We start from the raw sequence: 109,423 nt of genomic DNA, 5'->3' as shown, positions 1-109,423 counted from the left end.
TGGCTCAGTGGTTAAGAGCACTGACTGCGGGGTTGGGGATTTGGCTCAGTGGTAGAGCGCTTGCCTAGCAAGCACAAGGCCCTGGGTTCGATCCCCAGCTCCGAAAAAAAAGAATAGAAAAAAAAAAAAAAAGCACTGACTGCTGAGTTCAAATCCCAGCAACCACATGGTGGCTCACAACCATCTGTAATGGGATCTGATGCCCTCTTCTGGTGTGTCTGAGGACAGCTACAGTGTACTTATATATAATAAATAAATAATCTTAAAAAACAAACAAACCAAAACCTCTGAGAAATAGTGTGGACAGCTTTTGGGGCCTCTTCTATAGAAACTTGGAGGGAATTTGATATTGGGCCAGGACAGGGACGTAAGTGCAGACAGGAATCTGATTTTGGGCTAGGACAAAGAAGTGGGTTTCAGGGCCAGGACAGGGAAGGAGGCTCAGATATCTTGGCCATCCTGATGAGCCCCTAGAAGCAGTGATGACAGGACTTTGTTTATTGCCTTGCTCCTTCCTTAACCTAGAACTGACCTTATTACTTGCATGTACTTAAAATGGTGTAAAAGCAGACTGGGAAAAATAAACCTGCCTCAGCCTCAGCACTGGCTGGTGTTGTGCGACGGTGTCATCTAATTGCCTTTTTTCTTGTTTTACCTCACTCCTGTTTTAGAGAACCTGTTGACTGACTAAGCTGGCTTGGTCATCCTGACAGAGCAGCCATCTAACAATTGTCCTTTGAAAGGAGAAAGCTTTAGCCGTAGCTCCAGTGTCTAATTCTCAAAAGTGCTTCCCTGACCAACCACACAGAGAGACTTCCCCCTATAGACTTTTTAGGTTTAGTTTAAGCCACCAATAAAGATGACTGACTTGGCAATAATGCTATAACTATAAATGTTGTAGAACCCATGTGCAGTTGCTCAGACCTGTGGTGGTTTTCTCCCCTGGGTGCATGCATAATAAATTCTTCTGATCCTCTTCTCAGTTGTCAAAGTCTGAGGGCAGCAACCTGTCCTTGGAACCTCCCTGTAACACAGTTTATGAGGCTGTATTTCTTATAACCGGCTATGTCTCTTTTAGCTGTCTGTGGGTGAGAGCTACTGTGACAGGAATCATCTTTACAAGTGGTATGTGTGTGTGTGTGTGTGTGTGTGTGTGTGTGTGTGTGTGTGTGTGTGAAGTGCTGGGAATCAACCATCAACCTAGGGTTCTACTCGAGTTCAGTAAACACTGCATCACTGAACTAAACCATATTCCTCCAGTTGTTTTTATTTATTTATTTTTTTTAAAGATTTATTTATTATATGTAAGTACACTGTAACTATCTTCAGACACACCAGAAGAGGGCATCAGATCTCATTACAGATGGTTGTGAACCACCATGCGGTTGCTGGGAATTGAACTCAGGACCTCTGGAAGAGCAGTCAGTGCTCCTAACCACTGAGCCATCTCTCCAGCCCTGTTTTTATTTTTTAATTACATTCATCTATATTGTGCGTGCATGAGAGAGAGAGAGAGAGAGAGAGAGAGAGAGAGAGAGAGAGAGAGAGCGCACAATGTATGTGGAGAAGGATAAAAGACAACTTTCAAGAGCCATTTCTCCTTCTACCATGTGTGTTCTAAGGATCAAACTCGTCTTTCGGCTTGGTGACGAGTGCCTTTACCTGCTGGACAATCTCTTAGACAGAATCCCTTTTCATTTTGACACAGGCCTCAGTTACAAGTCTGGGGTTGCTTAGAATTTCACCATAACCATAAATACATTTTAGTAAGAAGAGGCTTAGTTAGGTAATGGCTTCCAATGTGGGACCGGGACTGCCTGCATCTGTGAGCACTCCCAAGATATACCCCCAGCCAGACCTATGCAAGGCTTATAAAGTCACACTCCACAATACTGGATGCATCCTGAAGGGTGTGGTTTTGACATATATGTCTTACAGTTCCCCTAGTCATCTTTTGAGCAGAGTAAGGGAGTTTGATTACAAAAACAGGAGTAGATGCAAGGCCCTGGGTTCGGTCCCCAGCTCCAAAAAAAAGAACCAAAAAAAAAGGAGTAGAAACTATACTTATGACTTTCTATATTGCTAGAACAGCCACAATCAGTCGATCTAAGTTTGCTTTCCAAGACAAAGTCTCTCTGTGTATCCCTGACTGTAGGCATAATTTTTTTACAGACTATTTTAAATAAGTATTCAACCTCTCCCCTTGCCCACCACCTTATCAGAGGTAGTGGAAAAGTAAAGTTGTCAGGATATGGAGGAAGAGGACCTGTTCAGCAATAGTTCTTTGGGGGTGAGCTTGATCTTCTTTGGCAGCAGTGCAGTCCCGTAGCAAACACCAAACAGGAATCAGCAGCTGCAGTTGAGTCCTCTCGGCAGGCAGACACCGCGCATAAACCAGCAGCTGTAGTCCAATCCTGAGAAGCTGAAAGGCTCACCAACTGGCCTAGACTGCTAAAGCAGCAAGCTGTCACAGGAACCTCTTGAGCAGGTCTTGGGTGAGTTCCCCTCAATGGCCTTGCCACCACAAGCAGAGCTCAACCACATTACATATGGTGAACCAATCCATGCATGCCATTAGTGAAGGAGAGTGGGGTGGAGCAAAACAAACCCATGCCCAAGCTCTCGCTCCCACTGTCTATGGGGTCATATTTATACTCCTTCAGATGTGTCTTTTGCCATAGCAAAACATCCTTTCGCCTCTGTCCACCCCAGGAAAACACTTCTTCACGTGTCTGCTTTAACAAGACATCCTTTCACCTGTGTGCCCCAGCAAAACATCATTTGACACAACTGACCCTCCAGAGAAACTAGAAGTTTCCACTTCACCTGGCTGTCCGGGAATTCACTCTGTAGACTAGGCTGGCCTTGAACTTAAAGATCCACCTGGCTCTGCCTCCTGCTTACAAGTGCTGGGTGTATGCCAGCCCTCCTGGGCTCTAGCAATTGCTCTTCACCACTAGGGCTAATTCTCCAGCCTCTCCATGGTTGTATTTGTTTACTGTGTATGTGCATACACACACTTTTGCATATCAAGTCACTCCTGTGGACGTCAGCTCACTTCTACCACTATATAAGTCCCAAGGATGAACTGATATTGTCAGGCCTGGTGGGAAATACCTTTACCTTCTGTGGCCCTCCTTCTACGACTACTGTGGATTAAACCCTGGGCTTCACAAACACTAAGCAAGCTCTTCAGCATTGATTTACAGTCTCAACTTGTAACAGGCCTCCAGAGCTTAGCACAACTGACTCCATGATGGAAGTGAGGGAACTCTGTAAGACTCAGCAGGCAGACAGAAACACCTGCCAAAGGCCTAACCCAGCAAGGTCCGTACCGTTCTGGAAAAGCCTCTAAATGTATTAACCATGCTTTGGGGGCTTCCATAGTTCTGCTTCTGGCTAACTGTTCTTGTTAACTGAAGTCTGTCAACCCAGAACGTGGTTTTTTATGCTTAAAAGCTCACCCTGAGGGGCTGGGGATTTAGCTCACCCTAGAAAATGAGCTCAAGGCCCTGGGTTCGGTCCCCAGCTAAAAAAGAAAAAAAAAAAAAAAAAAAAAAAAAAGCTCACCCTGAAAATGGCTCAGGGCTACACCAGGACCCTGAACACTCAGGGTAGCTGTCAGCTGGCTAATAAAGACCTTCTATTGGCGTGAACGTCTGTCTTCTCTGGTGAACACCTCACAACAAGCCACAGTGTCCGACTGCGGGTGGCTGAGTGAAGATGGAAACTCTGACTGTTCCTATGACTGAAAGTGTTGATGACTCCTTGCCTCCCTCCTCCCTCCCTTCCATCCTGGGGAATCAAACTTTGCACCTTGCTCAGGTAAGCAGGCAACTCTACTAATGAACTGCAATCCCAGCTCAGTCTCACGGAGTTTAAAATATTTGTTTTATGGGGGGTGGAGTGGGAGGGAATGTTAGTTTAGGGAGGGAAGGGCACAGCTCAGGACATCTAGGATTGTAATGATCCAGGGAACTAGTCCTCCAAATTCTAGGGTGACTGATGGTTTGGGGACTTGGTAAGTCAACACGACTTGGAAGAAGAAGGAGCTGAAGTTGGTTGGCCCTGCTGCACCCCCTTAACAAGGTTGTAAAACCCTCTCCCCCCCCCAACTTTGTTTCTTAAGGCATTTTGGTTTTTTAAAATCTGTACAGCAAAAAGTAACTTTTCTGTCAAATAAAAATGAGAAATGCAAAAAAAAATATTTGTTTTAAAAAATTTATTGGGGGTTGGGGATTTAGCTCAGTGGTAGGGCGCTTGCCTAGGAAGCGCAAGGCACTGGGTTCGGTCCCCAGCTCCGAAAAAAAAGAACCAAAAAAAAAATTTTTTTTTATTGGGGTTGGGGATTTAGCTCAGTGGTAGAGCACTTGCCTAGCAAGCATAAGGCCCTGGGTTTGGTCCCCAGCTCCAAAAAAAAAAAAAAAAAAAAAAATTTATTGATAGCTGGTTATGGTGGCAGAGGCAGGCAGATTTCTGGGAGTTTAAGGCCAGCCTGGTCTACTAAATGAGTTCCAGGACAGCCAGGACTGTTAAACAAAGAAGCCCTGTCACATACATACATACATACATACATACATACATACATACGTATGAATATATATATATACACATATATGTATGTTTTGCCTGCATGTATGTATTTGCACCATGTGTGTGCCTGATGCCTACTGAAATCAGAAGACTGGATCCCTGGAACTAGGGTTACAGATCCTTTGAGACACCATGTGGATCCTCTGCAAAGGCTCAGTCTTCTAGTCTCCAGCCTGCCTCCTCCAGGATCTCTCTGTGTAGCCCTGGCTGTCTTGGAACTCACTTTGTAGACCAGGCTGGCCACTTGCATAACTGCCTGCCTCTGCTTCGGGAGAGCTGGGATTAAAGGCCTGTGCCACCACACCTGGCTCTCTTGATGGTTTCTTGTCTACATAGTTAATTGTAAGTTTGTATTCTCTGCTAGTTACTGTGTATCTAGGCAGCACTGAGTGCTAGTTGGTGGTTTTCTATTTGGATGTGGTGATTATCTTTGGAAATTTTTGTTTTAATTTTTCTGTTATTGTAGTTGTTTGGTTTTATTATATTTTTATTTTATTTTATTTTATGAGAGGTTAGCTAAAGCCTTTCTTATTAATGCTAGAAAAACTGAACAGGGAATCACAGTGGTCAAGGCAGCCAAGCATCTAAGCCCAATTTACAGGACAAGGCCCATTTTTATTTTTAGAGCTCCTCTGGTAAGAGAAGGCTGTCCACAGCCAGCAGGTTCAAGGTTATATAAGGCACAACAATGTTATCTGTCTTCAGAAAAACATCTGAGGTATGGGAACATCAATTACCCTGACGGCGCTCTAGAGATCTGAGGAAAGAAAGTCTTAGGCACTTCTGTGTTCCTTCCCAAGCCTATTGGCATTCCAAATTGCAACTCATTTAAAAGTACAAGGTGTAATCCCAGTCCACGGAGAGTTGAAACGTACACATACAACATGTTCTCTTCATGTTCTGTTGTAACACAAAGCCTTCTTGAAAAATATCAACAGCAGATGTTCCCTTGCCCCTTTCTTGACGTCATTATCTCTTCACATAATTCACCCTAATTCAAACCCCAGCATCAAACCTGAGACCTGGTGCTGGCTAAGCACATCTCTGCCTGATGTGCTGAACGACACCCTTTCTGATTATCTGACTGGATCCTTCCTAACCGGTGCTGCTGCTTGTCTAGGGGATCCTGAGGTCTTTTCCTGGCCAACCAAACATGGAAAGTCTAGGAAAGAAAGAAAACTGAGCTACAGAGAGAACAAAAGCAACTTTATCACTTGGGTAGGAGAAGCACTAGGCCTGGGTGGCTAAACAGACTGGCTTGGGTAATTATTGTTCCTTTGGGTTCTCCCCTTTCTCTTACTGGTCTTGTTTAGAGCACACAGGCTCTCGCCCTTAATAGTAAAACAAAAACTTCTGATCCTCCCCCTTATACAATAGAGATTCCATCATTACCCCAGGCTTCCGGACACTATGTAGGTCTTCACTCGGTCACCTCCCTTACCCCGCAGCTCTTGGCCTCGTCTAACTGCTAATTCCTGTGAATATGACTATGCCTGATGCAGGTATGGCTAGGTAAGAAAAAATTTTCCTATCAAAGGTTCTGTGGAGGGCTGAAGAGATGGCTCAGTGGTTAGGAGCACTGACTGCTTTTCCAGAGGTTCTGAGTTCAAGTCCCAGCAACCACATGGTGGCTCACAACCATCTGTAATGGGATCTGAGGCCCTCTTCTGGTGTGTCTGAAGACAGCGACAGTGTACTTATATAATAAACAATCTTTAAAAAAAAAAAAGTTCTGTGGAGTTTGATTATGAATGGTCGCAATAGGGGGCTAGAAAGATGGCTTAGGGGTTAAGACCATTGGCTGCTCTTCCAGAGGTCCTGAGTTCAATTCCCAACAACCACATGGTGGCTCACAACCATCTGTAATGGGATCTGATGCCCTCTTCTGGTGTGTCTGAAGACAGTGACAGTGTACTCATATAGAAAATAAATAAATAGTTCCCATAGCTGGATGGTGGTGGCACACACCTTTAATCCTAGCATTCTAGAGGCAGAGGGAGTTTGAGGCCAGTCCAATCTTCTGAGCAAGTTCCAGGCTTCACAGAGACTTTGTCTTGACAAAACAAAAAACAAACAAAACAAACAAAAAAACCCAGAATGGGCCCCCAAAGGCTCACATATTGAATGCCTAGTTACGAGGGAGGGAGTGGCACTCTTTGAAAGGATTGTAAAGACTGGGAAGTGTGTCGCTGGAGGTTGGCTTTGTGGTTTCTAAGTCTTTCTTACTTTCTCTGCCTGGGGATCAGGATGCAGCTCTCAGCTACTGAATCAGGTCCTGATGGCGTGCACCACGATCCCCACCGTGATAATGGACTAAAGCTATGAAAATGTACACAAGCTCCAATAAAATCTCTTCTGTTTGTAGCTCACAACCATCTGTGAATGGGATATGATGTCCTGATGTGTCTGAGGATAGCAACAGAGCACTCATATACAATCAGTCAGTCAATCAATCAATCAATCAATCAATCAGTGTGGATTTAGTGGGGTAAGTAGCTTCACAGTGTCCTGTGACAAACACTTCTACTGGCTTTCAGAATATTTCTATCCTCCCAAATGAGACTGTCTCCTAGCAGGCACTCCTGCCCCAGCTTCTGGGAAGCACTAACTCACTGCTGGTCCTGCCCAGCTATTGTATCAACAAAATAATGCAATATGTAACCTTCCATGGTTGCCATACGCCTCCATTAGCCCGTGTTTTCCTCGGGTTACTCATCTTAGAACAATGATTGTTGGGTATGTGTCACGTGTGCCTGAGCCTGCATTCAGCCCAGGGGCCAAGGTTGATGATGGTCTCTTCCTTGTTTTTTGTTTTTTTGTTTTAACCTTATCTCCTAGGCTGGGTCTGACCCTGGAGCTGATTGGCTAGGCTGGCTATCCAGTGAGCACCAGGTATCCTCCTGTTTCCATCTGGAAACACTGGTCTTAGACATGCACACTGACTTCCGCTTTTGTGCGGGTGCTGGGGATCTGAACCTAGGACCTTATGCTTTGCTCTTTAAACCAGTACTCAGCACACCCTCAACTATAAAGCTAAGTCCACAGAACCATTTACTCTTTTTTTTTAAAGATTTATTTATTTATATATAAGTATATTGTAGCTGTCTTCAGACACACCAGAAGAGGGCGTGAGATCTCATTAAAGATGGTTGTGAACCACCATGTGGTTGCTGGGAATTGAACTCAGGTCACAGTCAGTGCTCTTAACCACTGAGCCATCTCTCCAGCCCCAGAACCGTTTACTCTTGTTGTCTTTTGAGACAGAGACCATGTAGCTCTGGCTGTCCTGGAACTTATATAGACTAAACAGGTCTCTCAAATTCACAGAGATCTACCAGTCTCTGCCTGCCAAGTGCTGGGATTGAAGGCATTTACTACCACGCCTGACTAGGTACCATTTCCTTTAATGGATCTGACATCCCCTATGGACACTGAGGAATGATGGTGTATGTGTGATCACATTACGGTACACATGACCCTCTGTTTCCCTACCCTGACTCACGTGGCACCAGAATAGAAGTATGGAAATAGCAGACTACCTTCCATGGGGGCCACAAGCAACAAGTAGTTAGGTACAGTCAGGGTTGAGCTCTCCTGAGGGGCATACCTGCTATGGCTCCATCTATGGGTCCTATCCCACCACACTGTAGGATTTGTAGCCCTCCCCTTCAGTTCCCCTGTAGTAGCCACCGAGGGTCCTCAGTGTTCAAGGGTGGGCTGATTTGGGAGGTCTCCTTTTGCTAAACAGCTCAGACCCCCAACACAACGCAGGCACTTCAAAGCCAAGATAATTTGTGGCACCAACCCCCAGCTCTTCCGCTGAAGGAGGAACAGGGCTATGTTGTTCTGGGCCCCCTACCTGATAGCAGCCTGAAACATCTGGTGTGTCTGATAATGCCCAAAAGAGAGCTGGTGCCAAGGCCCGCCATTAGCACTGTTGCTGCTGTTTGTCTGAGAGGGAAAGGGCTGCAGTGGCCCTGATGGGGGTCAAAGGGTCCCAAAGAACTTTCCCAAGAAATCTATCCTTCCTGGTCCACTCCTTCTCCAAGGAGAGAGACTTGAGACCAGATCAGAGTCCTCTCAGTCCTCTGGGGGTGGGAGTGGGGGACCAGGACTTTTCTTTTTTTTTTTTTTTTTTTTTTTTTTCTTTTTTGGAGCTGGGGACCGAACCCAGGGCCTTGCGCTCGCTAGGCAAGCGCTCTACCGCTGAGCTAAATCCCCAACCCCCCAGGACTTTTCTTTACCCTTCATCTGAACCCCAAGACTTTGAAGCCCCTATTCTTTGACAACTGACTTGTTTTATACACAGGATTGGTTTTCAGGGACCAGTTCCCAAACAGGCCAAGGTGAGGTCTGCTCCTTGAAAGTGACAAGCCACAACTTTAATCCCAACACTCAGGAAACAAAGGCAGGTAGATCTCGGTGAGTTCGAGGCCAGTCTGGCCTACATAAGTCAGTCCAGGACAGCCTGGGCTCCATTACACAGAGGAACCCTGTTTCGAAAAACCTTTTTTTTAAAAGAAAAAAAAGACACAGAGCACACTCATATCATACACACCCTCCTTCGCCTTTTGCCTTGCCTGGGTCTTATCAGAGAAGACAGCCAATCAGATGTGGGCAGACAGGAGCCCTCCAAGGAACCTTCCTAGCCTCATAGCCCATGAGGCAGAAGAGAGAGAGGAGGCCTGAGGCCCAGGGTGGACAGCAGCCAGCCATGGCCTCAGCTGAGACTGTCTTACCCTCCATCAGTACACTCACCACCCTGGGACAGTTCCTGGACACCCAGGAGGACTTCCTCAAGGTGGGGCCAGTGGGGGAGGGGGGATAGGTGGTCTTGCTGAGGCAGTGCTTGGGGGTGGGGCTTATATCTTACTTTAGTATCCTCTGCTGGGTTTTTTGGGGGAGGTGGGGGAGTCACTGAGTCTGGCTTGGGAGAGGTGTTGCAGGGATCTGAGATCAAGGTGAGGCCTATTTCTCGAATAGGAAGGGGAATTCTGAGTTCTGTATCTTAGGAGTCTAGGCTCAAAGAGACAAAGGCCCAGATAAAAGTGTCCTGGGATTTCCAGGCTTTGAGATTTATTTTTGTTAGGACACGTGAAGATAGGGAAAGACTAGGGAAAACGGAGGAGTCAAAACTGATTCCTTTGACTCAGAACTCTAGAACCTCTTCTCCCATCCTGAATGCTGTTCTTGGTAAGTGTCTTATCTGTCTCTAGCAAGACCTCATGGAGTTGCCGGGAGCTGAGAAGGGGGTTAGGGGAACAGTGTGGGTAAATGATAGGCACTCAAACCCTCAACCAACCTGCCCCAACGATGTTTCCAGCCGGGGTTGCTTCAGGGCCAGGTACCCAGTGCCTACCATTCAAGCAGTGCGCTCCCTCCCGCAGTGGTGGCGGTCTGAGGAGACACAGGATTTGGGCCCGGGACCCCCAAATCCCACGGAACCGTCCTTTCACGTGAGTCTGAAATCAGAGGACCCTCCCGGAGAGGACGATGAGAGGGACGTGACCTGTGCGTGGGATCCGGATCTTTTCCTTACAAACTTTTCAGGTCCCGAGCCGCCCAGCACTCCCCGGACCTGTGCCCTGGCACCCAGCGGGGGCCCAGTGGCACAGTTCGCGCCGCCCGAGTCTCTGAGCGCTTATGCGGGTGGCCCAGGGTTGGTGACCGGGCCTTTGGGCTCCGAGGAGCACGCAGGCTGGGCGCACCCGACTCCGAGACCCCCAACCCCTGAGCCCTTCGTGGCCCCTGTCCTGGCCCCGGGACTCGCTCCCAAGGCGCAGCCCGCATTCTCCGAATCGCGAGCGGTCTCGGCCGGAGGTTTCTTCCCGCGAGCCGGGCTTGCGGTGCCCGCAGCTCCAAGCGCCCCCTATGGGCTGCTGTCGGGATACCCCGCGCTCTACCCCGCGCCTCAGTACCAAGGCCATTTCCAGCTCTTTCGTGGGCTCGCGGCGCCTTCTGCTGGTCCCACTGCGCCCCCTTCCTTTTTGAATTGTCTGGGACCTGGTGCGGTGGGCACAGAACTCGGGGCCACTGCGATTGCCGGAGACGCAGGCTTGTCCCCAGGAGCTGCGCCGCCCAAACGCAGCCGGCGAACTCTGGCACAAAAGAGGCAGGCGGCACACACCTGCGGGCACGAAGGCTGCGGGAAGAGCTACACCAAGAGCTCGCACCTGAAGGCGCACCTGCGCACGCACACCGGTAAGGACCCGGCCGGGCCCGAGGGGGCGGGCTCTGGAGCCGGAAACGGAGCGAAGGGAGGGGCCGGAGGGTGGCCAGAGGGGTGGCTAAAGGAGGCCTCAGCGCTAGGGGTCGTGAAGACCGCACACCTCCCCTCCCCCAGACACTGGGTCAAGTCTACAAGGAGCCATTCCAGACCCAAATTGGGGAATCCCAGCACGCAGGAGGCGGAAGCAGGTGGAGATCAGTGACTTCCAGGCCATTTGGGCTATTATAGCGAGTTTCAGCAGCCTGAGCTACTTAGTGAGATCCTGTCTCATAAATAAATAAGTAGATGTAAACAGAAGGCCTGGGGAACATTTTGGAGGCTTCAGTGTTACAAGTGGATGTGTAAGGCCTAGGTTAGAGATGGGAGAAGAGCAGAATGGAAAATGAATGGCACATAAGGAGAAACTAGAGGGGTAAACCCTGGAGGGTACAAGCTTAGAATGTCAGAGCTCAGGATATAGCTAGTCATGCTCGAGCTGGAACTGCCTGGGATCAGGAGGTTGAGACATTTAAGTAGAATCAGTTTCAGGGGCAACTGATGGAGGTACCAGAGATAAGGCAGGCCACAAGAAAAGAAGGAAATGCTGGGAGACAGAGCCTAGAAAGAGAAACGGGGTCATCCCAGGATTGGACGACAGTTACAGGTCTCCCAAGCATGGCAAGACTTGCATCAGGTATAAAACCAGAAGAGAGAGATTCACTAGAAATAGGGCCTTAGATCCTGGGGTGGATTTCAGGGCTTGGATCAAGTTCGGGAACATGATTGGATATCATCGGGAGACCCTGTCAGTGCAAGAAATAGCTGGAAAAAGAAAACCGAATGATGATGCATCTACATACAGTCTCAGGCAGGGAACTAGTACATAGGAAATGGGATAGAAGACCAGAAATGAGAAAACTAAAGGACAGCAGCTGTAGATACAGAAACGGATCATGTCACAGAAGGCAGGACTGTGTGCCCTTTAAACTGTGAGATGTCACCTAAGACTTGGCTCCACTTCATCAAGTGCGCAAACTTGGAGGGTGTTACTTACAGCTCCCTGTCCTTCAGGAGAGAAGCCTTATGCCTGCTCCTGGGATGGCTGCAACTGGAGGTTCGCTCGCTCTGACGAACTGACGCGCCACTACCGGAAGCACACTGGACATCGCCCCTTCTGCTGTGGCCTCTGCCCACGTGCTTTCTCACGCTCCGACCACCTAGCTCTTCACATGAAGCGTCACCTCTGAGAGAGCCTGCACAAGGGCTGGGGATGAAATGAGAGTGGATCCAAGGACTGTTTCCCAAAGGATGGTCCCACTCAGATCAAGAGCTGACCGGAAGGCCATACAAAGAAGCCTTCAACAGAAAACTTACATCCTCAGGGAGCCACACACATGGCCCCACAGACCCAGCGATATAGGCCGCCAAGAAAATCAACTCAGATGGATCCCTAGACCAGCACAGGAGGGACCCTGAGTCCTGGAGGTGGATGGAATGGGATGAGATTTCCCAGAATCTAGAACCGAGCTTCACACTGTGCCCATAGCTGGGATTGTCCTGGTTACTATAAAAATTTCCCACATAAAACCAGTGTCTGCCTTACTGTACTATGGAGCTAGGAATTACGGGGAGCATTGAGTCCCCCAGCAGGTGACACGTTTGCCTGTACATACACATTGTAAACTTTCTAAAATTCATTCACTTCTGCTGACACTCCCCCACCCTCACTCCTCCTCCACCCCACCCCTCCCCATCCCCCAACATCTCCCCTACCCCTACCTCACCCCTCCCCATCCCCCAACATCTCCCCTACCCCTACCTCACCCCTCTCCCTCCCCCCACATCTCCCCTACCACCCCCACCCCACCCCTCCCCCATCCCCCAACATCTCCCCTACTCCCACCCCACCTCACCCCTTCCCCATCCCCACCGCACCCAATCCCCCAACACCTCCTTCACCTACACCCCACCACCACCCCAGCAGGGCAACCCTTTATCCCTTCTCCTCCATCAAGATCAGCCTTCCAATTCTGTTACCTGGTGTCAAGCCAGTGATGTGATGATATTCACGTCTATTATCTGTGCCCGCTCCCTTTTTTTTTTCCTAAGACAGGATCTTACTCTGTAGCCCCTGGTTAGCCTGAAACTATGTAGACCAGGCTGGCATCAAACACATAGAGATTACCCTATCAAACTGCCTCTGCCTCCTAAGTGCTGATTTTACTTATTTATATAAGTACACTGTAGCTATCCTCAGAGACACCAGAAGAGGGCATCGGATCCCATTACAGATGGTTGTGAGCCACCATGTGGCTGCTAGGACCTGAACTCAGGACCTTTGGAAGAGCAGTCAGTGCTCTTAACCACTGAGCCATCTCTCCAGCCCCCAAAGTGTTGATTTTAAAGGCATGGATGACCATGCCTAGCATGTCTACTTCCTCAGACAAAGTGGGTCATAGTCACAGAGGTAGCTTAGGCTGTAATCCCAGCTGTTTAGGAGGTTGAGGCAGGAGGATTGCAAGTTTAAGACACGCCTGCAATACAGAACAAGTTCAAGGTCATCCTGGGAAATTTAGTCAGTTTCTTCATATCTCTCTCTCTCTCTCTCTGTATGTGTCTGTCTGTCTGTCTCTGTCTGTCTGTCTCTGTCTGTGTCTGTCTCTCTTTCTCTGTCTGTCTGTCTCTGTGTCTGTCTCTCTTTCTCTGTCTGTCTGTGTCTGTCTATCTCTCTCTCAGTGTCTGTCTCTCGCCCTCTCTCTGTGTCTGTCTGTCTGTCTGTCTGTCTGTCTCTCTCTCTCTCTCTCTCTCTGTGTGTGTGTGTGTGTGTGTGTGTGTGTGTGTCTTTCTCCAAGAAAGGGTTTCTCTGTGTAACTTTGAATGTCTGGGAACTCACTGTGTAGACCAGGCTGGTACTGAACTCAGAGATCTACTCAGTCTCCTTTATGTTTATTGTTTGTTTCTTCACGTTGTTTTCTTCAAAAGTTAACAAGAACAACAAAAAAAAGCCGCTGTGTGAGGTGGTGCATCCCTTCATCCCGGCACTTGGAAGGCAGAGCTGGGCGAATCTCTGAATTTGAGGCCGGCTAGAGCTGTGTAATCTAGAGACTTTGTCTTTTAAAAATGTAGATGGGTGGTGGCATGGACCTTTAATGCTTTAATTCCAGCACTCCTGAGGCAGAGGCAGGCTGATCTTTGAGTTCGAGGCTAGCCTGGTCTACAGAATAGTTCCAGGACTGCCAGGTGCCAGGGCTACACAGAGAGACCCTGTCTTTAAAGACAACAACAATAACAACAACATCATGGTGGTGCAAGCCTTTACTCCCAGTATTTGGGAGGCAAGTGGATTTCTTCAGCTGGAGCCCAGCCTGGTCTACGTAGCATTAAAACCAGCCAGAGCTATGGTGGTTCAGGCCTGTAATTCTAAAATTTGGGAGGTAGAAGCAGGACGATCAGGTGTCAAAACCCCAGTCACATAGTCAAATCTGTGGTACAGTGCTCAGCAGATGTTGCATTCCTGCCTTTTCATAACCTGAGCGACTCCCTGGCCAGCATCATGAGCAGGGCTAGAAAACTTACAGATTGAACAGAGAGAGGGTGCAGAAAACATTGTGATTAGGTCTGCAAGGTTGACCCAGTTGGAATCCCAGCACTTGTGAGGCTGAGCCCAGAGGATAGTAAGTTTTAGGTTAGCCGGGGCCACAGAGTAAGAGCTTTCCAAAAGACAAAAGCTGGAGGGCAGGGGTAGTGGTGGCTGGAGAGATGGTTCAGTGGTTATAAGCATCCACTGCTCTTGCAGAGGCCCTGAGTTTAGGTCCCAGCACCCATACCGTGCTTATAACTACTTGTAACTCCCATTCCAGGGATCTAACATGTATGGGTGTCTGCACAGCCTGCACCTGATACACCCTAACTCTCAAAGGCGCACACACAGGTGCACGTAAACATTTTTTAAAGGACGGAGGAAAGCTCATATGTATAATCCCAGCACTCATTTAAAAGTCGAGAGTTCCGGGCTAGCCCGAGCTACAGTGAGACCCTAAAAAGGAGGAGAAGGCGGAGAAGATGACTGAGCCTGTGGAGGTGCCAGCTGTCAAACTTGGGGCCCTGGGTTTGATCTCCAAATCCATATGGTGGAAGAAGCTCCCACACCGTGTCCCATTCTCCACTTGCACACTGTGCCATGCGCTCATGGATTCGCACGTATGTACGATGTGCTTGAGCACCTCTGTGATTTGGGTGCTTGGGTGGCAGGAAGCTCAGGAGTCCAAGGATCAGCCACAGTGTTGAGAGGTCAGAGAATGCAGGAAACTTGTCAGAAAAACAAACAAACAAAAAGCTGCCAGGGATAACAGCTGCATGCTTTCAAAAAGCCTTCCAGAGGCAGAGGCAGGGGCAGGCAGATCTCTGGTGAGTTCTAAGCCAGTCAGGACTACAAGGTAATATCCTGTCTAAGAAAACAAAACAGAAAACGAAAAAAAAAAAAAAAAAACGGAAGGAAAGAATTGGACCTGCCCAGGCACACAAGTGATGCGCAAACACACATGTGGGCAAGGCCACCCAAAAATTAAAATAATAAAAAAAAAAGGTGCCCAAGTTGTACAGCAGTGATGGAAAAGAAATACGAAGACAGATTTGTTCCTGACTCAGAACGTGAATAAGAAAAACAAAAAACCTCCACAAGTTGGAGCGCCTTAGAAGTCACGTGACAACCAATGCCCAAGGGAGGGGCGCGTCCGTGGGTGAAGCCTATCGGGAGCTGAGTCCGCCAAAAGCCGGAGCTCAGGGCGGGGCGGACACTGGAGGGGGCGGGGTTCGCTGCTGGGACAACTTCAGAGGAAGCCCCGCCTCCGCCCGGGGCCTGGCGGGCTCGGTCTCCACCCTCGTGAAGCCCAGACCCAGGTCCCTGAAGTCTTTAGGGGAAGTTGGTCTGAAGCTCGTGACCCGGCTGTCCCGGGTCTTTCAGAGTTCATTACTGTCGCTTCATGGCAGCACCGAGCTCGCTGCTGTTGGCTGCGCTGCTGTGGGTTCCTGCCAAAGCCCTGAGCTGCTATGGGGACTCGGGGCGGCCTGTGGATTGGTGAGCAAGTGGTTGCGAGAATGTCCCTCGCAGACTGCGTGGGCATCCGTGGGCATCGGCGCGGGCACTGGGATTGAAGTGCTTTTCCGAAAAACCTCAGGTCTCTTCTGTCCCCCGACCCCCTCTCTTCCCGGACCTCCAGGTTCGTGGTATACAAGCTGCCGGCTAACAGCGGATCTGGGGATAAGCCATGGAAGGGTCTGATGTATAAATACATGGACCAGAACTCCGAGGGTTGGCAAGACGGTGTAGGGCACATCGACAGCAAGGACGGAGCCGTGGGCCTCACCCTGCAGCCATTGTACCAAAAGAACTCCAGTCAGGTAACTTGAGTGCTGTGGGAACCTGGGCCCCAGCCCACACACTGTAGGGGGGTCCCACGGGGAAGGGAGGGTAGTTACATAGCCTCTATGCATTCTCCTAGCTGGCCTTTCTACTCTACAACGACCAACCTCCCAAATCCAGCTCAGCTCAGGACTCTTCCAGCCGTGGGCATACGAAGGGTGAGAGAGGCTTGGACTGGTGGTTGTGGAGCCACCCTGAATTTCTTGTAAATTCTACCCAAACTAAACTTTGGCTTGCATGAAGGGTGGGCATTTGCCCTGTCGAACCTTGGCCTCCATTCCTGCTCTAAGACCCCAGCCCTCTGAGACTGTGTACCTGGTTGCAGGGGCCTACTTTTATCAACTTGTCTGACGTCTTCTGGTTCAGGTGTCCTGCTCCTGGACCAAGAAGGGGGCTTCTGGCTGGTCCACAGTGTGCCTCGCTTCCCATCCCCTGCATCCTCTGGTGCATACAGCTGGCCTCCAAATGCTCGGACCTACGGCCAGACCCTACTCTGTGTGTCCCTTCCCTTCAGTCAGTTTCCAGGGATTGGTGAGTAGACTCAATGAGGTGAGCTAAGTCTCAAACTCCTCTGAGTAGCTGGTCTCACACTTCTCCCTCACCTTGTCTTCCAGGCAAGCAACTAACCTATACCTACCCCCTAGTCTATGACCACAAGCTGGAAGGTATCTTTGCTCAAAAATTACCTGACCTAGAGGAGGTGACCAAGGGCTACCATGTCCTCCGTGAGCCCTGGAATAGTAGTGTAATTCTCACTTCTCGAGCTGGGACCACCTTCCAGAGCTTTGCCAAATTTGGAAAATTTGGAGATGGTAAGCCTTGATGTTGGGGGGGGGGGCGAGGGAGAGCACTGTCTTTGTGGAAGGAGGTCCCTGGTATCCCCAGGCCTGAGGGCAAGCACATTTAGAGCCCAGATGTCATGGGGAGTCATATTACAGTAATAACCATGAGCAGTGAGCAGCCAACAGACAGGTTGGGCAGGTGGTACATTATCTGCAACCCCAGCACCGTGGAGGCTGAAACAGAAGTTCAAAGTCATCCGACAGACCTCGGTTCAAATATTGGTTTCTGGATGTGCAGTATAGGTTCAGATGAGCCTGTTTGCTCATCTGAAAAGTTAAGATATTTGATGTTCCCCTTAGTGGGTTGTGAAATACCACATAAATTGTTTGGTAAGGACTCCCTTTTGGGGGTGTGGGGAAGGCTCTCAAACAAGTATCCCTCAAGTATCACACAAGTATCTCTCAAGTATCCCTGGCTGGTCTGGAACGCACAGAGCCTGAGTACTGATTTTAAAGGCTCGAGGCTCCATGCCCAGCCTATGTTTTTTTTTTTTTTTTTTTTTTTTTTTTTTTTTTTTTTTTTTTTTTCTTTTTTCTTTTTTTCGGAGCTGGGGGCCGAACCCAGGGCCTTGCACTTCCCAGGCAAGCGCTCTACCACTGAGCTAAATCCCCAACCCCCAGCCTATGTTTTTTGTATATGCTCTCACTGTACATTCCAGGCTCGACTCCACCTGAGATCCTCTTGTTCCAGCTTCCGAGTGGTAGGACTGCAGGTGTGACCTGCAGATTGACCTGACCTGTTGGTAGGAGCTGTTTAAGTTCATGTCATTCCAAAAGCAGACATTTGAGCACCTAGAAGGAGGCCGGCCTGAGGAATCTACCAGTGCCCCTCAACTCAATCTTCCTTCCTCTGCAGACCTGTACTCCGGCTGGCTGGCAGCAGCCCTTGGCACCAACCTACAGGTCCAGTTCTGGCCAAATTCTCCAGGCATCCTGCCTTCCAACTGCTCTGGGACCCATAAAATTCTGGATGTGACTAAGACAGGATTCCCTGGCCCATCTGGACCGACTTTCAACGCCACAGAGGACCACTCCAAATGGTGTGTGGCCCCGGAAGAGCCCTGGGTCTGTGTGGGTGACATGAATCGGAACAAAAGAGAGACACACCGCGGTGGGGGCACACTGTGCACCCAAGTGCCTGCCCTCTGGAAGGCCTTCCGGTCCTTGGTGAAAGCCTGTAAGCCCTGTTAAAAGGGGAGCTGACTGGAAGCCCAGCAGAACAAAGAACTCAGGGACGGGCTTGGTGCGGACAGGACTACCCTTTATCCCAGTACTTGGGAGGCAGAGGCAGGCAGATCTCTGAGTTCCGGGCCAGCCTGGTCTACAGAGAGTTCCAGAAGAGCCAGGGCAACACAGAAACACTGTCTCAGGGGGAAAAGGATAATAGAAATAAAAATAAAATAAAAAGAAAGAAAAACTCAGAGACGAGTCTTGACTTTGTGTGTCTGCCTCGTGGGACACAAGCACCCTGCTGCTGAACCACACCCCTGCCCTGACTATGAATCTGAATACCAGCTCAGCCCCTTCCTAACTGGAGACCTTAACAGTGCCTTCACCTCTATGGCTGTCTACCGCAAAATGGGCATCAGGACGTGTCTCTAGAGGTTGTTAGTACAACAGACTCTGTATGTGAGACTGTTAACCTTTTTCTTCTAAGACACAGACCAGTGGGGGGACACCTCTTCCTCACAAGGTCTGCGTAAAGCTGTTACCATGTGTGGAATCGGCAGTGGATGGAACATGGGAAGGCCCAACTGAAAGCCACCTTCTTACTTTCTGAGAAGTCAAGGGCCACCGTCCCTGTCGAGAGGAAATGCTCGCCCCAGGAATCTCAGGCAGCACGGGCACTTTATTTATATGTGTACATATGTACAGAGGCATCTGTACAGCACAGGACCGGAAGCCTGCTCCGCTATGGACCTAAAGATGCAGGACTGGGTGCCCCCGTTTTGGTTAGGCCTGTTGAAGCCACACCTTCAGCAGGACACCGGGAGTTCGACCCTGCTTCGGGCTTAGTACCTGGGACCATTAGGGATGCGGGTGGGACTGGAGGAGCTGCACTGCGGGGTACACTCTTTGTTGGGGCTACGGTTGGAGTCTGGGGGTCAGGAGAGAGTTTGGGGGAGGCGGGCTTAGAGCGAGGTCCGCTTAACGTGGTCCGCTCTTCCACCTCCTCTAGCACCCAGCGCTCCCGGACCCTTGGGGCATCAGGCACCAGAGGCATCTGGGCTACAGGTTCCTTCAATCCCTTGGAGTCTGTGCCCAGAGGCTGGGGTGTCTGGGTCTTGACCCCTGGCCGGGCAGGCTCTACAACAATGGGCACCGGGGGTGTTCCTGCCTCACCGGAGCTACTGCGCCGGCCTGTCTCATGTTCCTGTACCGGGCTTAGCGCTGCCTTGGCCAGGGCTCTGGCCACCCCACCTGGGCCATCCTCAGTCTGCACGCTCTGGTGCCTTGTGCAGCCCAAGTCACGCTCCAGGGTCCGGCTCCCAGGGGTAGTCGCGCGAGGCGGAGTGCAAGCCTCTGTACCTCCCGCGGAATCCTCCTTGCCTGACGCCATAGGTCTCTGGACACCATCGGGTAGCAACGGGTCCGCGCCCAAGCTTAGGGGAGATTCCTGGCGGCCCAGGCGTCTCATGGCGACCTGCCGGGTCGCCCCAGGACCCTCAATAGGAGGCGTCTCACCATCGGACTCGGCGAGGCTATGCAGCGCCAGCTCACCGTGGAAGTCCTTTCGGAAATCAGGGTGACCCACTTCCAGGCTGTGTTTGCGCAATGCTCCCTTCTTGTCTGCTCCCAGCGAAGCCCCTAGCTTTTCCGCTGACTGCACGCGCTTGAGCAACGGCGAGCGTGGTGGCTCTGCACTTTTGGGGCGCGGACGCACGACAGGCGGCGATGAGTGCAGTTTGGCAGGGAAGCTCTGCGTGGTATGGGAGCTACCCACCGTGTGGCCTGGCAGCGGCGGCGGCGACGCCTGCGTCGGGGACGGAGTGTGCGCCAGAGGTGACAGCGGGATGTTGCCAGCCGATTTACAGCGCGCTGAGCGATACTGGCGGTGTAGTTTCGGTGACAGCCCGTGTAGAGTGCTGGGCCTGATGTGGTGCGAGGCGGATGAGGCGGGGGAATTAGGTGTGCTGGAAGCTGGAGAGCTACTCTGTGACGAGGCACCTGCAGGCCAGAGAAGGTGCAAATATTCTGAGCACCTCGGTGCCCCAGTCCCCTACCCCGCGCAGGCGCAGAACCTACCTAGGTAGGCGGAGTCAGGTGTGGAGCGATAACTATGCGTGGGCGAGCGTGCGGGTAGTCCGTGCGTGGGCGAGCCAGGAAGACTGTCGCTGGACGACAAAGACCGGTTCAGAGAGGACAGAGATCGGCTAGTGTGCAGCAGGTTTGACTGTTTTGTGATCTTCCGGAAGAGGGAGCTCCGCTTCTTGCTGGGGGACAAATACCAAGAGGTCACATCTCTCCTTAACTCCGGAGCTCTGGGTTTTCCCGGCTTCTAGACAGCCCAGTAACCACCTACCCCTTCTACCACTTCCCCTCTCCCTACAACCCGTCTATCAAAGCAGAAGTCTAAGCTCAATTCTGCTTGGCGCCAGGGTACAAGGCAAGAAAGCCCATCCAAACAGACTTGGCCTCTTCTGGCCCCTCCCATACATCTAGTCACACTCCTTTCCCGTGCAGGCTTAGTTTACAGGTTAGTCAGTTCTCTTCTTTAATCAAATCTGCGCTCAAGTCCTGGCTGAACTCATTCATCAAAACTTCTCTCTCTCTCTCTCTCTCTCTCTCTCTCTCTCTCTCTCTCTCTCTGTGTGTGTGTCTGCGTGTCTGTGTCTGTGTGTCTCTTCTCTATCTCTGTCACAGTCACTGTTCTCTGTCTCTCTCACAGACAGGGTCACTATGTACTTCTGGCTATCCTAGAACTCTATGTAGACCGGACTGGCTCTGAACTCAGAGATCTACCTACTTCTGCAGGGGATTAAAGGCATGCGCCCCTATGGCCAATTGTCAAAACTGTTCTCTTCGACTCAGCAGTTATCAACAGTGGCTGCTCTTCCAGAGGACCAGAATTGGATTTTTAGCACCTTGGGGGCATCTGACAACCACCTGTAACTCTGTCTAGAATCTGACAAAGAATCTGACGCCCTCTTCTGGCCTCTGCAATACACATGGGATAAACAGAAACAGAAACGATCAAAACACGAATATAAATTTAAAACAACAACAAAACTAAAACAAAGCTGGTCTCCAGGGGCTAGAGCCATGGGTGGTTGGTTAAGGGGGTACATTGGTCTTGAGCACCTCTGTTACACAGCTAACTCACAATGCCTGTAACTCTAGTAGCATCTGGGCAATCCAACCAATACTCTCTTCTGGCCTTCAGAGGCAACTGCACTCAGCCACAAACAGACACAAACCTATGCATAATTAAAATAAAATATTTTAAAAAGTAAAATAAATAAACCTTTTCTCTTGCATCTGGAGAGGTGGTTCGGTGGTATGAAGGCCTGGGTACACACACACACACACACACACACACACACACACACATACACCACTCATCACCTCACACTCTCCCTAACTCTTCCAATCTATGAGAGAAGAAATTACAGTCATACCCCATGGATAACCGTTTCCAAGTACCCACACTATGCAACTCTCATACAGTTATAAGGCCTAGAGACCTCACAGGTGAGTTTGTAAACTTACGAATAGAAAAATCCAGGAAGTAAGGATGCATTTATAGTAACACACCTGCATCATTAAATAAGCCTGGGTGTGTTTCTTTTCTTTTTTTCCCTTACTACGTAGGTCCACACTGGCTTTTTTTTTTTTTTTTTTTTAAGATTTATTTATTATATATATACACTGTCACTGTCCTCAGACACACCAGAAGAGGGCATCAGATCTCATTACAGATGGTTGTGAGCCACTATGTGGTTGCTGGGATTTGAACTCATGACCTCTGGAAGAGCTGTCAGTGCTCTTAACCACTGAGCCATCTCTCCAGCCCAGCTTTTTTTTTTTTTAAGATTTTATTTATTCTGGGGTTGGGGATTTAGCTCATTGGTAGAGCGCTTGTCTAGGAAGCGCAAGGCCCTGGGTTCGGTCCCCAGCTCCAAAAAAAAAAAAAAAAAGATTTTATTTATTCATTTTATATATGATGAGTACACTGTCACTGTCTTCAGACACACCAGAAGAGTGCATTGGATCTTGTTACAGATGGTTGTGAGCCACCATGTGGTTGCTGGGATTTGAACTCATGACCTCTGGAAGAGTAGTCAGTGCTCTTAACCGCGGAGCCATCTCTCCAGCCCCCCCACACTGGCTCTTTCTTTCTTTCTTTCTTTCTTTCTTTCTTTCTTTCTTTCTTTCTTTCTTTCTTTCCTTCTTTCTTTCTTTTTTTCTTTTTCGTAGCTGGGGACCAAACCCAGGGCCTTGGGCTTGCTAGGCAAGTGCCCTCCCACTGAGCTAAATCCCCAACCCCCCACACTGGCTTTTAACAAAATCCAGAGGTCAACCTCCCTGGAATTACAGGGGTACCCCAGTTCGTCTGCTTAACTGTATCTCGTGTAGCTCAGTCTTACTTGGTCCTTTGAGATAGCTTCTCCCTACATTAGCCTGGCTTCAAACTCACTTTATAGACCAGGCTAGCCTTGAAACTCTGAGATCTGCCTGACTCTGCCACCTCACCATTATTTGTTTGTTTGTTTGTTTGTTTGTTTTTAAAGTGTCTAGCTGTGTAGACCAGGATATGGTCAAACCTTGAGGAATGGGGTCTGCTGGAACTAAAGGCATGCACCATCTTGCCCAGTCTGGTAGTAATCTTCTCAGTCTTGTTGTAACAAGTCTAACCTGCTCAAGGGCTCAGCCAAAATGCTTTTAAATAGTTTCCTTTCCTGGCTCCTCCCACTTTCCCAGCCTTCCGCTCCCCACTCCCCCCCCTACTGCTCTTTCCCCTAAGGTACTTGTCTGGCACCGCCCACCTTAACACCGCCCACTGGTAGAAGGATAAACTACTTATGGCCCCACCCACCTCTCTTGGCCATCTTTAGCCGAAGGCCTCTTGTTCCTGCGGGCCATTTTGGCTTTGTAGCTGCTGCGCCTGGCCGGCCCAATCCGGATGGAAGTGTTTTCAAAGGGTGTGGTGGTCACAGCTACTTTGTTGCCGCTCTGGGAGAAGGGAGGGTAACTCATTTGTTAGAGGATGCTGGGTCCTGGTCCTCGCTCCACTCACGGCCCCCTATGCTCACCTTCAGAATCAGCTCCACCACCTCAGGGTGCACCATACCGTGCACAGGCTCACCGTTCACGTGAGTGATGAGGTCTCCAGCACAGAGCCCTGCCTCTTGGGCTGGACCTCCTTCCTCCACGTGCTGTAAACCAACAGGCATGATTGAGGGATTGAAAAGAAAGACAGCTCCACATTTTTTGCGTTGACTTTTTACGAAATAGTCATTCTCCCTAATACATAGATGAATGAGCTGGGATTGGAGAACGCAGTGAAAAGAGAAATCTGCGCTGTTCACTGCAAGACTCCTTTCCCCGCTCATTCCCCAGCCCATGAGACTCACCCAAACAATGTGGTGGACACTGTAGACATCTGAGTCGCCCATGTAGACACGGATGGCTCGTAGTGTGAAGCCATATTTCTTGCCCGAGCGTTGGATGGTGATGGGGGAGCGGAGTCCACTGACAGCTGGTGAGTAGTCTCGGCTAGGCGAAGAGTCCCGAGAGGATGGATTGGAGGAGAGAGATCGAGGGGACATGGGACTAGCCAGGGGTGAGCCTCCGTGTGGGTCCACTGCAGACACAATACCTTGATGGTCAGAGACCAGGGCAAACCTCCCTCACATTGCTATCCCAGGATCTGTTCCTCACAACTCAAGTCCCAGAGTAGCTTCCTCATTACTCCACCTGAGGCCCAGCAACCTTCTTGCTACAGTTACAGGGAGCCCCTTCCCTGGTGTGTGGGCCCCGCTTCACCTGCAGGAATCATGACCGACAAGGCTGTAGCTGACGCCGACTTGATAACTTTGCCCCCGGTTCGAGACGGTCGCTTCTCCACCGCGAGATCCCCAGACAGCTGCTGGTGCCTCGCCCTTCGCAAAACCAGGTCATTGGTGGCCCTAGGGCCTGACGGGTCTCCATCCTTGGAGGGTGGGCAGAGGTCACCTGGATGTGAGCGCTCAGCTGCAAGGGACAAAAGCTATCAGGTCAGGGACTTTCCACATGCTGTCCTTATTCCTCGGACTTCACAGAGCAGGTCACAAACACCCGTGGCACAACCTCTGGCACAGGGAAAGCGTCACTGCCCATCAGTTTGGCTGAATGCCAACCTAGAATAGTGAATGTTCTTTTGTTTGTTTGTTTGTTTGCTTGTTTGTTTTGAGACAGGATCTCAGGATATAGCCCTGCCTATTCTGGAACTCACTGTGTAGGCCAGGCTGGCCTCGAACTCATAGAGATCACCTGCCTCTGCCTCCCAAGTGCTGGGGCTACAGGGGGTGCCACCATTCCTGGTTTAGTGCTCTTTTATATTTATTTTTACTTTATGAGTGAGTGTTTTGCCTGCGTGTATGTATGCGCACCGTGTGTTCAGTGCCTGCCAAGTCAGAAGAGGGTCTCAGATTCCCTGGAACTGGAGCTACGAATGGTGGAAGCTACCCTGTAGGTGCTGGGAACTGAGCTGGGTTCTCTGAAAGAGCAGCAAGTGTTTTTAACCACTGAGCTATCTCTCCAAACCCTGGGTGCTCAAAAGAAAGAGAGAGAGAGAGAGAGAGAGAGAGAGAGAGAGAGACAGAGAGAGAGAGAGAGAGAGAGAGAGAGAGAGAGAGAGAGAGACAGAGAGAGAGACAGAGAGAGAGACAGAGAGAGACAGAGAGAGACAGAGAGAGAGAGAGACAGAGACAGAGACAGAGAGACAGAGAGAGACAGGGTGGGAGTGGGGGGTGGGGAGGGGGTTAAGCCACAGCTCCCAGGTCTTCCGCTGGAAGATTCTAGGCCGGGGCTCTGCCGCTGAACTTCACCTGGCAGGCGTTCTCGGTGGTAATACCCACAGACAGGTACATGAATAGTGCGTGAGGTCTCGCATAAACTGTCATGTACATTAAATGGATGCTCAGTACATCGCCCATGGGAAACTGGGGAAAGGCTAGAGAAGGCACTCACTGGCCTCGGGTTCTCCCGGGGTGGATGTGCCCTCTCCTTGTGCTGCTTCTTTGGGGACGCGTGTGTCCAGTGAGCTAGGGGGATCAGAGCTGGGCCGAGGAGGTCTGCGGAGTCGGGCCTCATCTTCATCCTCCTGAGGGGCAGTGAAGCGGCTGGGCTCCAGCAGCGCTGAGAACCGTCTGCGCGCTCCCAGCGGGGGACTGGCCTCTCCCTCCAGAAAACTGGCTTCAGATGCTGAGAAGCGTTTACTACGCCGAGAATACCAGATCAGAAGGAACACTCCCATTTGGCCCCGCCCTCGAGCCCCTCTATAATTCCGCTTACATCTCTGGAGAGCCCCCTCTCCAGGTCTTCTCACGCAGAGTCAGGCCACCCAGTCCCTCCCTCTTTCCGGCCACCTTCTCCTCCGGGCCCTTAGCATTTGGGTCCCGCTTGCTAGCCCCTGATGCTGAGACGGGAGTCTTGGGTTCGTGCTGAGACAGCTGCTCCATACTGCTGTACACCTAAGGGCAGAGTGGGCGGTGCTGAGTACGCCTTCGCGCGCGAGCCAATCAGTTTTCTGCAACCGGAGCGCGCGCAAACCAAGCTCTGCTCTCCTCGGCACCGCCTGCTCAAGCCTACAATTCCCAGTACCTTCAAGAGACCTCATGCAAAACTAAACCTGCCTTGCTCTAGGCTCATCTGGTCCAGCTCTTTACTTAGCCCGGTCTTGTAGGCATTCCCTAATTTCTACCTCTATGTCTCCAGGCTGGGCAAGCATCCTTCCAGTTGCTCGGTACTGCTAAGACTGCACAGCTTTGACCAACCCAATGCTAACCCCAGCCCACCCCCCAAACTAGACCTCTCAACTCCTTAGTTCTTAACCCCACTTTAACTTTCCAAACTGAGACCTTGTGTGCCTGGAACATTGCTGCCCAAAGACCTTCTAGGTCCAATCCCCGCTCGGCGCACCTTGCTGAAGCGCGGAGAGCAGGAGGAGAATTGGCGGATCTCCACGGGCTCCTCCTCAGTGGTGTCGTCCTCATCATAAGAGTTCACATGGTGATACCTGTCGGAGCGGGCTGGAGAACCGCAGCCTCCTCAGAGCCCAGCCAAACTATGTCCTCACCACGCCCCCTCCAATTTGCTCTGAGTTTCTTCCCTAACCCCCCTCCTCACCTCCACCCGTTTCCCATTTTCCATATCTCCTCACGGAGCTTGAGATTGGCTACATTACCAGATGAGTTTACAGGGCCCTGTACCTTGGCTCCACCTCACCCCCACCCCTACCCGCATCTTGGTCCTGGCCATATCATCTAACACAAGTCCAACAGGACAACTCTACCACAGCTCTCCCTCCCACGCTGAGCCTCCACCCTGTCCCCTACGGAAGCCCTTGCCTAGTGTTTTTGTTTGCTGTTGTTGTTTGGTTGATTTTTTGAGACAGGGTTTCTCTATGTAGCCCTGGCTGTCCTGGAACTTACTATGTAGACCATGCTGGCCTCGAATTTACAAAGACCTGGCTGCTTCTGCCTCCAGAATGCTGGGATTAGAGGGCTGTACCAACAGGTCAACCTCATCCTTATCTAGTTCTTAACACAAACATCATTGTTCCCAAAGTGGATAGCGCTAAATCCCATGAGGCCACACCCTAAAGGCAGTTTGGGTCTTCTCTCTTTTTTTAAACCTTTCTGGAACTTGAACCCAGGTTCTCTCCCATACCAAGCAGACAGCAAGCCTGGACTATATCCCTAGCCATCTTCCCACTTTTTCTTTTCTTTTCTTTTCTTTGTATAAATGTGTATATCTGTGTGTGTGTCTGTGTGTGTCTGTGTGTGTGTATGTGTGTATGTGTGTGTGTGTTTGCCTAGGGAGCCTAGAGGCATTGTATCCTCTGGATCTGCAGTCAATGTCTTTAATGCCCCCTGCCCACCTCTAACCTCCACCCGCTGGCATGGTGCTGGGTATGAATAGAATCTTTGTTCTCCACAGGAGCAGCAAGGGCTCTGGAACAGAACCTTCTTTACAGCCCTTGCTATTTTTGCTTTGTTTCAAGGCGTGTGTATGCTCTGCCTGCCTGTTTGTCTCGGTACCACTCTTATCCTGAAGTCTGTGATGGTCAGAAGTGGGTGCTGGTTCCCCTAGAACTGGACTTACAGGTGTTTGTGACCGAGAATGTGGATGCTAGGAACCCAGGTCTTCCAGAAAGAGCAGCCATATCTCCAGTACCAACACCCATTTTGACAGAGTCTTAGTATGTAGCCATGGCTGGCTACCCTGGAGCTCACATAGATCTGCCTGCATCTGCTTCCGAAGTGCTGGGATTAAAGACATGAACCACCATGCCCAACTTTAAAACACTTGCCTATAATCAAGGTAGCCGTGAACTTGTCGGGTACTTGAGGCTGACCTTTGACTCTCCCAAGTGCCGGGATAAGAGACATCTGCCACAATATCCGGACTCAGTTTTTATTTTAAAAAACTGAGTCTCACTAAGTTGTTCAGGCTGGCCTTGAATTCTCTGTGTAGCACAGAAAGCCTTGCCTTCCTAGTAGCAGAGGCATGGGGCCTGCGCCACCCAGCCTGACCGGCATCAGCCTTTTTATCCCTCAGCCAGGCTCCATCCCAGACCTCACTCTTTGGATCCCGTTCTCCACTCAGACCTGGCACTGTGTCTCTCCCTACCCCCAACTCACTGTCAAAGTAGCTGGTGTCATCTTCCGACTCTAGGTGGGGGATGAACTCTGCCTTCTGCCTCAGTAGCCCCGTCCAGTCTAGGTCTCGGAAGAAGCTATGCTGCTTTACTTCAAAAGCACCGCCTGTGGGCAGAAGATGAGAGAGATTCCTGACAGCCTACCCCGCAGACCAGCCCTTCAGCCCATTTTCCACCCCAGGCCTCCGCTCAGGCTGGGGCAGCGCCCTGCTCCCCTCCCTCGGCTGTCTGTGCAGAAGGCCTCTTACCTGCCCCAAGCCGGACCAGGGGGTTGGTCTGCAAGAGGCTAGATATTAGAAGCTGTGCGTCTGTGGGCAGGGCCTCATCCCCTTCAGGCCACAGTATGTCGTCTGCAAAGCAAAGTGAAGCTGAGAGGTCGCCCCAGGCTGCCCGTCTTTGCACAGTCCTACCTCCCACACAGGGGTCACGTACCACTGATGACCTGTCCAAAGAGCTCTTCTGGGGTATCCCCGAAGAAAGGCACACAGCCCACCAGGAACTCGTAGAGAATGATGCCCATAGCCCACCAGTCCACTGGCTTGCCGTAGCCCTGGCGCAGGATGACCTCGGGTGCGATGTACTCCGGGGTCCCACACACCTGGGGGCAGGCGGTCAGCCTGTGCCCTGGCCACAGAAGGGGCCTCAAGGGAGAGCTGTGTCCCCCACCAGGCCCTGGGCCCCTGAGGTCCTTCCAGGTCACTCCACCCTTGGTGACCCCCATGCCCACCACACACCTGTTTGTCCAGGAACTCCCGGGCGTCTTTCTCAATGTGACCTTCATATAAGTTGGTGGTGAGGCTCATGAGTCCCATCTTGGAGAGGCCAAAATCCGTGAGTTTGATGTGGCCCATGGAAGTGATGAGGAGGCTTCAGGGACAAGGACATATGCAGGTTTCAAAGGTGAGGTCCTTCCCCTTTACCCCTGGGTTTTCCAAGGGAACCATGGGGATGGGGAAGAATAAAGAAGGTCAAAGCTCACTTGTCTGGCTTGAGGTCACGGTGCACGATGCCATAATTGTGTAAGTACTCAAGAGCTAGAACCGTTTCTGCAAAATACATTCGAGCCATCTCCACAGGCAGTGCCCCAATGTTCTTCAGGAGAGTGGCACAGTCACCACCTGAGAGGCAGGGAAGAGATTCAGATGAGGAGGGAGTTACCTTGCACCCAAAGCCAAGCACATGACTTTCACTGTTCCTCTACTTCTATTGTACCCATTTTGCAGAAGGGGAAAACTAAGACAGAATGGGAGCTCTTCCCAAGTTTCAGAAAAGAGCTGCACTCTCCTAGACTTATCTCATGTTTTTAATTACCCTTTGAAATTGGCACACCCAGCCAACTTTCTTCACAAGGACTCAGCCTCAGAGAGAGGTCTGGTCACACAGGAAGTTGGTGATTGTGAATTTTGTTTAGAGTGGAAGGAAGCATGACTCTTGGCCTCTTGACAACTGAACCTTGAGGGTCAAGGGCTTCTAAATGTGGGCTCCTTCCAGCCAGGAGGAGCGTGGTCCACATGTTACTTAGCAATGCTGCAGATGGGAATCCAGGGGTTTGCGCATGCTCAGTAATAACCCCACTGTGGAGTCACGCTCAGCCCCCCCACCCGATGGAGTCTAGACCGGTGCTTTGCTGATGAACCACGGCACTGCTCCCCCATTAGTATTTTAGTTTGCCTGATACCCACGCTTCCTTTTCCTTACAGATGTCACTCAAAGCAAGGCCCCTAAGTCAATATGCAACAGGTTTATGTTCTTTCATATAAGCATCCAGCATAGCATGCGCTTTGCTGGATAGCAGCCTTGCTACACTATGGTACCTCAGGAGGGAACCTGCATGTGAGGAAGCAGTGCTATGTGACTGCCAGTGGCTTGGTAAGAGCACCTAGATACAGCCATTCCTAAAGGCGGCATAGACTGTTCCAGCATAGAAGCTCATGTTTCCTTGCTACAAGACATAAAAAAAAGATTAATGAAATGGCTGGAGCCGAAGCCAAGCATACACAAGGCCCTGGGTTTGAACTCCAACACAGCTCAGAAATATATTAAGATGGAAATAAGGGGGCTGGAGAGATGGCTCAGTGGTTAAGAGCACTGACTGCTCCTCCAGAGGTCCTGAGTTCAATTCCCAGCAACCACATGGTGGCTCACAACCATCTGTAATGAGATCTGATGCCCTCTTCTGAAGACAGCTACAGTGTACTTACATATAATAATAAAACTTTAAAAAAGTGTAAAGTGTGAGCAATAATGTAAGCTATGAGCTTCAGTCGATATTGCAATCATTTAATTAATTTTATCTATAGTATTTTATTTATGGTAATATTTACTGTTCACTAAATTATAACGGAAGCTGGCCTGGGACTAGCTCTGCCTGTGATTCAGAAGGAGAGCCACTGCCTAGAATCCCCCAGTGAGGCACTAGGGGTATGCATTCTATCCCCAGCAGCCCACAAAAAGTAAATATGGAGGAACAAATAGATAGAAAGTGGAAGAAAGAATTGGGTGAAGTCGCACAGCTGGGGTCCCAGCTACCTGGAGATTGAGGACGGAGATGGACTATTTCAGAGAGAGGGGCGGGGGAAGGAGGAGAATTTGATGGACAGTGAGTAGATGAGCAGAGAAGGAAAAGCAAGACAATAAAGAGATAAATAGGGCTGGAGATATGGCTCAGCGGTTAAGAGTGCTGACTGGGGTTGGGGATTTAGCTCAGTGGTAGAGCGCTTGCCTAGCGCAAGGCCCTGGGTTCGGTCCCCAGCTTCAAAAAAAAAAAAAAAAAAAAAAAAAAAAAAGAGTGCCGACTGCTCTTCCAGAGGTCCCAGCAACCACATGGTGCTCACAACCATCTGTAAAGAGATCCGATGCCCTCTTCTGGTGTATCTGAAGACAGCTACAGTGTACATATAATAAAATGAATAAATCTTTAAAAAAAAAAAAGAGAGAGATAAATAAACGGATTGGTGGAGAGGTGCATATAGAATACACAATGGGGTGCTTACATATTAGTAGGAATTATAACTTAACTAAATATTAATTAATACAAAGTAAGCCCGTCCCACCAGAAAAACCCACAGCCAAACAAATAATTCTCACAAACCCCAGCACGCAGGAGGATGAAGAAGGAAGACCAGGGTTTGAGGCCAACCTGAGCTACGTACTAAGACCCTGTCTCAAAACAAAAATTATTCCAAATAAACGATGGTCAGAGTGGACAGACATATCAAGGACAGGAGAGCAAACAGTTGGGGAACCATGTGATCGCATAGGGTGACCCCAGGTCAAGTGCGTGGCCCAGCAGCATTGACCCGCACAGAGGTGCCCCACAGGTGGCCCCACCTTCCACATACTCCATGACCATGCAAAGATGGCGCCGGGTCTCAAAGGAGCAGAACATGCCGACCACAAATGGGTTCTCGGCAAATGTGAGGATGTCACGCTCCACGAACGCCTGCTGGATCTGGTTGCGAAGGATCAAGTTCTGTTTGTTGATCTTCTTCATGGCGAAGCGCTGCCGTGTGTCCCGGTGCCGCACCAGGTAGACGGCCCTGCGGGGGAAGAGAGCGAGGACCGGCCATCACCTCCGAGACACCCGGCCTCCGCCGCCCTCCCCCGCCAGAGCCCCGGGTGGCTCACCCGTAGGCCCCATTGCTTATGAGCTTGATAGTGTCAAAGTCACTTTCACCCGGAGGTTTCTTGGCCTTGGAGGTGCTGCTTCGACCCTGCAGGGGAAAGTGCAAGACCACCACCATCACCACCACCTTTGCCTATGGGGAAACTGAGGAACGAAGGGACGAAAAATTCCTTTATCGAATTTGCATGGTGAGAAGGCACCAAAGAGGCCACTTAAACCCAAATATTCTCTGCTGTCATATTTCCAACTTCTGCTATTAGGGAAGATAGAAAACCCACAAAATGGCTCGTCACACAACATGTATGAAATGTTCCTAGAGGTTGGGAACTGGCAGGATGGCTGAGTGGGTAAAGGTGCTTGCCACCGAGTCTGACAACCTGGTTCAATCTCCAGGGTAGACGCAGTAGACGGAGAAAGCTGACTTCTGCAAGCTGTCTTCTGATCTCCACACACATGCACGCAACACACACACATAAGTGTAAGACACACACAACTCATACATGTACACAAGCAAAATTAACAAAGGTGACAATAAATGTTAAATCAGAAAGTCCCAGAAATCAATAACAAAGCCTATAGATTGAAAAGGAAAGACATGGCTGGGTGGTGGTGGCACAAGCCATTAATTAGAGCACTCAGGAGGCAGAAGCAGGCCGATCTCTGTGAGCTTGAGGCCAGCCTGGTCTACAGAGCTAATTCCAGGAAAGCCAGGGCTACACAGAGAAACCCTGTTTTGAAGCAAAACAAACAAAAACAAAAAAGAGAGAAAAGGAAAAATGGACAAAGTGAAGTAGAATTGTCAGAGAAGAGGCTGGGTGCTTGCTATCAAGTCTGACAACCTGAGCTCAGGCCTCAGGGGGGGTCCATGAGAGAAAAAGAAAACTAACTCCCAGAAGTTGTCCCCTGACCGCCACATGCATGCTGTGTTATATCCCTCCCCGTAAATAAAGAAATACGATGAAATGTTTAAAAGGGACAGAGGGGCTGCTAGACATGGTGGCACACGCCTGTGATCTCTGCTGAAACAGGAGGAGGAGAAGATGAGGGCACACAATGAATTTCAAGTCACCCTTAGCTTCGTGGGGGACCTTGTCTCAAACAATAGAGCAGGGGAGGGGATAAGCTAACCCAGAGATGGAACTAAGTCCGTGCCTCTGGGATCAGAGGAGTGAACTGCTTATCACTTAGCCGGGGCAAGGTACTCCTTGGCCATGCAAGGGACATAAACTAGTTAGAGTCACCAGCAGGCAGCAGTGTAAGTGCTAAGTGTGCCAGATTATTGACTCTACGATGTTTTACAGCAGGGCTGGGGGTAGACTGATCTCTAGCACAACTAAAATCAACAACAAAAATAAATCATGTGCTTTGATGGTGGCTTCTGCTACTTTGCAGACACCAGTAGTCCCAGATACTGGGAAACCAAGGCAGATGCCTCACTTGAGCCCAGAAGTTTGAGGTCAGCCTACGTAACATAGCAAGTGTTCATCTCAATGTCTGTTTTGGGGGTTTTTTTTGAGACAGGTTTTCTCTGTGTAGTCAGTCAGTCCCTGGCTATTCTGAAACTCACTCTGTAGACCAGGCTGACCTCGAACTCACAGAGATCAACTTGCCTTTGCCTTAAGAGTGCTGGAATTAAGGGTGGAGCCACCACAGCTCTATTTCAATATTGTAAAGATTTCCTTTTAGATGTGAGTTCCAGGTGGTTTTGAGGCATCCTACGTGTGTGTTGGGAATTGAACTCAGTTCTCTGCGAGAGCAGTAGATAGCCTGTCTCACCCTTGATTTCTCTCTACTCTCTACATAAAAATCATTTTACTTATTTGTTTACTATTAATATGGGGAGTTTTTTAATTTGTCTGCTTGTTTGAAATAAGGTATCCATCTCTACATAGCCCTAGCTGTCCACTATATGGACCAGGGCAGCCTCTAATTTCCAGAATCCCCCTCCCTCTACTTCCCAAGCACTTGAATAAGTGTCTTTGCCTAGATTCAATTTGGTGAAAGGGTTACCTGAGCCGGGCATTGGTGGCACGTGCCTTTGATCCTAGCACTTGGGAGGCAGAGGCAGGCAGATCTCTATGAGGCCAGCCTGGTCTACAGAATGAGTTCCAGGAGGATAAGGGCTACACAGTAAAAAATTGTCTTGAACCCCCCCCAAGGAAAACAAAAAAAGTAAAAACACACAAAACAACAACAACACCACACAGGGGAAAAAAAGGTGGCACATTCCAGAACCTGGGAGGGTGAGGAACAGGATGGTCACGAGTTCTAGGCCAGCCTGGGCTACATCCTAAGGTCTTCTTTTTAAAATTTGAGGTCTTGGGTCTGGGGAGATAGCTCAAGTCTGTCAAGTGCCTGCCATGCAGGTATGCGGCCTTGAGTTCATATGCCTGGCAATCGCATAAAAGTTGGAAATGATGGCCCTGTCTAACCCCAGCGCTGGGTAGGCTGGAGACAAACAGATGCGTGGGATTCCCTGGAGAGCCAGCCTAGATGATTGGTGAGCTTCAGGCCCAGCGAGACGCCTTATTTCATAAAACAGGACAGAGAGCAACTGAGGAAGACAGCAGATACCATCTCTGATTTCCACCTGCACACACGCACGCACGCATGCACACACCTCAGGGAGAAAGAACTAGTGTACACATGTGAAACTGAGACTCAGCGCGTGAGACCGAGGCAGACAGCCCCTGGCTGGCCTGAGCACCAGCCCTTGGCCACACCTTACCTCAGACGAGTCATCTTGCTCAGGCGTGTTGGAGCCCCCGCTGTCCTGCTCCTCCAGGCGCACCACATCTACAATGAGGTGGGTGTGAGTGACTGTCCTACTGCTCAGCCCACCCCCTCAGGCCCCTCGCACACCTGGAAAGGGGTCCCGAGTGAGGCCCAGCTGCCGGATGATGTATCGGGGGATGTCAGTTTTGACCAGGTGGCCCTCCTTGGCGTGGCCTTCCGCTGCCTCCAGCAGGTGGTAGAATTCTTCTGGGTTGAATTCCTAGGGGAGGGATGGGCTCAGCTTGGTTGGTGTGCCCAGTGAGGGCCACCCCATCCCCCACACTGCTCAAGCCACCCCTCACCAGGCACTCCAGAAGCCTTGCAGGGCGAGAGATGATGATGAGCAGTTTCTTCACCAGCTGAGTGACGAAGGCCACCTCCAGGCTCTCCGAGCGTTCGTAGGCCTAGAGGGGGGTAAGTGAGAAAATGGGGCTCACAGGTCAACTGCTCACCCAGGTCTCTTTCCCAGACCAGATTCTCGATCCCTGGGGACACACAGAGCTCCTGCCGCTTCATTTACAGAAGAGGACTGTGGGTGACAGAGAGTGAGCAAGTAAGTCCCTGTCCAAAACCGTGGTTATTATTGTTATTATTGTGTGTGTATGATGTGCATGAGTGCAGGAATGTGTGTGTCATGGTGCACATGCAGAAGCCAGAGGACGACGACTTTTGAGAGTACGTTGTTTCCTACTGTAAGGGGGTCGCTGTCATTATCGATCTTCCAAGGTAAAGGAGGCACACGACTTGGAGCCATAGATGTGGCTCAGTGGGCGATGAGGGCCTACTAACCTGGGCTTTATCCTACACACACACACACACACACACACACACACACACACACACACACTCCCAGAGTGGGTGGGTGGGGGTGGGCAGAGAGATGGCTCAGCAGGTAAGAACACTTGCCGTGGAATTTGATAACCTGAGTTTGATCCCAGAACCCCCGGTGGAAAGAGAGACGTGACTTTCAAAAGCTGCCCTTATGGTGGAGAGATGGCTCAGCGGTTAAGAGCACTGACTGCTCTTCCAGAGGTCCTGAGTTCAATTCCCAGCAACCACATGGTAGCTCACAACCATCTGTAAGATCTGATGTTCTCTTCTGGTGTGTCTGAAGACAGCTACAGTGTACTCATACATTTAAAAAGAAAGGGGAAAGAAACAGCTGTCCTCCTGTGTCCCCACACACAATAATTAATAAAAGTTTAAGTTGAAATGAAGGGCTGGAGACAGTTCAGTGATTAAGAGCAGTGGCTACTCCTGCAGAGGATTGGAATTCAACTTTCTATAATTCCAGTTCCAGGGGTTTCTGGCTTCCAAGGGCAATCAACGCACAGACAGACATACAGCAAAACACCCACATACGAAATAAAAGATGACTCTTTAAAAACAAAATAAATAATGTTAAAGAAAATGAAAAAAAGGAAAGAGTGAGTAAATCACCCTTTTATACTTTTTCTAGGCATTGATAAGGCTGCAGAGCAAACACTGAATGGAGGTCTAATGGGACCAGAAAGATGGCCCAGTGGTTAGAGCACTGACATGAAGCCCTGAGTTCAATTCCTATCAACCACATGGTGGCTCACAACCATCTGTAATGGGATCGGATGCCCTCTTCTGGGGTGTCTGGAGACAGCTTCAGTGTACTCACATACATGAAATAAGCAAATAAACCTTTAAAAAGAAAGAAGAGAAACAGAGCTACCACCAAACCCACCGTTTCCTCTGCTCAGGGAATCCTCCTGCCTCCTCCCACAGATGCCATCTACTCACTCTTGCCCCAGTTTCTGTCACATCCCCAGAGAGCCCTTCTGGGGACTCTTCATAAGATACCCACTTACTGTATTGTTTGCTTCCTAGCCCTAAAGTCAGCTGGCATCATAATCCCTGATCTGTTTCCCGGTGACTCCTGAACTAGCATTTGCTCCCCAGGGGCAGAGACACTCGTCTTCTGTGCTGCCAGGGCCCCAGTGCTCAGTAAGCGCTCTCCACCATCCTTGACATGGATGGGGTATTATCTTGTTTGCAGTTAGTTGTATATCCTCTTAATTAATCAATTAATTAATTAATAAGCAAGGTCTGCTGTGTAGCCCAGGCTGCCCTAGAACTTGGCTTGCTCTTGCTTAAGTTTCCCTAGTGCTGGATGACAGGTGTATGCTGCCACAGCAGGCTCACCCTTGTTTATGCTGTTTATGTGTGTGAGTGTGTGTGTGTGTGTGTGTGTGTGTGTGTGTGTGTGTGTGTGTGTGTGTGTGTGTGTGTGTGTGTGTGTGTGTGTGTTGCTAGGGATGGAACCTGGGGCTACACATGTTAGGCAAACCCTCTGCCAATGAGCCATGCCCCCAGAGACATGTTAGCAATATTTGTTGAGCTGGGCACCAAGCCAGACACCAGGAGCTCTGTACTGAGCAGAACACTCCCGTGCCCAGTCATAGAGTTGACTCTGGAGTACAGAAACTAAGAAAGAAGATAAGTAAAAATATGTAGAATGGTGTATGGCCTGTTCGGGGTTTGAAATCACACACAGCCTTTGTGTGGCGCTGTAGGCCCGTGGCCCCAGCTACTCAGGACGCTGAGACACAGGGAGATGTCAAACCCAAGGCCTGCATGGGTTATGCAGTGATCGGAAGGCCAGTGAGTGGACAACTTAGTGTGAAGTAGGAATGTAGTTTAGTTAGTAGAGTGCTGCTCTCCTGGCATGCAGAAGTCCTAGGTTCCAATCCCAGCTTCTCATAAATGAAAGGTTGTGGCACAAGACTCTAATCCCAGCATTCAATAGGTGGAAACTGAAGGTTCTCAACTACAGAACAAATTGGGGACCAGGCTGTACTACTGGATACCATGTTTTGAACACAATGAAGGGAACAAGGAAAGAAGGAAGAATGGGAAGAAGGGGAGCTGGAAATGTTGTTCAGTGGTAGAGCACTTGCCTCAAATGTCCTAGGCCACTGGTTCACAGGGTTCAATTCCCAGTGAGGGGTAAGGGGGAGGGTCTAGGAGCTACCAGAAAGGGCGACCGTTGCTTAAATAACTGAAGGGCCTGTGTGGAGATAAATTCTAGCTCCTTCATTGGACCTAGAGTGGGAGCCACAGTATCCTCGTTTTCCACCTTGCCAGCCCGGAATACCGCTCTTGGCGGGTGTAGGAACCTGACGGGGTCTGCCCGACTCATGGGCGGGGCCTGAGGTAATTGGCACTCACGTCCTGCAGCAGCTTCTCTAGGTTTTCCTGCAGTTCATAGAAATAGACCGTGGTGATGAGCCCATCGCGGGACTTGGTAAGGCAGTCTCGGGCCAGTTCAATGATCTGGTGGTGGATGAAACTGAGCACGCCGTCGGCCAGCGGCAGCACGCTGTCAGGTTCGTAGGCGCGGGCGAAGTCCCGCAGTTTCTCTTCCATCTGCGCGGTGGCCTGGACAGCGGTACAGGGATGCAAGGCTCTGGGAAGCTGTGGTCACCGGAGTCTGCGCCGCGCAAGCTGACCGCTAGAGGGCACGCAGAGCCCAGGTGCCCGAAGAGAAGTTGTGGTGTGATGAGGGGTGGGAGTGGGGGGTTTGTCTCACCTTCGGGAACCGCTCCTTGTACACATGGTTCATCATCACGATTTCGTTGTCGTAGGAGGAGGGGGAGCGTCCGGGGCTGCAGGAGAAGAAGTCCATCCTGTCCAGCCCCCTGACTTAATGCTGCCCCCCCTGCCTCTTCCCCCCCACCACATCCCCATCCCGCTTTCCTCCGACCCCCGCCCCAGCTCGCACTCCACTGCATTTTTCCCAGGGCCGAATGTTCGTTGATCATGCACCAAACCCCATCGGTCCAGAAGGGACATTCGGTGCCAGCGCACCTGAGGCTCCGAGAGCGAGGACGCACGGCGGGGGAGCGGCGGCCACCATCTTCGTCGGTGATGCTCTCGGTGCTGCCGAAGTGTTTGGACAGAAAGTGCAACTCGTCCACAGTGGGCTGGTAGGGTAGTTGATGCAGGCGCTCCTGGGAGGAGCAGGAGGACTACGGGGAGGGCGGTGTGTCAGAGCCACCGCAGGGGCAGCACAGCACTAGACCCTGGCCTGGGGTTCCCTCGTGTGATCCCAGCACTTAAGAGGACGGAGGGTTTGAGGCCAGCCCCGGTTACACTGAGATCCTACCTCAAACCACTAAAGGGTTAGGGAATATTGCTATGCTATTGGCTCCTACCTTACAGTGTGCTCTCAAGGCCGTCCACTAGACCGCCTGGCCTTACCTCCTTGCCGTATTCCTCCTACGAGCACCTTTCTTTGCCCGCTCTATTCCACCCCTACTGCTCCAGCAGATCTTTGAACATGCCAGATCCGGTTCTGCCCTAGAGTCTTGGCATTAGCTATTTTTTATGCTTGGATCAGTCCCCCTGTGGGTCACTTGCTCTGCTCCAACTCTTGGCTGGATAGCTAGTGTTCTTTCTTTTTCTTTCCTTCCCTCCTTCCCTCCTTCTTTCTTTTGTGGTACTGGAGATCAAACCCAGGGCATCAGGAATGAAAGGCAAACACTCTGCCAATATAGCGATTTCCCCGGCTGTTCCTATCTTTCCTTTTTTGTTCTGTTTTTGGCTATTTAGTTGGTTGGTTGATTTGTTTTTTTGGACACAGGCTTTCTCAGTGTAGCCCTGGCTGTCCTGCAACTCACTCTGTAGACGAGGCTGGCCTCGAACTCAGAGATCTCTCTGCCTCTGCTTCTCAAGAGCTGGGGTTAAAGGTGTGTGCTAACACTGCCCAGCCTTTCCTTTTACCTTTCCCCTTCTTCTTCCTTCCTTACCCTTCTGCCTCGCCAGTGGTGGTGAGGGATGGACGTAAGGTCTCATGTTGCTTAGGCTGGACTTAGACCCCAAATGTTCCAATTTTAGAGTCTGGGGTAGGGTGGGGAGATTACAGGCTCTGCCACAGTAACCAGCTGTATAACAGAGTTACCTGTGTATCCCGTTTTCTGACGCCTTAGGCATTGACCACGCTGCTGACCTCCTGAACATGTCACCCCCAACTCCCAACTGATCCTCTCTCTTGCTTCAAGCGTTTCCTCTAGGAAACCTTGCTTTCTTCCCCCACCCCCCAGCCAGGTCACATGATCAATACTTGTAATCACCGTGGTGATAAATGGCTAAGAAAGCTAGAAGTATGCCTGTAAGGGGCATTGAAGGACAGGGATGTTTGAGGTGTGCAGTGTGTAGACAGTTGGGCTCTAGGTACAAGCTATGCAGGATCTGGCTTGCTAACGATCCTTGGGCTCGTGCCTTAGTCTCCAAGACTGAGTCATCACAGACAATGAGAAATGAGTTCTCAGGGAATGCGGCGAGGGCAGAGATGGGTCTCTGCAGAAGACCTGTCACCTCTAATGGATGGACAAGTCACTTGGGTCCCTGCCCGCCCATCAATCTGCCTCCACATACTCACTGAGACGGTTGAGCTTGGGGTGTTGGTGCCATAGCCAGAGGAAGGAAGGGAAGCAAGGGACCACCGGCGTCCATCCGCCCTGCAACCCAGTGAAGCTGCTCAGAGTCTGCCAAAGGACCCTCACTCTTCGAGTGAGAGAAACCACTTGCCATGACCAGCATGGGTGTGGGGGATGGGGATGCTCAGATATCTGAGACTTTCAGAGTGAAAAAAGAAAGATGGCATCTTCTAGTCAGATGCCAGGATCTTGAAGGGAGAATCCCATTTCTTTGGGACTTCCTATGATTCTTCCTTGTTTGGTATTATCGCCATACCAAAAAGCCACACACACACACACACACACACACACACACACACACATAAACACACACACATACAGACACACACACACACACACACACACACACACACACACACACACACACAAACACACACACACACACACACACACATAAACACACACACACACACACGCACACACACACACACACACACGCAAACACACACACATACACACATACACACACACATACACACACACACACACACACACACATACACACATACACACACACATACACACACACACACACACACACACACACACACACACACACACACACACACACACACACACATACACACACACACACACACACACACACACAAACACACACAAACACACACACACACACACACACACACACACACACACACATAAGACACACACATGACACACACACACACACACACACACACACACACACACACACACACACACACACACATAAACACACACATACACACATAAACACACACACACACATACACACATAAAAACACACACACACACACACACACACACACACACACACAGGGTAGACACAGGAGGATTGCAGAAGCCCAGCCAAAGGAAGCCAGGAGTGTGGCTCAGCAGTCGTGAGCTTTCAGAGCACGTGCAAAGCCTTGGGTCCAATCTCCAGTATCACAAGTCATAGTAATACAATAAAAAAAGAAGCTAGCACAAATAAATCATCCCTGGGGACCACAGAACCCAACTCCAGAGAGTCTCCACGAGAAATTTCCCAGAGAAGACCCCTAGGCATCTACTACACAAAAATAGCCTATCCTTGGGCTAGAGACGTGGTTCACCAGTTAAGAGCACTGGCTGATCTTCCAGAGGACCCAAGTTCAATTCCCAGCAACCACATGGCAGCTCGCAACTGCCTATAACTCCTGTTCCAGGGGATCTGACACCCTCACACACACACACATACATGCAGGGAAAACACTAATGTGTGTAACATAAAGATAAATACTAAATTTAAAAGAGAACACATCCTCTGACGGACCCAGTCCACCCTGAGTTGGGTCTTCACACTCTTGGGCACAGTAGCTGTCACAGGATAGCTGCAACCACTGATGTTCATGTACCTGGCTTGGCCGAGTTCAGACCGAGTCTGGTGGACTGGCAGAGGACTCCAATCCTGATACTCAGAGGTGGAGGCAGGAGGATCGAACGCTCAAGGTCAGTCTGGGCTACAGAGTGCTGTCCTGACTGAGAAACAGTCAGAGGGAACAGGAGAGATGCTCAACAGTTTTTTTTTAAATATTTATTTTATTTATGTGACACACCAGAAGAGAGCATCAGATCCTGTTACAAATGGTTGTGAGCCACCATGTGGTTGCTGGGAATTGAACTCAGGACCTCTGCAAGAGCAGCCAGTGCTCTTAACCACTGAGCCATCTCTCCAACCCCTGAACTCTTCCAGAGGTCCTGAGTTCAATTCCCAGCAACCACATGGTGGCTCACAGCCATCTGTAATGGGATCCAGTTCTCTGGTCATGGCTGGTCGTGTCTGGTGCTCACTTTTAATCTCAGTACTTGGGTGGCAGAGGTAAGGAGTTCTCTGCGAGCTCCAGGCTAGCCTGCTCTGCACAGCCATTTGTGATGGTGGTGAACACCTGCAAGAACAGCTCCTTGAGAAGCAGAGGGAACATCTTAGTAGTAGAATAAGAGTTCAAACTCCTTCTTGGGTACACAGCAAGCTGTAGGCTACCCTGAGCTACATGTGACCCTGTCCCAAACGACACAAAACAACTCAGAAATTCGTCTGTTGGAGATGGGTAGGTAGGCCAGTGGTTAGGAGTACTTGTTGCTCTTGCAGAAGACCCAGGTTCAGTTCCCAGCACCCACATGATGGCTCACGACCACCTATAACACCAGTTCTGGGAGATCCGATGCCCTCTTCTGACCTCAGAGGGCACCAGGCACACATATAAGCAAACCACTCAGGACATATACATATAAAATAAATTTAAATCTAAAAGTCTTTTAAAATTTTCAACTCTCTTAAGGCCAGTCTGGACTACTGAGTGAATTCCAGGACAGCCAGGGCTACACAGAGAAACCCTGTCTTAGAAAAGAAAGAAAAAGAAAGACAGAAAGAAAGAATGAAGAAAAGAAAAGAATGAAAGAAAGAAAATTCCACTTCTCGGTCCCCCACTCACGACTCTTCACTAAAAGCAGTTGTGGATATCTGTAGTCCCGTACATGAACTGGAACAATATTCTCTCACACGCCAATGCATAATCACATGGCGAAGCAGACACACGCTGACATAAAGACACGCAAGAGCTAAGACTCACACAGACACACACACACACAGAGGCGCACTGACTCATGACTCTGGTTTTGTCTTCATGCAGCTACACATCCGAGACTCTCATTCACTGTCTGACAGTCAAACTCCCACACAGCTACACACTCATCCTGATGCCCACACCCATTGATGCACACAGGCCAAAACTCCTTCACATATATTATGTCACAGACACACACTTACATACATTCCCACTCACACAGGGCCACAAACTCATCCAGTAACACTGACACCCATTCATTAATGTGCACAGGCACAAACTCCCCCCCCCCTCTCTCTCTCTTACACACACACACACACACACACACACACACACACGTTCCTACTCCCACACAGGCTGCACGTGCCTCAGAGATACAGAGGTGGGGGTGTCCTTTAACTTACAAACCCACAATACACACAGATTCACATCCCAATGAACGTGCATGTCCCTACACTTGAGCACACCCACACTGGCATTAGGATGACCAGCCTCATACACACACCGTCTGACAGGGTGGGCTCTGGCCTCTTTCTACACAGGACAGACACAGAGTGGCTCTTGGCTTCACACTTCCTTCAGCAAAGTTCTACTACTGCTGAAAGGGGTTCCCCTTCCTCTCCAGGAAGCTATTTCCTTCCCATCTCCTCCTACAGCCTTCATCAATCTTTGCGATGACCCCTGGCCTCGTTTTTTACTGCCTCATCCTCCCCTCACTATTCTAAGGACAGAAATGAGGTGTCCTTTATCCCATATGTCTAGTTCCTAGAGGGTCCTTAGCCATGAATACAGTTGGAGAAAAAGCGTCGCCAACTCCCACTCCTGGTCCAAAGATCTCAATGACTCTTTAAAAGTTTCTCCACAAAAAACAGGAACTCTCCACCCCTCCCCACTTTTCATTATGTTCCCCAAGAAGATTCATTTAAATCCACCAAGAACTTTGGAGGCAAATGCAACACCACCTTGCCTTTGGAAAATGTCCTAGCCACCCTTCCCCGATGGAGGGCCTGAAACCCTTGATGGGCTCGGTGCAGTGTGCGCTTGCGCACCTCATCTTGACGGCCCTGTTCTGTTGCTATGGAAACGCTCGGCCAAGCACACGAGGCTAGGAGGAGGCCGACCCTGGGGCCCCAGAGCCAGCAGTTTCCCTCCACTTAAAGCTCTTCTCCATTCTACACCAGTGATTGGCTCCACCTTTTTATAGGCTCCACCTTGAATTCTAGTAGCTTTTCGAGCTAGGACATTGAGGCCTTTCCACTGGTCCCCAGAGGCTACTCGGGTGCAATTAGGACAAGAACAGATGGTGGCCCAGACGGTGGATGGGGAGGATCGCACCGAGTTCTGGGGCCCTCAGGGGAGGGACTCACCTTCGGGAAGAAGCAAACGAGAAATGGGCAGGGGTGTTGGGAGAGAAGTTGCGGGGGCTGTCCAGGGGACTGCTACCTGTAGGAGAAATGAGGGTTTTAGGGTCTTCTGATCACCAAAATAGGTTACTAGGGACAGCTCACCATTCTAATGTAGGCCCGTGCACGTATAGTAGGCTACGCCCCTTTTGCAGTGGCCCTGCCTCTCTAAACATTTTTTGAGGAGGGTCTCGAGTCACTGAACTCACCTTGGTGCCTATTTAGCCTCCTTTAAGACGGCTCCGCCTTTCAGCTATGGTTTCTCCTTTCTGCCTCTACCCTTGTCCAATCCAGCATCCTCTAAACTGGTTGCACACCCACAATCAATCCAGGGTGGCCATGCCCATACAGAAATGGCCACGCCCCAGCTGTGGCCCCGCCTCCCATGGTCTACATCCACACCGACCCAGGCTGCATCCTTATCTCACCTAAGTGACCCGGCAGCGGGGAGTGGGGTCGCGGTAGCGTCGGAGAAGTGCTTGTCAGGATGAGGCTTTTCCGGTTACTGGTACGGCAGCTGCCAGGGAAGGAGAGCGGGTGTCAACGGAGACCCCAGACCTTTGAGTGTGAGCCTATGGGGCCACTTTCCATTTTAGGCTCTCACTTCTCTTCCAAACACACAGCCAGGATAGAGTGTGTCTCGTGTGCAGCTCTGGGAGGTCTGTGTCAGCTACGGCCTGATAGTCACGGTGATACCATTGGTAATCCTGAATGTCCTTGAGTCTGCCCATAACATTCACATGCAGCATCCACCGAATGAGAGCCACACTGAATAACACTGGTGTGTCTAGTATGCTATCTGTGTGATGGCACGTCCTTCTGTGTGGGTGATGCTGTAGGAAACACAGCGTGTTCATGACTGAGCATGCAATTCCTGCATGGTGCATGAAGGCAGAACATTGCAGGTGTGCTCTTGTCAGTTGGGGTTACTAGCATGAGAGACGCTGGCTCTGTGTGTGTGTGTGTGTGTGTGTGTGTGTGTGTGTGTGTGTTCAACACTGTCTTCCCGTCTACTGTATGTGGATTTAACACCCTGTGACACTGGGTGCATCCAAGCAGGCGACTATGTACCACAAGGGTATCTGCTATGTGACCATTTATCCCTGCCTTTGCAGGAGTCCCTATGTCTGTTTATCCTGGTGTCAATGTGACACAAATGTTGTGATGTTATTAGGTGTATGGTTGTGTCATTCTGAAAATGGATCTGTGTATCTTGGATGGGAACGTTCTTTTGGTGGGTAGTCATGCATGTGGCATTTTACTAGGAGAACACTGTGTGAGTGTGTGTGTGTGTGTGTGTGTGAGTGTGTGTGTGTGTGTGACACAGGAGGTGACCCTATTTGTGCATGACTTTGACCTGTGGCTGAATATATGTGGAGCCACTAGGGTTGTATGTGTGTGGTCATGTTCTGTGTGACACCGTGTGAGGACGTGCTTGAGTTGGGAGGCTTCCTGCAGGGATAAAGACCCCCCCCTTTTCCTCTGCCTAGCAGCTGGATAAGAGAAGCCCCCAGTCGCTCTAGCCCCCTTGCTTTCCGCCGCAGTGACTGAGCATATTAGCTTGTCCAAGAGCACGCAGATGGGGGTGGGGGGAGACCAGGCTGCGGCTATTGTTCTGAGGGTGCCAAGGCCCCCCTCCCCTCGTTCCCCTACCCTCACCCGGCCTCCTGAGCCCACAGCGTCCGCAAACAAAGGCGCCGCAACCCCCCGCAGGCACGACCCCTTTCCCCAGCTCAGGCCTTTTCAGTGCCCCCCCATCCCCCCCCCCGTAGGACGACCTGCACTGTCCGCGGTCAAACCCATCCCCTGCGGGAGGGCACAGCGCGGACACCTCTGGCGCAGCTGGACAGCTAGCAGCATCCCGGCCCCGCCCTGCCGCAGCAGCCGGCAGGGTGTCTTCACCCGGAGGTCCCCGACAGGGTCCAGGGGTTGGGGGTCTACCTCTTGGTGCGGCGAAACATGCTGCCGCCGGGGAAGGAGGGCATCGAGAAATTGGAAAGCGCGGTCCAGAGAGAGTCAGACATGACCCGGCGGCGGCGACATGGTGGCAGGTGCGGCAGCGGCAGCGGCAGCGGCAGCGGCAGCGGCAGGGGGGAGCGAGTGTGCTGGGCGGAGGCTGGAGCCGCAGCAGCGGCCAGGGGAGGGCGGGGGAGGGGAGGGCCCTGCTACTGCGGCCAGTCGCGAGGGGGCGCTGCGGGGTGTCGCCGCGCGAGGCCCCGCCCGTGTGCATGCCTGGTGCCCCTACCTGGGGGCCTTATCCCACTGCATCTCTCCCCCAAAGCTCACCTGCTGCTTTTCCGGGGCAGGGGTAAATCCTTCTGGAAGAAAAAGGGGTGAAAAGGATGAGGTCAGCGTAAACAGTGGCCACTGCCAACAATGCAGCTCTGTTCACCTATGGAGCAAGAGTCATCCGCATCACCACGTCACCTTGCCTTCCTGATTCCCAGTAATCAAAAACAGGGTCAAGTACACAAGAAATAGACCCAACTGGGCGTCTAAAAGCATGTCCATGCAAATAAAGTTTTATTTGCTTTTTTGACAAGACAGAATCTCATCTCTCTCAGGATGGCTTGGAGCTCATTACATCACACAGGCTGCTCTCCAACTGAGATGCTGCCGCCTCACCTTCCAAGTGTTCGGATTGTGAGCCACCAGGACAATGTTTGTAAAACATTGTTCTTTGTTCTGGACAGGGTCTCTCGTAGTCCAAGCTGGCTTTGAACTTCCTGTGTGGCTGAGGGATACCCTTGATCTTCTGCTTCTGCCACTACAGGTCCTCTGCACTGACATGCTCCGCCACACCCTGTTTCTATGGTGCTGAGTGTCAAACCCAAGCTTTTGTGCACTCTTCCAACTGAGCTATATCCTCAGCCATAAACAATGTTTCTTGAGGATCCAGTGACCAAGAAGCTTGATGACTTGAGGTCATTCCTAGGACCCACATTGTGTAAGGCAATAACCCACTCCATAAGAAAGCTACTTACTTCCACACTCACACTGGCACACGTGTACATGCTATACACACACATGCGCACGCGCGCACACACACACACATGCGCACGCGCACACACACACACACACACACACACACACACACACACACGGGGCTGGGGGAGAGATTTTAAAAGAAAGGAAGAAGCAGGGTTGGAGACATAGCTCAGCAGTTAAGATCACTAACTGCTCTTACATGGGTCCTGTGTTCAATTCCCAGTTCATCACAGCGCACAACCATCTGACCCCTTGTGTGCATGAAGACAGTGCTCATATACATAAAAGACATGAATAAACAATCTTAAAAAAAAAAAAAAAACAGAGGGTGGGAAGATGGCTCAGTGGTTAAGAGCACTGACCGCTCTTCCAGAGGCCCAGAGTTCAATTCCCAGCAACCACATGGTGGCTCACGACCATCTGTGATGGGATCTGATGCCCTCTTCTGGTGTGTCTGAAGACAGCTACAGTGTACTTATACAGAATAAATAAATCTTTAAACAACAGGAAGGGGCAGCCACCGGAGGATCTGTGGAGAGATCGTGTGGGCTACAAGGATAGATGAGTGTAGGTGGAACTTATCATCTCATCATCTGGATGAAGAAATGACCTCTTACGTCCCATCAGCCTTGTGCTGCTCAAGGTCTGCTCATAGAGTTGGGGTAGCATAGGAAATGGGTCTTGGAGAGCACCCAAAAGTTAAAAAATTTTTTTAAAATTTATTTTGTGTGCATTGGTGTTTTTTTCTGTATTCATGTCTACGTGGAGGGTGTCAGATCCCCTGGAACCATAGTCACAGACAGCCGTGAACCACCATGTGGCTGCTGGAAATTGAACCCAGGTCCTTTCAAAGAGCAGGCAATACCCTTAACCACTAAGCTATCTATCCAGCCTCACCAAAAGTTTTTTTAAATTAAAAAAAAATTGTGGCTGAACATGATGGCATATGCCTTTGATCTCAGCACTCTGGAAGCAGAAGCAGGTGGATCTCTAGGTTCTAGTATAGGCCAACCTGGACTACGAAGAGAGTGCCAGGATAGCCAGAGCTATATAGAGAAACCCTGTCTTACTTTAAAAACAAACAAACAAAAAACAAAGCAAAACAAAACAAAAAACAAAGGGGTTGGGGATTTAGCTCAGTGGTAGAGTGCTTGCCCTAGCAAGCGCAAGGCCCTGGGTTCAGTCCCCAGCTCCAAAAAAAAAAAAAAAAAAAAAAAAAAAAAAAAAAAAAAAAAAAAACAAACAAACAAACAAAAACCACCAAAAAACCAAAAAATACTGCATTTATTTATTTATTAATGTATATGCACCGTAATGTGCGTGTGGAGATCAAAGTACAGCTTGTGAGAATGTGGGAATGGTTCTCTCCTGTTCTGTCTATCTCCGGCATTAGATTCAAGTGGCCAGGACTGGTTGCAAATACCCTTACCCACTTAACCCGGAAGTAGTCCTTCTTAATAGCAACACTGGTAATAATCCCTACTGACTTTATGCATCCACACCTGAGGAAGATCTTGTTTGTTGGAAAGGGTGTTAAAAGTCTGTAATCCTAGTGCTCAGGGAGCTGAGGCAGGAGGATCTCCTGGGCTAGCAATATGATGTAATTCTATCTCAAAGGGGGAAAAAGTCAGACATAGTATATACTTGTAACCTCAGCACGAGGCAGCCTGAACCAAGAAGATCCCTTTGACTTTGAAGCTGGACTGAAAAGTTGGTTTCAGGGCCAGCCTGGACTATATATATATATATATATAGTAACATTAGAAAATACTCAAGTATATACTAGTCAAGTGCGTGAGTATTTTCTAATGTTAATGTTTGATATATATATATATATATCAAAAAAACAAAGTAAAACAAAACAAAACAAGATAGTTGTAGATACTTTCTTTTTCTTTTTTATATTTATTCTCCTCTCATATATTACATCCCAACCATGTTTCCCTCCTTTCTCCCACCTCCCCTCTCTCCCAGATAAACTGCTCCTCCTTTTCCTTTCAGAAAAAACAGCAGACCTCCCAGGGATGGAAACCAAACAAGACATAACAAGTTACAGTAAGACTGGGCACAACCGGACTGGAGAGATAGCTCAGTGGTTAAGAGCACTGACTAATATTCCAGAGGTCCTGAGTTCATTTCCCAGCAACCACATGGTGGCTCACAACCATCTGTAAAGAGATCCGATGCCCTCTTCTGGTGTATCTGAAGACAGCTACAGTGTACTTATATATAATAAATAAATAAATCTTTAAAAAAAGAGAGAGAGACAGCCCCAGTCCCACTGTTAGGAGTCCTACAAGAACACCAAGCTACACAACCATAACATGTATGCAGAGGACCTATAGCAGACCATGCAGGCTCCCCTGATGGTTGGTTCAGTCTCTATGAGCCCCCCACGAGGTCTAGCTAGTTGACACTGTGGGCCATGTTCTTGTGGTGTCCTTGATTCCTTTCACTTCTACAATCCCTCCCACCCTTCCAAGGGCTTCTGAAATTCTGCCTAATGTTTGGCTGTAGGTCTCTGCATCGGATCCCATCAGTTACTGAATGAAAGTCTCTCTGGTGACAAGTTGTGATTATTTTTTTTTCTTTTTTCTTTTTTTTGGAGCTGGGGACTGAACCCAGGGCCTTGCGCTTGCTAGTCAAGTGCGTGAGTATTTTCTAATGTTAATTTGTTTTAAAAAGAAAAGAAGTCTAGGCATGGTCTTTAGTCCTGGAGCTCAGGAGCTCCACGAATTTGAAGCTAGCCTGGTCTACATAGCTATCTCTAGTCAGTTAAGGCTACATAGTGAGACACTGTCTGAAAGCTAAACAAATTAAAAAAAAATGGGTCTGCCAAAGTTCTTACTGCTTTTGTAGAGGTCATTGGTTTGGTTCCTGGCACCCACACGCACATGGTGACTCATAACCACGTGTAATTCCAGTTCCAAAGAATCTGTCTTCTAACCTCCATGGGTACCAGCACAAATGTGGTGCAAATACATATATACATATACATATATGTCATTATATTATATATATAACATAACAAAATATATATATATATATAATATACTTGTTATGTTTTGTTGAGACACGGTTTCTGTGTAGCCTTGGCTGTTCTGGAACTCAGAGAGATCTGCCTGACTCTGCCTCCTGAGTGCTGGGTTTAAAATTTTTTTTAATACTTTATTTATTTAGTATATATGAGTACATTGTAGCTGTCTTCAGATACACCAGAATCTGTTATAGATGGTTGTGAGCCACCATGTGGTTGCTGGGAATTGAACTCAGGACCTCTGGAAGAGCAGTCAGTGCTCTTAACCGCTGAGCCATCTCTCCAGCCCTGGGTTTAAAATTTGAGTGGTCCAGTACTGCCTGAAAAAAAAAATAAGGGGGGAGGGGTAGGGAGGATGAAGAAGTTGTTACTTTGTCTCAAACCCTCTTCAGAAGAGAGCAAGGGGTAGTAACAGTAGTCTTGCCAACAATGTTTCTCAGGCTGAAGCAAAGTAAGTTAGTTCAATAACAATGAAGGTTTCAAAAAGTTGGTTTTGTTTGGAAATGAGGTCCTTGAACTCTTGTTTCCTCTTCCCAGGTGCTGAGATTATGGATCAGCACTAACCTGCCTCACTTCAACAGGACTTCTGAAGGAGGGGGGGATCGTGTTTGATGCTGGTAAGACATGCCAGTGGATAAAGAACTTAATGGGCGGGGTTGGGGATTTGGCTCAGTGGTAGAGCGCTTGCCTAGCAAGCACAAGGCCCTGGTTCGGGTCCCCAGCTCCAAAAAAAAAAAAAAAAAAAAAAAAAAAAAAAAAAAAAAAAGAACTTAATGGGCACCTTTAAGAACCCACAGCACCTTGGGCTGGAGAGATGGCTCAGCAGTTAAGAGCACTGACTGCTCTTCCAGAGGTCCTGAGTTCAATTCCCAGCAACCACATGGTGGATCACAACCATCTGTAATGGGATCTGATGTCTTCTTCTGGTATATCTGAGAGCAACAGTGTACTCACATTAAATAAAAATAATAAATAAATCTTAAAAAAAAAAAAAAAAGAACCCACAGCACCTACCCAAATGCTAGATGAACACAGGAAATCCTAGTGCTGGGTTTGGGTGGAGAAGGAATTTCCAGGGCAGGCTGACTAACTAGACTAGCCCAAGTTAGCAAGATCTGGGCTCACTGACGATCCTGAATCAGTACAGAAGAGCGAGATGGAGGAAGAGAGCTGGTATCATTCTCTGGCCTCCACACACACATGAAGATACAAATACACATTCATGCTCACCACACACATACATACATGTACAAAAACAACAAAAAGATGTATATCCTAATCCTTTCTGTGGACTCTCAGAGAAGAAAGTCCAGCTTTAAAATTCCAATTTTGCCTTTTTTTGATCTTGACAAATGACCTTCCCAAGTGCTCCTGCCTTCTGGAAGACTCTGAGGTGAAGCAAATTTTTAACATTTTAGGGTGGTGCGTGGTTTGTGCTCAACAAATAGTGAAGTCCATTGCAGAAGAAGTAGCTTGGCGCTAATGATATTTTCCAACAAGCCTGGAGTTCCAGGTCCAGGACCCAAAGAGTAAAAGCAAAGAATCTACTCTTAAAAGTTGTCCTCTAACCTCCACTCGTGGGCAAAGGCACATGCTGACAGACAGACAGACAGTCTCTCTGTGTCTGTCTGTCTGCCCCTCCCCGCTGGGGGATTGGGAAGATGGCTCAATGGTTATTGCAGAGGACCCAGATTCAATTCTCAATCCCCACATGTCCGCTCACAGCATTTCCAGTTGTAGGGGTCTGATGCCCTCTTCTGGTCTCCATGGACTCTGGCCACATGTAGTGCACAGACAGGCCAGGTTTGAAGCCTTGCCCTAGGGAGTCACAGTGACCAGAAATCCAGACCAGATTTTCTCTCTTGTAATGGCAGGTTTAGAGTTAATTGGTCTCTGCTTACCAAGTTAAGCAACCTTTAGAGACATAGCAAAGCCAAGACCTGGAGTTTTCAGCCATGAAGCCAAGGGCTCCAGACCTTTGTCTCTGAATATGGGAGACAGCCATACAGAATCTTTAAATACCATGGGAAGAAGTCCTGGGAATGGGCCTCATCTGCAATCTCCCCACAAGCACTCCAGAGTGGAGAAAAGGGACAAATTTAGATCCTTCCTGTATTCCGGAGTGAGAGTCACGGAAATCTTTGTGAGTTCGAGGCCAGCCTGGTCTACGTAAATAGTTCCAGGCCAGCCAGGGCTACCCAGTGAGACGCTATCTCAAAAACATTAAAAGCTAAAAAGAAAGGAGAAATTCAGATCCTTGGAGTCAAGTCAGACAAACGCCACCTCTCCCCCAGCTGCAGAACAACTCTGCTTCTCCCCATAGGGTGCTGTGGCAGGACATTCGAACAAGTAGCTCTTCTTATTTGAGATCCTAACTGCACTTGAGAGATTCTCTGGCGCTGAGGGACAGTGGGACTTTTGCTTAGCGGTGGAACCGATACCCGTGAGTGGACCCAGGCATTGTCAAAGCGGTTAGTTAGCTCAGAAGGCACAGGAGAGCAGGGATTCCCTATTTCTGTAGCACCTCTTGAGCTAAGTGGGTGAGCGGTAATCTGAGGGGTTGGGGGCGGAGTCTTGCGTCAGAGACAAAGTCCCGCGTGGCGTTGAGCCAATGGGATTCGGCGCCGGTTCCAAGGACCAGGACACACCCCGTGCAGGCCCCGCCCAGTTCCAGCGTTTTCATGGACAGCGGATGGACCCGCTTAGCCGCTGTAGTACTTTAGCTTTGCCGCAGCTCCCTCCCGCACTCAAGACTCATACTCCTTTCCTGCCCCGGGAGCAGGAGGGACCGCGAGGAAGACGTCGAGAAGCCTAGGCTCCGAAACTGTGTTTGAAAGCAAGTTAGCTTTCTAACCAGGCTGCTTCAGCAGCCGCCAGCCTCCTGGGATGTCCTTCCTACCGTCTTAGTCTCATCCTTTCCCCCCAGCTCTACTGATCGGTCATCTCTCCGTGCTCTTGATCTTAGAAATGGTGCATTAAGGGAGCCTAGAGTTGGACAAAAGACTGGGCTCATATTTAATTTAATCTAAATTCTGGAGTAGACGCAGGAGCTAACCTCCGAGGAGGCTCAGAAGGATCAGCCTCTGGGTACCCCTAGGAGAGACGCGTTGATCATCTCACCTATGAGACTAGTTTATGAACTCAGAAAGGCAAGCCTCAAATCTCAGAGGACCATCTCAGCCTCAAAATCCCTACCTACTTTGGGGTGGGAACTCCTAAGGACTGACTGGATTTGTTCCAGCCTTCCCCTTTACTCCAACAACCCTCAGTAGCCCACTCTGCAGTGGACTCACGGCTCCTGCGCCTGCGCAGCCTGGCGACCAACATCTTCGAAGACTGCAAGAAGCTAAAAATCGCTCCCGCCCACCCACAAGCTGGGCTGGACTTAAGGATCGCGGGCGGGCGGGCGTGTGTGTGTGTGTGTGTGTGTGTGTGTGTGTGTGTGTGTGTGTGTGTGGTGTGGTGGGAGTATTGTAGTGAAGGGGGTGGATGGAAAGTGGGGAGGCTGTCTAGGTGCCTGTCCAATTAGGGCAGTAGGAAGAGTCCTAGTGGCCAGACAGGTGAATGGAGGACTCAGGGTAGCAAGCCTAGGAAGGGCTCTGGTGGTGAGGGGCGAGGCTTACGAACAAACATGTTTACAGCTGTTGAAGCGTTGGTGGCCCCGAGGGGCTCGAACCCTGGGGCAATAACTTTAACTTGCTGCACCTTCACCCCCAGACTGTCCAAGTGCCTGGGCAAGAACCTAGGCCCCCTCTCCCTCCGACTCCGGTGGGGCCAGGCGCCACCCAGGCCATCCTCGAGGGGGCGCGCTAGGATGCAGCCCCTCCAGCAGCCTCTGGGATACCCGGGCGACGCCTGAGGGGCGGGGTCCGCGCTGCCAGGACTCGCGGACACAGCACTCTTCGGCCGAGAACATCCTCTGGCAGTACGAAGGGGTGCCTCTGGCGACCCTGGTGCAAGTTCTCCTGCGTTCTGCTCGGCCCCGCCCCAGGGCACCGACCCCATCCCCTCCTTGGAGCCCGGGCTGCGGCGTACCTGCAGCCTCCGGCGGCGGATCAGGCCAGAATCGTCCATGGCGGCGGCGATTTCGGTCCGGGGGAGGGAGGAGGGAGGTGGCGGCGGCAGGAGGAGGGAGGAGGGAGGGAGAGAGAAGCCTCGGGGACCGCGGCGGCGGCCGGCGAGGGGGGAGCCGGGGGGGCGGAGCGAAGCGGGGCGGGCCCGGCGCCGTCACTGCGTCTGGGAGCCAGAGCGGGGTTTCGGCCACCGCTGCCCGCGCTGGGGGTCGGGGGTGGGGGGTGGGCGGGTAAAAGGGGTTGGGTGGGTGGAGTCTCCAGATGTCCCTAAGGGCGGCATGCTGGAGACAGACCCTATCGCGACAGTCTCTTTCACAGACCCTCCAACCCAAGAGAGATCCCTAAGGGAGCTATTCTCACAGATGAATTCCCGGTGCGACTAGATCCCCCCCGCACACACACATACAGGAGACAGTCTCACAAGGGTGTGATCTGCTGTGAAGAGCTGTCCCCTCGCCCTGAAAATCACTCCTAATGGAGATAATGTCTGAAAGGTGACGTTTCATCTCAATTTCTCCCTTCCTGAGGGGGCATTTCTTCAAATATCCAGTAGGTGACATCTTTGGGAACCCTGGAAAGACTATCCCCCAACGGGACCACTTGAAGGTATATTCTCGTCTCTGTGAGAAATTGTCTCCACCCCAGGGCACCCTCAGATCCCCACAGATGCATTCTTCCAGAGTCACGTGTTCAAGTAAGAGGCTGGACCTCATGGGAGTTTCCCCCTCAGAAAAACGTGTGTGTACACACAGATCTCCTTCCTTTGCCTCCCACAGGGCAGAGTCCCTTAAGTCTTGCAGCCCCTCCAGAGTCTCGGCTTCATAGCCAGGATTAAGGAGCCAGGCCAGGTCAGGGTATATTTATAAGAGCGATTAGCTGGTAGCTGGGGAGGGGGCAGATGAAACGATTCTTACTCCACCCCCCAATAATCACTCAGCTGAGCCCAACCCAGACCATGCCTCTCAGAGTTGGAGAGAACATCATCTGAACCCTAGACAGAACGGGAAGGCCTTTCTTTCCCTGGGTAACTGTATAACTGACCCAAGGTCTTGGAGGGCAGGGTCTCAGAACTAGAGCGACCTCTGCCGGACAACGGAGACGACAACGAGGTCTGGGTCAGCGTGTTCTTGATTGAGCCTCACTCCTGCACCTTCGCTTGTATTATTGTTGTCTGTGTCTTTCTTTCTGTTGGTCAGCGTAACCATCTCAATGAGTCTATTGCTTGTATTGTCTCTGTTCACGGCTTGTGTTTTTACCACGTTCCCGGTCGAGAAAGCTGTCCCTGGTGCTGGCCTCGTGCTACTGTCCACGGTGCTGAAATATGAACGCCCTGAAGGAGATGAGCGCTTGTGTGTGCACAGGGTCTTGCAGGAGGGAAAACCCACAAACAGGATAAATGTGACCTACAACCACGTTGGCCCAGCCCAGACAAAAGCTTGATTCTGTAGGTTTGGTTCCTGGAGCCTCTGTAATACCTGTTGACCACAGAAAGGTAGAGGAAGGAGTACCCTACAGCCTGGGTTCCACAGGGACATCTTACCCAAGGGGGAGACATTATTAATTCATTAATTTCCTTGCTCAACATTTACTGAGCATGAGCTGTGTGCAAGCGTAGAGTAGTATTTGGCAATATGGGCGTTCATCAATAAAAGTCATAAAAAACAAGAGCAAAACAAAACAAAAAATCCCTCCCTTGAGGCTGGAGAGATTTCTAATTCATTAAGAGCACTGGTTGCTCTTCCAGAGGTCCTGAGTTCAATTCTCAGCAACCACATGGTGGCTCACAACCATCTGTAATGGGATCTGATGCCCTCTTCTGGTGTGTCCGAAGAGAGCAAACCATATACTTGCATACATTAAACACATAAATCTTAAAAAGAAATGTGACTACAACCAGAAACAATGTTCCACACATACAACACACATACACGTGCAAACACACATTCAGTAAATACATGCACACACACTGCACATACTTCCATATATGCTCCTCAAGCACAGGTACAAATATTAACACATTCTTTGTGCATACTTCTCAAAGACTCACCTGTACTCCAAAACCTCACAAAAGGGCTTGGGAAGACGACTCAGTGGCTAAGAGAATATACCACACTTGCAGAGGACCCAAGATCAGTTCCCAGCACCCATGTCAGGCAGCTCACAACTGCCTGTAACTCCAGTTCTGGTTGATCTGATCAGAGGACTCTGACCTCACCAGCTGATTCACTCATATCCACACACTGGTACAGACACACACATGCACACACACACACACACACACACACACACACACACGCACCATAGATACATAGATAAAAATAGTAAAATATAAAAAAGAAAACTACAAACACAATCATCAAAGAGAATCACGTACAACATATGTATATATTTGTGACTATCCAGCAAACAGACACACATAATATACATTAACACATACACATATAAAACTCATACCCTATAATCATACAAGCATATACTTAGGAAACACAGACACTCATCAAATGCAAGTACACTCAAACACTCCAACACACACAATTCCAAAACCCAAGGATGCTCAATGATGCACGGTTCTCTCCTAATACGTAGACACATATTTCTTCCAACACAGCTAGTCAGCTCATACACAGATTCATGTAAGTTCACGCATAGCCCCACCCCACCCCCGCTCCAGGGCTGTTTTTCCTCCCCCCACCTGGTTCTCCATCTTGAGTTAATTCTGTGAAAACTGAGAATTTTATGTCCTGTATACAACTGTATCACCCGGAACCCAATACAGAGTATGTGTTTAATAAATGTCTTTTGAATTAATGGACAGAATGTGAAGGGACACAGATTTACAAAAACTGGAGAAAGGCACAGAAGCATCACCAGCATATGCATAAAACTACCTACCCAAGAGACAGACATCCTCTCCACAACACACACACACACACGAGAGAGAGAGAGAGAGAGAGAGAGAGAGAGAGAGAGAGAGAGAGAGAGAGAGAGAGAGAGAGAGAATAGAGACCTTAAATCCCAAGTTTAGCATAGGGCAAGCTTGTGGATATAAATGCACCAGTTCCAGTGCACCTGTTTAGGGTTGTGGAGGTGGGGCTTTGTAAGTCCCCGCCCCTTAACCAAACCACACCCCCTTTAGTTGCCGCCCCTTGCTGGCCTTGGTTCCGTGATTCTGAGGTGTCTCAGCATCCCCTAGACTCCAGCCTGCTAACAGGTGAGTGGCAGTGGGTAGGACGTCGAGAATCTTGTCTCCCATACTTTTACCTTCTTCTGCCCAGAAGCTTTAGGACTCTAGGGGCAGAACCGCAGCCCTGCACAGTCCTGCTTGATTCTAAAGGTCCAACCCTGGGTGGAAGCTCCTAAGCCGATTGTGAAGATTGTGAACCGAGAGAAGGTGACCGTGAAAGGAGTGAGCAGGTCGGGGTGGGGGTGGGGGTGGGGGCTGAAAAGAGTAAGAGGAAGTTCTGGGTAGAAGAGGGGCTTGGAAGAGCTGAGGGGGTCCTGTTACTCTGAAGGCAGTTGGCAGCAGAGGACAAACAGGGTGAGAGGTTGGTTGCCTGGGAGTGGTGTTTTAACCTGAGGAATGAAAGAATGGGAGGGGCTCTCGGGTGGGAATCCCCTAGCATTGGCAGGCATCCTCATCTATGGCCTGTCCTCTGTGCTGCCTGGCAACGATTTCTGGCACGAAGCTACCAGTGACAACCTAAATCTCCAGAAGGAAGTCATCCCTCATCCCTCCACATCAGCTGGCTCTTGTCTCGGGTGGACATGGCCCACGAAGGCCACTTTCAACACAGCGGGATGGTCTGGGCCCTGCGACTAATCCTGGCATGGGTCTTCTTGGTGACCTGTGGTGGGAGCCACCCACTGCAAGCCAGGTCCTGGGGACACCCTGGGCTGGCAGCCAACGTGAGCACAGGCCAGCTGCAGCTAGCAGGTGAGCATTCTCTCACCCCTAACACCTAGAAACCCCACTTAGATCTTCCTTGTAAGAGGGCTTGGGGTCATGGAGGGTGGGCAGACAGGGCTAGCAGTGACTGCTGGCTTTAACAGCGCAGAGTCTGGGTGTCGGACAGCTGGGTTCAAATCCCAAATCCATATCTTGGTGCTCTGTGACCTTAAGCAAATCAGATAACCTAGGCAGAGTGCTAGGCATGGTGGTTTCCACCTGTAATCCTGGCACATAGAAGGTGGGTCTAGGAGGATTAGGACTTCAAGGTCAACCTCGGCTATACGGGGAACCAGAGGTCAGGCTGGGCTACATGAAACTGTCTCAAAAAAAAAAAAAATAGGAGCTAGGCACTGGTGGTGGCTTTGATCCTAGCTCTCAGGAGGCAGAGGCAGGGCAGGGCAGGGCAGGGGCAGGGGCAGGGGCAGGGGCAGGGGCAGGCAGATCTGGGGGTATGAGACCAGACTGAGTTCCAGGACAGCCAAAGCTACACAGAGAAACCCTGTGTCAAAACACTACATAAATAAATAGAGCCAATGAGGTGGCTCCATGGGGAAAAGTGACTGCTACCAACACCAATGCCCTGAGTCAGCCCTGGACTGAAAACTGCGAAAAGGAGAAAATCAGCTCCTGCAATTTTTCTTCTGACCTACACACACACACACACACACACACACACACACACACACACACACACTAAATACATTGATTAAATATAAATTTAAAAATTAGGATAAATCATGCTGAAGAAATGTTCCTAACATGGGTAGTGCCCTAGGTCCAATCCCCAGTACATAAGAATGCTGGAGAAAAAACAGACCTAACATAGAGGTGTTGTGGAAATTAAGCATGTAAACACACTGCTGTTTGGAAACACAGACAAATATAACCTGATCGTTGTGAGTGATACACAGGGGCTGGAGAGATGGCTCAGTGGTTAAGAGCACTGTCTGCTCTTCCAGAAGTCCTGAGTTCAATTCCCAGCAACCACATGGTGGCTCACAACCACCTATAATCAGGTCTGGTACCCTCTTCTGGCCTGCAGGCGCATACATGCAGGCAGAAAGCTGTATGGTTTATATATACATAATAAATAAATGTTTTTTTTAAAAGACCAGGGTTGGGGATTTAGCTCAAGCTTGCAAGGCCCTGGGTTCGGTCCCCAACTCCGAAAAAAAAAAAAGAAAAAAAACCCTTTAAAAAAAAAAAATGAGTGAGGGTTGGGGATTTGGCTTAGTGGTAGAACACTTGCCTAGCAAGCGCAAGGCCCTGGGTTCGGTCCCCAGCTCCGAAAAAAAGAATAGAAAAAAAAAAAAAGAAAAAGAAAACAAAAAAAATGAGAGATACAGTTGTTGCTGCTTGAAGCTGCATTTCACAGAAAAGAGAATTCTCCAGTGATGGGAATTGAACCTGGGGCCCTTCACATGCTAGGCAAGTGTTATACCACTAAGCCACCCCTAGCGCTAGTTATGCTACTTCGTGGGTTCTTCTTTTTCTTGCTCTTTATTCCCCTCGTTTCACCCCTGTCACTGGATTAAAGAGAACAGATAGAGGGGAGAGAGAGCTTTGAGTTTAACTTCTTCCTCGTTTCTTCTTGTAGCTGGTTTTTGTTAATTTGTGAGTGCTTCTTTTCCTCACCCTTTATCCCCCTGGCTTTACCACTATCTCTAGATAGGAGAGAAAGGATAGAAAGAGAGGGAGAGAGATCTCTGAAACTAATTTCTCTCCATTTGTTCCCTCTTTGACCATGGCTACTAACAAACCACCCCCCCACCCCCACCCCCACTACCACCACTATCACCACCACCACCACCACCACCACCACCACCACCCCACCACCACCACCACCACCCCACCACCATCACCACCACCATCACCACCACCACCACCACCACCACCACCACCACCACCACCACCACCACCACCACCACCACCCCCCCCACCACCCCCACCCCCACCATACCATCACCACCACCACACCATCACCACTACCACCACCACCAACAGCAACACCATCACCATGGGTGGAGAATTTATATAGCCTCTGAAAAGTTCCCAGAATTTCAAACATCACACAATTGGAGAAACTATCTGCAGCTGGCAAAACCACACCTCTGCTAGAGCAGGAGGCAAATCACAGTCAGCTGCTGTGGACAGTCTGAGCAGTCCCACACCTCATAGCTGGGATCAAAACAATAAATATTCTTATATTTGTTTTTAAAAGAAACCAAAATTCCAGAAACAAACTACAGGTTTGTTTTTATTTTTAGCCAGGATTTCTCTAAGTTGCCTAACCTGGTTTTGAATTTAAGATCCCCCTGCCTCAGCCTCCTAAGTGTCTGGGATTACAGATCCCTGCCATGTCATTCAACTGAAGAGAAGTCTATCTTTAAGGTTTTTTTCTCTTTGGGGAAGAAAGCACTGATAGAATTTCCGTTGTCAGGGCACCCCCAGTCCTCGGTTCCACCATCTTACCCAAGGATCCAGGTTCCTAGTTCACAGACACCAGCAGGGCCAGAACCTTGCTGTACTGCAGACATAGACAGACCAGAGGCATCAAACCCAGAGAGCCTTCTAGCCAGCTGCGGGGCACCAAGCCCAGAGTGAGTACTGTGTCCTCTAGCCTGTCCCCCTGTTCTTTGCCCTACTTGCCCTAGCCTGGTAAGACCCTTAACTCCCCCTGAGGACCATGCCATGTTAGCCCTGTCTCTCCCGTGTTCAGATGTGAATTCTTCCTGGGACACCTTCAACGAGCCCTCCGAGATCGCTTTCACCCACTGCTGTTCGGAGTGCGCCGAATGCAGCCTCTCTGCCTGGAGCTCTGCCAGATTTGGTAAGAGAGGCGGGAACAGGGGCATGTCCTAAGGTGTGGTGCAGGATCCAGGGCCTTAGTTTGCCCCCACGGAGCCAGAATGGGTCTATGGAAAAAAATCTAGTATGTACTCTGCAAGGTAGAAAGGGAAGAAGCCCGAGAATGACACGGCGTTTAAGTAGCATGAAGGGGTGGCCCTGACGGACCAGGAAGTTTCAAAAAGTTCAGGCTTTTGACTCAAAGAGAGGCTAAAAAGGAATGCAAGGAGCTGGGACAAATAGGTTGTCTGACTAGAGAATGGCTCGGCAGTTAAGGATGCTTACTGCTTTTCGGAGGATCAGAGTTCAGGTCTCAGCACCGGCATCAGGCTCACAGTAGCCTGTAACTCCAGCTCCAGGGGATCTGATTCCCTCCTGGGATTCCCCTGGCTCCTGTACTGGCCCGTGCCAGATGGCTACAAATGTCACTTGCCTTTAATCCCAGCACTCCGGAATCAGAGGCAGGGATAGCTGAAAGGACCTCGAAGTCAGTTGGTACAAGACACAGCAGGACAAGTTCTTAGCACAAAGGAGATGTATTTGCCCTGAGGGGAAAAGGTCAGGGAATGAGGCAAAAGTCAGGAAACAGGGCTGGAGAGATGGCTTATCAGTTAAGAGCACTGACTGCTCTTCCAGAGGTCCTGAGTTCAATTCCCAGCAACCACATGGTGGCTCACAACCATCTGTAATGGGATCCAATGCCCTCTTCTGGTGTGTCTGAAGACAGGGACAGTGTACTTATATATAATAAATAAATAAATCTTTTTTTAAAAAAAAGTCAGGAAACAGGTCAAGGGAGAAATTAAGAGGAACTAGGGAGGGGGGTCTAGATGTTTGTCTTGGAGGGACAGAGGACAGCCTCTGGAGAGGAGACAGGCGTGGCCTGTAGACAAATGTCAGTTTATAAAGGTGAAAAAGGAAACCCCTTGTTAGGAGGAGGTGTGGAATTTTAATTAAGGATGCTAATTGGTTGAGCCAAAGAGGACTTTTTTTTTTAAAGATTTATTTATTTTAAAGATTTATTTATATATAAGTACACTGTAGTTGTCTTCAGATACACAGCAGAAGAGGGCATCGGATCTCTTTACAGATGGTTGTGAGCCACCATGTGGTTGCTGGGAATTGAACTCAGGACCTCTGGAAGAGCAGTCGGGTGCTCTTAACTGCAGAGCCATCTCTCCAGCCCCAAAGAGGACTTTTAATTGTTGGACTTCACTATTTTGACAGTTGGACCTTGGGAGTCAGCCTCAGAAGGAGGAAGTAACTAAGAGGACAGACCTGGTGGCTAGCTTTAGGAATGTAATTTGGTTTTTAGCAAGGAAGAGGGAATGGGGAAGAGCAAGGCCCGCTAGAGACATGTTTGCCTGCTGGAGTCCCTTCAGGACCTCTGAGGTGAGGCCAGCCTGGTCTACAGAGTGAGTTCTGGGATAGCCTACACAGAGAATCCAAACCAACCAACACACTCTCTGTGTGTCTGTCTGTCTGTCTGTCTGTCTGTCTGTCTGTCTGTCTGTCTATCTATCTATCTATCTATCTATCTATCTATCTATCTCTATCTATCCTTCAAGACAGGGTTTCTTTCTTTAGCCCTGACTGTCCTGGAACTCATTCTGTAGACCAGGCTGGTCTCAAACTCAGAGATCCTCCTGTCTCTGCCTCCCAAGTCCTGGGATTAAGGGTGTGCTCCACCATCGCACAGCTACCTGAGTTCAATTCTGGCCACCTACATCAGACTGTTTTTTTTTTTTTTTTTTTTTTTTTTTTTTTTTTTTCAGAGCTGGGGACCCAACCTAGGGCCTTGCGCTTGCTGAGCAGGCGCTCTACCACTGAGCTAAATCCCCAACCCCAAAAATATGTATCCTAGGCTGGCCTCGAACTCCAGATCCTCCTGCCTCTGCTTCCTTCAGCAAATCCTACCGGCCTGCGCCACCAGTACCGGCCAGACTGTTTATAACCACCTGTAACCTTAGCTCCAGGGGATTGGAGGAGCACATAACCATACACGCATGTGCACACACGTGCACACACACATACATGTACATATGTATACAAACAAGTAAATAAAAAACATTTTTAAGGGGGGTGGACACATTGTGGTGGTGTTGATAGCCCATAACACTTGGGAAAGAGAATCAGTTCAAGGTAATCCCAGACTAGCTTCAGAGCCTGTCTCACAAAAACAAACAGCACAATAAATCCAGGGAGGGAACTCTGCAAATGCTGGGTGTCTGAGGGACTGGGGCCTGAAAAGAGGCCTTGGTCTGAGGGAGGGTCATGTGTCTTTAGAAGCCCACTGGCTCCAAAGCCTTAAACCTGCCTTCCCTTCTCACATATCCAGGTTCACCACCTGCCAAGCAGATTTTATTTGTGGCCCGACTTGGCTGCAGTCCTCTGGAAAGAGAGGCTGTGAGCCTAGCTGCCGTACCTATGGTCAGGTGAGTAAGGAACTGAGGGTGAGAGGAAGGAATGAGCTTTGTCGTGTAGCCTGGATCACTGACATGCAACACCATCTGGGTTCTTCCAATCCTTTAATTTTAATTAATCAGTTACTTTTTAGATAGGGACTCTTTACATAGCTCTTGCTAGCCTGAAACTCAGTACGTACACTGGCTGATTTTGAACTTTTTTTTTCTTTTCTTTTTTTTCGGAGCTGAGGACCAAACCCAGGGCCTTGCACTTGCTAGGCAAGCGCTCTACCACTGAGCTAAATCCCCAACCCCTGATCTTGAACTCTTAAAGACCCTCCAGCCTGTCTCCCCGGTGCTGAGTTTAATCCTTTTAAAGGTGTGGGCTAATCTTTATTTTCTTTTTTTCTTTTCTTTTTTCTTTTTTTCGGAGCTGGGGACCGAACCCAGGGCCTTGCGCTTGCTAGGCAAGTGCTCTACCACTGAGCTAAATCCCCAACCCCGTGCCCATACTCTCTTATCACCCATACCATGCCCCGGTCCAGAAGACCCACCCCAGCCATTCAGTTTCTACCCTCTTGAACTCTCAACCCTTTCTCCTAGGCTTTTGCCAACGCCACAGATCTGTGTCACTCTGCTTTGGGTCATGCCCTGAGGGTGGCAGCTCCTGGCTCCAGTCATTGCTTCAACATCTCCATCTCCTCTCCAGGAGCCCGCCGCCGCCCTCGAGCCTGGATCTCAAATGCTGCAGGCAGTGGCAGTGGTAGCGGCAGTGGCGACAGCCCAGAGTAGACATTTGGCTTTCAATATACATGTCCCTTCCCTAGGCCAGGAGCCACCGAGAGCCATCTCCCTCTCTTCCTCTCTCCTTCCTTCCTAAACCGGGTCCTGGGGTTGCCTAGACAAGCCCTCCCACCATTATCCTAGACACATCCAACCCTGACTTATCTTGCTTTCCCCAAATAAAGTTGCCAGACTAAACCAGGCTATACATGGCTGCTGCTTGGGGGAAATACTTGGGGGAGAACCTGCCAAAAATGATAGTTTTAGAGAGGGAAAGGGAAGAACAGAGACCAGAGCACAGTACACAGGTCGATTCTGATGACCAACATTCTGTCCCCAGAACTTACATGGTAGCAAAAGGGACAACTACAAGTTGTCCCCTGACCTCCAGGCTTGCCCTGGCACTTGTGTCCCCTCTCCCCCAAATAAATAAATAAATAGATAAACTAGGTTTTGGCTTTGATTATTGAAATTAGGGCCTCATTGTATAGCCATGACTGACCTGGAACTATTTAGACCAGGATAGCCTCTAACTCATAGAGATCCACCTACCTGTCTCCCAAATGCTGGAATTAAAGGTGTGCAACACCACAACAGAATGTACACACACACGCACACGCGCACACACACACACACACACACACACACACACACACACACACACACACACACACACACACACACACAGAGCAAGAATAGGAAGAGGACTGGAAAGATGGCTTCATGGTTGATAGCAATAAAGAATGTTCTCGCAGAGGACGGGATTCCCAAGCTCACAAGGTGGCTTACCACCACCTCCAACGCCAATCGCAGGGGATCTGGTGCCCTCTTCTGGCGTCTTTAAGTACTGCAGGGATGTGGTGCACAGACATAACAATTCCTTAATTCCAACTCTGCAGAGGCAGAGGGATAGCTGTGTGTTCAAGGCCCATCTGGTCTATGTGGCAAATTCCAAGACAGCCAAGACTTCTTAGAAACTTGTCTCAAAACAAAACAAAACAAAACAAAGAGGAAGCACAGAAGAAAAATATGTGGGCCGGAGAAATCCAATGGTTAAGAGCATATAGTGGGGCTGGAGAGATGGCTCAGTGGTTAAGAGCATAAAGTGAGTTCAGATCCTAGCACCGAGTAGGCCGTAATTGTCTCTAAGTTCAGCTCCAGGAGAATCTGAAGCCTACGGGCTTCAAAGACATACACACAAACACAGAAATGATTCTAAAATCAAGTGCTCGAATCTCAGCACTTGGGAGGCAGAGGTAGGAGAGTCAGTATGAGCTCAAGACCAACCTGGTCTACAGAGTGAGCTCCAGCATAGTGCTACAGTGATACCACGAGGTGGCTCACAACCACCTGTAATGGGATCCGATGCCCTCTTCTGATGTGTCTGAGGACAGCTACAGTGTGCTCACTCACATAAAATAATTCTTTTCCTTTTCTTTTTTTTTTTTTTCCCCGGAGCTGGGGACTGAACCCAGGGCCTTGCGCTTGTTAGCTCTACCACTGAGCTAAATCCCCAACCCACATAAAATAATTCTTTAAAAAATAAGCAAACTTCACCAATCTAGAAATTCCTGTTTTGTTTGATGAATCAGCTGCTAGCCACAGGCACCGCTGTCAGAGCTTAGCCACAAAGCACTCCGTCCACTTCTTGAACAGCTTTTATTGTGAGTTAGAAGGGGAGGTACATTGGCTCCTAGAGGCTGGTGGCTGTCTCCAGGCCTCGCTCCTGGAAGTATCTGTGGGAGACCTGAGGGCGGCAGGCCTGCGGGCCCTGGCTGAAGTAGGAGGTGATTCTTCCGGGTCCCTCGGGATCCTCCTCAGCTGCTGAGTCTTCCCTGTGGGGGAGAGGAATGACACTGGCCACTTCCCATTGGGCTGAGTGAATGCATGGCCTCCCTTCCCCTGGTCTGTTCCCTCAGCACTCTAAGGACACGAACCAGGTGACACCTTCTGCCTCCTTTTCCAGGATGGCCTGGGCTGTGCTCCAACTGAACCGTACAAACTGGGGGAAGCCAAACACAGGGTCCACATGTTTCCTCAGCCAGGCTTTGGTCTTGGGATCTAGGGAGACAGAGGTAATGGTGACAGCATCAGCGTGGTAGGTGACAGGCCATGTTCATCCTTAGCTGCTTTGCCTTTCTCTTGTTGAGATGGAGTTTCACTATGTAGACCAGGCTAGCCATCCACCTGCCTCTGCCTCCGGAGCTGGGATTAAAGTTCTGTGTCTTTGGCTTCTTGAGTACCAAGGCACCTGCCATTGTTTAAGTGTCTAATTGCCCAGGCTAAGTATGGCTCCCCACCATCCCCCACTCTGTGACCCACCAGTGCTTGCTGCTCTACCAGAGGTCCTGAGTTCAATTCCCAGCAACTACATGGTGGCTCACAACCATCTGTAATGGATCTGATGACCTCTTCTGGAGTGCAGGCACACATGCAGGAAGAACGCTGTATACACAATAAATAAATCTTAAAAAGAAGAGAAAATGCTTTTTGGATTTTACATATATGCACCATGTTCTCTGCAGGTACCAGATGTGCACATGGTGCCCAGGCATACATGCTGGCAAAATACCTATACGCAGAAAATAGAATTTTGTTTTGTTTTTCAAGACGGTCTTTCTATGTAGCCCTAGCTATTGTGGAGAACACTATGTAAACCAGGATGGCCTCAAATTCACAGAGATCCTCCTGCCTCTGCCTCCTGAGTATTATAAAAGTTTCTTTTTTTTTAAATATTTATTTAATGTATGTGAGTACACTGTCGCTGTCTTCAGACACAGCAGAAGAGGGCATCGGATCCCATTACAGATGTTTGTGAGCCACCATGTGGTTGCTAGGAATTGAACTCAGGACCTCTGGAAGAGCAGTCAGTGCTCTTAACCGCTGAGCCATCTCTCCAGCTAAAAGTTTTTTTAAACATTAAAGAAAAGGCTGGGTGGTGGTGGTACATGCCATTAATCTCAGCACTGGCAGTGTAGAAGCAGGCAGATCTCCGAGTTCAATGCCAGCCTGCTCTACTGAGTGAGATCAGGGCAGTGAGGGCTGCAAAGAGAAACCCGGTCTTGGGAAAAAGAAAAAAAAAAATTAAAGAGAACAATAAAGCCAGAGGCCAGCCTGAGCTCCATGGAATTTGGTGGGTGGTTGGGAGGACTAATTTCAAGACAGGCTTTCTCTGTGTAATAGCCCTGGCTGTCCTGTACTCCCTTTGTAGACCAGGCTGGCCTTGAATTCATAGAGATCCCCACCTGCCTCTGCCCCACAAGTCCTGGGATTAAAGAAAGTCATGGGCTTTACAGAAACTTAAAGGCAAGTTTATGTTACAGGGGGTAAAGGGAGAAAGACACAGGGGGTAAAGGAGAAAAGGGAGGATAATTCATTCCCAAGAGGGCCTCAGCTCACCATTGGGATAGCCTGAGCCATAATCAGAGTCCAGACCCTGTAAACTCTCCACAAATTGCCAGTTCTTCACAGCCTGGTCTCGGGCCACCTGCAGGCAAGACAGTAGCTTAGCATCTCCATCCTCACGGGAATCTCCCTTGTCCCTACACAAGGGAGATGCTGGGAGTGGGCCCTGGTCAACAGGATGCTAACCTTGGCAATGATGCTGGCAGCACTGACCACAGGGAACAGGGAGTCAGCTTTGGCCTTGACTGTCACCTCGATCCCTGGAAATCGCTGCTGTAGTCGAGCCTGGTATGTCTCTGGCATTCCTACAGTGTCCACAAACACCTGTCACAGGGACAGGAACATGGGAAAGAAATGTAGTCATTCAATAGCAGGCGAACTACTGTAAAACATCCAGTCTCCTACTGTACCGAGGACCCCCAGGCCCTTACACATGCCACACAAATCCTGCCCCTAAGATACCAGACCAATGTTGCTATCTGCCTGCACGTGTGTCTGTGCCTGGTGGTATAAACAAGTGGAGTTACAGACAGTTGTAACCTCCCATTCAGGTACTGGAATTTGAACCTGGATCCTGTGAGGAGCAAACAGTGCTGTTTAACTACCGAGCCATCTCTCCAGCCCCCTGGATTATTTTTATTTACTATAAAATGTTTGCAGCCAGGGAAGATAGCTTAGGAGGGACAGGTGCTTTGGGATCTGAAATCCTCAGTCCCTATGGGTTACAAGAGGAAGACTGATCCTGCAGTTACCAGCTTCCCATGTGTGCCATGCATGTGTAGGTCAGCACTCAGGCACAGACCATAAACAAAAGAGATGTCTTGGGGCATTTGTTTTTGAGACCGGGTCTCACTCTGTAGCCCTGGCTGGCCCTCAACTCAGACAGCCTCGAGGTTCCTTCATACGTGGCATATACACTTTTTTAAAAAACATGTGTATGTGGGTGTTTTGTCTATATGCATGTCTGTGTACCACTTGTGTGCCTGCAGAGGCCAGAAGAGGGTGTCAGATCCATTGGACCTGGAGTTTGGAGTTACATTTTGAGGTGCCTTGTAGGTGCTAAGAATTAGAGGTTGGGGATTTAGCTCAGCGATAGAGCGCTTGCCTAGCAAGCACAAGGCCCTGGGTTCAGTCCCCAGCTCCGGAAAAAAAAAAAAAATTGAATGCATATTTCCTATAAGAGCAACAAGTGCTCTTAACTCTTTTTTTTTTTTTTTTTTTTTTTTTTTTTTTCGAGTTGGGGACCAAACTCAGGGCCTTGCACTTGCTAGGCAAGCGCTCTACCACTGAGCTAAATCCCCAACCCCAGTGCTCTTAACTCTTAAGGCATCTCTCGAGCCCCGCAATTAAAACCGAACAACTTATCCTAACAGGGTTAAATACAGCTCGATGGGAGAGCACCTCTTAATATGCAAACATTCTCCATGTTCCATCCACAGCACTGCCCAAAACAGCGCTTCTTGGCCTTCCTAACGCTTCGACCCTTTAATACAGTTCTTCATGCTGTGGTGATCCCAACCATAAAATTATTTCATTGCTGCTTCATAACTGAAATTTGGGAATATTATGAATCGGAATGTAAATATCTGATATGCAGGAAATCTAATATACAATCCTCAAAGAGGACACAAGTGACACACGGGTTGAGAAACAAGATAGGCTTTGTCTAATCACGCGACAGCCTTTGAACACTGAATGCTCACTGTTATGCTGGGGGCTGAGGACAGGGCAGCAAACCCCCTGCACTAGAACCCTTAAATCCGGCTCTGTAGGTCGTGTTTGCCTAGCACGCCCACAGCCCGGGTCCCATCTCCAGGACCACACTCCTAGCTTTGGTGGCACAGGCCTGTTCTCCTAGCACTTGGAAGACGGAGTCACAGATCAAGAATTCAAGGGATATGGAATTGGAGGATAGGCTGAGTTATGTAACAGCCCTCAAAAACAAACCCAAGGGGCTGGGGAGATGGCTCAGTGTCAGCACCCACATGGTGCCTCACAATCATTTACAACCCCAACACCAGGAGATCTCGTGCCTTCTGACCACCACGGGCACCAGGCACAGATGTGATGCATACATGGACACAGGCCTGACAGTCATATACATACACTGTTTTTTAAGCTCATTAACTTTAAAAAAAAATTACATACATTTCACAGGGACTTTCTGTTCTGTGCAGAGTAGAACAAAGTGGGGGGTTAACAGGTGGGACCATCGAGAAAAGGACACGGCACAGACTCCCTGTTGGGGGCTGCGCCCTCATACAGGACAGAAGCCAGTATGAAGGGGACCTGTGGAATCACTCTGGACCACTGGAGACTAGGACAGGGAGATTGGGGTAGACATTCGGGGCAGAAATAAAAGTAGGCAATCAAAATAAAAACTGCAGGCTGGAGAGATGGCTCAGTGGTTAAGAGCACTGGCTGCTCTTCCAGAGGTCCTGAGTTTAAATCCCAGCAACCACATGGTGGCTCACAACCATCTGTAAGGGGATCTGATGCCCTCTGCTGGTGTCTGAAGACAGTTACCTTTTAAAAAAACAAACCAAAGCTCATCTCTCTAGCTCCTCCCCCCCCCTTTTTTAAAAAAAGACAAGGTCTCTCACTAAACTTAGCCCCCAACACTTTGGTTAGATTGGTTAGCCATCAAGACTCCAGATCTCCCTGTCCCCTTGTCCCCAGCACTGGGTGACAGGTTTGCGTTCCTATGCCCAGCTTTACATTTGGATGCCGTGGATCCAGTCTCAGGTCCTTGCACTCGTTTCAGACAGGGTCTCGTTGTAGGTATGGAGGGATATCCTGGAACTCAGACATCTGCCTGCCTCTACCCGCTGGGTGCTAGGATCAGAAGTGTGCCACCGTGCCTTCACGGTCACGTGGTCATGCTTCTGCAATGGGCACTTACCAACTGAGCCATGGAGGGTGACCACATAAGCCTGGAAGTCACTATCTCCCCCTCCACTATGTCTAGCCTCGGGTGATTTTCTTTTTTTTCTTTTTTTTTTTGGTTCTTTTTTTCGGAGCTGGGGACCGAACCAGGGCCTTTCGCTTCCTAGGCAAGCGCTCTACCACTGAGCTAAATCCCCAACCCCGATTTTCTTTTTTTAAACAGGGTTCAGGTTGAAGGTAGTCTGGGCTGACATTCAACTCTCTCTTTATGTTTTAGGGCTCCTGCCTCTATTTCCTGAGTGCTGCTACTCTGGCTTTATGCAATGCTGGGATGGAAGCCAGCACGCTAGGCAAACAATCTACCAACTTAAAACTTCCCTAGCGTCAACCTTTTAAAGCCCCTTTTACCACAAGGTGACCAAAGGGCTGTAACCCAGCAGCTCACCTGGGTGACTTTCACATTCTGATCCATCGCATGCTGTATCAGCCCCGCGGCTGTGTCGTGAGACATAGAGTTGAGGTTGTACTTGACCCTGTGGTAAGGGACACAGCTTAGTCCACACCATCGCAACTGCTGCAGGACGCAGCCAGCCCGTGCTGGTGGCTCTTCCCCTACTCATGAAGGGGCCCCTCACCGCCCAAGCATGCTGGTAGAGATCAGGTTTGGAGACAGGATGTCCAAAGCCCAACCCACAAAGTCTCCGTCCTCTTCCATTTTCGCAAAGAGCCTCTCCCGCTCGTTCTCTGTCAAGGTCTTTGAGTCTGAGAAGAAAATGGAAGAAAAGGGGAGCAGGTGGTTTTTTTCCCTTCTTGCTTTCCTTTCTGTAACTCACCTGCCCTTCTGCACATACCCAGGAACCCAGTGTGCAGGCATTTAGCGCAGGCTTACCTGCCACTTTCAGGGCCTCCAGATCTGCCAGGCGGGACAGGGGGCAGTAACTGATGGCGTAGACCATGGGACCTTGGGAGGAGGGAAGTCAGATTTCTCAGAGCAGGATCCCCACTAGTGAGTTCTATCATCACCAGGGCCCAAGGCCATCCCACTATCGCTTCTGGATCCCAAGGCCGTGCATGATTCCCCACTCCCGTTCCCCTGAAAACTGCACCCCTTTCATCCACGCGCCTCTCATCCCCCGACCCTGGGGACGCACCAAGCACAGGACCCCGGCCCGCTTCATCCACGCCCAGGACGCACGGCTCCTTGAGGCACACAGCAGGTACAGGAGAACTCAGGCGACAACGGCCTGTATTGTCCCTCTCCAGTTCGCTGAGATCCATGCCGCCTCTGCGACAGCCAACAACCGTAGAAAACAGTACTGCAGGCGCAGATCCCAGCGCGCGTTTTCCGCGAATACAGCAGCGGCTCTTGATGCTGACCAATCGGCTCGCAGGACTCGCCCCCTACGTGCTCTCTGGCGTGGACGCTTACGCACGCGCTGCTGTCGCCGCTGTCGTGCTCTCTCCTGGGAATTGTAGTCTTCCAGGACTATCACTAAGGGTGTGGTTTGTAATCGAGGGAGGGCAGGGTCACTTTGTAAGCTCCGCCCCGTTGCTGCTGGAGCCTGGCCCTCAGTGACTGGTATAAAGAGGAAATTAAGATGTAGATTGTTTGATTTCTTTCAAAACTTCCAATAAAGTTCAGACTGGCCTCCCTTGAAGTCACTATGTAGCCTAGGATGACCTTCTATTCATAATTCTCTTGCCTCCACCTCCCTGATGCTGGAATTCCCAGCCAACACTCAGCTGAATTTTTTGGAGGTTTGCAAGATCAAATATCATTGTACAGGCGGAGCACCGGTCTCACTGACTCCTGGTCTCTTACTACCTGTCATTCACCTTTGTACTGGCCATCTGTCTCTGTCCCTCCACTTTTTCCCCCCAAGAGTCTCACTGTGTCTCTCTAGCTGACCCAGAACTTGCTATACAAATTGGCCTTGAACTCAGAGACATCCACCTTCCCTCCCCAGTGCCACCACACTGCATACCTCCTCCGCTCCTAGTACCGTGCCAGTGACCCAGATTCCACAAGGCTGAGGCCTCTGACTCACAGTTCCCAAAACCCCTCCGTTAAGGGCTGTCAAGGGCACTGCTGCCTCCACTGTTGGAGATGCCAGGCCACAGCAGCTTCCTGTTTGGGGTCTGTACCCATCGTGTGGGCTTCTCCCCTCCCTTCCGCCGTCCCTCCACTCTTCTCCTGCCATCCCTTCTCTGAGGGAAGCTCCCATCTCCTCAGCCACTCCCATCACACTCTGTTGTCTTCTTGGACATTGTGTCCATTTGTGTGGGATCTGTTATCAAAGTCACTGTTTGTTCTCTGAGTCTCACTCCTCTCACTCCTCTATCATGTACCTCTTCTGTGCTGCTAGCTTCAACCCTTTCTTTTGTTTTTTGGTTTTTGGTTTTTTTGGGGGGGGGCTTGTTTGTTTGTTTGTTTTGAAGACATGGTCTCCTGTAGCATTAAACTACCTTGACCTTGCTAGATAGCCTGGGTTGATCTTGAACTCTTGATTCTCTTGCCTCTGCCTCAGGAGTGCCTAAGTCACAGGCCACCAGCCCTCCCTGCTTTCTCCCCTGGCTATCAGAAAAACTCCTGCGTCTGCTGTGTCTGAAGTCAGGTGCCTGCTCCTGAAGCTTCGGGCTTCCCCAGTATTTAGCTCAACTAGCTACCACCTCAGCTTTTTTTTTTTTTTTTTTTTTTTTGGTTGGTTGGTTGGTTTTGGTTTTGGTTTGGGAGACAGGGTTTTTCTGTGTAGCCCTGGCTGTCTGGGAACTCACTCTGTAGACGAGGCTGCCCACAAACCCAGAGATCTGCCTGTCTCTGCCTCCCAAGGGAAGGGACACCACACTTATGTCCCTACCTACTCCTGGATCTGCCAGCCAGTCCTGACTGGCTTTTCTGTGCCTCCTTGATTGCTCACCTCTGCTCAGGGCCTCCAGTTGCAGTCCATCGGGTTGCAAGCTGAGCAGTCCTGCTGCCGGCACGGCCTCAACTGTACCAGGTCCTCTCGGTCCATGAACACAGGGACTGGTGCTGGGCCCAACACCTGACGGCTGCGTTCCTGTTTGCCCAGACTGCAGAAACAACGCCACTTTCCCCACGGGCCTAGGACTGAGTCTTCCACTACTGGAGACGAAGGGTGGACATGAAAACCCAATTGGGGGATGAATCCCTATACAAAGGACTTATCCAGGGAGGGACAAAGATAGGGAACCTAATAATCACAACCGGTATTTTAAAGACTTTGCTGCCTCTGTGCAGCGATTTAAGAAGAGCAAACCACCCTTTCAAACCGACACAAGTGAGCCGCCCACCGCTGCAAACTGACTGACACCTCTAATCCCTGCCAGCCAGCTCAGTTGGGAGCATGAACTCCCTGTCCTTCATACCTGACATCCAAAGTTGACTCTTGTCTTCAGGGACTTAATCATGGGCCTACCCAGCAGGCCCAGTGCCACCTGACTTACAGGGCTGACGGGTGTTAAGTTGAATGATATAATTAATGTAATGAGTGCGCTTAAATCCCCTGATGCTGCCGAGCTAACTTGTAGCAACAAAGTAATTTTTAAGCTCGGGAGAAGCTACGGCTTTCTTTCTTTCTTTCTTTTTCTTTTTCTTTGGTAGTGCTAAAGAACCACTGACCTACAGCTTTTCAAAACCCTTTCCTTTCCTTCCTTTAAAAAGACAAAAACAGAAACAAAAAAACAAAACCAAGTCTTTTGTACCCCAAGCTGGCCTCCAACTCCTTGGGTAGCTAAAGACTCAGGTCCCCCCCACTCCTCCTAAATGCTAGGATTGCAGGTGTGTACTGCTTGCTACAGAGGATTTTGCAGCGTCGGGGAAGGATCAGGGCTTCGTGCATGCTGGGCCAGTGCTCAACCAGTTGAGTGCCGAGTGCAACTCTAACCCTTCATCAGAATTCTTCATTAATACTTCCTCATGTAGCATGAACTTGCAAAGGCTTGTTGTGCCTCACACCCTTCCTCAGTAGATCTTTACCAAATCACAACACCCCCCCCCGCCCTCCCCCATTCTTCCCTTAGGCCTTCTGGGCTTTGCACTTGCTGTTCCCTTTTCCTGGGACACTGTCTCCCAATCCTTGCGATTTTAACTCTGCTCGAATTTCCGGCTATATTGGTTACTACCACCTCCACCGCACCTTCCCAAGTTGACTGGCAGGTTTCTGTCTCCGTCTCCACCCTTCTAGCACTATGTTTATAAGGCAGGCTGTGTTTAATACAATTATCAGATGACCAAGGAAGCCGCAGGGTAAGACGTTGAGAACAAAAGGTAGTGCGGTTGGAGCACGGCAGTAAATTTTCAGTAAAATGAAACGGAACGGAATAAAAAAAAAACCTCACAGATGAGAAACCAACGCGCTCAGAGAAAAGTGCCCAGTCCTTTGGGACACAGCCTGTGCTGAGCTGAGCAGAGATTTGAAGTCAGCCACAGAGGGTCTGTTTGTAGGGCCCAGGCCAAGTGAGGCCTTCGGGGGTTCGGGGGACACCTTCCCATACCGTCAATCCCGCCCGCCTGCTAGTTTACCCTTTTGTCGCTGCAGCCTCAGCAGCTCCCAGGTGTCACCTTCACCCTGCTGGCCAAAGTACTGGTAGTCTGGGTTGATCTGAGTAGGGGACACCAGACCTATCAACATTAGAGGGGTCAGCAATGGAGCCAGGTGGCTCCGGGCCATGCCCGGACTCCAACCGACTCCAGCGCGCCCCGTGGCCAAGGCCCGCGCGGAACCTACAGCACAGACAATCCCGGCGTCCCTAAGGACACACCCCATCCAACCCTTGGGCAAGCTTATGGACCGGGCCGCGCCTCCCCCTCTGCAGGCGCAATGGATGCGACCGCGGTACTGTCCCGCCCACCTCCCCGCGCCCTGCCTGGTGTGGTTTGGGCCACGCATAAAAGGCTCCCGGGCCTAGGGCTCTCTCGGTTCTGAGATCTCTTTCCTGTCTCTGCTCGTGTCTGGTCGTCCGCGTGTCCGGCTCTTGCCCACGCAGGTATGGAAACCTAGAGTGCACATGAATGGGAGGAGCCCCACTGATGTGATGCTGGCCTCATCACCACCTCCATGATGGAGGTCTTTGTTTTCTATGCTGAATGGTGGCCGCTTTTGTCCTTGCGGGGGGCGGAAACCAAGGCCGGAGCCCTGGCTTGCAGGCTGGGTCATCGAGCTCACAGCCCTTCGCTCTTGGCTTAGCTATCCCATTCTGGAACTAAGGGCTCAGGTCCCCCTTTCCCCGCACTCGGTCTGACTCCATAATTCGGGTAGCAACCGTGACCCCATCACTCGTGCCCTGTTTAGGGGGGAGGGTATTCAGAGGCCTTGCTGTCCTTGTACTGGGAGGGTGAATATGAGTGCTGCTTCTCCCACCTCTCTTGGATTTAGTGTCTAGGCTTAGCACCAAAAGTGACCTTGGGAAGGCAAGACAAAGGGTCTTCTGAAGCAATAAAGACCAAGCTTGCATGGGTCTCTGATTTCAGTCATGGCCTCCGGCAACGCGCACATCGGAAAGCCTGCCCCTGACTTCACCGCCACCGCCGTGGTGGATGGTGCCTTTAAGGAAATCAAGCTTTCAGACTACAGAGGTGAAGCTGCTCGGAGCGGGAACGGGAGGGGACAGGATCTACATTTGAAAGAAGCTAGCACTAACTTCTCTTCCGCTCTCCTCTTCCCTAGGGAAGTACGTGGTCCTCTTTTTCTACCCACTGGACTTCACTTTTGTTTGCCCCACGGAGATCATCGCTTTTAGCGACCACGCTGAGGACTTCCGAAAGCTAGGCTGCGAGGTGCTGGGAGTGTCTGTGGACTCTCAGTTCATCCACCTGGCCTGGTACGGGGCTTCGGGAGGAGGGCTGCAGGGGCCGAAGTAGGTGATGGGGTGGGAGGTGCGGAGAGGATGAAGGAAGGCCCAAACTCTAGGGACAGACTGTGTCTTCCCGTTCTTCATCTTATGAAGAATGGAAACAATGACACCCAAGCCCATAAGATGATGACAGTAATTAGCATTTGGCACCTTATTGGAAGGTACCTGCAGACGCAGTCTCGGTTCTCTGGAGACAGGCTGCCTTGCTGTATTTCGCTATTCTCCATAGTGATCCGCTGTGCTCCATACCAGAGCGAGATGATGGTGGGAACAGTCTATGCGCATGCGCGCGCGCACACACACACACACACACACACACACACACACACACACACACACACACACACACACACACACACACTTTTTAAAAGAACTAGGAATCAATTCCAGGTCTCACTCCTGCAAGGCAAATGCCCTGTGCCCTGCCATTGAGCTGGCTAATAACTGTAATAACTTTAATATGGGTTCTCTACTGCAAGTTACTCGGGCCCACAGGCCCAAGTGAAGCCATTTGAAGATGATGCTTTATCTGGGGCCATTCTCCCCCCAGCTGCGCTGCCATCCCACAGGGTGGGGTGGGTGGAACAGCCCAGCCTTGCTTTAAGTCCTTTATCTCTTGTCTCCAGTCCTCCTACTCCAGCCCTTATCACTCTGGAGGCCATGGGAGAGAATTCTACAACTACTATACTCGGCATCCTAAGGTCCTAACTGTTTCTCTCACCCTCAGGATCAATACCCCACGGAAGGAGGGAGGCTTGGGCCCACTGAATATCCCTCTGCTTGCTGATGTGACTAAAAGCTTGTCCCAGAATTACGGCGTGTTGAAAAATGATGAGGGCATCGCTTACAGGTACAGCAGGGACAGCTTGGCTCCAGGTGCCCGCAATTCAAGGCTAAAGGGACCACTGTGTCTGGTGGGGTGTGGATGTTCCCTTCCCTGGCCCTGGCAGTAGGCGGTCTCCCAGCTCCTCACTGTGGACCCTCTTGTCTTTAGGGGCCTCTTTATCATCGATGCCAAGGGTGTCCTTCGCCAGATCACAGTCAACGACCTACCTGTGGGACGCTCTGTAGATGAGGCTCTCCGCCTTGTCCAGGCCTTTCAGTATACAGATGAGCATGGGGAAGGTGAGTGAACGTTCACAAATAGACAGAGACCGCCACAGCTCTCTGCCCGGCATCTTTGTGGGCGAGAGATTAAAGCCCCATCCCAGCGAGAGCTGAATAAGCAGGTAAAAGCACTGGCTGCTCTTTCAGAGGACATGGCTTGGGTTCTTAGCATCTCTGTGATGGCTCATAACATCCATAATTCTAGTCTGGGGGGCGGATCGGATGCTCCCCTCTGACCTCCTTCTGCACCAGGCATGCACATGGTACACAGGTAAACACATAAACGGGATGGATGGGCTGGAGAGTTGAGTTGGCTCAGTGGTTAAGGGCACTTGTTCTTGCAGAAAAGCAGGTTCTAGTCCCAGCACCCACACTGATGCTCACCAGCTCCTCGGGTACACAGACACATAAAATAAAAGAATAATAATAAAAGACAGGTTCTTATGTCCTGATTGTAGAGGTGGTAGAATGGATAGGATATGGCATGGTGACACACACCTTCAAAAACAAAACATACGGGGTTGGGGATTTAGCTCAGTGGTAGAGCGCTTGCCTAGGAAGCGCAAGGCCCTGGGTTCGGTCCCCAGCTCCGGAAAAAAAAGAACCAAAAAAAAAAAAAAAACCAAAACATACATACATAGATAGAATGAATATATATATGCAAAACATATAACATTTAAAAAATAACATGCCATATTCAAATTCAGTTCTTGCCTGTAGGGAGTGTCTAGGATGGGGCAAGGATGCCAAGAGGGAAGATTTGGGAGCTGTAGATGACTGTAGAAGGTATTTGAACTAGGAATGCTAGGTTTGCCTGACATCCCAACACTTGGAAGACCGAGGCAGGAGGAAGGCTGGGACAGGATTGAGGCTAGGCTAAGGTATAGAATGAGACCCTTTTTTTTTTTTTTTTTTTTTTTTTTTAGAATTACATTTTTTTTTTTCTTAAGATATTTATTTATTATATATAAGTACACTGTAGCTGTCTTCAGACACACCAGAAGAGGGCATCAGATCCCATTACAGATGGGTGTGAGCCACCATGTGGTTGCTGGGATTTGAACTCAGGACCTCTGGGAGAGCAGCCAGTGCTCTTAACCTCTGAGTCATCTCTCCAGCCCGAGACTTTTTTTTAAAAACAGCAACAGCAAAGACAAAAAGAGAAAAGAAAAGAAAAAAGGGCGTTAATAGGCTCGTCCACAGATTTCAAGCTGGGAATTTGGCTTAGCTGGTGGAGTGCTTGCCTGGCATTCACAAAGGCAGGATGGCATAAAACTGGGCACACTAGTGTATGCCTGTAATCCTGCACTTGGGAAGCTAAGGAAGAGAGATCAGGGTTTCAGGGTCATCTTTAGTGAATTCAACCTGAACTAACTCAAAAAAAAAATTTTTTTTTTTTTTTAAAGGGAAGGGTTTTTTTTTTTAAAGGGATCTGATGTCCTTTTCTGGTGTGTCTGAAGACACTACAATGTACTCATATGAATAAAATAAACCTTTAAATAAAATAAAATAAAGGGAAGGGTCTCAGTATGTATTCACATTGGCCTGGAACAGCTAGCTATGTACATCAAACTGGCCTTGAACTCAGAGAGATCTGTCTGCTTTTACCTCCCCAGTGCTGAGATTAAAGGCACAAGGTGCCATGTTTCCCCCTCTTTAAAAATTTTGTGTGCGTGTGTGCGCAAGTCTGTGTATGTGTGTGTGTCTGTCTGTGTGTGTGTGTTAGTGCTCAAAGCAAAGCCCCAACCATACTAGACAGTGCTCTTTCACCGAGCTATGCCTGTAGCACAGCCACTTCGCCGTATGGAAGGGAAAACTGACCATAGTTGCAAAGTTTAGTAGGGTTAGGAGAGAATGGATTGAAGGGGCTGGGCATTGTGACACAGGCCTGTGATCTTAGTATTTAGGAGATGAAGCAGGGAGATCACCAGGCCAGCTTGGGCTACAGAATGAAACACTGTTTTAAAATAAAAATCCAGGGGTTGGGGATTTAGCTCAGTGGTAGAGCACTTGCCTAGCAAGCACAAGGCCCTGGGTTCGGTTCCCAGCTCCAAAAAAAAAAAAGAAAAAAGAAAAAGAAAAAATAAAATAAAATAAAAATCCAGAAGCCTGGTGATACATGCCTGTAGTTCCAGCATCCGGGCAGCAGAGGGGGGGTAATCAATGCATGTTTGAGGCTAACCTCATCTAGACAGAGAGAGTTGTAGGCCAGCCTGAGACCCATTCTTTAAAAACCAAACCAAACCAAACCAAAAACTGCTGAAAGACAAGGAGGAGTAGAATGCTTGTCTGGGTTGCACAAGGTCCAAAGGCAAACTTTAGTATTACAGTGTTTGGAGCTGGGCATGGTGATACAATCTGTTAGGAGGCTAAGATAGGATCACCATGGGTTCAACCCTGCCTGGGTTACATAGTAAGATTTCCTCAAAAGAAAAAAAAAGTAAAGAAACAAAATGTCAAAAGAGAAAAATGTTGCTTCAAACCTGTCTGAGCAGGGGCTTCTGTGCACATGCAATCTGGAACCCTGGCTTTGAGCGCCCATCCTTTTATTGTGCAGCCTGCGCTCTCAAATGAACTCCTTGTCCCTGACCTTGGTGGTGGAGCTGAGCCTCACGTGTTCATCCTTGTGTGTTTTTCTAGTCTGTCCTGCTGGCTGGAAGCCCGGCAGTGACACCATCAAACCCAATGTGGATGACAGCAAGGAATACTTCTCCAAACACAACTGAGATGGGTAAACATCGGTGAGCCTGAATCCCGGATCTCACCTGCGCCCTTACCTCGATGTCCTGTGCTGGCCCAGAAAACGCTAGATCTTCCTCTACACTCTGAAGGGGCTGGAGGCTAGGCCGAGGCTTTCTCATTACCCACCCGGAATCTGGTGAATAGTGACCCTGCCCTGAGCACACCCAGCTGGGCCCAGGTCTATAGGAAACCAATAAAGTATTAGGGACAGTGTAAGTCCGTGTTGGTGTGTGTTTAGTAGTTAACTCCAACCCACCCTATCTTTACACTCTGGCTCGCCCAACTGATTCTGTAATTACTTCTTTTCACCACAAGGTGGAGGCATTTACCTTATTCACTCTATGGCCTGAGCATGGTGGGACACAGTGAGACCAAACAAATACTAGGACTGCAGAAATCCTTTAAGAGTACTTCCGGGGTTGGGGATTTGGCTCAGTGGTAGAGCGCTTACCTAAGAAGCTCAAGGTCCTGGGTTCGGTCCCCAGCCCCGAAAAAAAAAAGAAAAAAAAAAAAATGAGTACTTCCTGCTCCTGCAAAAGACCCTGGTTCGATTCCTGGAACTTAAGGATAGTGCCATATCCAACACCCTCTTCTGGTCCTCCCCTCCAGCACCAGACGTACACATAAATGAATATGGGTAGAACATGCATAGACATAAAATACTTCTTTAAAAAATGGTGGGCAGTTTACTTCTGGACTTTGGCTCTGCATGTAGAATGGTACCCATATCTTGCCATTAACTATATAAAAGGGTTTTGACAGCTGGGATCTTCACTGGGTTTTCACATTAGATGGGAATGAAAATGAAAATCGCTGTGCGTTCAAGTATGCGAACTAGGCTCTGGCCATTTTTTTGTCAGTGCTTTGGGCAGGAGAGTGAGACCAACAGGGGAGTAGCTGAGAATTGGTGCTGGTCAGGCTAGGAGGTGGGCGCTTCACTGACCGTATGTGTACTTGGGTAGCTTTTCTTTCTGAGTTTCATTTCACCAAACAAGATCTGGTCTTTTTTATTTAGTTTTGTTACAAAGGTCCCCACAGTAGCTCCTTCAGCCTCAGCTTATCCTGGGGTCCTACTGTTGATACCTTCTGGGTGTCATTCAACCCCCTTGGAATTCTTGCCCTGGTTTTTACCCTTGTGTTAGGGATGGAATCCATGGTCGGTCTTGTAAATGACACGAAAGCCCTGTACCGCAGAGCCTCACACCTAGCTATCTCTTGGAGTTTAATATGTTCTCCCTCGAGGCCACCCACCCTTCTGTGGTTCATCCCATTTCAGGTTACACTCTTGGGGTTCTTCAGATGAGCTTGCTTTGGCTACAAGAGCTGTGGCTGAGCATTCCTTTCCTCTGTCCCCAACCTGTTCTGGGTCTCTACATTGGAAAGTTGACAGTAGTCTGTAGATGACCTTACCTCCCTTGCCCCATTTTAGACGGATATTCCTCTTCCTAGCTCTCACCACCATATTTAAATCATGTCTGCTTTCATTAAAAAAAAAGAAAAAGAAAAAGTGTGGTGTTTTGTGGGTGTGAGTGCAGTACCTATAGAAACCAGAAGAGGGCATCGCATCCCCTGAAACTAGGGGTTTGTGAGCTTTCTAAGGTGGGTTCACTCAATGAAGCATATACACTTGAATGGTCTGGAACTTTATCTGCTAAACCATCTTTCCAGCTCTTCTTTCTTTTTTCTTTTAAAAGACGTTGTGGGGGGGAGGGGCGTGTGCGTGCGTGCTCGCAGGCATGTGAGGGTGCATGATTCTTCCTCCTGGATCCAGGAATCAAACTTGGGTAACAGTGGCGGTGAAGCATCTAAGCATCTTTACCTGCTGAACCGTCTCATGTCACCTACCCCTATCGGCTTTCCTTCTTTCTGTCTGCACTGTGGTCCCACTTGTCTGAGTTTTTTGTTTGGTTGGGGTCAGGTTATGTTTGTTTTGTTTTGAGAAACAAACCTAGACAGGCTTGAGGCCCATTCCCTCTACTACTGAATTTTTCCTCTACTTCATCTGAGTGGCACGGTTTCCCTTGCGCTGGAGTCTTCCAGCTTCACGGCCACCCAGATCCCACCAGCAACCAGTGACTTTGAGCCTCCAGCACCTCAAGAGTTGTGGTGACGCCTAGCTGCCCAAACAACTGCCCGGACAGGACCAGACCTGGCAGTCGCCGACTTCTGGCCTGGCACACGGGAGGGGGACACTGGCGGGCGGGCGCCGCCCTTCCTGACGGGAGCTGCCCTGACGGCGTCTGTAACTACAGGGAGGCTGCAGTTACTCTCCGCCAGGGTCGGTCCAATGGAGGGGGCGTGGGCGCGGCGGGGCTCAGGCGCCAGCCTGTTAAAAGCCGCTCGGGTGGCTCCCAGGGCTCCGGAGAGCACAGCCCTCCCACCGCGGGCGCCCTGGACCCGGGCCTGGGGCTTTCCGCGCCCAGAAAGCCGCCTGCCCGGGAAAATCCCGGCCCCCTTCCCGGCGCCGCGGCCCTGCCGGGCAGAGAAGGGGGAGGGGATTCCCGGAATCTGCCCGGAGACCGCGCTGGCGTCACTGAGCTGAATAGGCCCATATATGGGCAGCGCTTCCGTAACGTCAGCGGGGAAAGCCCCGGCGCACGGGGCTGGGCGGGGCCGTGCTTGCACATTCCGGGTTTTGTCCTGGGCCTGGATAGCTTGTTCCCGGCCACTGCCTGCCTGCGCAGCGTCTGGTGCCAGGACTCAGGGGATGGGAGGTTTGAGCGCTTGTACTGGACCTTAAGATACCCGAAAGAGAGAGCTACAAACTGCCCCGGGCTTGGGGCAGCCCAATCTTCTCCCTCCATCCGCCCAGCTTGGAAGAAAGAGACCACAGAAATTAATAAAGACATTTTTTTTACTTAAATAGATTCAATAAAAAGTCAAACACACACACAAACACATCTTAAAATAGACTTTAGACACGAAGTGCGTGTTTCTTCTCCACAGTACTGTGCAGAGGGGGAGGGCAGGGGGCGGAGGTTCCTCCCTAGTATCCCCGCAGGCTGAGTACCAGGCGGCGGGGCCAGCTCCGCCGCGACAACCCCCTTCTCCCCTCCCTGTTAAATACACAAATATATTATATTCAATATGAATTCAGTCTCTTTCCAGAAAAAAAAAAAACATACAAAATACGCTGGAAGGGGGCCATGTAAACCTCGAGGTGGAAGGACTGGGCGCAGGCGGGCAGGCCAGAGTCCAGTGTGTGAGCTGCGCCCCAGGCCTCTGGGCGAGTGCCCATCGCCTGCCCCCCTCACCCCAGTGGGGGGCGGGCGCCCAGCCTTCAAGGCTGGGGGTGTCCGTATGGAGCAAGGGAGGCTCTCAGAAGGCGTGTCCCTTGACCCCTAGCAGCAACTGGCAGCCGTTGCTGACGTGGGTCATGACCTTCTGTTTGAGCTGCGCCACTTGCTCCCGTAGGAGGCCGGCAGTACTTGACAGCCCCGCGTTCTCAGCCTTGAGTGTCTTCACCTTGTCCTCCAGGCGCGCGATGCGCTCCAGCTTCCGCTTCCGGCATTTGGTGGCCGCCAGCCTGTTCCGCAGCCGCTTTCGCTCCACTTTGATGCGCTCCTGGTCTTCCATGTTGATGGGGGACACAGGCGGCGTGGCGTCGCGGCTGCGTGCCTCCGGTACGGTCTGCGGTTCCTCTTTAAAGGCGGAAGCGCCGCGACTCAAGCCCAGCTGCGCCGGGTGGCCGCCCGCAAAGGGTGGTGCATGTGGGAGGTAGCTGATGGTGGCCGTCGGGTATGAGCTCCCAGTCCCGACGGCGGTCCCCGAACCTCCAGAGGGTGCAGAGGCTGGGGAGTAACTGCTGAGGTTGGTGTAGACGGGAGGCGGCTCCGGACCAGCATAGACGCCCCCTGGCCCGGCCTGGGGACCCCCGCTGGCGCCCAGAGACACGTTGGGGGGCGTCACGTGGTTCATCTTGTGCAGGTCGTCCAGAGCTTTGACAAAACCGTCCGCAAAACCCTCCTGCTCCTCGGTGACGCCGCCCCCTGTACCTCCGCCGCTGCCGCCCCCACGGGGGTAAAAGTACTGTCCCGGAGGCGTGGGCGTCGTCGTGATCACGCCGTTGCTGTTGGGGACGATCAAGCGCTCCAGTTCCGTGGAGGCTAGCTTCAGAGATGCGCCTGTGTCTGATCCCTGACCCGAAAAGTAGCTGCCTGCCCCACTGCCCTCTGGGCCTGGACCCCGCGCCCCAGGACCCTTGAGACCCCGATAGGGATCTGCCAGGTTGAGCGCTAAGGTGGGTTTCAGGAGTTTGTAGTCGTGAAGAGAAAGACTGCCAGGGCTCCGACCGTATCCTGCCGCTGCGTATGAGTCGTCGTGATAGAAAGGCTGTTCCATTTTCGTGCACATCCGGGCGGCCTGGGCGATCTGGGAAAGGTCCCCCTGAAGGGCCGCCCCGGGCCTCGCTGCGGCGAGCGGCGAGCTGTCCTCGGCTGTGGCGGGACCCGGCGTCCCGTCGCGCGTCCTCGGGAGCTGAAGACGGTCGGCAGCGGCCAGTTGGTAGCTGTGCGTAAAAGCGCTGCCCGGCTTCCGGAGCTTTTCTCTCCCTCCGTGGTGCGCCCGCTTTCTCGGCGTCTCTTCTCTCAGCTCCCCGCTCCCCGCAGGATCCAAAGCTGGCCTGGCCACCCTCAAGGTCCCCAGTGCTCGGCCCCAGCCCCAAGCTTTTATACTGAATTTGTCAGCTGCGGAAGTGCACTCCGATTGGCCGACGCGGGAGCCAGGCCCCCGCGGCCCCCTCCTAGAGCGTGGGGAAGGGGAGGAGGCGGCTCGCGTCACTGTCAGGAAGCGCGTGTCCTTGTAAACAGCGGCCACGAGCCCGGTGGCTCTGCGCGGCTGCAGGGGGAGGGGCTGTAGAGACAGAGACACTCAAGCAAAGGGATGTTGAGGGACCGAGGCACATAGGAGTTAGGACTGCGGGAGTACAACCCGGTGGCTATGGGATCTCTGTACACTGCAAGTGGAGATGGGGTGCCTCAGGATATACCCGGAATAGTCTCGCGGGACCCACAGTAGCTGTGGCTTGTGAACTGACAATATACTAGAAGACCCCAGAAAACAGGGAAGGTACAAAACGGGAGCAATTGTTAACATTTGACCTAGGAATTAACTAGAGGCCCCGAGTGCAAAGTGCTTAAAGAACAGGTGGGAGAGAAGGGTCAGGAAGCAGGGTCAGGTACCTATTGTATAAGAAATGAGTAGGGGGGGGTTGGGGATTTAGCTCAGTGGTAGAGCGCTTGCCTCAGGAAGCGCAAGGCCCTGGGTTCGGTCCCCAGCTCCGAAAAAAAAAAAAAAAAAAAAAAAAAAAAAAAAAAAAAAAAAAAAACAAAAAGAAATGAGTAGGGGCTCTAAAGCCCACAGATGAGTCTGAGGGTTCTCCCATAAGTGGAAAAGGGGAGTAATTTTGGGGAGGTCAATTTAGATATGCAGAAAGCGAACAAGTGTCCTGGAAACGCTGAGGCAATAGGAGTAGAAGATGGGAACATATCTAGCAAAGATTGGGGTCACTGTGATTATTTGCAGAACTCTGATGGAAAGTTAAAATGGTCAGGACATGGCTTCCTTCTGAGCTGTAAGGGCGATGCCAGGAGGGTATCTGAGATCTACCTGAGAGGACGACTTGGAGGATCCCAGAGACAAGGGGCTTGTAAGAATGAGACTGTACCTCGTAAGTGGTCTCTAGGCACTGACATACCCTGTACCTGAGTCCAAAGTCTCCCCTTAGTCACTCTGGGCTCGCCTGATATCCTGTCAGCTTTTGGAGGGCCAACGAGGCGGGATAGCTGGGGTGCGGTCGCCCAACCCCACTCCCTTCCTTAGAAACAGGCTAGGGAAAAAGAGCCGAGGCAGGAAGTGTGGCAATAGCCCGGAGGGGGAAAGAGCCCGGCCCTGTCTCGTCATTCTGAGCCTAGGGGATGGTGCACCCTACCCTGGGCCTGCCAAATTCTGCGCCTGGGAAGAGGAACCCCAGCGAGCGACCCCTGGGGAAGTCACAATCCAGCTGAGTACGCCTCTAGTCATAGTCTACTCTCCCCCCATCTAGAAATGGTTCAGCTTGCAACCTTGGGCGACTACTAAGCCTGGCAGCCGAGGACTGTTCCATTGGCCCGCTGGAGGGGGATGAAGCCTGGGAGCGGGGCCTCGTCACCAAGGCAACAGGCTGGAGTCCGTGAATTGGATTGGGGGCGGGGCAAACCCCCTGAATTTCTCTCCCCAGCATCCATATTAGGGCACAGGAAGAGGTGGTACCAGTGCAGTCTTGGGGCGGCAAACTAGGAGCCAGGAACCCGAGGTATTTGCCAGGTCCCAGGGCGCGCCCGGGCCCCGGGACGGCTAGTCCAGACCAGCCTCCACCGCCACCCCCGGGCTCCCCCGCCTCCCGGCGGCCTGGCCCAGCCCCTCGGAACAGCTCTGGGGCTGAGCCCTGTCCCGCCCGACCAGGTCGGACCCAGCCTGGCAGGTCCCCGCCTGCCCGAGGGCCTGGGTCGGACTTTGCCCCCGGCCCGTCGGGGCGCGGAGGGGGCGGGATAATGCTTTCAGGCATCCCAGGCGCCTGGGCAGGCTGGTACAGAGCTGCCTCCTCCCCTGGGTATGTGCCCTTCCCTTCTACCAGAAGGTCTAGGGTCCCCACTCCCTACCACGTATTTTGAAGTCTGAAAATTCATCTCATCTACTTCCACTTCAGTCCGGGATGAGCTACCTTCCATTATACACAATACCTAAAGGAAGGTAGCCTCCCTCATCTGAGAACCTTTTTCCCACCCAAGTAAAAAGGGCAAAAATCGCAAAGCGAGAAAATGGAAGAACCCAAAGCCCCTTCTCCAGGAATGGGAAGATAGAGGTTTAAATAGCAGGACTTCAGTTAGGTGGAACTTCAAGTAATGTGGGAGCCCCAGAGAAAGGTTGAGGGTCCCATCTCTTCCTCTTCTCGGGTCTCTGGTAAGATAAAGGAGGGTTCTTTAGAGAGAAGCTTAAGGACAAGGGCTAAGAAGCAGAATCAGAGCTTACCTAGTGTTCGACAGAGAAGGAAATTGAAAGAGGCAAGAGACAGCTACAAGGACACAGGGGAAGTCCAGTAGAGTAGGGGCACTGGAGAGGAAGGAGCTGGGGACATCCCAGTCTTTGAAGGATCCTTGTGACCCTTAAGTCCACCCTCCCATCTTGCCCTGGTTCGAAGAGCTCCCCTCCCCCACTGCAGTCTCAAGGGAGATTCCAGAAGCCGCTGAGTCTGCGGGCATGTGGCCAGGCCTGTGTCTCCTGCCCATGCTAATAACTGCAGCTGACATGTGGCCTTGCCTGAGGGGTACTGGCCGCAGCTTTGGGGCCAGGGCAGGACGGAGGGCAACATGTTGGGAAGCCAACCTGCCTGTCCCACTGGCCAGGAGGCCACACTGACTCACCCATGCCACAGCTGAGGCTGGCTAGGCCAAAGCCAGATCCTGGAGAAAGGCCAGGTCTGCCCAAAGAGGGTCGAAAGGGAAGACAAGAGTGGGAGGCTAGGGACAGAAAGGCAGGAGAAGGGGAGACACCCAGAGACAGATGGGGCCAGGTTAGTCTCATGCAGACACGGAGACTGGGAGATACTTAAGACAGGCAGACAGACTGTCTGAGAAATAGTAATTATTATTTTAATAGCTAACACTTACATGGTTCTTACCATGGACCAGACACTCTTCTAAAGTGTCTTAAATAAAGTCAGTCATTGGCCACTTCCAGTGATCCAGGCAGTTGCATGATGTGTGAATCTTCATTTAACAAATGAGAAATTGAGGCACAGGAAATGGCCTTTAATAATGTCTCAGAGCTAAAAGCACTAGAATTGCTACACAGTCTGTATGGAATAGGAGCTGGTGATCTCTGAACACTGCTATGTCGTAGTGTTGATGGGTGTTTATGGAGTACCAGCCACATACAAAGCTCTAGTGAGTAGGCCTTTTGCGAAGGGTCCTGTCCCCTCCTCCCCTCAGAAGAAGTGGAGTTGGGCACAGAAAGGTGATACTGGCAACTATGCCAGAGTGGGGTCTTCTCTCACACTTTCTGCATGGGTTTGCATTGGGTGGGGAAGAGACCAGCCAGGGAGGGCAGGGCTGGCCAAGCTGGTACAGCCGGTTCCAGGCCCCTACCATTCTCACTCTTGTGGCCTGGGCACCACCTCCTCAAGTCGCCCTGCTGGCGCCAGGCCTGCCCAGTGTGGAGGGTGTAAAGACAGTCCCCTCCCCCATACTGCCTGAGCTACAGATCAGCACCAGGCTGCCCTCCCTTGCCAGGTTTTCCTATACCCCAGGGCCTGGGGCCAGGGGCTACCATTCAGGATAAGGAGGAAGTTCATCTCCACCCACCCACAGGTCTTTCTGGGGCTTTTGGTCTTGGCACCAGGGACTTCTCCTTCTTATAAATAGTTTGGTGACCATTCTCCCTGGCCCCACTGACCGGTGCCACGGCTGCCACCAGGAAACTGGGCTGGGGGCTGCCTGTGAGTCATCAGTGGGCAGGCTGGGGCGGGAACCCACAAGTCACAGCACCCAGTCTCCAGTCCCTGCCCCTGGGTGTGGACTGGTGGCTGGGCCAGAAGAAGCTAAGAATCGATTCCAGAGGTCTTCTCTAGGAAGCCCCAGATTGCCAGTCACCCTCCTCCCTTATTTCTGTGGTTTTAGGGGTCCCTCACCCCTCATCTGGAGAGGAAGTTGCTGGGTCTTCTTGGAAACAGGCTCTGTCTTCACACTGATTCAACGGGGCCCAGAGGGAATTTCCCACACAGCTGCCAAAGACTTAGGGGCCTGAGCTCCAAGGTGTCCCCTTTAAGAGAGATATGTCAAAAACAAGTGAGCTTGCCCAGCAGAGGAAGCGGGAGAACATCAGGGAAGTAGGGGTGATCTTGGGAGAGGAAGTGCCAGGATCTCGGAGTCCCACAGAACCTCAGCAAAGGGTGGATGGGGGGGTGTGTGTGAGTGTGGTTGGCCTGTTGGGGCCTGTGTGAGTGCATGAGGCCTGCTCTAGGCTTCTGGTTGCCCGTTGGTCCAACCCTGAAGGGGGTGTGGGCCTATTTGTGAGAGTTCAGTTCTGCTTTGTGTGGATGGGGTGGAGGTGAGACGTGTGTGTGTGTGTGTGTGTGTGTGTGTGTGTGTGTGTGTGTGTGTGTGTGTCCTATTGAATATATTGAATAGGTTACATAGGGCTCTATTCTAGGCACATATGTGGCTAACTTTTTTTTTTTTTTTTTTGGTTTTTTTTTTTGGGGCTGGGGGCCGAACCCCGGGCTTGCGCTTCCTCGGCAAGCGCTCTACCACTAAGCTAAATCCCCAACCCCGTGGCTAACATTTTTGTACCTGGTTTGTGAGTGCAAGGTACATGCTTTGCCTTAAGTGTGTGAAATGTCTTTATGTTTATATGTGGTATATAGCTGGTCTCTGTGTGGATGTGTATAGCCTGTAACTGCTTGACCACCACCCCGCCCCCTGCACATATAGACCAGCTATGTCTATACATATACTCCAAACAGACAGAGGCAGGGGATAGAAAACACCTTATGTCTGGTTTTCATGATTAGTTTGTGCCCATGAGAGAAAGAGAGAGAGAGGAGAGAGAGAGAGAGAAGCCTGGTTTGGTCTGTATGTTTTTGTGTTATGCATGTAGTCTGTGGCTGGCTGTATGTGTATGTGAGACAGCATGAATGTCCTGTGTGCTCATGAATAGCCTGTGTGTTCATGACTAGCCACAGCTTCTGTCAGGGTATCTCCATTCTTGTGTACTCGTGAATGCTAGCTAGGCTGTGTCTTGTTTCTCTCTTCATTAGCTACTTGTCCAGACCACATCTGAGAATGTTTCTCTGAACCCCTGCGCTCCATCTGTTGGTTAGGTCTATTTAAGAGATGACTCTGACTGGCATGGAGGTACAGGCCTCATAAGTCAAAGGCAGGTGAGTCTCTGAGTTCTAGGCTAGCTGGGTCAACAATTGAATTCCATGTTAACCCAGGGTACACAGTGAGACCCTGCCTTCAAAACAAAAATAAAACCCTGAAAAACCCCAAGGTATGTGAGACTTCATCTCCTAATGAATGTGTCACAATTATGTCGATAGGTGCCTGGAGCACTCTGACATGGTATGTAGGTGACTGTGACACTTTTGTACATCTGCCTGCAGATGTAGATTTATCTCTCCTGTTTTTTTTTTTTTTTTTTTTTTTTTTTTGTATAGGGAGAATATTGCAGCGCCTCTACCGCTGAGCTAAATCCCCAACCCTGGGTGGTTTGTAACTTTTTTTTTTTTTTTTTTTTTCTCCTGTTTCTGTAGGAAGAATATTGCTCTCCTAGAGGCTGTGCCTCTATCCTTTCTGGGAATGTACAAGTACAAATGTTCACTTCTATCTGCTGATACCAGCCTGGGTGCAGAGCTGGTCTATCTGGGTCACACCTGTCCTGACTACAGGCTTTGTTTGAAGTTCTGGAGGTTGAGCGCACTGCCTCTCCTCATGCTTGCTAGACCACTGAGCCATATACGCATCCCCATGCTTTTTTGACCTGTGGATGCCTTTTGAGTTCTCTTTCTTCCCTCTAACCCTGAGCTACATCTTCAGAGCCTTGCTTTTGACTTGGCCAACACTATCCACCACTGCTGGGTGTCTTAGTTACCCAGATGGATGTCTGTTTTCCCTGTCTGTGTGTCCCTGGCTAGATGTCTCAGTGGCCTGTGTCACGGAGGTTTGTTCCTCTGGACTGGCTCTCTCAGGGTGACCGTGTGTTTGTGTGTACATTCCTGCTGCACAGCACCCCCACTTCAACCCCTCCCCCGCAGTCTAGCCACCCTGGGGCGTGTTTACTTTGCCCCCAGCCTATGTCTGCCCTGCCCTGGGAGGGACTGACCCTCTTGTCTGTCCAGCTAGCCGTCCACAGGATGTTCCCGAGACGCTGTTTCCGGCCACCCGCAGGTCAGGACCCAGGCGTCCAGGGTGGCGGGGGGGTGGAGCTGTTTCGTGGGGGGGGTCCATGTCAGGGCATGAGAATGAGGGTGGGGGCGGGGAAGGGACTAGCCCAACAGGTTCCGCCTCATTCCTGCCCCGCCTCTCACTTCCTGGGTGCCAGCCCGGGGCAGGGGTGGACAAAATGAACCCCGTGGCCTTAGAGAGAGTGGGTGGGGCACAGAGTAGGTGTTTTCTGCTGGGCACCTGGACATCCAGGTCTGAGACACCCCTCCCTACCTCTGTTTCCAGCTCTGAATTCGGAGCGTCCCATCTATTATTCATCTAATCAGCACAACTCAGAGCTGGACATAGTTTTCTGATGGGAAAACAAGCGAGAGACGGGATTTGAATGGAACCGAGCTCTGTACGCGGCTGAGACTTCACAAGAGCCACAGCCACCTTCCCCCTTCTAAGCTGGGTGTCTGAGGGGTTGCAGTAGGAACTCTAGTCCCCATGAGGCCAGGCTTTCAAAGGAGTTTGTTCTGAGTCAAAAAAGTCCCTAAATGAAATGAATAAGAAAACGACTTTAACCGTTTCATTGCCACGATAGGCTCTGCCAAAACTTCCTGTGGGCTGGTGGGCGGGGGCACTGGGTTCCCGGAGCCAAACCGGGGAAGGATCTCTTAATTCAAGGATGGGGGAAGCGTCCCCGATGACTTTCGCAATGTCCAACGAAAGGGGATGCCGGCCCGGCCTCCTGTCTCCGGAGTTGTAACCCCTCGCTCGAGGTCTCCAGAACTCCTGGATGCCCGGAGGGGGGTCCCAAAGTCCCCTCCTCAGGGGCCTGAGTCATATACAAGGAAAGCCGCGAGGTATGAGTCATCCAGGCAGAGCAGGGGAGTGAGGCCGAGTGCGGTCTGGGGACCCCAGGGCTGGCCTGAGTCACGCACGCCCTGGTCCTACTGACCCCCAGCCCTGCGGTACCGAGATCAGGAGTGGGAAGCACATGGACGGCGGGAGGAAGGGCAGTGAGGGAGGGAGGAAGCCAGCGCCTGCCAAGCCAGGAAGCTGTTTCCATGGCAACGGGGGGGGTCTCAGCTCATTAGAGGAAGGTCTTCCCAGCAGGGACTGCCCCGCCCAGAGAGCTGGGGAAGCCCCCGTTCGTTCGGTCATGGGGCCCGGAGTTTCGGGTCGGGCAGGAAGGGGTTAACGGCAGTCCCCCTTCGAGTTTCACCTGTGCTCCAAAGTCTCTCGTTCCGCAGTACTACCCCTCCCCCCCGCAGCGCTCCAGCGGCTGCCCCCGCGCGCTCACGTACGCTTACAGCCACCCCACCCCCGGCTTGTACTCGCACGCACGACCGCGTCGGGCTCCACGCACGCAGCGAACTCCTTCGTGTCTCACGTCACGAACGACGCACGCGCCCCCGCAATGCGGGGTGGAGTCCTCCCAGAGGAGAGTCACAGACAGCGACAGTGGTGCGCATGTCGATTCCTCCACTGAGTTGGCTGTCTGGTGTGACTTTGACACCCCCATCCACATACAAGGTCACAAACAATTCTGACCCACAGTGTCACACGGACACAGGATACACCTGCTGCACTGTAGCAGAAACCCCTGTTCTGTTAAGCCCTTCGAACATGGATGGACAGGGTCACACAGTCACACAGCCACTTAAACCTGGAAGCTGAGTTGCGCAGCACATCGGCCATATAACGTGTGTAGTAGATACACAAACAGTCGTATGCACACACAGGCATTTACATAGCCATATGAACACACAGGCGTTTACATAATGGCCCATCATCAACGCAAGTGGAGCAGCCACTGTCTTGGGATTTGGACAAGTACCTCTCACATGTAAATTGTGGCTGAGACACAAGGTAGAGACAGCCATGTATGTCATCGCCGAGTTATCACAGGCAACACACATAGATACTTTGCTCGTTAAAGGGGTACGATAAGCCAGGAGCTATGATAAGAGGGCATTATCACAGAAAAACAATAGCCAGGAGTAAGTAGAGTGCTAATAAAATAATCCATTTTCTCCACTCAGAAACACGGGTTCTACTGAGTTGTAGGTCACACCAAAGCAGCAGGGTGTGATTACAGACAGATCCTAACGCCAACCCGAGGCAACTAAGGGTCACACGTTTCTCATACACAGAATAAATAACAGACTGACCCAAAAGAGGGGTCACAGTGAGCCTGTTGTTGGCACGGGAAGACAAAATCAGAGCTGAACAATCTCAGACGCTGCTTAGACTATACAAAGAAACACAAGGAGCGTGGAATGAGGGCCCTGGTAATCCTAACCTGGAGTTTTGTTTGTTTTTGAGACAGGCTCTCACTATATAATCCTGGCTTGCCTGAAACTTGTTATATCCTCCAGTCTCCCCTTGGTAACAGAGATCACCTGATGTTTGACCTCCTATGCTGGGATTGAAGGCAGACACCACCTAGGCGGGCTAACCGTATTTTTGGTTTATTGTTTTTGAGACAGGGTGTCACTGTGTAGACCAGGCTTCCACCTCGAGCATAGAAAGCCAAGTGCTGGGATTTCAGGCAAACACCATGTGACACCTTTTGCTTACTGTGATTTTTGAGGTCGTGTCCAGACTCACTTCCAACTTTCCTTGATCCTTTTGTTTTCCCTTCCCAGGTGTAAAGATTACAAGTCCACGAAGTTCAGCTGTTTTTTCAAGTTTCTTTTTCAGGTTCATTGTGTGTGTGTGTGTGTGTGTGTGTGTGTGTGTGTGTGTGTGTGTGTGTGAGAGAGAGAGAGAGAGAGAGAGAGAGAGAGAAAGAGAGAGAGAGAGTTGGCCTACACGAATATATGTGCACCGCCATATATGTGCCTGGTGCAAATATGTTGTATACCCTGGTACTGGAGCTACGGATGGATGGCTGTGAGCCACCATGTGCATGCTGGGAACCAAACTAGGTCCTCTGCAAGAGCAACAAGTGACCTCATCTGCTGAGCCACCATTCCAGCCCTACATCCATCTCCCCCCCCCCCCCCAGCTGGGGACCGAACCCAGCCTAGCAAGCGCTCGACCGCTGAGCTAAATCCCCAACCCCCACCCATCTTCTAAACTTGTATATATGCACAGACTGATGTGCTGAACTTCTTGACAGCCATCAGATCACACTCATACACTCAGCTGTACAAACTCCAGGATCCCAAGACACAAGTGGAGGCTAAGCCAATCACAGACCCACCACCTTCCTCCTACACAGATAGGAGCACATTTCCCTTGGACTTGGATACTCAGTGTGTGGGGTGGAGCAGCATGGGAGCTCCAGTAACTGGGTGCAGGGAGCTTGGCAGAGGAGTCACAATGGCAACAGAACATGGAATTCACACAGGATTTTGCATACTTGTAGGGGTGGGTGGGTGCTGTCCTCTGGTTGTCGAACCAGGGTCCCCATCCCAGCTGTGATGACTGGCTCAGCATCCAGATGTGCAGGCTGAAGGGGATGGGCTGGGGTCCAGCTGTGGCCTTAGGGAGGGGCTGAGTCACTCACTTCCCAGCAGTACAACCCAGGCTGGATCCAGCTGTTCCTGGAAACAAGTAGGAGGTGGGGTCCCCAAACCAGCTCGAGGTTACTGATCCAAACTTGCAGAGCAGGGACTCTAGGTTCCTATAAATGGAGTCTTTCAGATTTCTGCAAACTTTGAGGTTCCCTACGCCTAAAATGGGTTAGCCTCCTCCTAAATGCAAGGTCAGTCTCAAAGGAAGGATTTGTAGCTCTTTTTTACAGAATTAAAGGCACTTATATCCAGAGCATTGCTCCTTGGTTGTAAAAAGAGATTGCCTTGTTGCCAACATAAAAGCTTACTTTTCTTCCCCCAAAAGGTGCGACTCCCTGCTGAACCTGTGGGAGGTTATAATTCTTTCCCCAGGAGAAAGTGAAGTTTTTGTGTTTATTCATTCAGTATTTATTTCTTTAGAAATAGGGTCTCTCGGGGGTTGGGGATTTAGCTCAGTGGTAGAGCGCTTGCCTAGAAAGCGCAAGGCCCTGGGTTCGGTCCCCAACCCCAAAAAAAAAAAAAAAAAAAAAAAAAAAAAAAAAAAAAGAAATAGGGTCTCTCAAATGTAGTCCTTGCTACCATGGAACTCAATATGTAGCCCAAGCTGGCCTCAAACTCACTGCAGTCCATCTGTTTGCTTGTTTGTTGTTTTCTGAGACAGGGTCTGTGTAGCCCTGAATGGCCGGGAATTCTCTCTGTAGACCAGGTTAGCCTCATACTCAGAGATCTACCTGTCTCTGCCTCCCAGCTTCATTTAAAATCGTGACTTCTTGACCATCTGGACAGCTGCAATATTACATCAACATTGGAACAACTTAAGTCACCCATACCTGGATCCTCAGATTTCCCCTAAACTTCAAAAATCTCTGCAAATGCAACTCCTCATTCTTGTAACAATCATGGTTCCTAGCAACAGTGTGTGTGTGTGTGTGTGTGTGTGTGTGTGTGTGTGTGTGTGTGTGTATAGGACAGCATAACTTCGTTTCCACTCTTGTGGATGTGGGATGGGGGAGCCACTTGGCAGCTCCCTTGTCCAGTCCAGCCCGGAAGCACGTTCCTCTCTATACCTTTCCACAGGACCTCAGGGACTGGAATCTGGTAAACAGGGCATGAGGGGTTGTGGAAGTGTGAATCAGCCTCCCAGGCTCTCTGGTGTGTGTAGTTGAGTGTTTGAGTGGGTTACAACCGAGTATCTGTAGTAGATTAACAACTCTCTTGTAAGATAGAGGGCGGGTGGCTGATGTCGCTGGACTCACCCAACCAGGACAGGGTCACTGGACTGGATCCCACCCAGCTCATTGCCTGAATGGAAGCAGAACATTAACCCCCCTTCTGACCTGAACCCGCCCCAAAGCAAAGCCGGCTCCACTCCTCCCTCTGGGCACATTTAATAGCCTCTAATTACAGCATATTACCCCACCCGCCTGCGGGGGAGGGGCTTCCAGTGGACTCAGGGGTCAAAGGGCGCGGTCTGGGCTTTACCTCCCCTCCCCCCACTCCACCCCGCACCCTCTCCCTCCAGGCGTCAAAGCCGGTGTACTTTGTAGCCCCTGTTTACTCATTTGCAAAACGGTGGATTTTCAAAAAAAAAATTAAATAATACAGTTTCTAAAATTAAGAAAACAAAACCTGGGAATTAAAGAAGCCCTTGACTCCTAGGGTCGTGGAGGACATTCAATTGTCTGTAGATATATAGCTTAATGGAAAGCCTGGAAACAGTGAGCACGCCACAAATGATGTCTTGAGACTTTATTGTCAAAAAAATCTAAGCTCTGCGCTCACCTAAAGCCGGCTCAACCGGTGGACGCACCCTTTTCCCAGAAGGATGCGTTCCTGTGTTCTGCGCGCCCCCTGGTGGGCTTCAGGCTACCTGCAGCTTTGGACTGGTCAAGTGTTTTAAGACAGGAAGGTGCTCAAAGCACCCGGGGTCGGGAAGGAGCAGCATAGCTCAGAGGAAGAAGACCCCAGGCTGGGCAAGTGCGCATGTCCTTTACTCAGACTATCTGCCTGCTTGACCCTATCTGCTCCCAACCATACCCGCGTCTTCTGAAGGACTCCAGAATCACTTCTCTAGGGAAGACTCAAAAAAAAAAAAAAAAAAATCCTCTCACTCCACGACTACAGGATTTATTAATCTTTCAGCCCACATAAAGAAAGGCTCAGATCATAACGCGGCTAAACCGGAGGATTTCTTTGAGCTCTGGGGGAAAACCATGAGTGTGCCTGTGAAACTGGGTGCGGTAGATCCGCCTTAAAAGGATCTTGAGGACCACTCCACCACATAAAGAGAAGTCGCGAGGAGCGGAGGCCACTACTCTCCCTACCCGCAGGACTGAGCTGAGCCACACTGACACCTAGCGGCACAAGGTGCACTTGCCTGTGTCCCGTATCCAAGATGGCGAGGCGGGGAGGCAAGCGCTTGCAATTGGAAGAGATCACGTGTCTGGGGCGGAGCCTAGGCCTAGGGGGGCGGGATGGAGCAGGGCGGCGCTCTAGGCAGAGCGGGAGGTCTGGGCTTCGGGCGCTCGCTGGTGGCGGACCCGGAGGCTGCTGCTGCGTGCCGGGGCTCCTTGGCCCGGATCGAATTCGATCCGGAGCCATGAGTATGGACAAGGCCGAGCTATGCGGGTCTCTGCTCACCTGGGTAGGTCGGGGGGCGGGGCCTGGGTCAGGTGTGCGCCCTCTCCTCTAGCCCTGTCTTGGCCTTCTTTCCTCTGTCTTGGAGCTGGAAGGAGGAATAGGTCGTAGGCTTGCTGGGCCGTTGGACTCTGACCTGACCACCTGCTTCTGTCACGTGGGCAGGCCTGAGAGGAAAGAACAGGTGAGGCCACGCCCCTCTGGGGCACAGGCCTCGTCACATGTTAGTAATGGGGACCAGGTGACTGGTGGTAACGCCTTGATCTAGGTTTGCAGGCTTTGTCAGGATAGGTAAAATGAAGTCACGCCCCGTCCCTGCCTAGGTGTGTAGAAGCCACGCCTCCGAAGAAGTGATGTATTGGTGCTGCAGGCTAGTGCCCTCCTAATCCCGTGAGGTGTCTGATGGCTGGGGAAAAAAGTCTGCCAAAGAGGTTGTTCCAGGTCCTCAATTTTCCTGTTGCCCCTTCCATCGTCCCTCTTTAGTTGCAGACGTTTCAAGTTTCGCCCCCCTGTGCCAGTCCCCAGGACCTGAGCAGCGGACTCGCCATAGCCCATGTGCTGAATCAGATGTGAGTGGGGCTGAGTTGGGAGGATCCTGAAGGGCTCCCCAGCCAGCTCATCCTACCTTTCTGCCCCTAGAGACCCTTCCTGGTTCAACGACGCATGGCTCCAGGGCATCTCAGAGGACCCAAGTCCCAGCTGGAGGTTGAAGGTGACAGGTGGATTCATGACTAGGGAATAACTAGAGGATTTAAGAGGTGATCGGAAAGGGGAAGCGTTACATGTCCTGCGTGATGGACAGGCAGACCCACCTGGAAGACAGCCAGATGTCTGGTGACAGCAAGCTACTTTTGTTCTTTATACTGAGCACCCACAGTAAAACAGAAACCTTGCCATCATTCTTGTGATGTGGGCACAAAGCACAAACACAAACACACGTTAACTTCCAAGAGGTGTGATGGCAAATGCTTGTAATCCCAGATATTTTATGCTAAGGCAGGTGGATGGTAAATTCTCCATCATCCTGACTCGAATCCTTAAAAAGGAGGCCAGGGATATAGCTTAGCAAAAGAGAATTTTCTCATCCTACACATGTTCCTGGGTTCAATCCCAAGTAGCAGGAGGTTTGGGGAGGGAGGTAGCCAGAAGAGGTAGCATACACAGGAGCCCAGTACGTAGGAGGCAAGAGGATCAGGACGTCATGGTTAACCATGGTGGTTACATAGCAAGTTAGAACTCATTCTGAGCCACATGAGATGCTGTCAAAAAACAAAACTGGACTAAATGGCTTAGTGGTAAGAACGAATACTGTTCTTCCGAAGGAGTTTAATGCTTTTCCAGGGAGGACCGGAGTTCGATTCCCAGCCAGACATCAAGCAGCTCTCAACCACCTGTAACTGCTCCAGGGCATCTGACACTTGTAGCCTCTGCAGGCACCTCGTGTTCTCTGTCTGTCTGTCTGTCTGTCTGTCTCTCTCGCTCGCTCTCTCTTTCTCTCTCTCTCTCACACACACACACTCTTTCTCTCTCTCTCTCTCTCTCTCTCACACACACACACACAAACTCTCTCTCACACACACACAATAGTTAAAAATAAAATAAATCTTAAAGAAACAAGAAAACAAATTCAGATACATCTATGAAGACAGTAAAAGGAGGGCTGTGTGAGCAATGGGAGGCAGGAAGGTGCTTATTTTGTCTTTTTTGTTTTGTTTTGAGACAAGGTTTTTCTGTGTAGTCCTGGCCATTTTGGATCTTGATCTATAGACCACATTGGCCTCAACTTTAGAAATCTGCCTGCCTCTGTCTCCCAAGTGCTGGGATTAAAGGCAGATGCCACCGTTCCTAGCAAGGACTCTATTTTAAGTACTGTGGAAGGGCAGAGAGTGGTCTTAGCAAAAGAAAAACACAGCTTGGCTAAGCCATTCGGAAGCTACCCTTGGCTGCCTGGGGAGTGAGCACAGGCAGTGAGAGTAGGAGATGAAGGACTGGGAATGGAGCTCAGTGGACGACAGCTTGCTTAGACTCCGTCCAGCAGTGCAGGGCAGGGAGCTCAGTGGACGACAGCTTGCTTAGACTCCGTCCAGCAGTGCAGGGCAGGGAGCAGTGGACGACAGCTTGCTTAGACTCCGTCCAGCAGTGCAGGGCAGGGAGCAGAATGGACTAGCAAGGAGAGCTACTTGATGTCCGTGGAAAAGCCCTTGTCTTCCATACTGAAGACCCTAGATTTGATCACCAGAACTTCTACCCCAGCCAACAAAGGTGGGAGATGAGAAACAGTGGGTGCAGTCATCCCAGTGAGAGAACAGGAATTGGGTCAGGCAGTGAGAAGCCATTGGATTCTGGGGATAAAGATGGTCAGGTAGGGGTTGGGGATTTAGCTCAGTGGTAGAGCGCTTGCCTAGGGGAAGCGCCAAGGCCCTGGTTCGGTCCCAGCTCCAAAAAAAAAACCAAAAAAAAAAAAAAAAGATGGTCAGGTAGACACTCAGTGCAGACCAAGAGGAGGAAGATATTTAGAACAGGGCCAAACAACAAGGCGGGGTAAACAGGGAATGGAAACTGAGGGACAGGGGAGGAAGTGAGCAAAGGTTTGGGGGGTTGCTCCAGACCTCCATGCATCGATAACCCCTTGGTCTCACCAGGTCAGGAAGCTGGAGAGGATCCTACAGAGCTTGGTGGAATACTCAAAGGATGTGAGTGACTGCAAAGGAATTTAGGGGGCTGGGTTGGGAGGCAGGGTTCAGTCTGTGAGCCCCGAAAGCTCCTTCTCCCTGTGTTCTCAGGTTCTGGGGCACCCTGTGTCAGATCAGCATCTTCCAGATGTGAACCTCATCGGCGAGTTCTCAAACCCCGCAGAACTCGGCAAACTGCTTCAGTTGGTACTGGCCTGTGCTATCAGTTGTGAGAAAAAGCAGGGTATGAGGAAGGCTAGAGGGGAGGAAGCCAAAGAACACCCAGAGGGTACCCTGAGGAAATCCCCGGTCTCAGCCTCTTGCCTTCACCTTCATCCCCAGAGTATATCCAAAGAATTATGACGCTGGAGGAATCTGTTCAACATGTTGTGATGGAAGCCATCCAGGAGGTAGGTAAAGGCACTCCCTGTGGCAATCCAGAAGAGTCAGAGGAGGGGACATTTCCAGGGTCAAAGCGTCTGGGCACAGACTTGGCTTTGCATGCAAGCTTAGGCCTCTACCTGGAAGTCGGTCAGCAGGCCAGATCTTATGTATGTCAGCTCCAAGTAAGAACCCTGTAGCCTCTAAAGTCATGGCCATCTTCTGCACTGGAAGGAGCTTCTGGGCAGGAGTTATCTGGCTAAAACTAGCCCTGGGGAGGGGGAGGGAGGAGGTTCCTAGACTGAATTGTAGAAACTTTGAAGGTTGTGTCAGAGAGCCTAGCTTACCACAATGTCCTCCTCTGCAGCTCATGACCAAAGACACACCTGATTCCCTGTCACCAGAGAATTACGGGAACTTTGATACACAGGTAATGATGGCAAAACTGGCCAAAGGTTGCCACCCCAACACTGGTTCTCTGGACCGCTAAGGTGGAAAGGCTTGTCCTTATGAAGTCCAGGCAGCAAGGGTGAACTTGTGATGTTCCTGGGACACAAGCTGACATGACAATTGAGCACCTGATAAGGGGGCTTGTCACCCTTGAGCTTTTAATCACCAGTCCTAGCCTCTTCCCTTGCCAGATCTCAACAGTTAGAAAGTTGCCCTTCTGTTTTCTTAGGACCCCAGCCCAGTCTTAGATCCTAGGGTCCCTTAACCCTTCCCCAGGACTCCCTTGCTTCTGACTGGATCCCCAAGTCCTTCATCTTCCACCCCCCTCATCCATCTCAGTCCCGCAGGTACTATTTCCTGAGTGAGGAGGTGGAAGAGGGTGGCGATCTTCAGCAACACTACCTGGATCTGGAGCGGCAGGTGGGTGGGGCCGCTTGCGTAAACCCCGTCTACGTATGACCTGGTTCCTGCTTCAGCTCACCTATCTTCCCTGCCCATAGCTTGTGCTCCTTTCAGAGGAGAAGCAGAGTCTGGCACAAGAGAATGCTGCCCTACGGGAGAGGGTGGGCCGGTCGGAAGTGGAGAGTGCCTCAGGCCTCACCGCCAAGAAGCTGTTGCTTCTGCAGTCACAGCTAGAACAGCTCCAGGAGGAGAATTTCAGGTGTGGTCAGTCGGGAGGTGGGGGGTGGGGACGAGGTGGGGCCAGGGCATTGGGGCCAAAGGGCATCCTCCTTCCGTATCTTTCCCCTGACACCCCAGGCTGGAGAGCAGCCGGGAAGATGAGCGGCTACGCTGCGTGGAACTGGAGCGTGAGGTCGCTGAGCTGCAGCAACGGAACCAAGCCCTGGCCAGCCTATCCCAGGAGGCGCAAGCGCTGAAGGATGAGATGGATGAGCTCAGGTAGGTAGCAGGTCCTCAATGCCCACCACGTATCTGCAGCATTGGCACAGACTGCCCCCTAGTGCTAAGCACATTCAACTCCCAGATGCTAAGTGGACCTATACATCATATCTATACGTCATGACACCTTGCAGGCTCCAACTTGACATCCTGAGCCACATCGTGACATTTAGGCCCACTACACTGTCCTGAGCTTATTATGTCTCCTGAGAGACCCCTTGGATCCGTGGAGCCCCCTTGATTTTACATTGTCATTAGTCAACACCTTACAGCACCCTTGACAAATACAACCCCTCCTAATACTCTCCAGACCCCAGTGCACCAGTTGGATCCCATCATGCCCCTGGATTCTAGAATGTTCTCTAAGACTGTATCATCCCAACCCCCCTGTGAACCTACTGTGCCTTCTGTATCTGCAAAGACCTCTCCTGTAACTCTATACACTCTTAGAATGCTAACGCACCTGGCGAACCATCCCACCTGGATTCTGACAACTCCTCACAGCTCCCCCAGGACCCCAAAACGTCTTTATCACTCACTCTGCTATCTCACAGTTCTTTCTTTTCTTTTCTTTCTTTTTTTCTTTTCTTTTCTTCGGAGCTGGGGACTGAACCCAGGGCCTTGTGCTTGCTAGACAAGCGCTCTACCACTGAGCTAAATCCCCAACCTTTTTTTTTTTTTTTTTTTTAAAAGATTTATTTGTTACATATAAGTACACTGTAGCTGTTTTCAGACACCCCAGAAGAGGGCATCAGATCCCATTACAGATGGTTGTGAGCCACCATGTGGTTGCTGGGAATTGAACCACTGAGCCATCTCTCCAGCCCTCTCACAGTTCTTCCATGTCTGCAATTCCACTCCCAGAAACCTTTCCATTATACCCTGTTTCCCTAATGACCCCTGCCAGCACTACAGACCTGGCTGATGATTTCACCTTGAACCCGAATCCCTCAAGCTGAAACTCTTCCCTGCCCAGCCCAACTTCTCAGCTAGCCTCTGAATTTTCCACTTCCTATTCCTGTCTCAGACAGTCCTCCGAACGTGCAAGGCAGCTGGAGGCCACTCTGAACAGCTGCCGTCGTCGCCTGGGTGAGCTCCAGGAGCTCCGGCGGCAGGTGCGGCAGCTGGAGGAGCGAAATGCAGGCCACGCGGAGCGCACGCGGCAGCTGGAGGATGAGCTGCGCCGGGCTGGATCCCTGCGTGCCCAGCTCGAGGCTCAGCGCAGGCAGGTAAGGCAGGTGGCTCCACCCCTTAACGGCCCGCCCCATCACTATAGTCCACTTCTACCAAGGCTCTGTAGCCTTCCCTGGAGCTTCACCCCTCCCTGCCTGGGTTTGTAAGCCCCACCGCTTCTCATAAGCACCCCTCTCCCCAACTTCTTAGTGCAGCTAGAACCCTCTGGTTCCACTCCCTCTTCTTTTCCTCAGTTGCTGCCTCTCCTTCAATCTCTGCTGTACCCACGGCTTCCCCTCTCACCCTTTTTCTTTCTTTAAATAATTTTATGCATATGGGTTTTTCATCCGTATGCATGTCTGTATACCACATGTGCATCTGGTGTTCCTGGTGCTCGTGGAGGCCAGAAGGGGGCATCAGATCCCCTGGAACTGGAGTCACAGATAGTTGTGAGCTGATATAAGGATGCTGGGAATCGAGCCCCTATCCTCTGGAAGAGGAGCCGGGCTTTTATTTGCTGAACCATCTCTCCAGCCCCTAACTTTTTTAATTTTAATTTTTATTTTTTTAAAGAGATTTATTTATTTATTATGTATACAGTGTTCTGCCTGCATCTACACCAGCAGGTCGGAAGAGGGCACCAGAACTCATTATAGATGGTTGTGAGCCACCATGTGGGGTGCTGGGAATTGAACTCAGGACCTCTGGAAGAGCAGTCTGTGTTTAACCCGCTCAGCCATCCCCCCCAACTTCTTTTTTTTTTTTTGGTTCTTTTTTTTGAGTTAGACTGGGGACCCGAACCCAGGGCCTTATGCTTTAGGCAAGCGCTCTACCACTGAGCTAAATCCCCAACCCCCCCCAACTTCTTAAGTTATGTTTTGTGTGTGAATGTGCAAGTGGGGTTCAGAAGACAACCTGTAGGGGTTGGGGATTTAGCTCGCGGTAGAGCGCTTGCCTAGCGAGCGCAAGGCCCTGGGTTCGGTCCCCAGCTCTAAAAAAAAAAAAGAAGACAACCTGTAGAAGACCACTCATGTTCCAGGGAATCCAGCTCGGGCTTGAATTCTCTTGTAGATGCAAGAGTTGCAGGGCCAGTGGCAGGAGGAGGCCATGAAGGCTGAGAAGTGGCTGTTCGAATGCCAAAACCTAGAGGAAAAGTGTGACCTGTTGACAAAAGAGAAGGAGGTAAGGCTGAAGCCCTGTGTGTCCTGGGATAGCCCATTGCCCAGGAGGTCCAGCTGACACCTTGCATCCTACCCCTGTAGCGGCTGTTGACTGAGAGGGACTCGCTGAGGGAGACCAATGAGGAGCTCCGCTGTGCCCAGTTGCAGCCCAGGGGATTGAATCAGGCTGGTGAGTTTCAGATCGGGCTTGGCAGTGGTCTGGGGCTGTACCTGAGCCTGCAGAGGTGATCCTTGAAAAGAGAACCTAGGGATAGAGACTGTGGACGCTTGGAACGCTAAAGATTTTTTGTTTTCTCCAGGCCTCTCCCTGGATCCTACCCCTTCTGGCCTGGAGAACTTAGCAGCAGAGATCCTGCCTGCAGAGCTCAGGTACGTCGGGACCTTTTAAGGCTCTGGACCCATGCCGGTCAGGCAAGGCTCTTCCTCACAGCACTCTCACAGCACAAGCCCACTATTGGTCTTAGATACCTGGTTTAGGTTTCTGTGTTTCTCCTTCTGCACTGACCTGACTAAGGGCCTTACTCTTCCAGGGGCTTTGCCTCTCCAGGATCCATGTTCAGAACACAAATTAATGTGTACTGAGTATGGCTTTGCTCTAGGTGCAAACTCCGTACATTTTAGCCCCTCTTACTTTGATCTGAGAACCGGGAGCCGTCCCTGTGACCCCTACTATGTCCAGTTCCTTTCCCTCTGCTCTGGTAACCCCGTGTCAGCTCTTGCTGTTTCCACAGCTGGATGCAAGTGTTTTAATCCCCTGCTCCCACACATCTCCTTTGGAGCTCTGCCCTCTTTGATTTCTGCTCACCACACCCAGGTTAGCTCCCAGAGCATAAGCCACCCGAGTCCATGCTGGGTCCTCAATACTCCTACCCCAAAGCAGCATTCGGTCCAGAGTTTCACCTAATGGTCTGTCTAGGACACAGCCCTACTCTCTTCTCCCTGTTTCTCAGAGAGACACTCGTGCGGCTTCAGCTGGAGAACAAGAGACTGTGCCAGCAAGAGGCGGCGGACCGGGAGCGACAGGAGGAACTGCAGCGCCACCTGGAGGAGGCCAACCGTGCACGCCACGGGCTGGAAGCGCAGCAACGGTAAGAGTCCTGTCAACTTGTTGGGAAGGGAGCTCTCTACACATGCAAGTACTGAGCGCGCTTCCCTCCCAGGCTGAACCAGCAGCAGCTTTCTGAGCTGAGGGCCCAGGTGGAAGAGCTACAGAAGGCCTTGCAGGAACAGGGGGGCAAGACAGACGACGTGAGTGCCCACCTCCGCCCTGCGTGGCCCTCCCTTGTGCTCCCCAGTAATCCTCCTTTCTCCCCACCCCCTTGCTGCCCGATGCCTGATGAAGGCCGCTGTGAGTACCACGGGTCCAGGGAGGCACACCATTGTTACCCGCACAGCTTTTCAGACCTTGGCCCCCATCCCCTCACTCCCCGATGCTTCTCTCCCCCAGCCCACCCTGCTGAAGCGGAAGCTGGAGGATCATCTGTAAGTGCAGAGAACTTTCACTCCTGGGGTGGGAACTCTCGGGACAAAGATGTGGAGAATTGTGGGTGAAGAGACCCAGTCAGGTCAGGTCAAGTACAGCATTTTGAGACCGGATGTTGTGTAACTGAAGCTGGTCTTGAATTCTGACCTGCCGACCTCTCTGTCTCCCGTGTGCTAAGATTGTCGGTGTATACTACCGTGTTCTGCTTTTAGGGCCATCGTTTGTTTTAAAATTTACTTATTTTATGTGTATGAGTGTTTTGCCTGCATGTCTGTGCTACTGAGCCGTGGAGTGCAGAGGAAGGCCTCCCATCCCCTGAAACTTGAATTACAGGATAGTTTTGAGACGACGTGGGCGCTGGGAACCATCCTGGCATCCTCCACAAGAACAACAAATGGATCTTAACCCCCCCTTTTGTATTCTTACGAGACAAGTTCTCCCTGTAGCTCAGCCTGGCCTGGGGCTTGTAATCCTTCTGCCTCAGCCTCCTTCCTGTCATGCACCATCGTGTCTGACTCAGAAACTTTTTGAGAAAAAGTGGAGGATGCTGGTATGGGCCTGTGAGTCCAGCGCTCAGGAGACAGAAGGAAGAAGGGCAGGAGGTCAGGGCCATCGTGGGTTACATGAGACTCTGTCTCAGAAAAAAAAAGTATGTATATATGTATGTGTTATTATAAAATATATTCTATGTAATGTTATGTAATATAGTATGTGGTATATACATTGTATAGTATAATATATGATATAAATATAATATCACACATATGACATATACATTAAGTGATTAACAGTGATACTTAAATATATGTAATACATATTCCTGACTAGTGGTAGAGTACTGGCCTGGTATAGACAAGGCTTCTAGGTTCTATCCTTAGTGCCACAAGAATCAGCCTAGAGTGGGATGCTGGGGTGTGGCTTATGACAGAGTACTTGTCTAGCATGGACAAGCCCTGGATTATATCCCCAGCACCACAGATAGGTGGGTGGAGATGGATGGATGGGTGGATGGATGGGTGGATGGATAGATGGATAGATGGATGGGTGGGTTGATGGATGGATGGATGGGTGGATGGATGGATGGATGGATGGGTGGATGGATGGGTAGATGGGTGGGTGGGTTGGTGGATGGACTGGCAAACAGATGGATGGATGGGTGGATGGATGAATCGGATGGATGGGTGGATGGGTGGGTGGTGGATGGAGTTGGATGGACAGATGGATGGGTGGGTTGGTGGATGGACTGGTGGACAGATGGATGGGTGGGTGGATGGGTGGGTTGATGGATGGAGATGGATGGACAGATGATGGGTGGGTTGATGGATGGAGATGGATGGACGGATGGATGGGTGGGTTGATGGATGGAGATGGATGGACGGATGGATGGGTGGGCTGGTGGGTGGACTGGTGGACAGACGGATGGGTGGATGGTGGGTGGACTGGTGGACAGATGGATGGATGGGTAGGTTGATGGATGGAGATAGGTGGACAGATGGATGGGTGGGTTGGTGGGTGGACTGGTGGACAGATGGATGGATGGATGGGTGGGTGGGTGGACTGGTGGACAGATGGATGGGTGGATGGGTGGATGGATGGGTGGGTGGTGGGTGGACTGGTGGATAGATGGATGGGTGGGTTGGTGGATGGAGATGGATGGACAGATGGATGGGTGGGTTGGTGGATGGAGATGGATGGACAGATGGATGGGTGGGTTGGTGGATGGACTGGTGGACAGATGGATGGATGGATGGGTTGGTGGGTGGACTGGTGGACAGATGGACGGATGGATAGCAGGTCACCCACTGCTTCCATGCCCACAGGCAGAAGCTGCATGAGGCTGATCTGGAGCTTCAGAGGAAACGGGAATACATTGAGGAGTTGGAGCCTCCCACGGACAGCAACAGTAAGTGGGGCCCAGCAGTGGCCTGGGCTGAGGGAGCCCTGAGTGCAGCATGAAACTTGGGGGCCCTTGTTCTTCAGCAGCTAGGCGGATCGAGGAGCTGCAGGACAGTCTGCAGAAGAAGGATGCAGACCTGCGGGCCATGGAGGAACGATACCGCCGCTACGTGGACAAGGCACGCACGGTGAGGATGCTAGGTGTCCCACTATCCTGCCTTAGATCCCTCTCCATATGCTTCCCATCAGCTCCCACTCCTGCCAGTCTGTGTATCTCTGCCCTCTGCCTTCACACATGTCACACCCGACCACGTCATACCATAGGCATCTGCAGGCGCTGCTGCTAGGGGCTGTCAAATCCACTGTGCTCGGTGTGTCAAAGGGTCTGCAAAGGAGTTTGGGTAGCATAGCACAGCTGTAGAGTTTCTGCCTCAAATCCACCAATGAGGTGCTGGAAACATGGCCTCAGGATAGAGTGCTTGTCTAATATCTACCAGCCAGGGTAGGTGCCTGGGTATCTGGCTTACTTAGCAGGCAGGAGGTCCTGGGTTCAGTCCCTAGCATTCCAAAAAACTACGTAAATATAGAATGTAAAGCCAAAGAGAGGGGCCGAGGGTTCAGCTGTGTTCCCAGCTATTCTACAGGCTTAGGCAGGCTGGAGAGAAAAGAGCCAGGAATGGCAATACACTCCTTTATCCCTAGCACTAGGGAGGCAGAGGCAGCTAGAACTCTGAGTTTGAGGTCAGCCAGGCTGCATATCGAGACTCTGTACGAAGAAACAAAGAAGGGGAGGGTGCACAGATCCAGATCCAGATCCAGGTGTGGTAGCACTTTGTGACCTAGAGGTGAGAGAATCACGGGTTCAAGGGCTGATCTGAATGAGAACCTGTCTCAAACAACAAAACAAGATGATGCTAGTGATACTGCTGTGTTCCCTCGAACCTGTGGGGCCTTAGGTACAATCCGTCCCCAGGACTGCAAAATGTCACTACTGTTATAATTAAAGTCACTCTCCTGTGATTTTCCTTTCCTAATCCCTAGGTCATTCAGACCCTGGAACCCAAGCAGAGGCCACCCACTGGGGTGTCCCCAGAATTCCATACCCTGAGGTCACAGCTCTGGGAGCGGAACATGCGAATACGGCAGCTGGAGGTGGGTATCCTCATCCCTTCTTGCGGCCCTCAGCATCCCCCAGCCCCTGACTCTTGTCTCCCGGCAGATGGACTATGAGAAGAGTCGGAGTCGGCAGGAGCAGGAGGAAAAGCTGCTCATCAGTGCCTGGTACAGCATGGTGAGTGGGTTCCTCCTTGGCTGAGGTCACGTGGGTCTTCGAGGTCCCATCAGGGTCACGTGACTCAGGTAGGTTCACTTACCCTGCCGATTATACCATTTCTCTAGGGCATGGCCTTGGAGCATCGAGCTGGGGAAGAGCATGCCCCTGCCCATGCGCAGTCCTTCCTGGCACAGCAAAGACTGGCCACCAATGCTCGCCGAGGACCCCTGGGGCGCCAGGCGTCTCTGAGCCTTCGCCCCACTGACAAGCACTGATAGACCTCGACTTCCTGCTGCCTGCTGAAGTCTTCCAGTTTACATTTACCCAGCCTGGGGCTTTGACCTCGATGGAGACTGACTTCTGCCCTCTCCTTCCTTAGATGGGAGAGAAGGGGAAGGCAGGTGGCAGGTGTAGGACTATTCCTTTTAGCAATGTGATTCTTCTTGATTCTTCTCCTGGGCCTCACGTACTACCTGGGAAGAGCCTGATTTTATATTTGAAAAAAAAAAAAATAAAGACTTTAAATCTGTCTTGAATGTACTCTAGACACAATGGTGAGGAATAAAAATTGCACTAGGGACACAGACGATTACTTTTAAAATAAATGTATGAGCATTTTTGCCCATCTGTATGTTGTGTACCATATATGTGCTTGGTGTCTGCAGAGTCCAAAGAGGGCATCAGATCCCTGGGACTAGAGTTACAGATGGCTGTGAGCAGCTACCATGAGGGTGCTGGGAGTTGAACCTGGGTCCCCAGGAAGAAGAAGAGCCAGTGCTCTTAACCACAGGCCACCTCTCCAGGCCTTAGCTTGCATTCTATTGGGGGTTTTGTTTGCTTGTTTTGTCTTTTTTTTTTTTTTTTGAGACAAGATTTCTCGGTGTTGTCCTGGCAGGTCTGAAACCTGTTCTGTACACCAGGCTGGCCTCAAATTCAGAGATCCACCTGCCTCTGCCTCCCGAACGCTGGGATTAAAGGGAAGGGTGCACCACCACACCCAGTTTTGTCTTGCATTCTCATTAAGGGTGTAAGTAACACGCAATGACAGATGAGAAAAGTGTGAGG

General features: G+C 50.6%; 9 protein-coding genes across 21 annotated transcripts; 5 read left to right on the top strand and 4 right to left on the bottom strand.

The window, feature by feature from the left end:
• The first annotated feature begins 9,234 nt into the window (after positions 1-9,234).
• On the top strand, positions 9,235-12,388 carry Klf1 (Kruppel like factor 1). Of its 2 annotated transcripts, none has more exons than XM_032887681.1 (3): positions 9,235-9,394; positions 9,981-10,794; positions 11,873-12,388. In XM_032887681.1, the coding sequence occupies exons 1-3, from the start codon at positions 9,254-9,256 to the stop codon at positions 12,046-12,048; spliced, it is 1,131 nt and encodes a 376-aa protein (XP_032743572.1). In that variant the 5' UTR covers positions 9,235-9,253; the 3' UTR covers positions 12,049-12,388. The 2 variants fall into 2 exon arrangements, with proteins under 2 accessions (XP_032743572.1, XP_032743570.1); XM_032887679.1 differs by lacking the exon at positions 9,235-9,394 and adding an exon at positions 9,716-9,786.
• Positions 12,389-15,629: 3,241 nt separating this feature from the next.
• Dnase2 (deoxyribonuclease 2, lysosomal) lies at positions 15,630-18,486 on the top strand. The gene is made up of 6 exons (XM_032888054.1): positions 15,630-15,878; positions 16,021-16,201; positions 16,303-16,381; positions 16,590-16,754; positions 16,838-17,035; positions 17,922-18,486. The coding sequence occupies exons 1-6, from the start codon at positions 15,784-15,786 to the stop codon at positions 18,254-18,256; spliced, it is 1,053 nt and encodes a 350-aa protein (XP_032743945.1). The 5' UTR covers positions 15,630-15,783; the 3' UTR covers positions 18,257-18,486.
• Positions 18,487-18,894: 408 nt separating this feature from the next.
• Mast1 (microtubule associated serine/threonine kinase 1) lies at positions 18,895-45,890 on the bottom strand. The gene is made up of 26 exons (XM_032887615.1): positions 45,727-45,890; positions 44,214-44,302; positions 43,750-43,825; positions 39,740-39,818; positions 38,167-38,327; positions 37,889-37,964; positions 37,528-37,737; positions 34,632-34,733; positions 34,417-34,549; positions 34,283-34,350; positions 31,557-31,642; positions 31,260-31,468; positions 28,909-29,047; positions 28,664-28,796; positions 28,362-28,527; positions 28,178-28,279; positions 27,913-28,035; positions 26,189-26,298; positions 25,562-25,740; positions 25,238-25,485; positions 24,053-24,259; positions 23,641-23,870; positions 23,320-23,442; positions 23,103-23,239; positions 20,312-20,499; positions 18,895-20,233 (listed from the first exon to the last, which is right to left on the bottom strand). The coding sequence occupies exons 1-26, from the start codon at positions 45,807-45,809 to the stop codon at positions 18,978-18,980; spliced, it is 4,713 nt and encodes a 1,570-aa protein (XP_032743506.1). The 5' UTR covers positions 45,810-45,890; the 3' UTR covers positions 18,895-18,977.
• An 11,353-nt stretch (positions 45,891-57,243) lies between these two features.
• On the top strand, positions 57,244-64,070 carry Rtbdn (retbindin). Its single transcript, XM_032887342.1, has 6 exons — positions 57,244-57,274; positions 57,570-57,817; positions 60,273-60,432; positions 60,552-60,662; positions 63,018-63,114; positions 63,688-64,070. Exons 2-6 carry the CDS (start codon positions 57,649-57,651, stop codon positions 63,874-63,876), a joined length of 726 nt encoding a protein of 241 aa, XP_032743233.1. The 5' UTR covers positions 57,244-57,274; positions 57,570-57,648; the 3' UTR covers positions 63,877-64,070.
• A 1,442-nt stretch (positions 64,071-65,512) lies between these two features.
• On the bottom strand, positions 65,513-74,958 carry Rnaseh2a (ribonuclease H2 subunit A). Of its 7 annotated transcripts, none has more exons than XM_032887334.1 (11): positions 74,941-74,958; positions 74,702-74,800; positions 73,077-73,282; positions 71,310-71,734; positions 71,048-71,119; positions 70,794-70,920; positions 70,604-70,691; positions 67,459-67,596; positions 67,267-67,354; positions 65,805-65,928; positions 65,513-65,702 (listed from the first exon to the last, which is right to left on the bottom strand). In XM_032887334.1, the coding sequence occupies exons 4-11, from the start codon at positions 71,434-71,436 to the stop codon at positions 65,561-65,563; spliced, it is 906 nt and encodes a 301-aa protein (XP_032743225.1). In that variant the 5' UTR covers positions 71,437-71,734; positions 73,077-73,282; positions 74,702-74,800; positions 74,941-74,958; the 3' UTR covers positions 65,513-65,560. The 7 variants fall into 7 exon arrangements, with proteins under 7 accessions (XP_032743225.1, XP_032743228.1, XP_032743232.1 ...); XM_032887337.1 differs by lacking the exon at positions 74,941-74,958 and having other exon boundaries at positions 71,310-71,443; positions 71,536-71,734; positions 74,702-74,934; XM_032887341.1 differs by lacking the exon at positions 74,941-74,958 and having other exon boundaries at positions 71,310-71,443; positions 71,588-71,734; positions 74,702-74,934.
• Positions 73,083-74,849, bottom strand: LOC116886624 (thrombospondin type-1 domain-containing protein 8-like). Its single transcript, XM_032888131.1, has 2 exons — positions 74,702-74,849; positions 73,083-73,282 (listed from the first exon to the last, which is right to left on the bottom strand). The coding sequence occupies exons 1-2, from the start codon at positions 74,847-74,849 to the stop codon at positions 73,083-73,085; spliced, it is 348 nt and encodes a 115-aa protein (XP_032744022.1).
• An 82-nt stretch (positions 74,959-75,040) lies between the features above and the next one.
• On the top strand, positions 75,041-80,097 carry Prdx2 (peroxiredoxin 2). Of its 2 annotated transcripts, none has more exons than XM_032887343.1 (6): positions 75,041-75,165; positions 75,650-75,754; positions 75,846-75,999; positions 76,760-76,882; positions 77,027-77,157; positions 79,780-80,097. In XM_032887343.1, the coding sequence occupies exons 2-6, from the start codon at positions 75,652-75,654 to the stop codon at positions 79,863-79,865; spliced, it is 597 nt and encodes a 198-aa protein (XP_032743234.1). In that variant the 5' UTR covers positions 75,041-75,165; positions 75,650-75,651; the 3' UTR covers positions 79,866-80,097. The 2 variants fall into 2 exon arrangements, with proteins under 2 accessions (XP_032743234.1, XP_032743235.1); XM_032887344.1 differs by having other exon boundaries at positions 75,042-75,165; positions 75,555-75,754.
• A 2,620-nt stretch (positions 80,098-82,717) lies between these two features.
• Positions 82,718-84,617, bottom strand: Junb (JunB proto-oncogene, AP-1 transcription factor subunit). Its single transcript, XM_032887333.1, has one exon. It carries the CDS (start codon positions 84,232-84,234, stop codon positions 83,200-83,202), a length of 1,035 nt encoding a protein of 344 aa, XP_032743224.1. The 5' UTR covers positions 84,235-84,617; the 3' UTR covers positions 82,718-83,199.
• A 12,167-nt stretch (positions 84,618-96,784) lies between these two features.
• On the top strand, positions 96,785-108,987 carry Hook2 (hook microtubule tethering protein 2). 5 transcript variants are annotated; one of them, XM_032887816.1, is made up of 23 exons: positions 96,785-96,956; positions 97,433-97,518; positions 97,589-97,661; positions 99,592-99,642; positions 99,733-99,865; positions 99,964-100,031; positions 100,370-100,432; positions 100,792-100,872; positions 100,953-101,113; positions 101,212-101,352; positions 102,380-102,581; positions 103,597-103,707; positions 103,788-103,875; positions 104,006-104,075; positions 104,657-104,794; positions 104,867-104,954; positions 105,049-105,054; positions 105,154-105,188; positions 107,010-107,092; positions 107,173-107,273; positions 108,127-108,237; positions 108,305-108,376; positions 108,484-108,987. In XM_032887816.1, the coding sequence occupies exons 1-23, from the start codon at positions 96,912-96,914 to the stop codon at positions 108,631-108,633; spliced, it is 2,157 nt and encodes a 718-aa protein (XP_032743707.1). In that variant the 5' UTR covers positions 96,785-96,911; the 3' UTR covers positions 108,634-108,987. The 5 variants fall into 5 exon arrangements, with proteins under 5 accessions (XP_032743707.1, XP_032743706.1, XP_032743709.1 ...); XM_032887815.1 differs by having other exon boundaries at positions 96,786-96,956; positions 107,170-107,273; XM_032887818.1 differs by lacking the exon at positions 105,049-105,054 and having other exon boundaries at positions 96,786-96,956.
• Positions 108,988-109,423: the final 436 nt, after the last annotated feature.

This window comes from Rattus rattus, chromosome 17 (assembly GCF_011064425.1).
Source record: "Rattus rattus isolate New Zealand chromosome 17, Rrattus_CSIRO_v1, whole genome shotgun sequence".
NCBI classification, from domain to species: domain Eukaryota; kingdom Metazoa; phylum Chordata; class Mammalia; order Rodentia; family Muridae; genus Rattus; species Rattus rattus.
Note: the sequence above shows the minus strand (reverse complement) of the source record. Positions and strands in the feature narration are given on the sequence as shown.

Excerpts from the sequence above, each read along its gene's own strand:
- Dnase2 (XM_032888054.1), top strand. The coding sequence starts at position 15,784 with ATGGCAGCACCGAGCTCGCTGCTGTTGGCTGCGCTGCTGTGGGTTCCT. Across the intron at positions 16,202-16,302 it reads ACCAAAAGAACTCCAGTCAG|CTGGCCTTTCTACTCTACAA; the intron begins GTAACTTGAGTG and ends GCATTCTCCTAG. Across the intron at positions 17,036-17,921 it reads ATTTGGAAAATTTGGAGATG|ACCTGTACTCCGGCTGGCTG; the intron begins GTAAGCCTTGAT and ends CTTCCTCTGCAG.
- Klf1 (XM_032887681.1), top strand. The coding sequence starts at position 9,254 with ATGAGGCAGAAGAGAGAGAGGAGGCCTGAGGCCCAGGGTGGACAGCAG. Across the intron at positions 9,395-9,980 it reads CCCAGGAGGACTTCCTCAAG|TGGTGGCGGTCTGAGGAGAC; the intron begins GTGGGGCCAGTG and ends TCCCTCCCGCAG. Across the intron at positions 10,795-11,872 it reads GCACCTGCGCACGCACACCG|GAGAGAAGCCTTATGCCTGC; the intron begins GTAAGGACCCGG and ends CCTGTCCTTCAG.
- Hook2 (XM_032887815.1), top strand. The coding sequence starts at position 96,912 with ATGAGTATGGACAAGGCCGAGCTATGCGGGTCTCTGCTCACCTGG. Across the intron at positions 97,519-97,588 it reads GCCCATGTGCTGAATCAGAT|AGACCCTTCCTGGTTCAACG; the intron begins GTGAGTGGGGCT and ends TTCTGCCCCTAG. Across the intron at positions 105,189-107,009 it reads CGGAAGCTGGAGGATCATCT|GCAGAAGCTGCATGAGGCTG; the intron begins GTAAGTGCAGAG and ends CCATGCCCACAG.
- Prdx2 (XM_032887343.1), top strand. The coding sequence starts at position 75,652 with ATGGCCTCCGGCAACGCGCACATCGGAAAGCCTGCCCCTGACTTCACC. Across the intron at positions 76,000-76,759 it reads CAGTTCATCCACCTGGCCTG|GATCAATACCCCACGGAAGG; the intron begins GTACGGGGCTTC and ends TCTCACCCTCAG. Across the intron at positions 76,883-77,026 it reads GATGAGGGCATCGCTTACAG|GGGCCTCTTTATCATCGATG; the intron begins GTACAGCAGGGA and ends TCTTGTCTTTAG.
- Junb (XM_032887333.1), bottom strand. The coding sequence starts at position 84,234 with ATGTGCACGAAAATGGAACAGCCTTTCTATCACGACGACTCATACGCA.
- Mast1 (XM_032887615.1), bottom strand. The coding sequence starts at position 45,809 with ATGTCTGACTCTCTCTGGACCGCGCTTTCCAATTTCTCGATGCCCTCC. Across the intron at positions 31,643-34,282 it reads AGCAAGATGACTCGTCTGAG|GGTCGAAGCAGCACCTCCAA; the intron begins GTAAGGTGTGGC and ends TTTCCCCTGCAG. Across the intron at positions 23,443-23,640 it reads GTGTCCACCACATTGTTTGG|CACGTGGAGGAAGGAGGTCC; the intron begins GTGAGTCTCATG and ends GTTGGTTTACAG.
- Rnaseh2a (XM_032887334.1), bottom strand. The coding sequence starts at position 71,436 with ATGGATCTCAGCGAACTGGAGAGGGACAATACAGGCCGTTGTCGCCTG. Across the intron at positions 70,692-70,793 it reads TCTACCAGCATGCTTGGGCG|GGTCAAGTACAACCTCAACT; the intron begins GTGAGGGGCCCC and ends CCCTTACCACAG. Across the intron at positions 67,355-67,458 it reads CTGCCAGCATCATTGCCAAG|GTGGCCCGAGACCAGGCTGT; the intron begins GTTAGCATCCTG and ends TCTTGCCTGCAG.
- LOC116886624 (XM_032888131.1), bottom strand. The coding sequence starts at position 74,849 with ATGGCCCGGAGCCACCTGGCTCCATTGCTGACCCCTCTAATGTTGATA. Across the intron at positions 73,283-74,701 it reads GAGGCTGCAGCGACAAAAGG|TAGTGGAAGACTCAGTCCTA; the intron begins GTAAACTAGCAG and ends CTTCGTCTCCAG.
- Rtbdn (XM_032887342.1), top strand. The coding sequence starts at position 57,649 with ATGGCCCACGAAGGCCACTTTCAACACAGCGGGATGGTCTGGGCCCTG. Across the intron at positions 60,433-60,551 it reads TGCGGGGCACCAAGCCCAGA|ATGTGAATTCTTCCTGGGAC; the intron begins GTGAGTACTGTG and ends TCCCGTGTTCAG. Across the intron at positions 60,663-63,017 it reads CTGGAGCTCTGCCAGATTTG|GTTCACCACCTGCCAAGCAG; the intron begins GTAAGAGAGGCG and ends TCACATATCCAG.